The sequence below is a fragment of the Lampetra fluviatilis genome, chromosome 10 (genome assembly GCF_964198595.1).
Source record: "Lampetra fluviatilis chromosome 10, kcLamFluv1.1, whole genome shotgun sequence".
NCBI classification, from domain to species: Eukaryota; Metazoa; Chordata; class Hyperoartia; order Petromyzontiformes; family Petromyzontidae; genus Lampetra; species Lampetra fluviatilis.
Genome location: NC_136284.1, coordinates 548,994 through 665,187, shown reverse-complemented (window position 1 = coordinate 665,187; position 116,194 = coordinate 548,994). Strand labels below are relative to the sequence as shown.

At 49.8% G+C, this 116,194-nt stretch overlaps 1 protein-coding gene across 1 annotated transcript; it reads right to left on the bottom strand.

Moving 5' to 3' along the window:
• Positions 1–3,330: 3,330 nt before the first annotated feature.
• On the bottom strand, positions 3,331–103,297 carry LOC144934387 (nebulin-like). The gene is made up of 142 exons (XM_078860081.1): positions 103,188–103,297; positions 101,637–101,724; positions 96,513–96,716; positions 95,869–96,009; positions 94,390–94,497; positions 93,457–93,561; positions 93,147–93,251; positions 92,281–92,385; positions 91,822–91,917; positions 91,376–91,480; positions 85,964–86,071; positions 85,724–85,837; positions 85,206–85,403; positions 84,457–84,561; positions 84,180–84,278; positions 83,958–84,062; positions 83,297–83,404; positions 82,855–83,166; positions 80,247–80,351; positions 79,970–80,068; positions 79,748–79,852; positions 79,460–79,567; positions 79,018–79,329; positions 78,715–78,918; positions 78,475–78,579; positions 78,255–78,362; positions 77,848–78,159; positions 77,556–77,759; positions 77,180–77,284; positions 75,142–75,249; positions 74,296–74,607; positions 73,993–74,196; positions 73,776–73,880; positions 73,563–73,670; positions 73,135–73,446; positions 72,843–73,046; positions 72,631–72,735; positions 72,295–72,402; positions 71,889–72,200; positions 71,599–71,802; positions 71,391–71,495; positions 68,730–68,837; positions 68,296–68,607; positions 68,004–68,207; positions 67,783–67,887; positions 67,543–67,650; positions 65,054–65,365; positions 64,748–64,951; positions 63,957–64,061; positions 63,710–63,817; positions 63,301–63,612; positions 63,016–63,219; positions 62,808–62,912; positions 62,565–62,672; positions 62,131–62,442; positions 61,846–62,049; positions 61,152–61,256; positions 60,933–61,040; positions 60,505–60,816; positions 60,212–60,415; positions 59,997–60,101; positions 59,734–59,841; positions 59,322–59,633; positions 59,032–59,235; positions 58,815–58,919; positions 58,135–58,242; positions 57,061–57,372; positions 56,770–56,973; positions 56,556–56,660; positions 55,477–55,584; positions 54,714–55,025; positions 54,419–54,622; positions 54,207–54,311; positions 53,980–54,087; positions 53,558–53,869; positions 53,267–53,470; positions 53,055–53,159; positions 52,403–52,510; positions 50,997–51,308; positions 50,363–50,566; positions 50,158–50,262; positions 49,818–49,925; positions 49,030–49,341; positions 48,737–48,940; positions 48,513–48,617; positions 46,409–46,516; positions 45,203–45,514; positions 44,381–44,485; positions 43,721–43,825; positions 43,174–43,278; positions 41,931–42,038; positions 41,257–41,370; positions 39,199–39,396; positions 38,438–38,542; positions 38,235–38,336; positions 37,809–37,916; positions 37,203–37,307; positions 36,233–36,340; positions 35,886–35,990; positions 35,314–35,418; positions 35,083–35,181; positions 34,813–34,917; positions 34,082–34,186; positions 33,258–33,365; positions 32,755–32,859; positions 32,079–32,183; positions 31,684–31,788; positions 31,315–31,419; positions 30,870–30,974; positions 30,640–30,744; positions 30,255–30,359; positions 30,013–30,120; positions 29,783–29,887; positions 28,169–28,273; positions 27,668–27,772; positions 27,419–27,523; positions 26,812–26,922; positions 22,517–22,627; positions 21,931–22,032; positions 20,378–20,485; positions 20,005–20,103; positions 18,557–18,670; positions 17,358–17,462; positions 16,142–16,246; positions 15,737–15,841; positions 12,368–12,478; positions 11,805–11,918; positions 11,454–11,558; positions 11,249–11,353; positions 10,477–10,569; positions 8,555–8,647; positions 7,908–8,000; positions 7,344–7,436; positions 6,668–6,760; positions 6,345–6,437; positions 6,121–6,213; positions 5,862–5,969; positions 5,557–5,737; positions 5,323–5,415; positions 4,790–4,942; positions 3,682–4,691; positions 3,331–3,569 (listed from the first exon to the last, which is right to left on the bottom strand). The coding sequence occupies exons 1-142, from the start codon at positions 103,295–103,297 to the stop codon at positions 3,396–3,398; spliced, it is 21,627 nt and encodes a 7,208-aa protein (XP_078716207.1). The 3' UTR covers positions 3,331–3,395.
• Positions 103,298–116,194: the final 12,897 nt, after the last annotated feature.

Sequence of the window (116,194 nt, the reverse complement as noted above, 5' to 3'; positions counted from 1 at the left end):
AAGGGGGGGGGGGGGTGGGAGGGGGGGGTGGTGGGGGTGGGAGGGGGGTGGTGGTGAGAGGGGGGGGTGGTGGTGAGAGGGCGGGTGGTGGTGAGAGGGGGGGTGGTGGTGAGAGGGGGGGTGGTAGTGAGAGGGGGGGGGGGTGGTGGTGAGAGGGGGGGGGTGGTGATGAGAGGGGGTGGTGGTGGTGAGAGGGGGGTGGTGGGTGGTGGTGAGAGGGGGGGTGGGAGGGTGGGGTGGTGGGGGTGGGAGGGGGGGTGGTGAGAGGGGTGGGGTGGTGGTGAGAGGGGGGGGGGTGGTGAGAGGGGGGGGGGTGGTGGTGAGAGGGGGGCGGTGGTGAGAGGAGGGGTGGTGGTGAGAGGGGGGATGGTGGTGAGAGGGGGGGGGGTGGTGGTGAGGGGGGGGTGGTGGTGAGAGGGGGGGGGATGGTGGTGAGAGGGGGGGGGGTGGTGAGAGGGGGGGGGTGGTGAGAGGTGGGGGGTGGTGAGAGGGGTGGTGAGAGGGGGGGTAGTGGTGAGAGGGGGGGGTGGTGGTGAGAGGGGGGGGGTGAGAGGGGGTGGTGGTGAGAGGGGTGTTGGTGGTGGTGAGAGGGGTGGTGGTGGTGGTGAGAGGGGGGGTGGTGGTGAGAGGGAAGGGTGGTGGTGAGAGGGGGGGGGTGGTTTGAGGGGGGGGGGTGGTGGTGGGGTGGGAGGGGGGGGGTGAGAGGGGTGGTGGTGAGAGAGGGGGGGGGGTGGTGAGAGGGGGTGGTGGTGGTGAGAGGGTTGGTGGTGAAAGGGGGTTGTGGTGGTGAGAGGGGTGGTGGTAGTGGTGAGAGGGGGGGGGGGGGTGGTGGTGAGAGGGGGGGGTGGTGATGAGAGGGGTGGTGGTGGTGAGAGGGGGGGGTGGTGGTGAGAGGGTGGGTGGTGGTGAGAGGGGGGGGGTGGTGAGAGGGGGTGGTGGTGGTGAGAGGGGGGGGTGGTGGTGAGAGGGGGGGTGGTGATGAAGGGGTGGTGGTGGTGGTGAGAGGGGGGGGTGGTGGTGAGAGGGTGGGTGGTGGTGAGGGCGGGGGGGTGGTGAGAGGGGGGGTGGTGGTGAGAGGGGGGGGGGTGGTGGTGAGAGGGGGGGTGGTGGTGGTGAGAGGGGGGGTGGTGGTGAGAGGGGGGTGGTGGTGAGAGGGGGGGGTGGTGAGAGGGGGGGTGGTGAGAGGGGGGTGGTGGGGTGGGGTGGGAGGGGGGTGGTGGTGTTGGTGGGAGGGAGGGAGGGGGGTTGGAGGGATAGTGGTGGGGGGGGGCTCAGCCTGGCCCAGTTTGCGACGCGAACTTGGACTTGGTAGCTCGTGAGGCACCGCACGACACCGCTCACTCTCCACGAGAGAGAGGTGGTGGGGTGGACGACGACACGACAGAGGTGCGAGGAGGAAACTGTTCACGATGTTACCAGGCCAGGCCCACTGAGCTGGACCGCAGTTGGAGTTTGCGTCTCTCTCTCTCTCCGTGGTCGCGTTCATCTGTCTCCGGGTCCTCCCGTTTTTTCCCACCACATTTAGAATCAACATCCTAAATGTGTAGAGTAGTTGGCTGCTGCTACACATTTGTACACGATGATAAGCCACACTTCGTTGAGCTATCGTTTGTGGCTAGGTCGCTATATAACTCAGTGGGCCTTACCTGGTAAATTAAATATCCTCCTGTATACCAGGCGAGGTAGTCAAAATCTCCTAGCCACCGTGGCGCGCCCACAGACGGGCAGCGAGCAGTGACCAGATTCACTGTACGTGCATGAATCCGGAGCACCGGGCGGAAACCCACGCGTGTGAGGGGGAAACATTCTATCCCATATATTCTTTGGTTCTTTCGGTAAAGTCACGTAGATAGAAAAATCATAATAAAAATAAAGTGACAATGGCCGCTCAAAACATAAAATAGATCAGAGAGGGTGGGTAGAGTGGGTTCACTCTATGAGAATTGAAGAAGCGCCATTTCCTACGAGTCTACGATTATATACTTTCCTTTTAAGGCCACTATTATTGATTAATGCGTTGAGGTTTTTTGTTATTTGTTGGTTGTGCACCACTGCCAAGGCAGTATCACCAAATAAAGTAATTGCGTGCATAAAATCAATTTTTTTAGGTCAAATATGTAACATTTTAAAATATGGTATTTTGTATTTAAAATACAATAATGCTGCTGTCATCACTCTTCAGAAAAATGTGTTTCTTCAGATACATGATTTTATATAGGTGCAAGGCCCAATAGAGTCAAGCACAGGTACACAGCCCATAGCTAGGAATGGCCTCTGGCAAAGATTGACACCTTTTACATTGCAGCACACACCTGGATGTATTCTCAGCACTAGGTCTGTCAAAACTGCAGTATCCCGTAATAAAGTTTAACACAATACTGAACCAGAACCAGATACCTGTACAAATCAATTCCTGCCACCAGAACAGATGCCAATTTCCAGACGATTGGGAGTCAAACCCACGTGACTGATGACCAGCGAGGTTGGTGGAGGTGAGCCCATATGAAGAAGACAGCCTTGGTGCAATTCACGTTACGGGACAGACCCGGGCAGATGGAAACCTAATCTCTGGCTCCTCTGTGGGTCGCATACCCTGACAAACAGCGCAGCACAGCAGGGGTCACTCAGGGGTCAACCCTTTTGAGTTATTAACGAAAGGTTTTGAGACCTTTATAAAAGCTAGAGCCCTGGGAACAAGTGCTGAAATTGTTGTCCCGGGCAAGTTGAATTGTACAGAGTAAATCCACGTCTTGTGAATCCTCCTGATGAGGCCTCTTACCGTGCGCTGCCTTGCATTCTGTGTGGATAAGTTGAGTGGGAACACAAGTCCCTGTAATGAACACCTGGCGCAAAGCAAAGCACAGCTACACAATAGCTTGGAGATCAGGCTTTATTAGAACACATAAGCAAACGCTGTTCACAGCCACCACCATGCAACAAGGGTTCACACGCAGGTGACCACAACTGTGTCGAAATGTGCTGACCAAACTCGCAGCAAAACGTTATCTATGCTCACTAATACGTCTTCAGATTTGTAGCTGAGGGTAACCTTAGGAGTTGCCACCTTTTCAACATACCAAACCCAGACATTTCTCAGTCAGCCTAGGTCTATCAAAACTGTGCATAATACTGGAATCAAGTTCAACACAATACTGGTACCAGATCTTGTACAAATTATTTCCTTACACTCGAGCACAGGTGATAATTGCCAGACTGTCCATGTTGTTAAACTGGTTGTTAAACCGGGACACGTGTACTTTCAGAATGTATTCGCCATGTTTGTGAAGCCTTTGTGTAAAAGAAAGCTGTTGCTTTTGTGGCTGACGATGAGAGAGGTTGGTGGAGGTAAGCCCGTATGAAGAAGAAGGCGGCAGTGTTGCAGCTCGTGCGATGGCTCACAGGGCCTGCACGTAGTTCGCCGGGAGCATGCCGGAGATGCCTGTGCGCTGCACCGTGCCATACATCCAGCCCTCATCGATTTGCTGGGTGTTAACGATGACGTCCCCGTCCTGGAAAGAGACCTCGTCACGGTCTGCGGCCGTGTACTCGTACACGGCTCGGTAGATTCTCTGGAACGCATGGGGAGGGGAGAACACCGTTGAGTTACGCTGCGAGTGACTATTCCACACGTGGGCACGCTCTCTATCTCAACGGTGCCTGCATGGATGTTGTGGCACTCACAGAGGTCGAGGACAGGTGGGACGAGACCGGCGACAAGAGCTGGCGATGGCTGGCAGAAACGTTGACTCCAGCCGATGCCAGGAACGCCGTCTGCATGGAGGAGCTGCTCCGCATCTGGCTGCCCATCAGGTAGCCACCGACCGACTGGCCAGTGTGCACCTTGGTGCCCACCGTATAGTGGGTTTGCATCCTGGTGCCCACCGAGTGACCACTCTGACCTTGATTGCCTACAGGGTGGCCAGTTTGCCCTCTGAAATCCGTGGAATAGCCACTGTGAGCCTGGGGACCCACTGAGTAGTGAGTCTGCACCCTGGTGCCCACCGAGTGGCTACTCTGACCGTGAGTGCCCACTGTGTGGCCACTCTGACCCTGGGAACCCACTGAGTAGCCACTTTGTATCCTGGTGCCCAGAGAATGGTCACTCTGATCCTGGGTCCCAACTGAGTAGCCAGTTTGCACCCTAGTGCCCACTGAGTGGCTACTTTGATCTTGAGTGCCTAACGAGTAGCTACTTTGCATCTTGGTGCCCACCATCTCTTCACTCTGACCTTGATTGCCCACGATGTAGCTCGTTTGCATTCTGTTGCCTGCAGAATGCCCGCTTTGACCCTGGAATCCCACTGAGTAGTCAGTTTGCACCCTGGTGCCCGCTGAGCGGCTACTTTGATCTTGAGCGCCCACTGAGTAGCCGGTTTGCATCTTGATGCCCACCGGCTGTTCTCTCTGACCTTGTCTCCCCACGATGTCGCTAGTTTGCATTCTGGTGCCTGCAGAGTACCCGCTCTGACCCTGGGAGCCCGCTGAATAGCCAGTTTGTGCTTTGGTACCCGCGGAATGTCCACTCTGACCCTGGGTACCGACTGAGTAGTGAGTTTGCACCCTGCTGCCCACCGAGTGGCTACTTTGACCTTGAGTGCCCACTGAGTAGCCAGTTTGCACCCTGCTGCCCACGGCATGGCCACTCTGATCCTGGGTGCCCTCTGAGTGGCCGGTTTGTACCTGCTGAGAAACTGCACACAACCACCGCATTCTTATTAATGAGTGGGAATTCAGGATCCCAGGGGGTTTGCGTGCAATGCAAGCAAGCGGAGTATCAGGACGTCGTCACCTTGGAATTGCACCGCCGGCTGGCTGGAGTACGTGTTGCTGCAGAACGAGGCTGTGCGCGTGGGGCCCGACATCTCCGACTTTTCATCGCCCGTGCTCGTGCTCAGGGCACTGAGGGAGCGTGGGTACTCCCGGCCACACCGCTTCGCTTGAACTGAGTCGGGTACAGAGGACGGAAGGCACATTGCTGTTATGAGGAGCTGCACAAACATGGCATATGTACACCCGTGGTGTGGTATGGCATGCACACCACCCTGTGTATTCACACACCACTACATGCACATATTGTATCTGGGAATCTTCTCTCCAGGCAAAGCAAAGGAAAAAACATTATATCGGAGACAAATCATACTTCCAGTTATTCTCTCCCTATGTACATACGTGTGATGGCCGTGAGTGCATTACTAGCGCCACCAATGGGAACAGTACACTCCAAAAGTGGCCCTGTGCCCCCCTCAATCAGTAGCATCAACGTGAACCGATAGAGTGAGTGAATGCCATGCGTTTGCGGTGGCCGTAAAGTGAGCTGCCCACCGCTGACGACGCGCAGGCTCCGTGACTGGATGTTGTCCTCCGCAGGGTCGTAGTCAAAAATGGAGCCAGGGTTCGTTCGCCAAACACGCAAGTCTGCCGCGCGGAGAAAATAAGAGGTCAGCACGCTCCCAGGCAAGGCTTCTCTGACTAAACGCAGTCGCTGCAGACTGTGAGGCTGTGAAGCAGAGAGGAGGCTGTGAAGCAGCGTGGAGCCAGGCCCCAGAGGCTAGGTACCTGTGGTGCCACCCTGCTCAGCTGAGGTGCTCTCCATCTCCACGACACGCCGTGTGATTCCCTTGTAGGTGATGTCGCTCACATCCTGCGTATTCTTGCGCACGCGCTCCGTGATGGGGTCGTCCGTCACTGGCGTGAAGCCACGCGCTTTGCTGCGCTCGAAGTCTGCGTGGTATTTAACCTGTGACAAGAAGATACCCATTCAATCCCGGGTCACGACAAGCAGGCTCTGTGACGGTATACGGGCGCCGTGTGCGTATGCAGGAGAACCAGGGGCGTCCTGCAGTCCCCCTCACTGGCCTCACCATGGAGATGTCCCGCTGGTTTTGACGCACGCGTCGCATCTCAGGCGTGTCCAGCAGACACATGGAGCGGCCCTGCTGATCCCATCGGCCCAGGTCCTTATAATGAGCCTGCACAGGCGAGCACACAAATTCCGGTATGCACGCGACTAGATACGTGCCTCTGTACACTGTAGTGGAGCTGTGTAGTATCAGTGAGTGTGCATTATGCGCTGGAGAGCAGGACTGATTCAATCAAGAGAAGCGACGCCAAATCTCTTACCGCGTTCATGTGTCTCTCGGTCTCTCGTAGGCGCTCCAGGTCAGAAGGTATATTTACGGGCGTGTACTTCCCAAGCCGCTCTTTGTATTGGACCTGCACAAATACAAGCGCATTTAACAGCTAAAACTACCATTCACATACTGATATAACCTGGTTCTCAGCAGGAATATGTCAATGACAGTATAAATAATTATTTAATGGTCATGTGTTCACATGACACTTACCACGGACACATTGGCCCGGTTGTGGTGGAGGCGCTCCATCTCCGGGGTGAGAGATATGGCCATGCACCTCCGCATTGCTTCCTTGTATTTCACCTGTTGCCACACGAGTTATGCACAGGTCACACCGAATCAACGCTACTCTTCTTCACAGCACTCTGGCCGTACAGTCCGCCAAACAGTGGAAGCATTGAGACACGCGCGTCTCCTTGAGAGCCGCACGCCAAACCCCGTACGTGTCTGAGGCCCGCGTATATCCCCGAGTGGCTGTGCGAGCCCCGCACGTCGACCACACGTGTGACCCCGTGTGTCCCAGCCCCACGTACGTCGGACACGTTGACCTGGTTTGTGCGGACGCGCTCCATCTCTGGGGTGAACATCACAGCCGTGCCCCTCCCCAGCTGCTCCTTGTACTTGATCTGCATCGTCGGCACATTGCACGGAACATGGGTCACGCGAACGCAAAATAACCTTGTGACTGTGAAACCTTCATGGGACAGGTTTAAGCCTTCTGACAGGTTTAAGCCTTTTTACAGGATGTTCGTTGTGTTGCATAAAAATATAGAGAAAACAAATACGTATACTATTTATTGAATCGAAAATCAATAATAGTTATATTTATTTATTAAATCTCTTCACCCAGCAAAGCCTCACCGAGTCTCACTACTTATTTTTTGGAAGATTCTGCAACTTTTCACAGTAGGAGGCAACAAATGCTATGTTTAAAAAAAAAAATCAAATTTGGACCACAATGCCTACACACAATGAGCTACTCTTCGAATGACATCACGTGATCTTTAACGGAATCAAACCACGAACCTCTATAACAAGTGGCGAACTACCGCTGGGCCACATCACTGCCCCCACAAAACCTGTACATAGCTGCATCCCCAGTCGATGTCATCCACACTGCATTACCGACCGGTCTGCAAATACAAAATGACCCTGCAAGCCCCACGAATTGACTCCGTGTGTGTGCGTGCGTGTGAGAGTCCCACGTACGTCGGACACGTTGGCCTGGCTTCTGCGGACGCGCTCCATCTCCGGGGTGAACATCACAGCGGTGCCCCTCCCCAACTGCTCCTTGTACCTCACCTGCAGCCCCACAACAAACACGCAGCACAACAGCAACACAGCACGCCCACAATCCACACCACATTCGCCACACGACAGGCAACATGCACCCCACAGCAACGCGCAGATACAGTGCACATAGGATAAGCACACACATGGCACACACAATACGCTTCAATTGCACAGCAAAGCACAATCGAACGTTAAAATAAGCATCTAACCTATATATGTTTTGTAAAGTAAATAAAGGGTACACATAGATTCATGGAATTACTTTTTAGACCTGAAACAAACCATTATATAGATCGCCAGACGAACAATGTTCTGCTGAATAGTGGTAATTCTGAAACAGAAGTCATGATTTATTTATTGCGTATTGTATGATCATTTGGCTATACAGGTCGCTAATAATGACAAGTCACTAAACACCATTGCCCTCAGCTCAGAGAAGGTGTGTGTGTGAGCCCTTGCGCGTGTGAGGGTCCTGCGTACGTCAGACACGTTGGCCTGGTTTCTGCGGACCCGCTCCATCTCCGGGGTGAGCATGATAGCCGTCCCTCTCCCCAGCTGCTCCCTATACTTCACCTGCAGCCGCAGAGAAAACACATAGCTCACCACAGACCACACGCACGCCACGTACACAACATAGCACACACAGCACGCACAGCGCACACACCTTACAAAATTCGTGTTTATCAACAAGTGCCTGGTATTTTATACGATGCTCATGATAATCATTCGCCCTTGTCACAACTATCATCACAGGCACAAGAGGTCTATGTGTGCTTGGAGAGTGGTAGCGTCGTGGTTATTTCATAGCAATACAAACACGGGAATCCGAGTTCGATACCTGCCCATGGCCAACATTGTTGACTAACATTTGAACCATTCCTGGGCCTCCCCTAGATCGACTTAGCCTTAAATTAGTACCTCATGTGTTGTGCCGCCCTTCATAGGTGCCAACATTGTTGACTAACATTTGAACCAGTCCTGGGGCTCCCCTAGATCGACTTAGCCTTAAATTAGTACCTCATGTGTTGTGCCGCCCTTCATAGGTGCTCGCTAACTGCCCTTGCCCCAACAGTCTATTAAGGCTAAAGGAGGGATATTTGTATTGTGTGGTGCGGCGTGTGACATACGTCAGACACATGCTCCTGGTTTCTGCGGACGCGCTCCACCTCCGGCGTGAAGGGCACAGGCGTAGCCTTCCCGGGATAATCCTTGTATTTCACCTGGACCCCACCACAACAACAAACAACCGTGCGTCACAACCACATCGTAACACCACGTATCATGACACAACACATGCCCCCCTTCAAACGTCAGAGATGCAGTGCAACTGCTACCAGGGCTGAGGTGAGAGTGCTTATATATGGCTAGTGGGGCAGATGGGCTAGCAGGGAGCGCTGGAAGGGTGGCCTAATACAGGATATGAATGACATGTAATTGACATATACAGTGAGGGAAAAAGGTATTTCATCCCCTGCTGATTTTGTACGTTTGCCCACTGACAAATAAATTATCAGTCTATAATTTTAATGGTAGGTTTATTTGAACAGTGAGAGACAGAATAACAACAACAAAATCCAGAAAAACGCATGTCAAAAATGTTATAAATTGATTTGCATTTTAATGAGGGAAATAAGTATTTGACCCCCTCTCAATCAGAAAGATTTCTGGCTCCCAGGTGTCTTTTATACAGGTAACGAGCTGAGATTAGGAGCACACTCTTAAAGGGAGTGCTCCTAATCTCAGCTTGTTACCTGTATAAAAGACACCTGGTCACAGAAGCAATCAATCAATCAGATTCCAAACTCTCCACCATGGCCAAGACCAAAGAGCTCTCCAAGGATGTCAGGGACAAGATTGTAGACCTACACAAGGCTGGAATGGGCTACAAGACCATCGCCAAGCAGCTTGGTGAGAAAGTGACAACAGTTGGTGCGATTATTCGCAAATGGAAGAAACACAAAAGAACTGTCAATCTCCCTCGGCCTGGGGCTCCATGCAAGATCTCACCTCGTGGAGTTGCAATGATCATGAGAACGGTGAGGAATCAGCCCAGAACTACACGGGAGGATCTTGTCAATGATCTCAAGGCAGCTGGGACCATAGTCACCAAGAAAACAGTTGGTAACACACTACGCCGTGAAGGACTAAAATCCTGCAGCGCCCGCAAGGTCCCCCTGCTCAAGAAAGCACATATACATGCCCGTCTGAAGTTTGCCAATGAACATCTGAATGATTCAGAGGACAACTGGGTGAAAGTGTTATGGTCAGATGAGACCAAAATGGAGCTCTTTGGCATCAACTCAACTCGCCGTGTTTGGAGGAGGAGGAATGCTGCCTATGACCCCAAGAACACCATCCCCACCGTCAAACATGGAGGTGGAAACATTATGCTTTGGGGGTGTTTTTCTGCTAAGGGGTATTCCAGCATAACAATGACCCAAAACACATGGCCAAGGCAACAAAGGAGTGGCTAAAAGAAGAAGCACATTAAGGTCCTGGAGTGGCCTAGCCAGTCTCCAGACCTTAATCCCATAAAAAAAAATCTGTGGAGGGAGCTGAAGGTTCGAGTTGCCAAACGTCAGCCTTGAAACCTTAATGACTTGGAGAAGATCTGCAAGGAGGAGTGGGACAAAATCCCTCCTGAGATGTGTACAAACCTGGTGGCCAACTACAAGAAACGTCTGACCTCTGTGATTGCCAACAAGGGTTTTGCCATCAAGTAATAAGTCATGTTTTGCAGAGGGGTCAAATACTTATTTCCCTCATTAAAATGCAAATCAATTTATAACATTTTTGACATGCGTTTTTCTGGATTTTTGTTGTTATTGTGTCTCTCACTGTTCAAATAAACCTACCATTAAAATTTTAGACTGATCATTTCTTTGTCAGTGGGCAAACGTATAAAATCAGCAGGGGATCAAATACTTTTTTCCCTCACTGTATGCTTGGGTCTGCACGGTGAGCTCTTGGGGTGGGATATATGGGTGGGCTCGAGGGGTGGCTTGTTGGGTTGGGCTAGTGGGGTGGGTTATGTGGGTGGGCAGCGTACCGTGCTGATGATGTGCTGTGCTTGCTTGGCGTGCCGCAGCTCGGGTGTGTCGGTGGCACATGTGCCACTTGCCATCGGGTCCCGGTACTGGATCTGAGATGGCAGCGTAGAGCATCGTCGCAACCCCCACGTGTCCAGCGCGATTACCACACAGCAACATCACAACCACGTCACAACCCGTGTGTGTTGTTTAGGATGGCCAGGACTGTTTTCTGTAACGTATGTAAGACTGCCGTGTTCTAGTTGGTCAACATACAAGGTGACACAGTGTCAAAGTTTAATGTATTTGAGTCAACCTCCCCCTGGCCCCTATAATACTGTGCAATATTTTTTTATTTTCTAAACCATATTATTCATGCAAATCACATCCAAAAACTCCTCTGGAGTAGAATTTGTAATGCACAGTTTTCTCATGGAGGTGCAGGGGAAACCCACAAGCAAGCAGGAAGGCAGCCAGAACCAGTGCCAACAATTGCCCAAGCTCTGTGGTTCTATATTGGGATGTTTGTTCAATTCCATTAATGGGTGTGTATACACGTAGAGGAGACTGGAGTACCTGGAGAAAAAATGTGTATGAGAGGTAGGTATAACACTCAATCCCTGCACAGATGGAAATTAATCTTATTTTTTGTACTGCCATACCCTGACAAGCCACCTCAACACTCTTGGGTAAGAGTGATAGTTCCCCCAATTCGTGTGATCTACCATCCCTGCGGGCCACAGTGGCCTACCAGGCCGGGAGAGCCCATGGGCTGAGGAGGGGGACTCTCACCTCACTGAAGTTCTTTTGATTCTCCTTGACGGTGTTGAACTGGGGTGTGTCTAGCACAGACACGAAGTGACCCCGCTCCCTCACCGCATCCGCCTTGTACTTGATCTGGGCGGTACCAGTGGAGAGGCGAGAGGCACGAGACGCCAGTCAACACCAATCAAGCCGGGGCTCGTGGCCGAGCGTGTTTTGCCGCTGCGCTACTCACCGAGCTCATGATGTCCTTCACGTGACGCGCGTGCACGATGTCGGGAGAGTCGACCACCGAGATGTAAACGCCGAGCTCCTTGCCTGCCATCTCCTTGTATTTGGTCTGAGGCCAGGCAGCACCCCGCAGTCAATGCAGTGAAAGCGCACGCGTGATCCTGCTTAAAACCGAACTCGCTAAACAGCCCTCAAAAGTTGGTAACGCGTATGTTTTCGCAGCCAATGTTATGATTCGTAATCAACTTTTGCATGAGGCCACGTAACAACCTCGCTAAACGTTTGTCGGTTGGTAGAGGGGCTCACAGAAACATGGTCAGATCATGACGTGGTTCTGGTGAGAGTGCAGACTCACCTGGCTGAGGATAGATGTGGCATTCTTTGCCCGCTGCAAGTCGGGGGTGTTCATGTCCTGGACAGTCATTCCCTTCCCCTTGATCACCCTCTCCAGGTCCTTTTTGTACTCTCTCTGCACATCATACATTGTGTGGCACATACCACACCACGGCCACACCACACATCACAATACTTGCTCATATATACACACAAAGCGGCAGTGATGGCACTACAGAACTTGTGCCAGGCTACGTGTACTTTCAGATCACGTGAAGTGGCAAGCGTACATTCAAACACAGCGCCCCTCACTACACACCACATGCACCACCGCCCACCACACATTACGCTATCAATGATGTTTCTTTGTCAGTGGCTTGGTTGTTTTTGCCCCGATTTCTATTTGCTTCATTGCCGCACTCTTAAGTTATTGCTATTGCCATTGCGGTGACCCAAATCAGTCACTGTTGCAATGAGACTCGAAACCTGACTCGCTCGTGAAAGAGTACTCAATGCGCAGATGCGCGCTGCTCTTTCTGTTGTTAATAACGACAGTGTCTCTGTGCAGGGCAGCGCAGCACCCACCTCGCTGAGGATGCTGGAGGCGTGCTTCACACACAGGTATGCGGGCGTCGTCTCCAGAACGTTCAGATTCCGTCCCTTCATTCCCTCCTCAAAATCCCTCCGGTAGTCTTTCTAAAGAGGCATCACAAGGGACCACTCATGAGTGACCACAACGATCACTCCCGTCACAGCTGCTTCAAAGATGGCCTTGATCACTCTGCCGTCTACACCACAATGTAATTCTGAGCTGTCGAATCTGTAAGATAACTTCACTTTAATTTTGACTTAAAGCTTTTGTGACTGCAGGAATTCATATTCTTTGGATCTTTCGGTAAAGTCACGTAGATAGGTTCAAAGAAAAAACAATAAATACAAAAATAACAAAAAAACTACGACGTTTCAATCGCAACACACTGGTGCAATAATCTGTTTACACACTGGTGCAATAATCACCCAAAACCCATGTTGATGTATCTGTAACTGAATTTTACGATGAACGTTTTTTTAAAAGTAATTTGTGCGAACCAACTTTTGTTCCTGGAAAGTTATTTGATTTGATTTAGATTTTGTACAAATGTTTTTATTTCTTCTGTAACCTGATTGTTTTTGCTCTGATTTATATTTGCTCTTATACTTTGTTGTACTTGGCTTTAATGTTATTGCCTTTGTCATTATGGTGACCCAAGGTCACTCTTGCAAATGAGACTCATCCTCGTTTCTTGAGTTCTCAATTGGTTAGACAAAATAAACTTGAAATAGCTGAGAATATAAATAGGTTTGAGACTAATAGTTCCTCCGTGATCACCATGTTGGTTCACTCGGAGAGATGAGGGCCTTGATACACCAGGCCTCCTAAAACTGTAGATTCGCTATAAATAGCGCCACATATCTACAAACTAAGCCTGGCTGCGTCTACAAACTAGTGAGTGCGCGGAGTGCGCAGTTGCGTAATCCGCGGCAAGACGTACCGCATCGTTATACCGAGCATTGCAGCTGCAGCAACATGGGAGGGAAGAAAGTGGCGACGCCGTTCCAATCCTCACACACCCTTCAGTATGGGATGGAGCTCATCACGACGGAGGCCAATGGCGCGCAGTCCTGTCGTTGCTTGTTCTGTGTTCACCAAGGCCGTGATGTGGTCGAGGTGACGGGTGACTCGGGCCGCAAGCGCAAGAACCGCACAGACATCAAGTACTTTACGAAGCCGTTCCTGCCGCATCAGTACCGCCACCATTTTGAAGGGCAGCACAAGGAATCGTGGATGCTCTACCAGACGCTGTCGCCCGATGAGAAGAAGAGCTACTTCAACGGCATGGCCAAGCGCACCAACACGCTCCACAACTACATGGACCTGTCGACCGCGTCGATCGACTACGTGATCCAGAACAGCATCATTGAGACAATTATCGGGGACTTGTTCTTTCGCGATGACGACGAGGACAGCGGCGACGACAACGACGACGAGGACGCGGCCGCAGCCATCGCCAAGAAGGCCGCCAAGAAGGCCAAGGAGAAGGTCAACGCGATGAAGCTGTTCGTCAAGAAAGTGAACATCGAGACGGGGACGTATACGTACACGGCAACAATCAAGAACGAGATGCGCTTCGAGCTCGCCATGGACCACGTCGGTGTCGGCATGTCGTTCCGTCAAACGGCTGCTGCCATCGATCATGCCAGGATCCGCACCAACACGCCGAAGCTGCAGGGCATGAACGACCTCATCGTCGCACAGTCAGTCCGTGTTCTGGTGGCCGTCGGGCTGCAGATGATCGCCAGGATAATCGACGATCCATCGGTGTGGGCCTTCTCTCTGGCTGGCGACGGCAGTACTCACCGCGGCCAGTCGTTCTTCGACCTGCGCACCCGCGTTTGTTACCGCGGCTTCCTCGTCAATCTGCACCTGGTCGCGATCCCTATGTTCGAGCGTCACACTGCTCAGAACATCTTCCGCATGCTCGTCAAGTTCCTCGACGCGCTGTACCCCAACTGGCGCGCCAAGCTGATCGGCTTTTCATCGGACGGCGAGAATACGATGACTGGGCGTCATGGGGGGCTGGTGACGCTCATTGTGAAGGAGGCCGAGAACGACGTCATTCGAATCTGGTGTCCGCCTCATCAGATCGATATTGTGGTCAAGAAATCCGCCGAGTGCGTCTTCGATGGCAGCTGGGTGAAGATCGTGTACGACTTTTCGGTGTACCTCCGCACCCAAAACAACCTGATCATCAAGATGAAGGTCAAGTGCCCCAGGAAGGCTAACCGATGGGCCAATCTCGGGAACGTGCTCAAGTTCTACAAGCAGTACTGCCGAGCATTGATCGAGTACACTACTGAGAACAACCCCGCGAAGCTGCCCACCGCCGATTGGTGGGTTCTTACCTACGCGCTCGCGCCCGCCATCGACGCCATCAACGTCACTATCGTCCAGCTCCAGAGCCAGTCGCTGCTCATCGCGCAGCAGGAGGAGCATATTCAGTCGCTTATCGGGTCGCTCACCGTTTTGTTCAGTGTTGAGATTGTTGATAGCGTCAACAATCATGATGAGGCGTACGTGTCGTATCATGATCAGTCGATGCGCATCGCGTCTGCCGCGATCATTGCCCACATTGAGGACCAGGGATCGTTTGCGCAGGAGAGCTACGAGGGTCTCAATGAGGTCGACAAGACAAGGATCGTCAAGGAGATCTCGATATATGCGATGACGCTGATCGCGGGTCTCAACGACGTCAAAGCAGAGCGTAACGACGCCAATCGAGCTCTCGACCAGGATGCGGCGCCCGTGATGCCCGCTCAGCTCGTGAAGATGCGTCCTGGTGTGTTCGTGAAGGACGTGCTGGCAGTGCGTCGCGTGCATGTTACGAAATTCTGGTCAGCTGTGAAGGTCGACATGGTCGAGGAGGAGCATCGCCAACTGGTCAAGCTCTACAAGGAGGACACGATCATTCACGACGCCATCAACAAGCACACCAACACGACGACATTCAACGACGCGTGGGATGTGCTGCCGAGTGGTTTCGACAACCTCCGCGCTTTCAGCGGCGGGTTGGCATCGGTGCTCGCCAACACGACGGCGGTCGAGTCGGACTTCTCGATACTCAAGTGGGAACTCGACGAGTTCCGCAGTTCTATGATGCATCTGTCCCTTGAGGGCATCTTCCAGACAAAGCAGCGTCGCCTCCTGGTGTCGTTGCTTCGTTAGCGAGCGTAAATCAATGAAACAATGGGGCTCTATAGATGATCTACATTTATTCTACAAACTAATCCTGGCTGTGTCTACAAACTAAGCTAGTCTGTATAGTTTGTAGATATGTGCACAGTTTTAGGAGGCCTGTGATACACCCATCCCGAGTGTTAAAATCTCCCGAGTCAATGTGAACAGAGAAGTCCTACCTCTCGCTGCATCAGCTGGGATTCGCGTGCCGTGATGAAGGTGGGCGTCTCGAAGTCCAGCATGGGCTTTCCTTTCGACTTCTCATAGTCCTGCTTGTACTTGGACTGCTCGGCAAAAACAGAGAATCACGCTCGTCACAGCCCCTCACGTAGACCTGGCACTGCAATGAGGGGTAATGTCCCCAGGTGCGCCTCCAGCAGATTGGGCTGGCATGGTGGGCACGTTAATCGATTGTTTGCCTCAGCAACCTGTGTAAGCTGTGGTTTATATATTACCTCTATTAATCGCGTCTATGCGAGCGAGTGTGAAGCATGCCCTTGCGTGTCACGAGCTGACAGGTACTAGGTTAACGATGCACGCTGATACTACGCATGTACGGCGGCGCTTGGCCTTGTGTCACCCACCTCGCTCTGCATGTCTGTGACCTCACGGTGATGGACTTGCTGAGGCCCATCCACCACATGCAGGTACTTTCCACGACTCTTCTCAAACTCCTTCTTATACACATTCTGCAAACACAAAACACTCACTCTCATCTCCATTGCCATCTCACATAGTATTTTTGACAGGATACATTGAATCTAAACACAAAGGGGTTAGGTTTCGATTTAAAGCTTTCGTGACTGCAGGGATTCATCTTCTTGGTTCTTTCGGTAAAGTCACATAGAAGGGAAGTAATAAAATAATAAAAATAAAACATAATAAAATAATTCTCACGACGTTTCGGCCACAACGCAAGCAGCCGTCCTCAGGTGAATAACATGTCTGTCGATAAGACAGAGTCTAAATGACACGTCTTAGGCTTGGAGTGTCTATTTAAGCTGTGAGGGAGGAGGAAGAGAGCCTTGACAAAATAATTTGTCCTCCTACCTCACAGCTTAAATAGACACTCCAAGCCTAAGACGTGTCATTTAGACTCTGTCTTATCGACAGACATGTTCTTCACCTGAGGACGGCTGCTTGCGTTGTGGCCGAAACGTCGTGATAATTATTTGATTATGTTTTATTTTTATTATTTTATTACTTCCCTTCTACGTGACTTTACCGAAAGAACCAAGAAAAAGGGGTTTAGGTGTCACCTCCATCTCAATCCGTTGCTGGGGAATCATGTTTTTGCTCCAAAATTTGTCACAAATGTTTAGCAAGTGGTCATAATAAGTCACGAGCAAAATTTGCTTAACCACATACATGGAGTAGGTCAAACGTCCCGATATAGTGCCACAAAGCTTGGAAAATTATAATAATAATTTGTAAACATTTTTCAAATTACATTTTAATCAGGGCCCCATGGTGTATATGGCTATTGCGAAGTCTCCTACTGTTGAGAATAGGTTTTCCCCTTTTTTCTGGCAACTAAACAGGTGTTAAGATGTTAAAACACCAAACTGAATACTCTGATAATATATGCATTGTCTTTGAAACTGATTGGTCTCCTACTGTTGTTCGCTCAGTCTTCCTCACCTCTCTATTTGCTACAAAGGTCGACTTCCCATAACATTACCTATTACAGTATAAATAGATATTTCTACTTTTAAGGCCACAGTGTTACTGATGAAGGTGTTGAGTGTTTTCAGTGCAGTGCCAACGGCGTAGTGGCGATTTTCTCTGGGGAGTGCCCACCTCACTGCTGAGTTTGCTGGTGGAAGTGATGTGCTGCATGAGCAGCGAGGAGGCCAGACCCACACCGGGAGTGTGCATCTTCTTCAGGTCCTCCTTGTACTTCACCTGCAGGCGCACAGCAACACCGGTGGCATGAGGCTGGCAGGGCATCCCGACGTACAGCTCGGTTCTAACTCTGAAACACAACTCTAACCCCCAACCTCAACTGTCACGCGTGTGTGCGTCCAACCTGTGTGCACACCCAAACCATCACGCAAACTCCAGTCATCGTCGCAGCGGCTTTTGAATAGCCATCGAATAAAGATGATCACTGCATCGTGCGCTTTCAGATGCGCTTCTGTGGCCATCTGGAATGCTCTTCCTTCTGATGTTAGGAAGCCACTGTAGCTATTAACTTTTCAATCTGAAACCTAGCTGTAACTCCCAATAAGAAAGGCATAATCCTAACTCACCACAACTTTGCCCAACCTGCCTGAAACGTGGACCTTGCCTTACTCCAGTATGCCACTGTTAGTGGAGTGCTAGAGAGCGGGTGAGCGGCACACACCGCACACGTGTATTTTCGACTGGCGTGGCCTCCAGAGACGGTCTCGTGTGTCCCGCGCACGGGCGACTGGGCAAGCAAGGATGGCACCAGCTAGTGGCACAAGCAGGAACATAGCAAGGGACTTCTCTCCCAAGGGGGAAAGAGTATAATCCCCTAATATAACATTGTACAAAAGAATAATGTATGAAGGAATTGTGGAGTATATAATAAGCAGACATTATGTCTTCCCATATTTGTCGCGGCGCTTAAAAATGAAAGTTTTTTTTTACACCTTATTAGCCACACGGCATTTCTGGAAGTGTGTTTTTTCAGCAGCATTAGCTCAACAATACAAGCAAACTCTGGAACAATTCTGACATGCAGTGTCTTATCAGCAGTCAGGCTTGCTTGAATTAATGATGGTGAACTATCGATATTATAGTAACATCTCTTTACGCTTTGGGTTCCTAATTCAACGCAAAATTATATTGTGATACATAATTAGAAATAATCGTTAGCGTCGTATACAATACGTAGCTTTGTAAAAACTGCCTACATTGCTCTGCATGATCTTACCGTCTCCTGTCTGACTCGCGACTCTTATCACAAAGTACCCTGCGATGTGGAAGGAGAGTTCAGGATTGTCAGTGGTTGCGAGAATGATGCTTCTCACCTCGCTCGCCAGGGCAGTCGCTTGCTTGTTCGCTTTGTAGGTGGTCGACTCGTCTGCCTTAAAGTGTGGCTTCTTCCCCTTCACCTCCTTGTCAAACTTTTCCTTGTACTTTGTCTGTGCATGCATGGACATCACACCAGGAATAACATGGTCAGTTTAATAGCCTCATGAGGCAATGGCCAAGTACAGACTTCCCTGGCAGGTAAATTTGGGGGGTGTAATTGTATTTAAATTAGTTACTCAGAAAAGCCCCAATGAGTCTCAAGATGTAAGACTCATTGAGGGGCACACTCGAAATGAAGGACGTGGGCAGGTGCTCCAAATGGAGGGCAAATACATTTATACAATTATTGTGGTAAATCTGTAAAATGCAACAGCACGTGTGTCACACACAGCAATCCTCAACCGAGTCGCCATTAACCACGTAACTTGTGTACCAGTCGGTTAATCAATAACAATTTCATCTTCCGTCGTGTCAGCTGAAACGACAGTGCAAGTGTCTCAAATTCTCCCACAACCTCTGTTCACCCAGCGGTATAAATGGGTGCACCACGATCGGCGGGTCGTGTGCGGGGGCTAGAGAGTGCTTACGCCCACCTCTTCCAATGTATTTTACCTCATGCCAGGTGAGGCCCACTGAGCTATGTAGCTCTTGTTCAGATGTGACCTTGCCACAATGACAGCTCAACGAAGTGGCTTATGAGAATAGGTTTTCTCCTTTTTACTGGTAACAAAACAGATGTTAAAATGTTAAAACACCAAACTTAAACCTTTTACAAGGAATCATGTCTGCATTAACCACAATACTTGTGGTCAGAATGCAAACAAAAAACATTGCATTGTCTTTGAAACTGATTGGTCCACACCAGAGACAGCTTTCTTTTGAGCCTAGTCTCAAAACGGTGTTAGACCAGAGGACGCCAAAAGGCGTGGCTTATCATATGGAAATTTATAGCAGCCAAATACTCTAAAGACAAGTTTCTAAAAGTGGAGGAAAAGACCGGAGGACCCAGAGAAAAGTCCACGCGACCAAGGGGAGAACATGCCAACTCCAAATATACAAGCATCAGGGTCGGGATCAAACCCACGACCTGTAAACTGGGCGAGGTAGTTAACATCTTGCCACCGTGACGCCATCACAAGTTTGGTCAATGTGGAAGAGTAGATCAGAATCCACTAATGCTCACTAGTAGAGGCCCATCCACCAGTAATGGGGTGAGGAAGCAATTGTAGGGCTGCACCTTGACCTTTTACTGGGGTTGTTGGTAGGGGGGGGTGCAATTGAAAGACTGCGTAGGGTGCTCATGCGTCAAATCAGGGCCATGAGCTGCACCTTCGTACAGCTGCCTTCACGGCAGCCAGGCCAAGCCGGAGCTCTTGCCCACGTTGGCCAAACTCACGTTGGGACACATGTGCGATGCCCGTGGTGTAGTGTTGTGAAGGCTCACGTGGCTGATGAGGTTGCTGGCCTTCTTGAGTTGGCGCATGAGTGGTGTGTCGTAGGAGGCGGCGCCGTGGCCGCGAGGCTTCTGCTTCGTGTATTCCACCTGTTGGAAGCACCGCCGACATCATAAAGGACCCACGGCCGTGTCCTAGAAAGGCTGGAATTTAGCGAGCACCCTGGACACGTCGGTGATGGTCGTAGCTGTAGTATTCTTTATTTAACCAGGAGATGAAATTAACCCTAGTTGAGACGCATTAGGCAGCATCACCTCTTTTGCAAGGGCGCCCTGGATCACCACAACTGCAGGCTGAGCGCGTAAGACATAACTGGAGAGTACCATGATCGTGCGTGACTGAGGAAGATGCGTCAGGACTTACCTGCGACACCAGGTGAGATACCCCTGTGGCGTGGTCGATGTCTGGCCGAGTTGCCATTCCAGTGATCAACCCCGCGGCCTCTTCCTTGGCCTTGGCCCGGTATTCGATCTGTAGCGATGGCATCACATTCCTGCTCATATCCCTCACTCACGTCACCGACCATCATTCAGCGCTCTCGCCCAGACTCCTACGCTCACTCAACCTCGCTCATGTGTGGGTTGCACAATGCGGTTTACACTGCTGCAGGCTATGCACTCTATGGTTTGCTTTACACTTGTGTAGTGGCGTAACGCGCACAGGGTTTGCAAACAGCAGTTCATTATGTACGGGGTTGCAGACAGTGATGTCAGCTAAGGATAAGCAGGTGCAGGCAGGTGGCCTGTGTGACAGCAGACAGAGACGCCAGCAATTAGGGAAATAGGCAGTGATTGGCTGGCTGCAAATGCAAACGCGGAGTAGGCGCCACAGAGGCGAGAGAGAGTGGCGATAAGGGGGAGAATACGCGCGTGGGGCGTGGCGAGGACGCCGGCTTAATGAGGGCCACCTGGGGGCACTTAATGAGGAGGGGGATAGGAGGGAACGTGTGTTAGCTGATCCTCCGCTGGAGGCACGGGCGAGGTTGGAGGAGTGACGGTGGCCAGGCTAGCAGTAGAGAGGCTAGCGGAATCCTAAGTGTGAGTGTGCTAAGGCTAGCAACAGATAAGCTAGCGGAGTGTATAGTGAGAGGCTAGCAGTGGAGAAGCTCGCGGAGTGTATAGTGAGAGGCTGGCAGTGGAGAACTGCAAATACCCTACTACCATACAATAAACCGATGTGAAAAAAACTTAATTTAAATTACATCAATATAATAAATGTACTCAATATACTCTCCAATAAGCTGAGTTATTAACATTAAGTGACTGGTGTACCAAATTATAATTATAAAAAATGTCTCTTCCTTTATTACCGCTAATCCTCCATAATACACGAGCATAATATGACTTTGAGACCTCCCACCGCCTACACGTTCCACAAGGAGTGACTAACCCCATATCTGCATTTGTCATCAACATGCTAAATTCCTCTGTTGATATGTAAACTCCTTTGTCAAGGCTCTCTGCTTCTCCCATCCAGCTTAAAATACGCTGCCAAGCTTAGCAGTGTTCATTAGGACGCTGTCTTTCCGACAGCTCTGTTCTTCACCTGAGGACGGCTGCTTGCGTTGTGGCCGAAACGTCATTAGAATTGTATTATTTGTTATTTTTTTTATTTTATTATTTCCCTTCTACGTGACTTTACCGAAAGACCCAAAGAATATAGTTATTTTGTGTTGCTTTAAAATCTGTGGTGTCTGTGAATGACACTGTGGTTTACAATCTGTCATTTACACTGTGGTTAACACACTGATTTATACCGTGTGGTTTACACTGGTTCACACCCTGTAATTTAAACAACACCTGCTATTTACAGCATGTCTGTGGCACACACACTGGTATACATGATGTCCCTGTTAGAGATGTGAACTGGGCTTTCTCCAATTGGGGTGTTCGTTGTGCGAAGGAGAGGGGACCCACATTGCTAATGAGCTTGGCAGCCTGCTGGGCCTTGAGGATGTCGGGACGATCGGCCACTTGCGTGTAGTTGAGACTGGCCCTGGCGGCCTTCTTATAGGCCACCTACAGGCAGCACAAGGTACACAGTCAGCACAGCATATAGCACATGATCAACATTAAGTGTGTTGCTGTAATGTGAAAGAGTAGACCCATACACACGAGAGTTCACTCTCGTGGAGACCCATCCGCCAGTGAGCAAACAATTGCTCAGGGCTGCACCTTGACTTTTTAGTCTAGTATTTTGGCAGGGGTTGCAATTTAAAGGCTGCAGGTGGGGTGCTCATGCATCAAATTGGGGCCACGGGCTGCACCTTCGTACAGCTGCCTTCACGGCGGCCAGAACAAGCCGGAGTTCTTGCCCACGTTGGCCACACTCACAGTGGGACGCGTGCGCGATGCCCGTGGGGTAGTGTTGTTAAGGCTCACATAGGTGAATCACGTGTACGTAGCGGAGCCTGCGCAGGTGTGCGAGTACGTCAGGTGCGTAGCAGCGGGGGGCGTGGGGGCGTACGGGCGAGGCTGTGGGGGGCTGTGGTGAGCTACTCACCGAGCTCTGCTTCTTGTTCACGTCCATGGCGTGCTGCACGTCGGGCGGGTGCTCCATGCTGGCGTAATCGGACTTCCCTCTTTCCTGATCGTGCTTCTGCCGGTAGCACTTCTGCAAACAGCAGTGCATGCCAGGGTGGCCACTCCCACAGCTGCCTTCACATGTGAACGGTGTGCCTGTGCTATGGGCCTGCGCTATGTGGCCGCGTGAGGTATTCATGGTGAGACCGTGCGATATGTGTGCGTGTCTGTGCGTGCATGTATGTGTGTGTGTGTGGGAAGTGTTCGTGCAGTGGTTAGCACACTGCGCTATGAACCCAGTGGCCAGAGTTCCTGCGCACGGTCAACATGAGCGATCACTATCCATACCAGACCTGGTAATCACTTAGGTCGCTTCAGCCTTAAAAGAATACCTGGCGTGGTTGTCAACATTGCCACTGGGGAGACAAAATCAGCGGAATGTTGTGCTGGGCACACCGCTCTCTTTTGAGTGCCATGCTGACCTTCATAGGTGCTCAGTAACAGCATTTGATCGATTAGTATGTTATCTTTACGTACATATGTGTGTGTGTGCGCGTGCGTGTGCATGTGTGTTTGTGCGTGTGTGTATGGGGAGCGATAGTGTGGCGGTTAGCACGGTACGCTACAAACCCAGCGGCCCGAGTTCCATTCCCGCTCACGGTCGACACCAGTGATGATTATCTGAAACAGTCCTGGGCTTCCCATAGGTCGACTCAACCGCAAATGAGTGCCTGGTGCGGTGTGTAAATATCGGCACTAGGGAGACAAAGGCGGCCGGGCGTGGTCCTGGCCACCTACCCCCTCGTGTGTTGTGCCGGCCTTCATAGGTGCTTGCTAACAACACTTGCCCCAACAGTCTGTTTAGGCAATAATGGGCATCTTTGTCTTTATGTATGGGGAGCCATATTGTCGCGGTTAGCATGCTGCTCTACAAACCCGGCAACCTGAGTTCAATTCCCGCTCACGACTAACACCAGTGACAATTATCTGAACTGGTTACGGGCTTCCATTAGGTCGACTCATGCTCAAATGAGTACTTGGTGCAAAGTGTAAACATAGCCACTTGGGAGACAAAGGTGGTCAGGTGTGGTGCCGGCCACCCACCCCCTCGTGTGCCGTGCCAGCCTTCATAGGTGTTTCGCTAACAGCACTTGCCCAAACAGTCTTTAAAGGTTATACGGGGGATCTTTGTCTTTGTGCATGTGTGTGTATCTGTGCGAGTGTTTGTATGCATGTCCTTAACTCCTCGCGGTGCCAGATGGGCAACCCTGTCGTGGACAGTGCTGTGGGGGGGGAGGTCCAATTCCGATTGGCCTCTCCGTTCATGGCGTCTGTGACCACCACAGTGGCTAAATGGGGGCTCTGGACAGGTGCGAGGGGCTGGTAACCCCTCCACCTTCAATAAATTACCACTAAACCACGACTGAAATATCTAACTAATAAGCTTGTGCCGGAGGCCAGGCGTCTATGACGTCTCCTGGCCAAACCCCATTTGGCGGAGCCAGGAGATTGAATCTTTACCCTCGGGGTTCCTCCAGACACAATGAAAAGCCACTACGGATGGCCACGTGGAATGTTCGAATGCTCACTGCGGAGGAGAAGCTGCCACTCCTCTGTCGGGAGCTGGACTGGTACCGCCTGGATCTCTTTGGCATTCAGGATGTCTGGTGGACCGGCTCTGGCTCCTGCCACCATGAGGGGTGGACAGTCCTCTACTCGGGGCAGGAGACTGCCAAACAACAGGGTGTGGCTCTTCTTCTGAACAAAAGAATGAAGGGGGCGTGGGAGCGTGGCGTTGAGGTGTGGGAAGCTGTAAGCCCCAGGCTACTTTGGGCTCACTTTCCCATCAACCGGAGGCGAGGAGTCGTGGTCGTGATTACTTATGCCCCCACCGAAAACGAACATCCATGGAGGGATGCAGGCAAAGCCGATGAGTCAGATGCCTTCTATGACCTCCTGTCACAGGTGCGGACTAAAGTGGCCCCTCGGGATAGAGTCATCTTGTTGGGTGACTTCAATGCCTGAGTTGGTCATGATGCTGGCACCTGATCTGGAGTGATTGGAAGGCATGGGCCAGATCAGCTCAATAACAATGGTAGGAGGCTGCTAGATTTTTGTGCAGCCCATGGGCTTGTAATTACCAACACGCTGTTCCATCATGGATGCATGCCGGGTCCAAGCAAGAACATCTGTTGGACTACATAGTGACAGACCAGCGGATGCGAGTCCATGTCCTTGACACCAGGACCTACCGTGGAGATGATCTGCCCTCTGACCATCGACTAGTCAGTCATCTGTAAGATGCGCCTGCCATTTTTCCACTCTGGTGGTGGGTGTACACACAGGACCCCATTCCAACCTAAGGTGGCCTGGTCTCAGTTAGCTGATGAAAGTTGCAAGCGAGAATTTCATCATCATTTGCGGCTGGGTTTGGCATCATCCCCCACTCCTCCTGATGTCGAGGGTAAATGGGCGAGGTTTAGGACTGTGACTCATGCAGCTGCAATGGTTGAGGAAGTGTTCAGGCTGGCTGAGAAAAAGCGACAGGCCCACTCTAATAATCTAATCGTCTACAGCATCCCACGTCAGAGAATGAGGAGGCTTACCGCAGCCTTCGCTCGGAGGTTCGGAGAGCCGTGAGGCACTGCAAGGATGGGTGGTGGTCGCGGGTTGCTGAGGAGATGGGTCTGCCTCAGTGGCCCACGATCACAAATCCCTATTTAACTCCATTAAAAAAGTAACCTGCAGCGCCACACCTATTACCATCATTACGGGAAAAAAACGGTGATCCAATCTCCGACCCCCAGGAACAGGTTTGCAGATTTGCTGAGCATTTCTGTGAGGTCCTGGGGGAGGGGAAATCCCTCAGCCAAGAAAACATCGTGGCACAAAGTGAGAATGACCCTGCTGAGGCTGCGGTACCTCAAATATTGGAAGTCACCCCCTGTGAGTAGCTGGCTGAGGTGCCATCTGTTGAGGAAGTACTGAAGGCGATCCAGAGTCTGAGACCAGGAAAAGCACCAGGCAGAGATGATCTCCCAAGCGAAATGCTGAGGGAGGGTGGCGTTTGTGCACAGACTGCACTACATGACATCATAACAACAGTCTGGACCATTGGACGGGTTCCGCAGGACTGGAAGGATGCCCTGGTGGTCCCCCTCTTTAAGAAGAGGGACCGCACAGACTGTAACAACTACAGGGGCATCTCACTCCTCAGTGTGCCGGGAAAGGTCCTGGCAAGGATTATTCAACATTGCCTTGCGAGGCACGCTGAGGAAAGGCTTGCAGAGCCCCAATGCGGTTTCAGGAAAGGGCGGTCCTGCACAGAAGCCATATTTTTTGTCTGTCTGCTACAGCAGAGGTGTAGGGAATTCCAACGAGATCTAGGAAAGGCACCGGGCAGAGATGATCTCCCAAGCAAAATGCTGAGGGAGGGTGGCGTTTGTGCACAGACTGCACTACATGACATCATAACAACAGTCTGGACCATTGGACGGGTTCCGCAGGACTGGAAGGATGCCCTGGTGGTCCCCCTCTTTAAGAAGGGGGACCGCACAGACTATAACTGCAGGGGCATCTCACTCCTCAGTGTACCGGGAAAGGTCCTGGCAAGAATTATTCAACATCGCCTTGTGAGGCACGCTGAGGAGAGGCTTGCGGAGCCCACAAATCCTTGAAAGATCTGGGCAAAGTCCTATCGGTGAGCTCCTCCGGCAGGCAAGGCTGCTTTGGCAGGGTCATGTAGCCCGCATGCCCAGCCACCGCATGCCTAAACAGCTTTGGTTCGGCCGGATAGAGGGGACTAAATGGGCGCGGCACGGGCTAGAGAAGAGATGGAATGATGTGGTACAGGAGGACGTGGAGCTGAGTGGACTTGCCGATGACTGGTACCAGCGGTGTCAAGATCGGCCTCTGTGGAGGAGGCTCGTGAAAGACGCTACTGGGCAGTTGGAGGCAGTCGCCCTCCAACAACAACAGAGGGCGGAGGAGCGACGCTCACAACAACGAGCGGAGTGCCGGGTGGCTAAAGCACAGCAAGTTGGCACAGTAGGGGGCAAAAAGTGGTGCATCAGCCAGTCATCTCAGTGATCTCAGTCAGTCGACCTGTGGCACCTGGGTCTGCCCCGTGACTTCCTGCCAGCGGGCGTTCGACACTTCACGTGGCCTCAAGGTGCACATGGCCTGGCACAAGCGTCGTGGTGACGTCACCGCCACTTAATGGCGAATGGCGGTTGTTGTTGTATGCACGTGTGTGTGTGTGTGAGAACAACGAACCCCACTCTGCAGCTTGGAGAGCTTCTTGACGAGGGCCGTCTGTGGGGTCTGAGGGATCTTGGAGAATGCCGGCTTGGGCAGCACCTTCTTTCCCGCCTCCTTGTACTTGACCTGCTCGGTCCGGTCACGTACGAGAGTGACTATTGTCACCGTCTCTCTCAGCAGTAGACATTCCCACTTACATCTCTCACATCAATGCAAGCTACAGAGTTGTACGAGACATAAATAGGCATTCTTTCAAATATTAAAGTATTTCACCTGGATGATCCCTTGAGATGGAACATCTCGTTTGAAATTTGGTTCAGGATGTTAATTGACACAAAGAAAACTCGTTATGACACTTGTACAAACATTGTAAATCTATAACCTAGTTTATACAGTGAATATCTCACCCAATCAAACGCACACGTAAATACAGAACTAAATGGCACACATGGCCGGTTCATGAAAAATTAACTTGCACTGTGGCGGTTGCAGGCGTTTGAGTAAGCGAGTTTTAATAACAGATTGAAATCAGCTAAGACTGGCAGCACTAGTTGGAGATTCCCACATTGAGACGTCCATGCTCGTGAGGCCACACAACAGAAGATCATCGATCAACCATCACCTCGGAGGCGAGGTTGCTGGCGTTCTTGACGTTGTTGAGCACGGGGCTATCTGCCACTGGCGTGAATTTGTCCTTCATCTGCTGGAACTGCTCGTGGTATTTAATCTGCACATCCGTACACACATAAAAGCATACAAGCGCATATACACCAGACACATACCCGTGTAAGCACACAACCGCAGCCTTGCCCACAAGCAATGGGTACGTGCATCCGCATATTCCCATGTACACGTGTCTGCGTGGACATACACCGCTGGCCAGGTCTTGGCCCTGCTTAGCCAAAACCATCAGCTTGTCATTGGTCACAGAGAACTTGCAGCCTTTGAGCATCTCCCGGTCCTGCCGGTACTCCGCCTAAGCCACACACACACACACGGACACACGCGCACACACGTGTGAGGACAGGCACGTGTGCACAGGTGCAACAGCCGTAACAGACCTTGCAGAAATTTAGCTTTTCGTACAGATCACTACGTCAGAAGTGGCAGAATAATGGAACCACATTGAGGCCGATGTGCATGCCTTTCACAGGGCGCATGGCGCTTGGTGGTGATGCCTGCTGTACTCACCTCGAGAGGCACTCGGCACGCTCTGCGTGCAGACCGTTTACATTGTGCGTGCAGTGTACCTTGCGAATATGCAGGGTGTAATAAGGAGACAGGGGACACAAGGGATCGTGGGATTTCACGTGCACTCTTGTGGCCGGGGATGGGAATAGAGAAGTGCGCGGGGTGAGGGCGGAGCACGCACATCACTCAGCTGCAGGGTCGCGCGCATCGCAGACACCATGTCTGGTCGGTCGGGGACCTCCACCCACTGAGCCTTCGTCTTCTCATACTGAGCTCGATACGGCCGCTGCAACAACCACATCATCGCCATCATTGCACTGTACAACGCACTCGTGAAATAAGTCTCAAAGCTGAACTCGTAGCATTCAACGAGATAGGTTCATGCCAAGGTCAAATTATATCCACCGCCACCGCACCATCAACAATCATGCCACCACGTGATTAATACGTGGGTGGTGACATGGACTAGAGGGTTTGTGGTTCGATTTTGGCAGGCCACCCTGGTTAATACTGCAGGTGTATTAACTGTAACATTATGTGCGCTGTGCTTTACGGTTGACGTAAAATATCCCGTAACATTCAAATAAGAGTAGGCCATTGTGTGCCATTGTTAAAAATACTCGCTAATTACATAATTGGAAAACACGTAACAATCGTCACCTCCCACTGCGAAAACTCAGCAGGACCCTCCAAACAAAGAATCTTGAGACTCATAACACTTTACCTGGTTCCTCCCCCTCCCCTCCCTCCCCCCCTCGGATTAGCCGAGGCATGCTAGCTCTGCGATCTTACATTTACAGTGGAACCTCGGTATACGACCGTTTTGGAATACGTCGAATTTGGTATACGTCGTGTTTTTTCGAGAGAGAAAATTTCTTGGGATACGACGTCTTGCTTGAGATACGACGTCTTGCTTGGGATACGACGCGTTTGCTAGAACTTGTATGGGTCGGGATGAGTCACCGCGTACAGTACCCGCCTATGCCCCGTCCAATGCGAGAGTGGCGGGGTGGCGTGGGGGAGAGGGGCGGGGGGCGTGGGGGAGAGGGGCGGGGGGCGTGGGGGGCTGCCCCATGGAGGGTGGAGCCCCGGGTCGAGGCGCGCGCGACGTGCGGGGTTGAGGCACGCCACGTGACCAGCGCAGCTGGCAGCAGCGCGGTCACGTGGCTTCTGTATGAATTTTAGTAATTAGTGTCTAAATTGTTTTATACAACCCCATTAATGTATAATATGCCATGTAAAATATAATTTATTTTCCTCTGGAACGGATTATTTCCTTTCCCTTTATTTCTTATGGGAAAAATTCGTTCGGTATACGTCATTTTCGGTATAAGTCCTACCTTCTGGGACGAGTTAACGATGTATACCGAGGTTCCACTGTACTTGCAAATTCCATCCCTAGCCCCGCCCACTTACCCTTGGGTTGTACCCACCACAAACCTATATAACCTTTGGTTGAAGTAGCTCTCTCGCTATATTTCTTCCTGCCTCAGCAGTCCACCTGCTCTATTGTTTCACCTGAAGACGATTGCTTGTGTTGCGATCGAAACGTCGTGACCTATTAGTTATTTTTCTATCTACGTCACTTTACCGAAAGAACCAAAGAGTATGAATTCCTACAGTCACGAAAGCTTCACATCAAGATTGAATCTTGAAACTCGGTGAGGCTTTGCTTGGTAAACAAGTAGAATAATAATTCCCATTATCACAGGTTTCCCAACGTTGACTACCTTAACATATTAACCACCACACTTAATTAAAATCTGATGTGGCCATGGCAGCCAGTGCAGCTCACGTCCAGACTGATGGCGTAGGCCTGCTTGGCGGTGCACAGTGGCACGGCATCGGGAGGCAGAGTGCACGTGTCCTTCTTGCGGTCGTACTCGTCCCGGTACTTCCACTGCGGGGGGGGGGCGCAGGCGAACGTCTCGCGTTAAACCTGCCGCATGGCAGAGGTTCGCGCGGATGGTGTTGTGTGGCTACTCAGAGGAGGTGGGAAGGGTTTGGTGCTTGCGGCATACTCACATAGCTGGTGTGAGCGTCGGCTTTCTTCACGTGGCGGAGGAAGGGCGAGTCTTGTAAGGGCGTGAAGCCGATGTGCTTTGTCTTATTGTGCTTTTCCTTGTAGACGATCTAGGACCACGCAACACGGGCCACCATTAGTTGCACATTTTGACAAGGGTGGATCGCGAGGAGAAGGCGCACGTGAGGACAATGCGCGATCGGGCGACGCGCGAGGGGACAAGCAGTATGTGTGCAGTGCTCACGTCGCTGATCAGCTTGGCGGCTGCCTTAGCTTGCTTAATGGATGGCATGTCAACCAGGAGAGTGAACTTAGTCTTCATCTTCTCAAAGTCTTTCTTGTACATCCACTGGACACAAGGACAAAGAGACACATTCCAACAGGACCCCAAGAGCCACCTGCAGCGTAACACTGAGTGTTGAATTCAGTCCACAGTTTTCGTGTATTGAACCAAACCAATTCTGCTGAACAAAACCACTTCCAGAAGGCTATGTTGTCGATGGGATGAGTAAAAAGAAAGACTTTTTTTAAAGTGTAGATACAGATATGGGAAGCAGGTATTGTCTGCCAATTTTTTTTGCAGCATTAAAACGCCGGGGTAATCATCTCGCGACATGAGGCAGACATACCGGGCTCTGCTGCACTTGCATAGCCTTGGCGTGCAAATTCCTGGGCTCCTCCAGCACAGGTGTGAACTTGCTCTTCATCTTTTCATACTTCGCCTTGTACTTCAGCTGCAAGCATTCACACACACACACGCACAAGCGCACATGCGTTACCGCTCGCCGTTCAGTACGAGGGCAAAGGCTAGAATCGGTGTGGCCAGCAAGAGGATGGCCGGCAGGCCTACTCTACGCACCTGGCTTATGAGCACGGCGGCCATCTTGGCAGTCTGGAGGACAGGCGTGTCGGCCGTGAAGGAGAACTTTCCGCGGTTGAGGTCCCAATCCTTGTGGTAGACAGCCTGCGCACCGGGCACAGCGCCAGTGATCCTATGGTATGCGCTTGAATGGCACACAATTATTTTCTGCTCAAATGAGCATTGAGGCGAAGCTCTATTTATAGTCCTGAGCCACCAATAGTGGAAATTCCACAATCCTATGGCGGAATAACATAGATGTTTTACTTATGTACCATAAATAAGGTATTCTGGTGAATTAAGATAAAACCTTTGTACATGGGCATGGGATTGTAACTCAAATAGGCTTTTCAGCCTCGTCCAGAATGAATAATGGGGTGTGTGCTGCGCCACATGCACTGTGTGCTCTGGTAGACTTCCTGTAGCAGGCGCCACAGTGACTCACGGCGCTATAGAGCTGCTGGTTCCTCTTCGCCATCACCATGTCCGGGTTGCCCCACATGTTGCAGCCGATGCCGCGCAGGTACCCAACATCCTCCTTGTACCTCACCTGTGCACACCACCACCACACAACAGCAACTGAATCACCTCACCGCTCCTGTCAACACGCGCAAATCACGCGGCGGGGCAACGGAATCATAGTCCAACATGTGGCTGCATTCAATTACAGGTGTGTGGTGGTCTGTGTGTGTGGAACAATGCCCTTTTTGGCAGGCAGGTTCTGGGTAGGCAGACAAGTGGGGTGGACGAGGGCTGGGTGCACAGGTGCATGTGTGCCACACTAGCGGCTCCGGTTATTAACACGGGTACTGACGTCGCTGATGGCTTCGGTGACATCCTTATGGTGTATCAGCTCCGGTAGGAAGGGCAGGTGGCTCCACACGCCTCCTCCCTGGACGTAATTCTCCTTGTATTTCACCTGCTCGCACCGGCACAGCGGAACGGACTGGCGGTGTGAGCTTGGGCCGGGCGAGGGAATGAGTGTGGGAAGGGGCGTGGGAATATACGAGGGGACGGGCGAGGGAACAGGCGATGGAAGGGTCGAGGGAAAAGGAACGGGCGAGGGAACGGGCAAGGAAACGGGCAAGGGAATGGGCGAGGGAAAGGGTAAGGGAATGGGCGAGGAAAAAGGAAAGGGTGAGGGAATGGCCGATGGAAGGGGCGAGGGAGAGGAAAGGGGTGAGGGCGAGGTAACGGGTGAGGACTTACGTCGCTGATGCGGTCGGTTACGAGCCGGTGGTGGCGCAGTTCGCACGCGTCTTCCCGCATGTTGTAACGTCCCTTGTCCTTCTCGAACGCCTCCTTGTAGCGCAGCTGCAGACACGAGCACACGTGCCCCATGCGCACGCACGCATGGTAGGCCAAGAGACGATCTGCATTGTGCGATGGCGTTGTGTTCAGTTTTATTCATAAATAAATATTCATTCCTAAAAAGTGTAATTGACAATGTATCTAACTAACCATTTGTGTACAAAAATGTATCTGATACGTTTTCAAATGTATGCGCTGAGCCAACATGAATTCAAATTCCGAAAGGGAAATGTTTAAAAGGCGGGTCTTGAGTGTAAGATTTAAAACTCTCCATGGACAGGCCCTCTATCTCTGGCAGGGGCCGCAAATACAACATTTCGAGCACTTGAGGTCTTTAAACAGAGCCAGGCGACCTCTGGTGATCCCTCATCAGTGGAGTGAGCTGGAGGGGCAGTCGGGACGAAGAGTATCTGCATCTTTTGGTTTTCTGGAGCTGTGACTGGCATTGGTGAAGGTAGATGCTATGCATAAATCACTTCATTTTCCGTTGCCAGATGGCCAACCAGGGGATGTTGTGACTAGTCTTCACGTGTAGCTGGCTCTGCTCTATGTGGTGTTGTGTGTGGGGCATTACGTCGCTGGCCAGGTGGTGTGCTCGCTTGGCGGTGAGGATTGCGGGCGAGTCCAGTCGCGACACAAACTTCTGCTTCAGCTGCTCGTACTCAGCACGGTACTGTCGCTGCACACGTCAGAGCACAAAACAGGTTGATATGACTACTGCACTGCCACAACTGCACATAGCCTGACTATGCCCCTATCACAGCATATACAGCTATACAGCTCAACAGCTGCGCCCAGCATAGGCTTCATGGGATAGATGGGAAAACATCGCACCACTGCGCCACCACCAAAACCACAACCATCATCAAGGCCACCACAACCACCACACAAATCACTACCAGCAACACCACCATTACAATAGAAGCACCACCATTAGCACCATCAAATCCACAGCCACCACCATTACCATCATCTCCCGCACCATTAGTATTACCAATACATATATTTATAGCCATTGCTTGTCCAGTGATATCGCAAAGTGTGAGAGGTGTGGGTAGCGGTGGGCAGGGTACGCACGCCATTGATGAGCTGGCTGGCGGCCTTGGCGTGCAGCAGGGCAGGAGTGTCAGCGTGCATCTTGTAGGAGTGCAGCACATTCCTCTTGGCGTCGTCCGTGTACAGGGACTGCACACGGCACACGCACGCACGGCAGTCAGCACGGCGAGCATAGCGAGGGCGGTGAGCATGCGCGTATGTGAATGTGTGTGTGGACAGCACGAGTATAGTGGTTAGCGTACTACGCTACGAACCTGGTGACTCAAGTCCGATTGCCGCTCACGACCAACACCAGTGATGAATGTCTGAATCGGTCCTGGGCCTCCCCGAGGTCGACTAGGCCTCAAATGAGGACCTGATGCAATGTGTAAAACATCGCCACTTGGGAGACAAAGACGGTCGGGCGTGGTGTTGGCCACCCACCCCCTCGTGTACCATGCCGGCCTTCATAGGTGCTCGCTAACACCACTTGCCCCAACAGTCTGTTCAGGCTAAATGGGGATCTTTGTATTTGTCTATCACACAGCCTGCGGAGCGGTAGCACAGTGGTTAGCACACCTCACTCCAAACTCAGCAACCCAAGTTTGATTCCCGCTTACGACCAAAACAATGGCGAATATTTGAACCAGTCCTGGGCCTCTCCTAGGTCAGCTAAGCCTTATATGAGTACCTGGTGTGGCGTGTAAACATTGGCACCGCGGAGACAAAGGTGACTGACCATGGTGTTGGCCACCCACCCCCACGTGTGCCATGCCGATCTTCATAGGTGCTCACTAACAGCACTTGCCTCAACAGTCTGTTGGAGTTTACAGGGGGCATTTTTGTGGTCGAAGAGGGTGCAGCACCTGACTCTGCAGCTCCTGGGCGTACTTGGCACGGAGCAGCATGGGGGTGTCCAGCACGGGCGTGTAGCGGGACTTGAGGACGTTTCCCGTTGCACGGTACACCAGCTGGAGGGCACAGAGTGGCGCCGTGTTGAGCGAGTGAGCATGTGTGACTCAGAGTCAAAGTGCTCGCCTGCTGCTCAAAAGAAGAATGAGGCGGTGCTCATCTCCTGTTTACAGCCCTGCAGTGCCAGGGGTGGATGTCTGACAATTCTTTGGCGGGGCCGAGTCTATCCAGAGGCTAATCACAGTTTACTTCCCCAATGTAGATGAGATGAGCCCGTCTGGTAGAACGAGGCCTCAACATGGGAGCGGGAATCGATGAGTGAAGTTAATAGGAACAGTAACCATGGTAGTGGTGATAGAAGAGTGATAAGGAGGTGACTGATCGCTGGTGACCGAGTGACTGGAGTGAATCGGCGAGTGCTGGATCGTCAATCACCCTGACTGCTGCTTCACTCTGAACTCTGTCCGAGCTCCACCCCAGGTGTGACAGCAGCTGAGCTCCAGATTTCGGCCGAATTTTCGCTTTGTTTAGCAGCAGCAGCAGTAATAATTGGAGTTCAAGAGGCATTGTCACGAAAAAGAAAACCGAGCTTCTGCGTTGCCTCCTTAGCCAGATGAGTAACACAGCTGTCCCATGACAGCTCACAGGAGACTGCTGTGCCAAGCCGATGAATGGGAATCCTTACGTCGCTCGTGTGCTCCTTGTTCTGCTGGAGACGCAGATACTCCGGGGTGTCCAGCACCACCTTGGGATTGCCCAGCAGCACCTTCGCGCCCTTTGTGTAGGCGCTCTGATATGTGCACATGAGCACGTGCACACACACACACACGCACGAGAATACAGGTAACGTGATGTTCACATATAAATAGCCGACGTTAGCTATTGCTGTCATTATTTTTCATCAATAGCAGTCACACAGGAGGCATTGGGGAGACGTTTTCTGGCAGCGATGTACCCCATAGCGCTTGGCCTCGCGAGCCAGCGTGAAGGCAGGGCTGTTGAAGAGGTAGCACCCAGTCCCCTGCATACAATGCAGGTCTTCCTTATACTTCACCTGGAATCGCACGGGCACACGGAACACACACACATGTATGCATACATCCATACCTAGACACACGCGCACAGACTTGTGTGCGTCAGGAACCGTGTACGTGAGTGTTCTTGCAGATGGCAGAGCCTCACTCACGTCACTGAGCTGCTCTCCCACTAAGCGGCAGTGCAGCAGCTCAGGGGTCCAAGCCAGGGTCATCGGTCGGCCCCTGGTCAGCTCATAGGCAGCACGGTAGTCCAGCTGTGAGACACAGACACAGCTGTGAGTCACAACCCAGCTGGGAGACACAGACACAGCTGTGAGTCACAGCCCAGCTGTGAGTCACAACCCAGCTGGGAGACACAGACACAGCTGTGAGTCACAACCCAGCTGTGGGACACAGACACAGCCCAGTGAGACATGTTGTATGATCTGGCTGTGAGACACAGGGACACACCACCGTCTCCCTCACTCTCCCAAGCATGCACAAGACTCTTCAAGATACAGAAATAGTCCTCGAGATGTATAATTAATTCCAAATTGAAGCAGTGTGAGGGAAGAATCAGAAAGAAAAGCGTTGTGACCTGCAGTTTGGTGGTTAAACATTGTCGAGTCCTCAACGGGGGTGGGGGAATCAACGAGTGATGTTCACAGGAACAGAAACCATGGTGGTAGTGGTAGTAGAAAGATACGGAGGCGAGGTTGCCCCTTGATACTGGTTCACTCACACGGCTGATGGCTTTCTGTACGGCGCGCACGTGTGTGATCTCGGGTAGGTCCTTGCCCAGGTGGATGTTCGCTTTTCCGTTCTCATAGGCCACACGGTAGAGTCGCTGTAATAACCACACACAACACAGACACCATCACAATCGCTCAGCATGACCACCAGGCCACTTGCCACCATTCCACCAACATCACACACAACCATGTCAACCAAAACACGTAAGCAGCACACCACTCACCACCATATGATTCACACCACCCACCATACCAACAACACAGTGTAACCAGCATACCACCTCACTATGATACTGCGTCCACATGCAACCACCACACCGTTGCCACGTGGCCTTGCCTGGTTCTGCAGGAGGCCTACGTGCAGGGCAGTACGGAACCCAACTGCATCGTGGGGCAGTCGATAGCCAGCAGCCTTGCCCTTCTCGTAGTTGTCCCGGTACAGCATCTATACAACAATGGCAGCAGCAAGAACGCACAGGTTGTGACAAATGTCATTGAAATGCTCAGGAGGACACAGGAGCGAACGGGAGGGACTGAGAAAGAAAAGGAGAGAAGGGAAGCCTTTCACTCAACCACTCACTAACCCACTCATTTACCCATCCACTTACAGACTCACCCACCGACCTACTCATTCACTCACCCTCTTACCCGCTCACTAACTCACCCACCCACCCACTCACTAATTCACCCATTCACAAAATCACTCACTCACTCACTCAAGGGAAGGAGGGAATGGAAGCATTGAAGGGGGTCTGAAATGAAAGTCGACAATGAAGGTTACCAGACTTGGAAGGACAGGGGACCAGGCTAAGATGACCACCTATCCCACAGTCCGAGCTTGGACATATTTTTCAGTCAGCCGAGGTCTATCCAAACTGTGCAGTAAACCGATCCAGAATTTATTTTTGGGTTGGGCCACGTAGTCCAGAGCATGTGGCCTAACCCAAAAACAAATATTGATCTTTATATTGGCTATGTTTTAAGTGCCATAGACTCTTCCAAAGTTCAACACAATGTCACCAGAACTCGGCACAAATCAATTCCAGCCACCCAAACTCAGATGCCAATTCCCACACTGTCCAGGTTAGAACCCAGACAGGTGGCAAACACTAGACCAGATGGAGTTGCCTAGCGAGGGATTTACAGAGAGTGGGGGTGTAGTGGCTAACCAAGTGGTTATTACTGGTGGAGCAGTGGATCTTGGGATCAAGGAGGCCAGAATCCACAAAAGACATACAATGCACATGCAAACAGAATGTGCACATGTGCACACGTTCACACTTGTGCGTATGGAGAGTGTTACTTACATTGCTTGTCAGTCCATGCGCTGCCTTGGCAGTGGCCAGTGCTATCGTGTCAACGGGGAGATGGTAGCTCGTGGGCAGCAGCTTAAGGCCTTGCTGGTACCAACGCTGTACCAGCACCCACCAAATACCACACAGCGCACGGACACAGCGCACAGGTGCACAGCGGTCAGCACACAGGACATAGAGGCACAGAAAAAACAGCAGCACACCTACAAAAATCCTTTGAGCTGTGAGTAAGGGAGTTTGTGTCTCTGTGTAGGTATGTTATTGGGAGCAGTGGTACAGTGATTACTGCACTGTGCTAAATACCCAGGGACCCGAAATCAATTCCCTCTTACAGCCAACATTAGTGATGAATATCTGAACCGGTTATGGACCTCTCCTAGGTCGACTCAGCTTTAAATTAGTACCTGGTGCAGTGTGTAAAAACATTAGCACTGGGGAGATAAAGGCGACAGGTTTGGTTCTGGCTATACCACCCCCTTGTATGCTGTGCTGGTCTTCATAGGTGCTCGCTATTGGCCCCTACAGCCTGTGCAAGGCTACATGGGGGATATTTGTCTTTGTGAATGAGTGAGTGAGTGTGGGATGGTTGAGGAGCCGCACATCGTTCCTCAGGCGAGCAGTGGCCACGGCGTGGGCGATGTCGAGTCGCTTGGCTCCCTGCACCGGTCTCCCCCGCACCTCACTCAGGTAGTGCCTCTTGTACTTGTTCTGTCAGCGCACACCGGGGGAGGAGCTCATTGCTCACACAAGCTGCGTCCAGCACGCGTTCCTTCACAACGAGGCAACCCGCATCGATTACACGTCCTGTGTTGGTGTGTCTTGGTGAGGGTCTCAGTGAGTATCTCTCTGCGTTGGTGCGAGGTGGTGTCTCTCAGTGTCTTGTCTTGGCGTCTTCATGAGGGTCTGTGTCCCAGTGAGTTTCTCTGTGTCCCAGTGAGTGTCTCAGTGTATTGATAATTTTCACTGTAGCCCCATTGAGTGTCTCTATATCCTGGTGTCTCTTTTGCGTCTTGGTAAGTGACTCACGTCGCTGTAGCCCTGCACGGTCTGGGCCTGCAGATACCCAGGCGTGTCCAGCACGGGCGTGAATGCACTGCGAGCGGCTTCGGCCTGAGCACGGTATCGCACCTGTGCGTAGGGGAAACAGGGCGCACCGTCAGCCGGTTCACGCCACGTGCGGGGCGTCTCCATCACCCTCCGTTCGGCGGTGCACCCGGCGCGGCACTCACGTCGCTGCATTGGTCGCGGCTCTGCTTGGCCTGCAGGATGCTGGGTGTGTCCCACACGAAGCAGCCGATGCCACGCGACCACTTCAGGTCGTCTTTGTAGGCCACCTGCAGCGCACACATCGCACGCAATGGTGTTGAGGGAGCGGTGTGTGTCGTACGTCCCATGCTGCACGGTGTGTACCACAGCGCGCGCCCACGTGTATTTCTGCATTTTTTTTTATTTCAGACATTTTCTGTGAACATGTTCAAAGCACCAAAACATAAAGTGGATAGCAACAAACAGTAAGTTAAAAGTTAGAATAGGTAAGCATGAACAAGTTTCTCCAATTGAGCACAATTATTATGGGAGGGAATTCGAGCGCAAGGGAAGAACAGGGTGGTGACGCGGTGGCCCAGCGGTAGCGTGCTCGCCGCTCATTGCAGAGGTTTGTGGTTCAAATCCGGCAGGCTGCCCTGGTTAATAACGCAGGTGTGTTAACTGTAAAACACGAGATGTCTGCTTCACAGTGAACGCTAAAGATCCCGTGACATCATTCAAACAGAGTAGGCCATTGTGTGGCGGCGCCATGGTCTACATTTGCCAAATTCGAAAAACTACACCACAAATGACTAAATTGGGATGACACACAGCAACATTGCCCCCTACTCTGAAACTACTACACACTGTGTCTGTGAAACACATTAGCACCTTCCACCATGGTGAACGCCTCTTGACGTTCATACGGCGTACTCAATTATCACCAATGCTGCGCAGGACGTACGTCACTGTAGAGCTCCTGTGCGTGCCGCGCGTGCTCCAGCTGCTGCATGTCCGGGAGGCAGATCCAGGAGCGGCGGAGCGAGCGGTAGCCTTGGCCGCTCGCCAGGTCCTGCGCGCGCTTGGCCACCACCACCTCCATCATGTCGGGGGCCAGGTGCAGCGCTCCTTTGGCTTTGTTGTAGGCCGCCGTGTACAGCAACTGCGGAGATGGGAGACATCCTAGATTTTAAGCTTTCGTGACTGCAAGGAATCATATTCTTAGGTTTTTTCGGTAAAGTCACGTAGGTAAAACATCAAAATTAATTTAAAAAAAAATCACGACGTTTCGGAGGCAACACAAGTCTCCGTCACCAGGTGGGACCGTCACAGCCGAATTAGCTGCATCAAGTGAGGCAATGATTCAAGATGTAATCCCTTATAAGCAAGTTGAAGGGGGGAGGAGAGGGGGGGGGGAGCTCATCAGAATGTGGTAGCCAATGAATGGAACGTATCGGGAGGGAGGGGGGCGGGGCTCAAAGACAGCACGGAGTGCTAAGTACAACGCATCGGGAGGGGGAGGGGCGGGGCCAAAAAAATGGACGACGGCTTGGACGCGGTTGCTGCTGCACACGCCAACACAATGGACAGAGAGGGGGAGGGGAGGTCTGATACACATGATAGACAAAAGAACGAAAATGCCCATGTTTATACCAATGCTGGCTGAACAATGAAGAGAGTACTGTTAAAAAATAACTGGGGATGTTAACACTCGGTAAAGTAAAGTAAAATAGTGCCTGTCAGATAAGATGGTCCAAAAAAGTGTAATTAAGTCTTTTTTGCGTGGTTGATAACATCTTTCCAATGATTACTAAGTTTGTACCCATCATCACGGTTGAAATTATGTCTGTGTTTGTATATTTGTATGGCTTCGTGTACAAACCTTTGATGGTAGCCGGGAGGTTTGCAGAGAACCTTGGTCTCGGAAAAGACAATTTCATGAGAGCCCACCGAGTTGTAGCAATGATCGGCAACGGCAGAAGAATCAGTTCTGCCGTGTTTCAGATCTGACTTGTGCTCGCGGACACGATCAGAAACATGACGTTTCGTTTCTCCAATGTAGCAATCACCACAAATGCAACTCAATTTGTAGACTCCAGGATACTGTAAGTCAGGAACGACATCCTTCACAGATGGAATCAGATCACGGATTTTATGCACTGTACTGAATCGGACTTGGATCTTATGTTTGTTTAGAATTTTGGAGATTTTTTGGTCACGCCTGCTATGTATGGTAACGTGATGGTTTTGGTCGGAGTTTCATGTGGCTGTTTCTGTGTGGTGGGAGAGACAGCTTGGCGGATAGTACGGTCAGAGTATCCGTTCATCCTGAGGGCCCGATGTACATGTCTTAATTCACCGGTCAGGTGGTGTTTGTCAGAAATGCCATGGGCTCTGTGGTATAGCGTTTTGATGAGAGAATTCTTTTGAGATGGGTGGTGGTGGGAATCCGGTTTCAAGTAGGAATCTGTGTGGGTGGCTTTCCTGTAGACAGAATGTCCCAAGGATCCGTCAGGCCTCCTCTCAAACAGAATATCCAAGAATGGTAGTTTACCGTCCAAGCCGTCGTCCATTTTTTTGGCCCCGCCCCCTCCTCCCCCTCCCGATGCGTTGTACTTAGCACTCCGTGCTGTCTTTGAGCCCCGCCCCCCTCCCTCCCGATACGTTCCATTCATTGGCTACCACATTCTGATGAGCTCCCCCTTCTCCTCCCCCCTTCAACTTGCTTATAAGGGATTACATCTTGAATCATTGCCTCACTTGATGCAGCAAATTCGGCTGTGACGGTCCCACCTGATGACGGAGACTTGTGTTGCCTCCGAAACGTCGTGATTTTTGTTTTATTTTATTTTATTTTCATTAATTTTGATGTTTCACCTACGTGACTTTACCGAAAAAACCTAAGAATATGGGAGACATCGACCGCTGAACACGCAGGTCAGATGATGGGGGAGCGAGAAGGCTGGGGGGAGTAAGGAGGCGGAGGAGTGAGGAGGTGACCGAGGGGCAAGGAGGTACTCACATTACTGAGGATGTTTCCAGCGTGGAGGGCGTGCAAGGCACGGGGATCTTCCTTCAGGAGCTTCGGCTGGGTGAAGTGGGCCTTCATCTGCTCGTACTCCGCACGGTACTTCCTCTGAGTCACGGTCCGCCAGGGACGGGTGAGAGAACAGTTTCCGTCAGAAGCGATTCAAACGTAACCGTGGACCCGCGGCTCCACCCTCAACCATCAACAACACACTGTGGACCGCCATCCACCAATCATTTCTCTGAATTAAAAATAAACAAAATAGTGCTGTAAAATGTTCATTAAATTGCCATAAGAATAACTTATAATGTATTCATAAGCGATCTTTGTATTAAACCAAGTAGTCTGACAAAAATGTGTCTTTATAAACCCTCCACCACCCGACGTTGCCAAACAATTAAATGATCACAAATACAAGCATTTAATAATGCGCCAACTGTTTTTGTTTCAGCTCGACGATAAGGTGGAGAACAATTCTGTCAGATTGTGGGGGCCTTATCAGGCTGGGGGGGCCTTCCCGGACTGTTGGGGGCTTTCCGGGCTGGGGGGGGGGGGGCTTATCAGGCTGTGGGGGGCTTTTCAGGCTGGGGGGGCCTTACCAAACTGTGGGGGGATCTTACCGGACTGTGGGGGAATGTGGGGGACTTTCCGGGCTGTGGTTGGCTTACCGGGCTGTACAGGCTTTGCTGGTGACGAGCATTCTGCAGGTGTACAGTGTCTACTGGGAGGGAGAAGCCCTTGGCCTTCACTCGTTGCCATGCTTCTTTGTAGAGGTTCTAGATGCGGAGTGAAATCAATCACATGACCAGGTCATGTATTTATTAAGTACACCGATGTACCACAAAACACAAAACTAACTTAGAATGTCCATAATAGAGGTTTTTTTTGGGTTAGATCACGTAAATATATAGATGTATCGTTAAAACTCGCCACCACCCGACACAGCCAATTAGTAAGGTTTGTCGCATAAACAGAACGTGCCAATTCGTCACTAGTACAGCAACACCGGTGTGTTGGAGAGCAAATATACAACATTTACAAACTGAGTACTACATTTCGCCAGTAATTACAACTAGCTTCATCAGGCGAAGTCTTACTGTTTGTAAATGTTGTGGCTTGGCTCTCCAACACACCGGTGTTCTGTACTAGTGACGAATTGGCACGTTCTGTTTACGTGACAACCCTTACTAGTTGGCTGTGTCAGGTGGTGGCGGGTTTTAACGACACATTTATATATTTACGCGATCTAACCCTAAAAAACCTCTGTAACGGATAATATTAGTTGCGAAAGCCTTCGTGTTAAACTAACTTAGAACGTGTAACGCGCACAGCTTTCGTTCACTCTGAGAGAGAGAGAATTATTTCGAGATGCGAGAAACCTTAAGGTAGCCAGAATCGGTACTACAAACAATTACCCAAGATCACTGGTCCTGCGTACACACTGCACTGATACGTGCTTCAGAGGCACCACGGTCATTAATGAAAATGTATAAACAAAAACAGAAATGTACGCAAAACAGCACGGAGAGATGTGTGCTTGGAATTACATTGAGAGACAGAGAGAGGAACACATGGATTAGAGAACATATGCAAGTTGATGACATCATCCAAACTATTAAGAAAAGTGAGTGGGCTTGGGTTAGAAGGGACGATGATGCTCAATAATAACAACGGATCGGCAGCCAAGGGATGGAACGCGTCCGAGAGGATGTCCACTCAGGTGTTGGAGCAATGAGATCCGTTCATGCGCAGGCGCTGGGTGGATTGTTGCTTTTCTGAATCGTGGGAAGTAGCGGCGGCTCAGGGAAGTCTTCATCCAGCAGTGGATCGATCATGGCCAATGATGATGATGCTGCCGCTGCACTCGATGTGAGCCGCACGGGCCCGCTGCCCCGGCTTGCAGATACTCACGTTGCTGAAGAGCTTCTGAGCATTAGCCACGCGGAGGTTGTCCACAGAGTCCAGGACTGGGGTATAAACACCGCGTGCTGCCTTGTACTGGGCCTTGTACTTGATCTGAGCAACACAGCATACACACCACGTGTCAGCCGACATAGCACAGTGAGTACTTCATGACAAATATGACATCATGTAGCACGCACACCGCGCAGCACACACACCACTCAGCACATCATGTGTTACACGACATCACATGTAACACGACATTGCATCACATGTTACACAACACCACATCGCGTAGCAAACTGGCTCAAAGCACACGAGCCGACACCTTGCACATGCCACAGAGCACATTATATCTCACAAAGCATCACTCCAAACGCAACATTACACACAATTCATCGTGTACGCATCACATTAAACAGCATACAGTATTCACCACTTTATGCACAGTATGTGTTGCGCACAATTTGAGATCTTGCACATCACCGTATGAATCAGAAATGCAGCACCACACATCATCCATTGTCGAGACGAACGGACGGCGAATGGGACCTACATCGCTTAGCTGCTGTGCACTGGTGAGCGCCGTCAGGTAGCCTGGGGTGTCGGTGACCACCGTGAACTTCAGCTGCCCCACCTTGGCCTCGGCCTGGTACTTTATCTGCGGTACACGCATCAGCGCAGCAAACAGAACCTGTATTGATAAACGGGCTGCGAAGGCCTGACGTGGGCAATGAGCTGGCTTCAGCCTGCCTAGAAGGCGCTTGGCTGCGTTTAATTGCGTCTGAACAATGCACGGCAGTGGCAGCTACTTCCTTCACAAACGGCTTCAATTTATAGAGTCGACCTCCTGTGAATGTGGCAAAGCATGATCCGTTGTGCTCGTCACATGACCGGCCCCTGTCCATTGCACGATTACACAGGAGAAAGGTTGCTGCATATCAAGCAACTCCTGATGCCAACCAATAGCTTTAGACACTCAGCATAAAGTTATAACATTTTGCTGGTTGCTATTAGAATGGCATACGGGAAAATTGGAGATGCTTCAATAACAATATTGAAAGTGAACCCTCATGATGCATATTTCAACGAATAAAACCCAACATCACATTGCAAGGGGATACAAGCATTTGTATTAAACTCACAAGAACCAATTGTGTTTTCCGTGTTTTATTGTGCAGAGTGAGCAGGAGGTGGCAGAGTGGTTCATACGCACGTCACTACGGTGATTGTAGGCCTCCTTCGCTCGCAGGTTCTCAGGGGTGTCCCACACCGAGCAGCCCAGCCCTCGCATCCACAGGAGATCCTCCTTGTACAGGTTCTGCATCACATGGCCAGCGTGAGCACTTACACCATTGCCACCAGAACAATCGCTACACCACCAGCACCACCTCCTCTACAGCCTGCATCAGCATCACACCCACTTTGTGACACCACTCTCACCACCACCAGCTCCACCACCACTCTCACCAGGCCTGACACCACGATGTAACTGAGTTGTTCTTGCCCCAATTGTTATTTGCTGCTTTGCTGTGCTTTGTTTTTACTTTCGTCATTTTGATGACCCAGGTGGATCTTGCACATGGGACCATATCCTGGTCTCTTTAGTTTTCACCTGGTTAGACAAAATAAACTTGAAACAATCGCAATACCACCAAGACCAAATACAAAGACCCCCCCGTATAGCCTTTAACACACTGTAGGGGAAAGTGCTGTTTGTGAGCACCTATGAAGGTTGACACAGTGCACGAGTTGGTGGGTGGCCAGCACCACGCCCGTCCACCTTTGTCTCCCTAGTCGCGATGTTTACACACTGCACCAGCTATTAATTTAAGGCTGAGATGACCAGCACCACACCTACTGACACCACCAACCACCACCATCAGCACTTGCACTATTACCCATATCACAGCTGGCCGCACTGCATCGCAACCATCACACATCGGTCAGATCAACGCAAGTGCCGGGTGGTGCTGATGCTCTCGTTGTCAGACGTTCGAGGTGACGTGCACAGGGGGGGGGGGACAGCGTCACTCACGTCACTCAGCAGGTCCTGAGCGTGCTTGGCGTGTAGCAAAGGTCCTTGGTGCGGCAGGCACGTCCAGTGCCGCAGGTAGGTGCGGTAGGGGATGTCTGAGAGCTGGTGCTGGCACTTCTTCGCCTGCAACACGCTCAGAGCGTCGGCTGGAGTCACACATTTGGTCTTGTTGTCTTCGAATTTCTGCCGGTACAGGCGGGCGTTGAGCATGATGGCGGTGCGCGCGCTGTGAACCAGACGCGGGTCGTCTTGGAGGCGCCGGAAGCCGATCAGCTGGCCCTTGCCCTTTTCGTGGGTCTCCTTGTACTTGTACTGTGGGCGACAGCGATTGTGTGAGAGACGTCGCTGGTGCAGGGTGGCACCTTCCCCTCCGCTGAAGACAGGGACGAGCCGTGCACGCGTCGGATACGCGTGCACGGCTCGTTTCAACCCAGCTGAGCGTCCTTGCGGAATATTCATTCATAAAATCCTTAGTTTAAACCCAGGCAGTAACCCATGATTAAGATAAATGTTTAAGTGTGGTGAGTTCATGGTCTCAGTCCAGTTACTAATGGCTGCTGGATAGAACTGATGGCATATGAAAGTTCGTATTTTTTTTTACCTATTTGACTTATTCCAGAATAAAAAATCTCAGTCAATCGATAAAATACATGACTCAAGTGTGGATAGAAAGGCCAATGAAGGGCATTCATAAGTAATTCTGTGACATCATCTTCCAAGGCCGCTCTCTGGGAGTTATGGAATATAAATGTGTTTGTCTCATGAAAAAACTCAATAACACAATGTTAATACAATTGGGAGAAAACAGTACTCAAAATATAAAAATGTATTATATGACAAGTTGATAATAATACTTATTGTCTTATTTTTAAGTCACATCATTCATGCAAATCACTTCTCAAAACGCTGTAGAGTTTTCAACGTGTACAATTTTCGCACGGAGGCACGGGAAATTACATATAAGCAGTAAGGCAGCCAAAACCAGCGCCAACAATTGCCCAAGCTCTGCAGCCCTATATTGGGATGTTTGGCCAACTCTATTCATGAGTGATTATACAAAATAACCAAATAGCTGCCTGTGAACAATGACACACCGAGACTGCCATTGTGCATGCGGGTTTGGCGCATTGTTGCTACTCAATTCATATCCGCACGCAGGGATATGGGAGCGTGGCGGGGAGCGTGGGGCCGAACATGGGTACGCACGTCGCTGATGATGTCATGTGACTTGCGCGCCAACTGCAGTGGCATCGCATCGATGCGCATGTCGTAGCCCTGTGCTCGAGACTCCCTCCATGCGCCGCGGTAGTGTTTCTGTGAGACAATACACACGTGAGAATTTTAATCAATGATGATCATCAGCCATCATCAATCATTTCATTCTACGCTCCTTCTCGCCCTTTTCGTTCACAATCCCAGCTGTCTCTTTGTGTTCTCCCTCCTCCCTGTACCCAATCACGATTCCATTTTTTCTCGCTTCTGCCCCCCTTACACTGAAACAAACTGCCCCTGCACGTCAACCAATCAGCCTCACTGTCTATTTTTTGTTCTTCCGTTAAAACTCGCTTATTTTCCCTCGCTTGCCCAACCTCCCCTTCTTCCTCCCTTCCGCATGACTAACTCCATCCCTCTTCCCAACTTCTCTACCCATGTATCACACTCACTCATGATTTACCACTCATTGTCATTTTCATCATCGTTTATTGCACGCATCATCATATTCAAAAAGATACTACCCTCCTCAACAACGCATCTCATCACAGTTCTGCTGTACAAATAGTTCATTCTTTGTTCAGCGCCTTGGTCAATGTACTATATAAATTAAAATAAGATAAGCCCTCCCAGGCCATCACCACCTCTCATGATCTAACGATTCAATCCATCCAGCACCTGCACACAAACTGATCTCATTGCTCCTCCTCCGTGTATTTCCTCTCAGACCCACTCCGTTCCTTGGCTGCCACTCAGTTATCAGTCTTGACCATCGTCCATCGTCCCTTCTCACGACACGTCCTGCCCAAGCCCACCGACTTTCCTTAACTGCTTGGATGATGTCATTATCCTGCATCTTCTTTTTCTCTCAATGTAAGCTATAATAAATATTTTTTGAAACTAGAAACTATTTTTATTTCATTTAGTTTGTTTTCAGAAGCAACCTAAAGTATTTTCCAACATATAGCCCGCATACGCATATAACCCGCAGATGCATATACCCCGTAAAAATAGCGTTTTGTGTAAAACAAATTTCAGATAGCCCGCACCTCCATATACCCCGCAAGCATTCATATCTTTAAAGTCGTTACCGCAGCTTAATTCCATCATATTAATACAAAGTTTACATTTGTAATACATTCCACTATCAATTGTTAACATTAAAATCATAACGTGCACAAAGAAAACAAACTAACCGGAAACGAGTGAACTTAAAACAGTAAATAAGTAACAAAAGTAAATATCCAATAAATAAGTAACACATAACTGGTAGATAAGAAAGTAAGCGAACTGTTAGGCTTGCCAGCATGCGACCTCATCATATTACAGCTACTGGACCGGTAGTTACAGTGAGGGAAAAAAGTATTTGATCCCCTGCTGATTTTGTACGTTTTCCCACTGACAAAGAAATGATCAGTCTATAATTTTAATGGTAGGTTTATTTGAACAGTGAGAGACAGAATAACAACAACAAAATCCAGAAAAACGCATGTCAAAAATTTTATAAATTGATTTGCATTTTAATGAGGGAAATAAGTATTTGATTATATGCGGGAAAATACAGTAACTATCACAAATGATAGCTCAACGAAGTGGCTTATCACGTAGAAATGTATAGCAGCCAAATACTCTAAATGCATGTTTCTAGGCTAGGCAGATAACATCTTGGTGCCCACATGTAATACCAATTAATTATACAAGTGCTTTGTGCACTTTTGAGATTTTGTTTGATATTTTTCGCTAAACACCACAGTGCTTCTGAGCCGTGTGTCATAGAAGGTCGTGCCACCCACTGATTCACACCTTGCTTCATGACGCACATTGGAGTCTTATTTTTCACGACCAAGTTTATCTTCCAAAAGCACTGCAGCCTGCTCTCGTCCACACCTTTATTTCACCTATTCCATCCCTGGTATACCTTCAACGGCTGCCCTAGGTTCACGCACTATGCTGCGTTTTCCACTTGTGTCCCTCCAAAAGATGTCTCCAAATGCTTAGGCAACTCCAGTTGTCCATGACCTTTGTTTTCTCGTATTGATAATAAGAGCTCGCAAGTCACACACCTTCCAGAAAGACATCCATAGCCAGATTCACTTACATCACTCAAGTTGACGGTGTTCACTTTGGCCTGCAGAAGCTCGGGGGTGTCAGGCATGACGTGGATCTGGGTCTTGTCAGCATCCCAAAGTTTCCTGTAGAGTCTCTGTAAGCACATGGACAACGTACAACCAACGTCATCTACATCTACAGTGAGTTGACGAATAAATGGAGCCTGTTCGATGAATGCAGATGGATTTGTTTCATTTTGAATAATAAACTCACGCTGTTGATCTGGTCGGCGTTGACCTTGCACTGCAGCATGAAAGGTGCGTCGGTCACGCTGGTGAACCTTATTGTGGCTGGAGGCTGCCGGTATTTTTTGTCACTCAGGATCTCTCCTGCTCTCTGAGCCTTCTTTACTTCCAATGAGTCATTGGCAATCCATCCACAGCCCCGCAGCCACTCCAGATCAGCCTTGTACAGGGCCTATGGTGACACAAATCAGATTGCAGTAGTCCTGGACGCTGAAACAGGACAGCAGAGATGCAAACTCAGGAAGATAAAGAGGGACTTACGTCGCTCTGCAGCTCGTTGGCCATCTTGGCGTGGGCGACGCTGGTCTGGTCCGGCAGACACGTCCAGTCGTGCAGCCTCTGCCTGTAGTTGACGTCACTGAGGATGTCCTGGCACTTCTTGGCCATGACAACATTCATCATATCCATAGGAATGTGGAATTTTGATTTATTATCATCAAAATCCTTCTTGTACTCGAGTTCACTCTGCAATTTGCCAGCTCGGAAGACGTTGACCATCCTGAGATCATCCTTCAGGCTGGCAATCCCACGATGCTGGCCCTTCTCCTTCTCATAGGCCTCCTTGTACTTGATCTAAAATTAACAAACACCACATGTACTCATATTGTAACATGATAAAAGCCATTCGTGCACGTTCTTTAGTATGCTTTGACTGCTGGTTATATATATTCGCATTGCTTCAGTGAGAATAATACCCAACATATCCAGTGTATCTCAGGTCACCCCCGGTGGACTTTACAAGCAGTTTTGTCTAAGTATAATTTGATGAGCCACTGCCAATTCAATGGATGCTATGAGCTGTAAGAACAGCCAACTTAACCGAAGGTCTGGGAAAACAATTCTAACAAATACTGACTGTTATTTAACGACCATAGTTTTCGATAACAAAAACAATAATCTGACGATACGCCCCCATCATATACTTGTGGTGGCATTGTTTAGGGGGATAAATCAGATATTTGAAACCTACGTATAATAATCGTACACACAGTACACGGGTCTTCAATAGTCGGTGGTGAGCGGTGTGGTAGGCGTGTGGAGGCACTCACTCCGCTGATGAGCAGGTGAGCCGCCTTGGCGGCCTGCACCGGAATGGCATCGGGCTTCATGTGGTTTCCCTCTCGCTTCATCTCCTCCCACTGCCGCGTGTAATTCCTCTGCCAAGCGCCACAGTGGGAGACAGAGCTACAACTCCGCATAGTACAGCTCTCGCTATTGTTACTTTAGACCGTCGTCATCATCAATCGGTCGTGATAAATCCACTGCTGGATGAAGGCTTCCCCAAGTCGTCGCCACCTCTCGCGATCTTACGATGCAAAAATACAACAGGTAGCTGCGCATGAACTGATTTCATCATCACTCCATGTCCAACATCTGAAGCAAACGTACCTGATTGATATTGTAGGAATTGTTCTTGGCGAGTATGAACAGGGGTGCATCTGGCATGAGGTGAATGACTCCCTTGTCTTTGTTCCACTGCTCGGTGTACAGCCTCTGTTGGTAAAGTTATAAATAGAATAAAACTCAGCTTTTAGAAGACCTAAGTTTACAAATAACACATATCAGAACATGCATATGAAAACCAATATCTCACATTGTTCATGAGCGCTGCGCTTATTTTGGCCTGCAGCAAGCCGGGCGAGTTGGTGACGCTCGTGAAGCCAACGCTGCACGGGTGCTGCCGGTATTTCCTCTCGCTCAAGATCTCTGCTGCCCTCTGAGCCTTCTTCAGATCCACAGAGTCATTGGCAATCCACCCACAACCCCGCAGCCACTCCAGGTCAGCCTTGTACAGGGCCTGTGCAGGGGAGAACACAAAAAGTTGCCATCATAACAATAATGGTCGGCTTCCTTTAAATCTGTATGTTTACTCCGCACAGGACGCTCGTCGCGCCGTGTCCATCTATGCCAATGTTTCTCAAACTCCAATCCTTTGAGGCCGACAATGATGCAGATTTTCATTATTACCAATATTTCCCATACAGATCGAGCGTCGACATGTTGCATGTATCTCTTGGCAATCTCAGAATGCCAACCTGTGGAGGTTCATAAGGACTGGAGTTTGAGAAACTGATCGATACTCTGGTCGTACATTGGAACTGTGTGCTGCAATCAAAATAATACATTTTTTTTTTTTACAGAGAACGCGTTTCTAAACATGAATCGACTGAACTGCTGAATCAAATTTTTTTCTTTAAACAAAAAAACATGCAATTCCAAAACCTTACATCGCTCTGCAGCTCATTGGCCATCTTGGCGTGGGCGACACTGGTCTGGTCCGGCAGACACGTCCAGTCGTGCAGCCTCTGCCTGTAGTTGACGTCACTGAGGATGTCCTGGCACTTCTTGGCCATGACAACATTCATCATGTCCGTAGGAATGTGGAATTTGGATTTATTATCATCAAAATTCTTCTTGTACTCGAGATCGCTCTGCAGTTTGCCAGCTCGGAAGGCGTTGACCATCCTGAGATCATCCTTAAGGCTGGCAATCCCTAAGTGCTGGCCCTTCTCCTTCTCATAGTTCTCCTTGTACTTGTACTGCATTACACGTGGAATCATACGCAATGGCGGGTCAACATTATAACAGCATTGGGAATTATAACTATAGGATTGATAAATTATTTGAGAAAACATCACTTGCATTTGTATTTGACACGTCCCTGTCTGTTTACATATTGGTGCAACAGTCACCCTAAATCAGGGGTGGGGAACCTTTTTTCTACTCACAACTGCTTTTCCAGGTTTGCTGCTAGATTTATTGAATTTCGAGTCCCGCCTGCGGTTGCCTTGGCAGGGCCAGACCAAATGATTTTGCGGGCCTTATACGGCCGGCGTGCCGGACGTTCCCCACCCCTGCCCTAAATCCATGTGAATGTTTCTACGACTGAATTTTGCTATGAACAGCTTTTTTGTCTGAACCAACCTTCATAAAAGTAAATGTATTAATCTTACATTGATTTATGTTTGTGCAATATTTCTGATTGCTTCTGTAATGCAGTTGTTTTTGCGCTGATTTTTGTTTGGCTTGTTTTAGGCTCTAAATTGTGTTCTCCGTCGACCACAAAGTGGAAATGTAAAGCAATAGTGAATACTCTACTCTTTGGTTCTTTCGCTAAAGTCACGTAGGTATAAAATGAAATAAATTAAATCACGACGTTTCGATTGCAACACAAGCAATCATCATCATCATTGTGTTGCAATCGAAACATAGTGATTTAATTTATTTTATTTTATACCTACGTGACTTTACCGAAAGAACCAAAGAGTATGGATCCCTGCAGTCACGAAAACTTCAAATCTAGATTGCAATAGTGAATGTTTACTGGTGTGTACAGATGCTGCGATGCTCACAGATTGCGACTCTGTACCAACCACTTGCTGTAGACTGGGATGGCTTGTGCAGCAGCAGCAATCACACAGCAACACCAACAGCAGCAGAATGCACAGCAGCAGAAACAGCAAATGCACAGCAGCAGCACGGATCGCATCACCAGCAACAGCACAAAGCACAGGTGCAGCAGCTTGTACAACGGCAGCAGCATTCCGGTTCACAGAGCTGCATCTATCGTTCACTAGTTTCCCAATGAGCCAACGATTTGTAAGGGCCGGTGCTGTGCGAGAGAGATGCGTACGTCGCTGCAGATGTCGCGGGAGGCCATGGCACTTCGTATGGGGATGGCATCAAAGCGCACGTCATGACCCAGGGCTCGGGATTCCTCCCAATCCTTACGGTAGCTTTTCTGTAGAAACAGTCGCACGGCAGGCATCAACACAAGTCATCTTCAAAGGTGGAAAGCATTTCGTCATAATATTATTGGATAGTTTAAATAATTTCCAGAATATTACAAAAAACTTTACCTATGACATTGAAAATATTTTACATTTTACTCTAATGGTTAATCAGTTACTGACACCTACCCAGCATATACTGCTCATGGAAAATTGGTGAACAAGGTTGCTGAGCGTGGGCCCAAAGGCCCAAAGTGTCAAGTAGCCAGCTTCAAACAGCACCATTAAATAACTGTAATGGATACGATTGTACTTACATCTTGAATTAGGCAAGGTTATGAGCTTTGCAAAATGAAAAAATAATACAATTCAAGACGCAACTAGGATCTGTAAGCATCTCAAATAATATGTGTACGTTTGATAACTATTCACGGAGGTGTTTACATTGTCCGAACAAACATACAATTCTAGAAGGACGCCAAAAAAACGAAAAGTGAACCAATTTTGCAAAAACACTGCAGATGTGCGTCCAACCAAGTCGTCACATCAACTCACATCGCTCAGGTTGTAGGTGTTGACCTTGGCCTGCAGCAGCTGTGGAGTGTCGGGCATGACGTGAATGCAGACCTTGTCCTGCTCCCAGGCTTCCTTGTACAAGCGCTGTCAATGCAGATACATTATATTCTCAGACCGCCTTTCACTGACGTACGTATTGAATGCTGTGAACACTTAAGGACTCAGCCCAAACACAGAACTGATTAACTCACGTCGTTAATCTGGTCGGCGTTAAGCTTGCACTGCAGCAAGAAAGGCGAGTCATTCACACTGGTGAAGCTTAGGGTGGCTGGATGCTGCCGATATTTTTTGTCACTCAGAATCTCTGCTGCTCTCTGAGCCTTCTTCATATCCAATGAGCCATTGGCAATCCATCCACAACCCCGCAGCCACTCCAGGTCTGCCTTGTACAGGGCCTATGGTGACATAATTCAGAATTCAGAAGTGCTGGACACTGGAACACTGTAGAATAAATGCACAAACAGAAACATAAAGGGACTTACATCGCTCTGCAGCTCGTTGGCCATCTTGGCGTGGGCGATACTGGTCTGGTCAGGCAGACACGTCCAGTCGTGCAGCCTCTGCCTGTAGTTGACGTCACTGAGGATGTCCTGGCACTTCTTGGCCATGACAACATTCATCATGTCCGTAGGAATGTGAAACTTCCCTTTACTTTCATCAAAATCTTTCTTATATTCAAGATTGCTCAGCAATTTACCAACTCGTGTCGAGTGAAGCATTTTGATATCATCATCCAAGTACTGGAAGCCAATGTAATGCCCTTTTTCTTTCTCATATGCTTCTTTGTAATTGACCTGAAGAGATAAACGATGAAAATAAGTTAATCATTTTTATTCCATTAAACGGAGAGGATGCTCTACAGAAGCAGGGGCACTCCAATGTCTTGTGGCAGGGAGGTACTCACGTCACTGGCGATGTTCCTGGAGGCCTTTGCAGCTTTAATGGAGATGGCTTCCAACCCCAGGTCATATCCATCCGCTCTCATCTGCTCCAAACCCTGCTTGTAAGATTTCTAGAAAAATATTGATAGAATTAGCCATTGAAGCCTGTAATCTATAGAGTCCTTATATTAAATAACATCATAATGAGTGAACACATGATATCAGTAACAATTAGTTCAAGTGCACTCACATCGCTCAGGTTGTACGAGTTGACCTTGGCCTGCAGCAGCTGTGGAGTGTCGGGCATGACGTGAATGCTGATCTTGTCCTGCTCCCAGGCTTTCTTATACAAGCGCTGTTTGAGGAACAAAGTTAAGACTTTAACATTCAACATGCCTCAATATGGAATTATTTCTCACATTGAAAAACAGGAATTACACATCAATAAAAATGTCTACTCACATCGTTGATCTGGTCGGCATTGAGCTTGCACTGCTGCATGAAAGGCGAGTTGGTGATGCTGGTGAAGCCTACGGTCTCTGGGTGCTGCCGGTATTTCCTCTCGCTCAGGATGTCTCCTGCTCTCTGAGCCTTCACATTGTCCAGGGACCCAACCGGAATCCAGCCACATCCCCGGATCCAATCCAGGTCTGCCTTGTACAGCGTCTAGGGTTACATAAACCAGAATTCTGCAGTAGTATAAACGAAAAAATAATACAAAACACACACAAAGAAACAGAAACATAAAGGAACTTACATCGCTCTGCAGCTCAGTGGCCATCTTGGCATGGGCCACGCTGGTCTGGTCCGGCAGACACGTCCAGTCGTGCAGCCTCTGCCTGTAGGTGGTGTCACTGAGCATGTCCTGGCACTTCTTGGCCACGACGAGGTTCAGCATGTCCGTAGGAATGTGCAAGTTGGATTTACTTTCCACTAAATCTTTCTTGTACTCAAGGTCACTCTGCAGTTTGCCAACTCGCAAGGCATTGACCATCCTGAGGTCATCATCCAGGCTGCGAATCCCACAGAGCTGGCCCTTGTCATGCTCATAAGCCTGCTTGTATATGTACTGTATAAAAATCAGAAGAATATAATCACAATAAATACAAATAATTCAAATAGCGGTTACATAGTCCAGCGGTAGCATGTTCCCTGCTTCTTTGAGGCTCGTGGTGCAATCCGTTAGGCGGCCCTGGTTCATTCTGCAGGTGTACTAAGCATAAAATACCACGCACTGACTGCTTCACTCAAAGTGGACACTAAAGGTCCTCTGACAATATGCAAAGAAGAATACGCTACTGTGTGCTGGCATCAAAATCTAAATTTGCCAAATAACAAAAAAATACTCAATTGAAAAACACAAAGAAAACTTTGCCGCAAACTGCAAAAACTCAGCAGGAACCTTCTGAGTCTTGAGACTCAGTGAGTTTTTTTCTGGGTAAACAAGCTTAATAATATTACAATGACCCATCAAGCAATAAAGAGAACAAATATGTAGTGACATGGAATGAGGTGCTCACATCACTGGCGATAATTCTGGAAGCCTTTGCAGCTTTCACAGAGATAGCCTCTGACCCCAAGTCATAGCCGTCTGCTCTCATTTGTTCCAGGCCCTTCCTGTAGGATTTCTGTGCAAGAGAAACACACATTGTAATGAAGAGAAATACGAGACTTGGCAATCGTAATATAGTGTGATATAGAGAAGAACAGGTAAAGCCAATCATGTCAGCATGTTAATTTTCCTAGCTGCGTGAGTAGATTCGTGTCTATGTGTCTTTGTGTCTGTGTGTGTCTCTGAGGAGATACCTGCAGAGCCCCAACGTGGTTTCAGGCCAGGGCGATCCTGCAGGGATGCCATATTCTATGTCGGTCTGCTACAGCAGATATGTAGGGAATTCCAACATGACGTACATCTCTGATTTATTGACCTGGTCAAGGCCTATCAACAGGCCTGGGCTCTGGGCAGTTCTTCATGCTTGCGGCATCCCAGGCTCTCTGCTCACAATCATTAAGGGCCTTCATGATGGTGGGCAGGCCCGGGTAAAGCTCTGTGGCCAGGAGTCAGAGCCATTCACTGTTCAACTTGGAATACAATGAGATTCTGATGGATGCCCGGGTGTGGTCAAGGAATGGCTCCGTATTGCTTAACCATGTTATGAATGCTGATGATCTGGTGATTGATACTGAGAGGTGGGGTCTTACAATCAGCCCCACCAAAACTAGACAACTATCTGGGTATTTTGTGCCATAAAAAACTCCACCCCTTAACTCCCTATTGGTGATAGAGCCGTTGTGAAGAGAGTGGACATTTTCCATACCTGGACAGTGTGCTAATGACCAGCTCCGGTTTGACAGCAGAGGTCTCACTCTGAATCAGTCGGGCGGCATATGAGAATTTGAGGTTCTCTTCCTCTCCTATAATTCCGAAGGTACCGTGGCACACCCAGGACTTTTCCGCAGCACACAGGTTGCAATGCAAATTTCGATTTAAAGCTTTCGTGACTGCAGGGATTCATCTTCTTGGTTCTTTCGGTAAAGAACCAAGAAGAGGTTGCAATGCACTTATCTAAGTCCCTATCTCTCACACCCAGGTACTCACATCACTCAGGTTGTAGGTGTTGACTTTGGCCTGCAGCATCTGTGGCGTGTCAGGCATGACGTGAATTCTGATCTTGTCCTGCTCCCATGTTTCCCTGTACAAACGCTGCCAGTGCAGATATACGTTAGTGGGTCAAATGGTCATTTAATCGCATGAGTATTGCATACCAGAATCACATAGAGACTCAGCCCAAACACAGCACTCATGAACTCACATCGTTGATCTGGTCGGCATTGAGCTTGCACTGCAGCAAGAAAGGCGAGTCATTCACACTGGTGAAGCTTAGGGTGGCTGGATGCTGCCGGTATTTTTTGTCACTCAGAATCTCTGCTGCTCTCTGAGACTTCTTCATATCCAGAGATTCATTGGCAATCCAGCCACATCCCCGCAGCCACTCCAGGTCTGCCTTGTACAGGGCCTATGGTGACACGAACCAAAATTCAGAAATGCTGGACACTGAAAAACGATATAATAGATGCACAAACAGAAACATAAAGGGACTTACATCACTCTGCAGCTCGTTGGCCATCTTGGCATGGGCAATGCTGGTCTGGTCCGGCAGACACGTCCAGTCGTGCAGCCTCTGCCTGTAGTTGACATCACTGAGGATGTCCTGGCACTTTTTGGCCATGACGAGGTTCAGCATGTCCAAAGGAATGTGGTTACTGTTTTTAATATTTTCAAAATCCTTTCTGTATTCACGTTCACTTTGCATTTTAGCAACGCGTATGGAGTGTACCAACTTGGGGTCGTCTTCCAGGCTTCGGAACCCAAAATGGTGTCCTTTGTCCTTGCGGTAAGCCTCCTTGTAGATATACTGCAAAATAATTATACACGTTGAATATACGAATCACAATTTTTTACAAAATACATTTTCACGCATATAAACGTTTAATGTGCCAAAAATTATTGTTTCAACTCACTGGTAAGTTGAAAAAATAATTCACACAAGAAAATGTAGAAAATTAGATACGGCGTTTCACTTGGAATTGTGTCAAGCATCTTCAATGCAGAAACTATGGAGTCAAAATAACCGGCGTCACCTGACCCGACTTCTTAATTCAATGTCATGATATCACAGGAACAATGAGTCAAAACCAAACAAAACTATTTCATCAAGTAAAGCCCACTGAGCTCTTTCAGTGGTGATCTGGCCACACATGATAGCTCATCGAAGTGGCTTACATCATCACATGTGGGAATTTATATCTGCAGCCAAATAATCTAAACGCACGTTGCTAAATGTGTAGGGAAAAACCGGATGACTTGGAAAAAAATCCACGAGACTATGGGGAGAGAGAACATGCGCACTCCAAATATACAACTGGTATTGTCAGGGTTTGGGATCAAACTGGAAACCTGTAAACTAGGTGAGAGAATAATTATAATTTTCCTTTCATTTAAGTTGGGCCACTGATGAACATTCTACTTCAACATAACAGATTCAGCAGCAAATCAAGGAGTGATCAGCCAGCGACGGCCCACGATATGCATGGAGATGCTCAAGAAGAGTTGTACATTTTTCAGTCAACACAATAGTAAGCATTCAGTTGTCTCTAATGAGTGGAAGGTTGCTCACGTCGCTAGCGATGTCCCTGGAGGCCTTTGCTGCTTTAATGGAGATGGCGTCCGACTTGAGGTCGTATCCATCCGCTCTCATTTTATCCAGGCCTTTCCTGTAGCATTTCTGTGTGGTGATAACAAAATACATCACAAACAAACAGTATATTATACGCACACGTCTTCTAACATGCCAATCGACACAAACAAACAGCAAACGAAAATTCAGAGTTTAAAATGTTATTGATGCCAGTTGAATGTATGATATATGGAATATACCATGCAACCGAGAAGCAGGTAATGCATTTCATTGCCTAATATGAATACTGTACTGATTCACATGGACAGGGTGTGGGTTACACCAGACATTGTGTTCAGGCACAGTGCAAGTGACGGCTGTAATTCTGGCAGGAAGAATTTGATCCCAAAAGACTTTCATTTTCAAGAAGGAATAACTCTTGTGCTTTAAAACACATGAGTCTGCCAGTGGGACCACAAACTAAAAACCTACCGTATGAAACTACAGAGCCCTGGCGCTGCGAGCTTTACACGAATAGCCTCATCTACGGAGAAGACACTATTCCATGATGTTGGGTTTCATGCCACTTCTTGGAAATAAGAGAGTAACACATCTCAAGTGTTATTTTATACATTATGTGACGCGTTAAAGTAACTTCTCAGTCACACCCTGGTACTCACATCACTCAGGTTGTAGGTGTTGACCTTGGCCTGCAGCAGCTGTGGAGTGTCGGGCATGACGTGAATGCTGACCTTGTCCTGCTCCCAGGCCTTCTTGTACAAGCGCTGTGAGTACGGGTACATTATGGAGTCAGGTTACATTTTTCACACACAGAGAGACTATTGCATACTGGTAACACTTAGAGACTCAGCCTGAGAACAGCACCAATGCACTCACGTCGTTGATCTGGTCGGCGTTGAGCTTGCACTGCTGCATGAAAGGTGAGTTGGTGATGCTGGTAAAGCCTACGGTCTCTGGGTGCTGCCGGTATTTCCTCTCGCTCAGGATGTCTCCTGCTCTCTGAGCCTTCACATTGTCCAGGGACCCAACCGGAATCCAGCCACATCCCCGGAGCCAATCCAGGTCTGCCTTGTACAGAGTCTGAGAAACAAAATAACATCAGAAATTACTTGGTGTTCTCCACTGCTTGAATAACAAACAAAAAACATATATAATTGAGATCTTACATCGCTCTGCAGCTCGTTGGCCATCTTGGCGTGGGCGACGCTGGTCTGGTCCGGCAGACACGTCCAGTCGTGCAGCCTCTGCCTGTAGGTGGTGTCACTGACCATGTCCTGGCACTTCTTGGCCATGACGAGGTTCAGCATGTCCAAAGGCATGTGGTAGTTTGTCTTACTCTTTTCAAAATGCTTCTTGTATTCACGATCGCTCTGCATTTTAGCAACGCGCATAGAGTGGACTAGCTTGGGATCGTCTTCCAGGCTTTGGAATCCAAAGTGATGTCCCTTTTCCTTACGGTAAGCCTCCGTGTATAGGTACTATAGAGAAATTAACACAGATGAATACATCAATTCATAAATTCATAGAGACATGTCAGCAAAAGGTGTGAACATGCAATAACATGAGATAGGTACTCACATCACTGGCGATGTTCCTGGAGGCTTTTGCAGCTTTAACGGAGATTGCCTCCAACCCCAGGTCATACCCATCTGCTCTCATCTGCACCAGATCCTGCTTGTAGGATTTCTGTACAACAAGAACACTTTTTATATAATACGAGGTACTTTACTGCATCAATTTGTCGAATATACCAAGCTTCCAACTCATTCTCCATATCAACCACTACCAGCTAATCGTGTAAACTTAATCCAGGTCCTTATCTCCTACACCTAGGTACTCACATCGCTCAGGTTGTAGGTGTTGACCTTGGCCTGCAGCAGCTGTGGAGTGTCGGGCATGACGTGAATGCTGACCTTGTCCTGCTCCCAGGCTTCCTTGTACAAGCGCTGTGGGTGTAGATACACAAAGGAGTTCAATTATCATTCTCCTATCGCATGAGTAATGCATGCAAGGAATATTTAGAAACTCAGTCCAAGCAGAGTATTGATGCACTCACGTCGTTGATCTGGTCAGCGTTGAGCTTGCACTGTTGCATGAAAGGTGAGTTGGTGATGCTGGTGAAGCCTACGGTCTCTGGGTGCTGCCGGTATTTCCTCTCGCTCAGGATGTCTCCTGCTCTCTGAGCCTTCACATTGTCCAGGGACCCAACCGGAATCCAGCCACATCCCCGGATCCAATCCAGGTCTGCCTTGTACAGCGTCTACGGTTACATAAACCAGAATGCTGTGTTGCTAGACACTGAGGAAAACAGAATAGATGAGTAAACAAAAACATAAAACAAGATCTTACATCGCTCTGCAGCTCGTTGGCCATCTTGGCGTGGGTGACGCTGGTCTGGTCCGGCAGACACGTCCAGTCGTGCAGCCTCTGCCTGTAGTTGGTGTCACTGACCATGTCCTGGCACTTCTTGGCCATGACGAGGTTCATCATGTCCAAAGGCATGTGGTAGTTTGTCTTACTCTTTTCAAAATCCTTCTTGTACGCACGATCGCTTTGCATTTTGGCAACGCGTATGGAGTGGACCAGCTTGGGATCGTCTTCCAGGCTTTGGAAGCCCACGTGGTGTCCCTTTGCCTTCTCGAAGGCCTCCTTGTACTTGACCTGAAAAAAATACATAAATATTTAATCAAATGCATATGAAGATGTGCTGTAGTTGATTGCACGGCAAGGATAGATCGTAACCCCACCCTAAAATAACACAAGAGAATGGGGCTCACATCACTGGCGATGTTCATGGATGCTTTTGCAGCTTTGATAGAGATGGCCTCCAATCCCAGGTCATATCCATCGGCTCTCATCTGCTGCAAACCCTGCTTGTAGTATTTCTGTAAAATATATATGAACACCATTAGCTGGAAACGTGTTAAATGTATTCCACACATGAAACACGAAAGCCAAAGTATAATATCAAGACCTTTAATTTCATACCAACTCACATCGCTCAGGTTGTAGGTGTTGACCTTGGCCTGCAGCAGCCCTGGAGTGTCGGGCATGACGTGAATGCTGATCTTGTCCTGCTCCCAGGCTTTCTTGTACAAGCGCTGTCAATGCACATACAGTTGATCATCGATTTTCCGGCGTGCATTCATCCAGCTTCCAACATTATCCGGCTTCCAACATTATCTGGCTTCCAACATTATCCGGCGGTCCCGGGCCTATCCAGTTAAACCGGAAAAACCGCTCCAAAGGCTGTAACCAGTCCGGCGATCGTCAAACACATGGTTATTGAAACAAGAGCATAGTACGTATATCACCGCATGCAGTCTTTGAGATTAGAGTGTTAAGTACGATACAGTAAATACACTCACTTTTTACAGTAGGATATTTTTGTTTTGTTTATTTGTATGATTACTTATGCCAACTTCATATAGTAAACACATTTAAAACACATAAAAACAAACACAGCACCTAAAACGTAATGTTAGGCAAGAATGTGCAAAAATCAGCTATTTGAAATAATAATTCGTGATTATACAGCATTTTATAAAATACGGCGCCCCTTCCCTTACCGAAGCCGCCGAATAATTATCGATGATCTACTGCACTTTAGAGTCACATTATCCTTTACTCGCATGAGTATTGCATGTAGAAGCATTTAATAAAAGATATCAAGTAAAGCACAGCACTCACGTCGTTGATCTGGTCGGCGTTGAGCTTGCACTGCTGCATGAAAGGTGAGTTGGTGATGCTGGTAAAGCCTACGGTCTCTGGGTGCTGCCGGTATTTCCTCTCGCTCAGGATGTCTCCTGCTCTCTGAGCCTTCACATTGTCCAGGGACCCAACCGGAATCCAGCCACATCCCCGGATCCAATCCAGGTCTGCTTTGTATAGAGTCTGAGAGACAGAAGCATGTCAGATAAATAAATCCCTTTCCACTGTTCGAATAATAATGAAACAATGTAATTAAGGCCTTACATCGCTCTGCAGCTCGTTGGCCATCTTGGCGTGGGCGACGCTGGTCTGGTCCGGCAGACACGTCCAGTCGTGCAGCCTCTGCCTGTAGGTGGTGTCACTGACCATGTCCTGGCACTTCTTGGCCATGACGAGGTTCAGCATGTCCAAAGGCATGTGGTAGTTTGTCTTACTCTTTTCAAAATCCCTCTTGTATTCACGGTCGCTCTGCATTTTGGCAACGCGTATGGAGTGGACCAGCTTGGGATCGTCTTCCAGGCTTCGGAAGCCCACGTGGTGTCCCTTCTGCTTGCGGTAAGCCTCCTTGTATGTATACTGGAGAGAGAAAAAATACTTGTAAATAACCAATAATGTGCGGGAACACAAACTCACAATGTAAACATAACATGTAAAGTTAGCAGCGACAGGGGTGGGCCCCATGTGAGGGAGGTGCTTACGTCACTGGCGATACTCCTGGATGCTTTTGCAGCTTTGATTGAGATGGCATCCAACCTTAAGTCATATCCATCGGATCTCATCTGCTCCAGACCCTGCTTGTAGTATTTCTGTACAATGGGTATTCATAGTTTAGCAAAAATATAACTTAATTAATTTATTAAAACGTTACTTTGAAAGGTTACTGCAATTTCTAGTACCTCTACAATTTTATACAGCTTTTTTTCTCCCACTCTGCTACTCACATCGCTCAGGTTGTAGGAGTTGACCTTGGCCTGCAGCAGCCCTGGAGTGTCGGACATGACGTGAATGCTGACCTTGTCATGCTCCCAGGCTTCCTTGTACAAGCGCTGTCAATGCACATACGTTTGTCAGATTACCTTTTGCTCAGGTGAGTATTTCACGTGGAAAAAATTTGCAAAATCGGTCCAGAAACAGCACGAAAGCACTCACGTCGTTGATCTGGTCAGCGTTGAGCTTGCACTGCTGCATGAAAGGCGAGTTGGTGATGCTGGTGAAGCCTACGGTCTCTGGGTGCTGCCGGTATTTCCTCTCGCTCAGGATGTCTCCTGCTCTCTGAGCCTTCACATTGTCCAAGGACCCAACCGGAATCCAGCCACATCCCCGGATCCAATCCAGGTCTGCCTTGTACAGAGTCTGAGACACAAAAGCATGTCAGATAAATAAATCCCTTTCCACTGTTCGAATAATAATGAAACAATGTAATTAAGGCCTTACATCGCTCTGCAGCTCGTTGGCCATCTTGGCATGGGCGACACTGGTCTGGTCCGCCAGACACGTCCAGTCGTGCAGCCTCTGCCTGTAGTTGGTGTCACTGACCATGTCCTGGCACTTCTTGGCCATGACGAGGTTCAGCATGTCCAAAGACATGTGGTAGTTTGTCTTACTCTTTTCAAAATCCTTCTTGTATTCACGGTCACTCTGCATTTTGGCAACGCGTATGGAGTGGACCAGCTTGGGATCGTCTTCCAGGCTTCGGAAGCCCACGTGGTGTCCCTTCTGCTTGCGGTAAGCCTCCTTGTATATGTACTGCAAAGATATTAAACATTACATTACAAGCTATTGGTCAAGCGGAAAGTAAAGGGGGTGATCAGCCAGTGACTCTTCATGACAGGGAGCTGCTCACATCACTGGCGATATTCCTGGAGGCTTTTGCAGTTTTAATGGAGATGGCGTCCAACTTTAGGTCATATCCATCCGCTCTCATCTGCTCCAGACCTTGCTTGTAGGATTTCTAGAAAAAAATATCAAAATTACCCATAGAAATCTGATGCATTATATTGTATATACTGTATATATGTGTGTGCTAATAATAAATAAATCGCTCCCTTGTAAGTGAACATATGATTAACATCCATCTGCCATGAACTTACATCGCTCAGGTTGTAGGTGTTGACCTTGGCCTGCAGCAGCTGTGGCGTGTCGGGCATGACGTGAATGCTGACCTTGTCCTGCTCCCAGGCCTTCTTGTACAAGCGCTGTTTGTGTGAACATGTTGAGACATTTGATTACATTCCTTCTTAACTAATGTAAGTAAAGGCATACTCCAGTTTACGTCCAAGATGCGTTCCTGAAAACTAGAACATAAAGTGAAAGTACCTAAATCGAAGCAAAGAGATGGGATGGTGGATCGTAACGTGGTACAGAACATTAACAAAGGATGCTCAGTAGCCCATTGCACATCTATACTGTCCAACCATCAATGTGAGAAGCAAATGCTTATTATTGATATATTAAGATATATTACTTCGTGTATTATACTATATATATTATTAGTAGTAGGTTATCATGTCAAAATTGTTTTCATTTGTATACAAATAGTTGCCATAAGCATGGTATGTGGGGGGGAAAATACGAATAGAGTACACATGAAAGAGACTATAACCAGTCAGGGACGCTAACATTTGGGCGCCATTTGGCACCTAAATGTTCACTGTAGAAGGTAACTAATTTGAGCCTTAATGGTAAAGTTCCTAAATCTCGAGTAGGTTTTGGTGAGGTACACAGTACATCATATAGGATTGGGTATCAATAAGTTGAGGATGTTGCAGAGAAATTAAGTTAAGCGGGGGGGGGGGGGGGGTGGTGTAAATTGGAGTGTTACAGTCATGCATTCTGGCAAAAATGTGCAGAAGCAGGCCAAGAAGAGCACCAATGCACTCACGTCGTTGATCTGATCGGCGTTGAGCTTGCACTGCTGCATGAAAGGTGAGTTGGTGATGCTGGTGAAGCCTACGGTCTCTGGGTGCTGCCGGTATTTCCTCTCGCTCAGGATGTCTCCTGCTCTCTGAGCCTTCACATTGTCCAGGGACCCAACCGGAATCCAGCCACATCCCCGGATCCAATCCAGGTCTGCCTTGTACAGAGTCTGAGAAACAAAAATACGTAATAAATGATGTTGTGTTATCCACTGCATGAATAACAATGAGAATGAAAGGCAAACAATAAATATGCAATTACAAAACCTTACATCGCTCTGAAGTTCGTTGGCCATCTTGGCGTGGGTGACGCTGGTCTGGTCCGGCAGACACGTCCAGTCGTGCAACTTCTGCCTGTAGTTGGTGTCACTGACCATGTCCTGGCACTTCTTGGCCATGACGAGGTTCAGCATGTCCAAAGGCATGTGGTAGTTTGTCTTACTCTTTTCAAAATCCTTCTTGTACGCACGATCGCTTTGCATTTTAGCAACGCGCATGGAGTGGACCAGCTTGGGATCATCTTCCAGGCTTTGGAAGCCCACGTGGTGTCCCTTTGCCTTCTCAAAAGCCTCCTTGTACTTGACCTGAAAAAATAATGAATGTTGATCAAAAAATTATTAAAACATTAAATTAATTCTTGTAAACTTAGGGTTGCTTAGATGATAGAATACCAAACCTCACAAACATTTGATCAAGAATATTAAAAGCGCAGCCTTTAGTATCTCCTATGACCGTAAAGTAAGCAGCAATTGGTGAAAATCTAATTGAAGATATAGTTTTTCATGAAAAAAATTCATCCATGATTTTGAAACAAATTAGAAGTGGAAAACTGGCATCACACAATGCCTCCCCTGTTCCTTTTTCCTCAACTTTCTCCCCCCCCCCCAAGCGTGACATCCCATAAGCCGTCACACAAACTTTAATTACCCAACATCTTCTCCAAAATGAAGATGTCTACTTCCATCATGGATCTGGGTCTCGGAAAACTCATCGCACACTGCCTACCCACTCTCTATCACCATATCACTTGGGTGGTCAATGGATTCATTCTACCGGTACAAGCTACTGCCACTCTTATACTCACACATCTAATGTTGACCCTGACTTACTTTAAAAAAATTCTACCCTATCTCAAAATTGTCTTTTCTGGGGAAGGTTCTGGAAAAGAATACTTTTACATTTCTACCTAATCACCTTGCCATCCATGGTCTCTATGACCTATTGCAGTTTGGTTTTCAACAAGGCCACTTTTACAGAGACAATGTTTAGGTGTGGTCAATGGCTTCCTAGTCTCTTATGATCATGGGTCTCTTATGCTTCTGGTCCCCATTGATCTCACAGCTGTATTCTAGACCACAGGCTTCAGTGCCTTCAGAGATACGTAAGTATATTACTCTCTGGGTTATCTTATTACCATAAATTATTTTGTTTATGATTCATTTTAGGGTAAATCTTCCTCTCTAAAACTGTTAAATCAATGGGGTACCACATGACTCCTTATTTGGCCCACTGCCTTTCCCATTTACCTCCTTCAATTTGGTGCAATCATATCAAGTTTAAAGGTGGCACATGAGATCTGTGCTGATAACACCCAGCAGTACGTCTCTATGGACTTCTCTCATTCATCTGCAATGTCCAATTTTTGAGCTTGTTTTAATGCAATCTCAAACTGGATTGGTTCAAACTTTCTTCTTTTAAATACTACCAAAACTGAGATCCTTCAGATTGGTGAAACAAAAAGTGTCAAAATAAAATCTCAAAGTCGAGTGTGGATCTCCTGTACCCTGATATGTTCACCCGCCACATCTCCCGAGTCTGCAAGGACTCTTACTGCCACCTGCGTCACACTGAGTCGACACGGCAATGTTTACCTGCACTGTCTGCTAAGGCCTATATCCACGCTTTTATTACTTCTCGCCTAGACCAATTAAACTCGCTCTTCTATGGTATTTCAAATTCCCTCCTTTCAAGATAACACATGATTCAGAATTTCGATACAAGGCTCCTCACTCAAACGTGAAAATGTGATTATAGCACTCCTGCACTGCAATCTTTGCACTGGCTTCCTGTCAAGTCTCAAATTCAATTTAATATTTCAGTGGCTCTTATTGGCATTTGTCTTGCCCCTGGCTACTTCTCCACTCTTATCTCACTCGATTCTCTGGCACGTTATCTCCATTCCAGTGATAAAGCCCACAGACAACCTTCATTCCTTGAAGGTCCCCCTTCTCGGATTCTCCTATCTAGGCTCTGGAATTCAATTCCATTTAAACTCCATGCATTTGAGACTCTGCCGTTGTTCAAGTCAAACCTCCAACATCATTTGTTTTCATGTGCATATGGATAAAATGTTTAAATCTTATTTTTTTCTGTTTCTTTTACCTATTCATACCCTTTGAATGCTTTACGTTTCGTGTGAAGCGTCTGGAGATGTGGTTAAATTGAGACGCGATGTAAATGTAATTGTATATGAGGGAGTCCTATGACCCCTGCCCTTGTCTGGTTTCATTCTGTAGTTGTGTAGGAGTGGAGGAGACACAACCTTCCATGGAAGAATCTGCATGGCCTGGTTGTCACCTGGAAAATATACCTGTCAATAACGACTCTTTGGCTCTGCCAGCCCATAAAAAAGTTCAGTTGTTGTATTACTATAGCAGTTAGAATCTTGAAAAATCATGTATGGCTCAAGAAGGGTTGTAACTTTTTAAGTTAACACAATAGTAAGCATTCAATTGCCGCTAATGAGTGGAAGGTTGCTTACATCGCTGGCGATGTTCCTTGAGGCTTTTGCAGCTTTAATAGAAATGGCGTCCAACCTCAGGTCATATCCATCCGCTTTCATCTGCTCCAGACCCTGCTTGTAGTATTTCTGTACATATAATCATTACGGAATGAAATTAGACGTAAAAAAACTACATATTGTGATATAGACAGATGCATTTAATTGGAATAAATTTTAATACGAACAATAAAATTGAGTCTCTCACACCTAGGTACTCACATCGCTCAGGTTGTAGGTGTTGACCTTGGCCTGCAGCAGCTGTGGCGTATCGGGCATGACGTGAATGCTGACCTTGTCCTGCTCCCAGGCTTCCTTGTACAAGCGCTGTCGGTGCAGATACACAACGGAGTTAAATTATCCTTCTCATCCTCCTATCGCATGAGTAATGCATGCAAGGAATATTTAGAAACTCAGTCCAAGCACAGTACTGATGCACTCACGTCGTTGATCTGGTCGGCGTTGAGCTTGCACTGCTGCATGAAAGGCGAGTTGGTGATGCTGGTGAAGCCTACGGTCTCTGGGTGCTGCCGGTATTTCCTCTCGCTCAGGATGTCTCCTGCTCTCTGAGCCTTCACATTGTCCAGGGACCCAACCGGAATCCAGCCACATCCCCGGATCCAATCCAGGTCTGCCTTGTACAGAGTCTGAGACACAAAAGCATGTCAGAGAAATAAATTCCTTTCCACTGTTCAAATAATAATAATAACAACACATTTTAAAATAAGGCCTTACATCGCTCTGTAGCTCGTTGGCCATCTTGGCGTGGGCGACGCTGGTCTGGTCCGCCAGACACGTCCAGTCGTGCAGCCTCTGCCTGTAGTTGGTGTCACTGACCATGTCCTGGCACTTCTTGGCCATGACGAGGTTCAGCATGTCCAAAGGCATGTGGTAGTTTGTCTTACTCTTTTCAAAATCCTTCTTGTATTCACGGTCACTCTGCATTTTGGCAACGCGTATGGAGTGGACCAGCTTGGGATCGTCTTCCAGGCTTCGGAAGCCCACGTGGTGTCCCTTCTGCTTGCGGTAAGCCTCCTTGTATATGTACTGGAGAGAAAAAAAATACTTGTAAATAACCAATAATGTGCGGGAACGCAAACTCATAATGTAGACATAACATGTAAAGTTAGCAGCGACAGGGGTGGGCCCCATGTGAGGGAGGTGCTTACGTCACTGGCGATACTCCTGGATGCTTTTGCAGCTTTGATTGAGATGGCATCCAACCTTAAATCATATCCATCGGATCTCATCTGTTCCAGACTGTGCTTGTAGTATTTCTAGAAAATAAATATTCACGCAATTAATTTCTGAAATTGGATATAGAGTCCCTGAATAAATAATCAATATCCTCTTAAGTGTAATGCGAGAATTGCGTAATAGCAGCGTGGACAGGGCTGGGCCGCGATTGGCTTCGATCAGATGGGCAGCAATGCGTTGGGCTCTCCGTCTTCCAATGGACATGCGCAGGCAGGCACAAGACCGACAGTGGGCTCCAAGCCACGCAGGGCAATGAGAGGAATGTAGCATGCATGCGGAGCTCTGATATTTTAATTTAAATCTAAATATAATCCTTAATTGTAATGCAACATAATTCACATATATAGTATTTATAATAGATATTATTAAAGTTAATACAGTGGTTATTTCTAGCTTGTGTTACACATAGACAACACATTAACTTGCTAATCTCCCTAATCTCTCTGCCGAATCTCTCCCATCAACATATCAACATAGTGCTAATCTCCCATTAACACTGCTGTTATGCGCATACACGGGGCGATACTCTTACACGGCAACAGAAGCTCATTTCATGCTAATCTCTCTCCCTAATCTCCCCCATTAACACAACTGACGTGCTTGCGTGAGGGGATGGAATTCCTTTCCAGCTCAGACCCTGGCTGCTTGCCCTTCGCCACATATATAACCTCTTGTTGTAACGGCTCTCTCGCTGTTTCTTCCTGGTTCAGCAGTTCCACTGCTGGATTATTTTTTACGCCTGAGGACGACCGCTTGTGTTGCGATCGAAACGTCGTGATATATTATTTTTTCGATTTAAAGCTTTCGTGACTGCAGGGATTCATCTTCTTGGTTCTTTCGGTAAAGTCACGTAGAAGGGAAGTAATAAAATAATAAAAATATAACATAGTAAAATAATTCTCACGACGTTTCGGCCACAATGCAAGCAGCCGTCCTCAGGTGAATTTCCAATAAATATGCTAAATTCCTCTTGACATGCAAATTATTTTGTCAAGGCGCTCCTCTTCCCCCCTCCAACCCAGCTTAAACATACGCTCCAAGCTCGGTGGTGTTTCATTCTTCACCCGAGGACGGCTGCTTGCGCTGTGGCTGCAACGTCGCGAGAACCACCCTACTATGTTTTAATTTGACCATTTTACCACTTCCCCTCTACGCGACTCCACCGAAAGAACCAAGAAGATGCCGGTGAAATATAATCGTGCGTGCTGTTAATAGCATTCTCTTGGTTCTTTCGGCAAAGTCACGTAGAAGGGAAGCAACAAAACAACAAAAATAAAACATAACAAAACAATTCTCACGACGTTTCGGCCACAACGCAAGCAGCCGCCCCCAGGTGAAACCAGGTCTGTCGAGGCGACAGCGTCTGAATGAAACAGCACACGTGCCTGGAGCATACATATAGGCTTGCGTTGTGGCCGAAACGTCGTGAGAATTGTTTTGTTATGTTTTATTTTTGTTGTTTTATTACTTCCCTTCTACGTGACTTTACCGAAAGAACCAAGAAGATATTATTTTTATTTCATTTTATTTTTCTTCCTACGTGACTTTACCGAAAGAACCAAAGAGTATGGTTGTTTATAATACAGGCATATTTCTCGTTGCGCTGACTCTTATAATGCAATTTCCTTATTACGTACGGTCTTTGTCCTGGAGGAAAATTCCTCCGTTCAAAATTCCTGCATGGTTCAAAATTCCTGAGCGAGAACACGCAGTGCGCGTCGCTCCCTCGTTTCTCAGAGCCACGAGTTCAACCAGTGAGAGTCGCTGACGCTCCGTGGCGCTGGGCCAATCAGTGCCCCAGCCTCGGCCCGCCAGTCTTGAAGGCTTCCCACGGAACGTGTGTTTACGGCAGATGGTGGTTAATCTTACGCAAGCTCCAAACGAAAGCACTGGTTGGCAGATAACTTTTTGTAATTTTTTCATGTCATCATTAAAAGTTAATATTTTATTTATAAAATGCTTGAATATATTTATCATGTGTACAGTATCAGTATTAAGGCGATCACCGATACCGCTGATAGGTAAAAAATAGCGCTGTCGGTAATGCATCTCCATTGTAACTGTGTTATGACATCGTATCGCGTTGTTTCGTATCGCGCTCCGCTTTCCAAGAATGCATCCTGAACGCTATAAGAGACATGCCTGTAATAGCGAATGATATTTGATATGTAAACTGTTAAATTCACAACGCGGAGTATGATCCTTTGTGAGAAAGCAAGGGCACAGGGTGCTGTATATGTGGGCTGAATGAGTTGTGATCGTGTGTAATTTCGTTGCTGGCCATGTCGGTGCATTCATAAATGGGCGCTGCTGCGACTCAACACTGTCTCCTGGAGCTCTTTGCATGCAGTGGTGGACATGTCTCAGAGAGTGGAATCGCCTTGCAAAATAGAGAAATGTGACACAGTCGAGGCAAAATGCAATGCAAGAATAATATTGAACTTTCATATTTGATTTCACGATAACCACCGCTGTGATCTCAGCAAGATCGATGCCAGAAGTGTGAGACACAGTGCGACTGGTTTCCAAATCCAACGTAAAATATCAAAAACATTCATATCATAATGACTCACATCGCTCAGGTTGTAGGAGTTGACCTTGGCCTGCAACATGTCTGGAGTGTCGGGCATGACATGAATGCTGATCTTGTCCTGCTCCCAGGCTTCCTTGTACAAGCGCTGTCAGTGCAGATACGTTTGGGAGTTAGATTACCTTTTACTCGCATGAGTATTGGATGTAGGAGCATTTCAGAAATTATATCAAGTCAAGCACAGCACTCACGTTGTTGATCTGGTCGGCATTGATCTTGCACTGCTGCATGACGGGAGAGTCGGTGATGCTGGTGAAGCCTACGGTCTCTGGGTGCTGCCGGTATTTCCTCTCGCTCAGGATGTCTCCTGCTCTCTGAGCCTTCACATTGTCCAGGGACCCAACCGAGATCCAGCCACATCCCCGGATCCAATCCAGGTCTGCCTTGTACAGAGTCTGAGAAACAAAATAACATCAGAAATTACTTGGTGTTCTCCACTGCTTGAATAACAAACAGAAAACATATATAATTGAGATCTTACATCGCTCTGCAGCTCGTTGGCCATCTTGGCGTGGGCGACGCTGGTCTGGTCCGGCAGACACGTCCAGTCGTGCAGCCTCTGCCTGTAGTTGGTGTCACTGACCATGTCCTGGCACTTCTTGGCCATGACGAGGTTCAGCATGTCCAAAGGCATGTGGTAGTTTGTCTTACTCTTTTCAAAATCCTTCTTGTACGCACGATCGCTTTGCATTTTAGCAACTCGCATGGAGTGGACCAGCTTGGGATCGTCTTCCAGGCTTTGGAAGCCCACGTGGTGTCCCTTTGCCTTCTCAAAAGCCTCCTTGTACTTGACCTGCAAAAGAAAGAGGCACACGTCCTTCAGCCTGTGGCCACAGGGTAGTGGCTCGTTGCTGTGAAGGCAGGGCGGTGCGGCGGTGTGAGCTCACGTCACTGGCGATCGCCCTGCAGGCCTTGGCCGCTCGGATGGGGATGGCGTCTGCTCGCACGTCACAGCCTAGAGCACGCTGCTCCTCCAGTCCTTTTTTGTAGCAAACCTGAAACAAACGATTCCTGTGATGTAGCTAGACCACAGGCTACTCCATTCACGTGCAGAGAGAAATGTGATGTCATCAGTTAGGACCAATAGAGAGGGTGACCTATGTCTGGTTATTCCGAACCAACCATTTGCTCAACATTTGTTTAGATACGATCAGTTAAGCAGGATATACATATTTTATTTGCTCATAAACTGTGTGTGATCGCGGACTATATGAACCACTCACATCGCTCAGGTTGTAGGAGTTGACCTTGGCCTGCAGCAGCCCTGGAGTGTCGGGCATGACGTGAATGCTGATCTTGTCATGCTCCCAGGCTTCCTTATACAAGCGCTGTCAGTGCATAAATGTTATAGAGTTAGATTGCTCTTTTCTTGGATGAGTATTGCATGCTGGAATCACTTACAGTCTCAGCCCAAGTCCAGCACTATTGCACTCACGTTATTGATCTGGTCGGCGTTGAGCTTGTATTGCTGCATGATGGGCGAGTCACTGATGCTCGTGAATCCTACAGTATCTGGGTGCTGCCGGTATTTCTTCTCACTCAGGATGTCTCCTGCTTTCTGAACCTTCACATTGTCCAGGGACCCAACCGGAGTCCAGCCACACCCCCGGATCCAATCCAAGTCTGACTTGTACAGCGTCTAGGGTGACATAACCAGAATGCCGTGTTGTTAGACGACTGAGGAAAACAGAATAGATGAGTAAACAGGAACATAAAAAATATCTTACATCACTCTGAAGCTCGTTGGCCATCTTGGCGTGGGCGACGCTGGTCTGGTCCGGCAGACACGTCCAGTCGTGCAGCCTCTGCCTGTAGTTGGTGTCACTGACCATGTCCTGGCACTTCTTGGCCATGACGAGGTTCAGCATGTCCAAAGGCATGTGGTAGTTTGTCTTACTCTTTTCAAAATCCTTCTTGTACGCACGATCACTTTGCATTTTGGCAACGCGTATGGAGTGGACCAGCTTGGGATCGTCTTCCAGACTTTGGAAGCCCACGTGGTGTCCCTTTGCCTTCTCAAATGCCTCCTTGTACTTGACCTGAAAGTAATACAAACGTATTCAAAATCGCTCAAGAAAATCGTATTAATGTGTTTGATGCATTAATCCACGAACATTAGTTCCCATGAGTTTATTCATGAGATGAAGGACCTCACATCACTAGCAATGTTCCTGGAGGCCTTTGCAGCTTTAATGGAGATGGCATCCAGCCTCAGGTCATATCCATCTGCTCTCATCTGCTCCAGGTCATGCTTGTAGTATATCTGTACAAAAAACAAATTATCATGAAGAAAACATGAAAAATGACATTAATTTATACGTGTATAAAAATAAAATAAACCCATGTCTCTATTACAAATGGTACTCACATCGCTCAGGTTGTAGGTGTTGACCTTTGCCTGCAGCAGTTGTGGAGTGTCAGGCATGACGTGAATGCTGACCTTGTCCTGCTCCCAGGCTTCCTTGTACAAGCGCTGTCAATGCAGATACATTATACACTCAGATCGCCTTTCACTAACTTACTTATTGTATTGAATGCTGTGAACACTTAGAGACTCAGCCCAAACACCGCACTGATGAACTCACGTCGTTTGTCTGGTTGGCGTTGAGCTTGCACTGCTGCATGACGGGCGAGTCGATCACACTTGTGAAGCCTACGGTGTCCGGGTGCTGCCGGTATTTCTTCTCGCTGAGGATGTCCCCTGCTCTTTGAACCTTCTTTACATCCAGGGATTCGGTGGGAATCCATCCACACCCTCGGATCCATTCCAAGTCTGACTTGTACAGCGACTGTGTAAAGACAAGACATTGTTTCATGAATCCCCTGTGACCCGCCTCTGGTGATGATTCTCAGTGATACGCACGAGGCCGGTGGGAATGCACACTCACGTCGCTCTGCAGGTCGTAGGCCTTGCGGGCGTGCTGTCCCGTCATGTAGTCGGGTGGCAGCACGTAGCTGTGCAGCCGCGTCTTGTAGTCCACGTTGCTGGCCATGGCCTGGGCCTTCTTGGCCTCCACGACCTGCAGCATGTCCAGTGGCGTGTGGTAGCTGGTCTTGCCCTTCTCATAACCCTTCTTGTACTCGCGCTCACTTTGCATCTTGGCCACACGCATTGAGTGAACCATCTTGGGGTCGTCCTGCAGGCTCTGGGCCCCAATATGCTTGCCCTTGTCTGCCTCGTACTCCTTCTTGTACTTGCGCTGTCGAAAGTCAGGTTACAAAATGACAATATTATTGGCATTTATTTTTAAGTACATCTTATTTCACTCGATATTTTGACAGGGACATGACCCAGCAGTTGCACGTTTGCCGCTTGTTGCAGATGTTCGCAGTTTGAATCTGGCAAACCGTTCTAGCTAAGGCTGTATTGACCGTAAATGTGCCTTGTGCTTTAGATTGGATTTTTGAGATCACGTGACGTCATTCGAAAAGAGCAGGCCATTGCTTGTCAATGTCATGGTCCAATTTTAAAAAATCACCCGCGAATTAATCAAAGGATTTATACATAGCAATCATTGCCTCCTACTGGTTGACAAATTTCCACTTGCAGGCCGGTGCTGTCACCTTTTGCCACACAGGGTCAGCTGCCACTGAGGGTGTCCTTTTGAATGTTTGAGAGGAGATGTTATATATGACACTTTGAGTGCTGAGGCTTTTTAAATTGGCGTATGCATAGCTATCTAACAGCGATGGGGTACCAGTATTTTATAAGGTCGGCCATCAGCAACACTCACGTCACTCATGATGTTGACGGAGTGTTTGGCGGCTGTGATGGACAGCGCATCCAGTGGAAGCTCAAAATCCTTGTCCTTGGTCTTCTCCCAGGCCATCTTGTAGCAAACCTAGCGACACGACTAAAGTTTTAAACCAGCCAGAGTAGCAAGGATAACCTCAAACTTAAACCACAACAGTTCCACACAATAAATAACACAGGTTGGAGTAGCCTTGCCATATGCATGTATGTTAAACTTCTTTCACATCGTACGTAGCCAACCGTGCTAATCAGAGGTGCCATTATGCACTGTCCTTTTCCAAAGTGCTGCTTCTTATCAGGCAGGAAGACATGAATGCAGAGTTCTATTGGTAGCAGCAACCTCACACATGCCCCTGCCTCCAAGTGTCAACGTGTGGCACCACAATAACAGGATCACCTTGGTCCATATCTGGTTACACTAGCCAACCTCTGCACTACTAGCAAAGTGCACTTATGCACTACATTATTCGAAGCTCCAATGCACATTCCTAGATGCATTTGATCAGTGTGTAAAATATTTTTGTTACATAACCATGAAGTGTTTGTGTTAATGTTTTCTGGCTGTGTTAAGCCATTTTGTTAACATTTTCTCTTCTCATATTTTGTACACATCTTCTCTATTGCCTCTTTAGTGATTTTTATTTGCAGAATTAGTAAAAAAAAAAGTTTCTATAATTTTTTTGAAGTGCACCCCACCTTCTACTCTTCCTTATTCACAATGGTATAACATTATTGTAAACATTAATCTCGATTATTCTTTGGTTCTTTCGGTAAAGTCACGTATAAAGATAAAATAATAAATTAAATAATCGCATACGACGTTTCGATTGCAACACAAGCAATCATCATCAGGTATAATGAAATAGCGACACAAAATCTAACCAGAAAACCACAGACAGACATATAAGCAGACAGATATCACCAAGATACACAGAGAGGGCAACACAGGTACAGAGAGGGGTGTTGCCCTCTCTGTGTATCTTGGTGATATCTGTTTGCTTATATGTCTGTCTGTGGTTTTCTGGTTAGATTTTGTGTCGCTATTTCATTATACCTGATGATGATTGCTTGTGTTGCAATCGAAACGTCGTATGCGATTATTTAATTTATTATTTTATCTTTATACGTGACTTTACCGAAAGAACCAAAGAATAATTCCTGCAGTCACGAAAGCTCCAAAATTAAGATTAATCTCGATTGTTCAATTTAAATGCTTTTGAAATGTGGCACAATAGAAGTAGAAACACTCCAATTATTTATAAGGTCCAAATTTGCTATAGGCTTCAACAATACGTGCAGTCAATATTGAATCTGACCAGTCGGAGACTGGCGGGCACTTGATTGACCCTGTAACCTTGAGTGACCTTGTAACCTTGTGTGTACACTCGTCTCTTGAGTGACCTTGTGACCTTGTGTGTACACTAGTCTCTTGAGTGACTTGATATGCACACCAACCAGATGGCTAAAGGAGGCCTGTTGCATGCCTGCCCAATGAGATTTTCATGTCGTGTTTTACAGATATTGAAAACAAATGTGTTGCTATCCACCTGGAGCCCCTCGTCTCTTCATTATGAATGTGCAACATAAATATTGTGTACTTAACCCGTCTTGATATGACCCAGGTCGCCCTTAATAAACAGGGAATGTTGTTTCATCTCAATGATTTTATTTCAGATCCTGGTTAAATATGGCATACTACTACGAGCAGCTCACAATAGGAAGGTTGTAAGTTCAAATTCTGGTTGAGGGTTGACTCAACCCATCATGTTTCCAGGGTCAATAAAATTATTACCACTTTGTGGGGAAGTCAACAGTGGTTGTCCTATGGATAGACTCGCCCCCGCCATAGGAATGCGAAATTTTCACCACTGGCTTAAGGCTGTAAAGAGATGAACACTACCTCAATCGAGCAGGAAATTACTGTGACTACTCCTACATGAGTGGTGACCGTGGCATGCTGTGCTCACAGGCATGCGATGAGGACACAGGCGTTAAAGCAACTGTGCATCTCAACTTACGTCGCTGGAGTTATAGGCATTGACGCGTGCCTGTAGCAGCTGCGGTGCATCTGGAGGCAGCGTGTACGAGTGTTTGGCCTCCTCACCATCAGCCCTGTACACCAACTACAGACGCACGACAGAGTCACAAACCAGCCGGCCCTGTGCAGCATCTGGACTTGCATCACGCGTGAACGTGGACAGCGGCGACATCAAAACATGTCTAAACCTCCACGGCAAAATGAAAGATATCATCCAACATATTTTTTTTGTTCTGAAGAAGGATCACTTCCAGATACGTTAGTTTATAATGTATTGTCATTCACAGGGCAATGGTTGTTAATTTAAATGCATGCTAATTTACTGAAGCATCACTTTAAGATCATGTTAAACTCACATCGCTCAGCTGTTCGGCATTGACTTTAGCTTGGAGCATATCGGGCGAATCGCTGATGCTGGTGAAGCCTACAGTATCTGGGTGCTGCCGGTATTTCCTCTCGCTCAGGATGTCTCCTGCTCTCTGAGCCTTCACATTGTCCAAGGACCCAACCGAAATCCAGCCACATCCCCGGATCCAATCAAGGTCTGCCTTGTAGAGAGTCTAGGGTGACATAACCAGAATTATGTGTTACTAGACACTGAGAAAAACATAATACATGAGCAAACAAAAACATAAAACAAGATCTTACATCGCTTTGCAGCTCGTTGGCCATCTTGGCGTGGGCGACGCTGGTCTGGTCCGGCAGACACGTCCAGTCGTGCAGTCTCTGCCTGTAGGTGGTGTCACTGACCATGTCCTGGCACTTCTTGGCCATGACGAGGTTCAGCATGTCCAAAGGCATGTGGTAGTTTGTCTTACTCTTTTCAAAATTCTTCTTGTACGCACGATCACTTTGCATTTTAGCAACGCGCATGGAGTGGACCAGCTTGGGATCGTCTTCCAGGCTTTGGAAGCCCACGTGGTGTCCCTTTGCCTTCTCAAAAGCCTCCTTGTACTTGACCTGCAAAAGAAAGAGGCACACGTCCTTCAGCCTGCAGCCACAGGGTAGTGGCTCGTTGCTGTGAAGGCAGTGGCGGTGCGGCGGTGTGAGCTCACGTCACTGGCGATCGCCCTGCAGGCCTTGGCCGCTCGGATGGGGATGGCGTCTGCTCGCACGTCACAGCCTAGAGCACGCTGCTCCTCCAATCCTTTTTTGTAGCAAACCTGAAACAAACGATTCCTGTGATGTAGCTAGACCGCAGGCTACTTACCTTGTTCATCATGTTCATAATATTCTTAATGGTGCACACATGTTTTCAGCTGCAACCAGGCTCACATCACTGAGGTTGTACGCGTTGGCTTTGGCCTGTAACAGCTGCGGCGTATCGGGCATCATACTTATTTCAGTCTTTGAATCCTCCCATGCTTTCCTGTACGCACGCTACAAACACACCACAAAATCAGAACACTACATTTGTCAGAAATTGTGCAAAAAATTTGACATTTTTAACCATCAGAATGTTAATGAACCTAAACTTAAGCCTCGTGTCACTTTAGGCATAAGCAATGCACTCACGTCGTTGATCTGGTCGGCGTTGAGCTTGCACTGCTGCATGACGGGCGAGTCGGTCACACTGGTGAAGCCTACGGTGTCTGGGTGTTGCCGGTATTTCTTCTCGCTCAGGATGTTCCCTGCTCTTTTAACCTTCTTTACATCCAGGGATTCGGTGGGAATCCATCCACACCCTCGGATCCATTCCAAGTCTGACTTGTACAGCGACTGTGTAAAGACAAGACATTGTTTCATGAATCCCCTGTGACCCGCCTCTGGTGATGATTCTCAGTGATACGCACGAGGCCGGTGGGAATGCACACTCACGTCGCTCTGCAGGTCGTAGGCCTTGCGGGCGTGCTGTCCCGTCATGTAGTCGGGTGGCAGCACGTAGCTGTGCAGCCGCGTCTTGTAGTCCACGTTGCTGGCCATGGCCTGGGCCTTCTTGGCCTCCACGACCTGCAGCATGTCCATCGGCGTGTGGTAGCTGGTCTTGCCCTTCTCATAGCCCTTCTTGTACTCACGCTGACTCTGCATCTTGGCCACACGCATTGAGTGAACCATCTTGGGGTCGTCCTGCAGGCTCCGGGCTCCGATGTGCTTGCCCTTGTCTGCCTCGTACTCCTTCTTGTACTTGCGCTACACCACAGTCACCACGGCCACAACCAATGTGAGATGCCTAAAGATAACCCGGGCCACTTTTGCTTTCTGGTTCTTAATGCGCTGCAATTGTTTGCGTGATTGCTCTGTGTGGGCGCTTGTTACTCACATCGCTCACGATGTTGCTGGAAGCTCTTGCAGCACGGAAAGGAATGGCATCAGCCTTCAGGTCATAACCCGTGGCCTTATTTTCTTCATAGTCAAATTGGTAGCATTTCTGGTGAGAAAACATTGTGATACCGACCACAATCAAAGGCATCACTCAGGTGATATTGTTTTTGTACAGTTGTAGTCGTGAGTGTGAAATCGTCGGTGATCAATTTTGAGGTGGTTAGTGAGTGAGAACGATCACCCCACGTGACAGGCGTTGAGGTGGTGACAGTAATGGGCTGCTTACATTACTCAGATTGATGCTGTTGACCTTGGCCTGCAGCAGCTGGGGTTCATCTGCATCCATGGTGTACTGGTGCAGGCGCTTCTCGCCATCTGCCTTGTACACTAGCTGCTCGCACACGCAAATGTACACGCACAGAGCCATCAGGAAGAATAACAAACGGTGTTTGAAAATGAATGATGCAGGAGGGTCATTCATGGCAGAACGGAACACTCTGACACGTACTTTACTGCAGAGCTGCTGGTTGGATTTGGCCTTCACCAACTCTGGCGTGTCCTCCACCTGGGTGAAGGGCTGCTGCTGAGCTGGCTGTCTGTACTTCCTCTGTGGGAGCAGCAAAGCAACATCTCAGCACCTCGTTTCTGCACAGAGAAGCGCAGGCTGTGGACAGGACAGGCGGAACGCTGAGTCGGTGGGAGCACGGGCGACGGTGCCTGCCCTTGTACAGGTGTGCACCGTCGCTGGTGGCCTTGCAGGTGCGGAGATAGGGGAGGTGACGCACCTCACTCAGGATGCTGCCTGCGCGCTTGACCTTCTCAACGTCCACGGAACCCGAGGTGACCCAGCCCACCCCACGCATCCAGTCCATGTCCGACTTGTACAAATTCTGCAGCACGCACATATGTAGCGCGCACCACGACATACACATGACTCGTACGACATGCACACCATTCTATGGGAACCTCATTTGCCAGTAAAAATATGATAATTGGTTTTTTACCCTTCTATCTGGCAACAAAACTGACACCTTTTTAGAAGGAGTCATGTTTGCATAGACCGCAATACCTGCAGTCATAAATACAAACAAAAGACATAACTCTGATAATGTGCACTGTCCTTGAAGTTGATTGGTCCACACCCGAGACAGCTTTCCTTAGAGCCTAGTCTCACATGGGTTGGACCAGATGACGCCAAAAGGCGCACTGCGCCTTTTGGCGTCATCTGGTCCAACCCATGTGAGACTAGGCTCTAAGGAAAGCTGTCTCGGGTGTGGACCAATCAACTTCAAGGACAGTGCACATTATCAGAGTTATGTCTTTTGTTTGTATTTATGACTGCAGGTATTGCGGTCTATGCAAACATGACTCCTTCTAAAAAGGTGTCAGTTTTGTTGCCAGATAGAAGGGTAAAAAACCAATTATCATGCACACCATTGCGTCACATTGTCTGCACACACTTCTTGCCACACACGTGTCTCTAAATAGACTAAACTGTGATGCATTATAAACAGGAAAAATTAAAGCTCACATGTTTTAATAGTTTAAAATCTAAATCATCTTCTTTTAATTTTAATTAAATAGGCCATGCAAGATATTAATCCATGCAGGTGGCTCAGCAGTAGACCAAGGAGCTTGTGATTGGAAGGTTGGGAATTTAAATTCTTGTTGGGAGTTGACTCAGCCTATAATCCCTCCGGTGTTGATTAAATTAGTACCGTTTTGTGGGGAAGTCAACAGTGATTGTCCTATGGATATCTGAATCCCGACACAGAAATGTGGAATTCCCACCACTGGTTCAGGGAGGTACACGGTAGATGAGTACCGCTGCAATGCTCATTTGTGCAGGATATCGTTGTCACTTTGAAACCACGTAAATCTCCTAAGCTACCTTCATTTTAACAAGTCGGCAAGAATGGCTACTCCGCTGCGTGTGCGCATAGCACAGCTTGAATAGCATAGACGCACGACACTCGGCTTCATGTCCGCATCATGCTCAAGTCCTCAACGGAATGGCACTTATATTCTGTGGCTGCTTGTGGTGTTTCAGTTTCTTAAAAAAAAAATGCTGAGAACAGGCCCAAAGGCCCACAACGTCACATGGCCAGCTACAAACAGCACCATCAAATTTGTAACAGGTAAGTGTTAACACGCTTCTTGAATCGAGCGAGGTTATTATTAGAGCCTGGGGAAAGAGACAATGGTGGGAATTCCAAAGTGGAGCAGTGCGGGGGAAGAAGCATAAAGAGAAGTGAGTTGACCTGCGGTGTGGTGAGCAAGTGAGTGAGGTGGGTTAGTGAGAGGGTGAGTGTGTTGTTGTGACCAGCAGTGTGGTGGTTGAACACAGTCTGGATGAGACAAAATGGTGAGACTAATAGACTGAGTCCTCAACATGGGTGGAGAAATCAATGAGTGAATTAACGGTAAGAGTAACCATGGTAGTAGCGATAGAAGAGTGATAAGGAGGTGACTGACTGTCGGTAAGTGAGTGAATCAGCGAGTGAGGGATAATTATCAATCTCCCCGACTGCTTTAAATAAGCAGGGGCCAATGACAGTCCTTTGACAGGAATTCTGAGACATGTTCTTTTGGGTGCCTTAATATCTGGGTACCATAATTGGATTTTTTTTACAAACTTGAGTTTTATCAATCGTGGCTCTGAGAGAAAGACACAGCACAAAACACAAACTGCTCTTGGTTGTGGAGATGTACCTGGAATGCGTCCCAAGCTGCCCAATACTAGTTCAAAATGTAATTCATGAGTAAAAGACAAATCCTTTAAAATCACTTCAGTAATATTGTCACTGTTGTATCGCCCCACATTTCATGATATAATGTCAGTGCAGTGATGCCAATAGACAACCTCCTGCTTTTGATTTTCAAGTATTTTTCGTCGATAATAAAGCTGTGTACTCATGCCCAATGGCCTGGAACAAAGTAGGAGCAATTCGTTTGTGAGTTGCATCCACCTCTAACTAAATAAAAAGCACAACTGTACGTATGTTGAACTTCTGTTGCACCGTACGTAGCCAACCGTGCTAATCGGAGGTGAGTATAATATAGAATATCAAACATGGCTTTACACATGAGAGAACAAGGAACACAAAATAGAGAAAGAGCAAAGATGTCCCGCATTGTCACCGTCAAAAACGACACCTCAAACGGAAAGGGCAACAAGCGAAGGAAGCAATAAAGCTGGTGCAAGACAGGAGTAGGCAGAATGGTCTCATTGGGCCCCCTCGTCGTGACAAAAAGACAGAAGGGCACTCAAGAATAAGAGAAATAAGTGTAATACAGTGTGGATAGTGAACAAGAACTGGAGTCTCAGATCAGCACTGCCAGATGGTTCCCTGTGAGCACGAGAATCGCCCTCATTCGTTGCACATTCCTCACGTCGCTCTGCAGGTCGTAGGCCTTGCGGGCGTGCTGGGCCGTCATGTGGTCGGGTGGCAGCACGTAGCTGTGCAGCCGCGTCTTGTAGTCCACGTTGCTGGCCATGGCCTGGGCCTTCTTGGCCTCCACGACCTGCAGCATGTCCATCGGCGTGTGGTAGCTGGTCTTGCCCTTCTCATAGCCCTTCTTGTACTCACGCTGACTCTGCATCTTGGCCACACGCATTGAGTGAACCATCTTGGGGTCATCCTGCAGGCTCCGGGCCCCGATGTGCTTGCCTTTGTCTGCCTCGTACTCCTTCTTGTACTTGCGCTGCACCACAGTCACCACGGCCACAACCACTGTGAGATGTCTGAAGATAACCCGGGCCACCTTTGCTTTCTGGTTCTTAATGCGCTGCAATTGTTTTCGTGATTGTTCTGTGTGGGCGCTTGTTACTCACATCGCTCACGATGTTGCTGGAAGCTCTTGCAGCACGGAAAGGAATGGCATCAGCCTTCAGGTCATAACCCGTGGCCTTGTTTTCTTCATAGTCAAATTGGTAGCATTTCTGGTGAGAAAACATTGCGATACCGACTACAATCAAAGGCATCACTCGGGTAATGTCGTGCTGTATTTGTGCATTCATATGGCTCTTAAACGCCTCAGCAACTGAAAAAATATTCCGTCACATCTCATCTCAAACATTCCAAGGGGACCCCCCAGTGGCAACTCTCCCTGTGTGGCGCAGCTGACTTACCAGCTGGCCTGCAAGTAGTCTGCCAGTAGGGGGCGATGATTGCTATGTATAATCCCAATTGAGTAATCTTGAGGGGAATCTTTTGATTGGAAAATTTGGACCGTGACGCCGGCACATAATGACCCATTCATTTCCAATTACGTCACGGGATCTTTAGCGTCCGCTTTAAAGCAGACGGCACTTATATTATGGTTAATACACCGGCTGTTAGAAGTATCATTATTGTAGGCAAACAAGCAGAGGAGAGTTGTGGCAGTGAGTGTGAAACTCTGAGTGATCACTACCTATGATCGGTATTGAAGTGGTGAGTGAATGAGTGATTACCCCATGCGTTGAGGTGGCAAGAGAGTAATGGGCTGCTTACATTACTCAGATTGATGCTGTTGACCTTGGCCTGCAGCAGCTGGGGTTCATCTGCATCCATGGTGTACTGGTGCAGGCGCTTCTCGCTATCTGCCTTGTACACGAGCTGCTCGCACACGCAAATGTACACGCACAGAGCCATCAGGAAGAATAGCAAACGGTGTTTGAAAATGAATGATGCAGGAGGGTCATTCACGGCAGAACGGAACACTCTGACACGTACTTTACTGCAGAGCTGCTTGTTGAATTTGGCCTTCACCAACTCTGGCGTGTCCTCCACCTGGGTGAAGGGCTGCTGCTGAGCTGGCTGTCTGTACTTCCTCTGTGGGAGCAGCAAAGAAACATCTCAGCACCTCGTTTCTGCACAAAGAAGCGCAGGTTGTGGACAGGACAGGCGGAACGCTGAGTCGGTGGGAGCACGGGCGACGGTGCCTGCCCTTGTACAGGTGTGCACCGTCGCTGGTGGCCTTGCAGGTGCGGAGATAGGGGAGGTGACGCACCTCACTCAGGATGCTGCCTGCGCGCTTGACCTTCTCAACGTCCACGGAACCCGAGGTGACCCAGCCCACCCCACGCATCCAGTCCATGTCCGACTTGTACAAATTCTGCAGCACGCACATATGTAGCGCGCACCATGACATATACATGACTCGTACGACATACGCACCATCACGTCACATTGTCTACACACACTTCTTGTTGTAGGGACATCTATTTATTAATTTATCAATTTAAATATTCCGCTGAACCATCCCTTGAGCCGGTATGCCTTGTTTACAAGGGTGTCCCGGGTGTTAACTCACACGTACATAACAAACATGTCACGACACATGTACACACATTTACATGTACAACTTATGCAGTTTGCATTCATGCAATGTATATCTCACCCAGTCAAACACACACATAAATACAGAAGTAAGTGATACACATGGCCGGTTTATGTAAAAAGCATTAGCACTATGGTGGTCGCATATATTGCGTGAGCGAGCTTTAATCACAGATTTAAATCAGCTCGGACTGGCGGCACGAGTTGGTGGGTCTGGGAGATGGTTCCATGCTGAAGCAGCTCTGTGCGGGTTTGGTGAGAGTTAAACTGTTGTGCCTGTGAGATCGAAGAGTGGAGTTATTGTTGGAGTCAAACGAGAGATGTTGAGTTGATGAAGAGGGTGGCATATCAATGGAATGATGATGATGTCACCGCCTGTGCGATCAAAGTGCAGTGCTCAGTGTCAGTGGTGGCTCGTACATCACTCTGGAGGTCGTAGGCCTTGCGGGCCTGCTGTGACGTCACACAGTCAGGGGGAAGTACGTAGCCATGTTGGCTTGTCTTGTAGTCCAAGTTGCTGGCCATTTCCTGCGCATTTTTGGCTTGAACCACGTGAACACAGTCCGCCGGCATGTGAAACTTAGTCTTGTTCTTCTCATATTCCTTCTTGTACAGATTCTAAACAGACGATACAATCAATCAAACAAGGCTTTATTTGGGCCCCTAATAACACAACATGAGGAGCTGGAATTAAAGATAATTTTTACTGCATGTATTACCATGTGAGAACATAATCAATACATATTAACATAATGCACGTGTCTACACACCAAACACCACCATGGCAGGCTACGGATAACCTGGTTCGTGGTGGAATGTGACTTGCGGGCTTGCTACACTTGTTCACAATAAACAATCAAAATGTATCTGTAACTTTCTCTTGCATGTGCGTCATGCATAGTGATGTGAACCAATCGCACCGAAGGCAATGCACCCACCTCACTGCGGTTCTTGGAAACATTCATGGAATGGCGGATCTTGGGATCATCATCCACGCTCTGCATGCAGGCCGCTTGGCCTCGGGCCTGCTCGAATGCCCGCTTGTACTCCACCTGCAGCACAACGAATCACCAGCTCACGGTCAGAGACACTCCCGCAAATCCACGTGGCTATAAACCAATGAAAACATTGGTTTGTGTGACAGCAATTAGTGTGTACCAGGGCAGTGTAAAACCCACATTGCTGGCAATCTTGCACTGGGCCTTGGCCACCTTGAGTGGCAGTGCATCCTTCTGCAGACCACACTGTTTGTCCTTCATGTGCTCCCAGTCTGCCTTGTACTGGATCTGCACAAGTCCACAGAGGCCACAGCACCAACATTAACACACAGCAGTGCAACAATGGCCTCTGCTAGGAAATCCCCAACCATAAGCATTGTATAATGCATTCATTGTGCATGACAACATACACGCATATGTAACAGCCTTCAGGCCCTGTGCTGAGTACCAACTCATAAGACTCTCAATGATAACAAAAAAACTAGCTTTGTTCGCGTCACTGCCTCAGTCTCATCACTCACCTTACACTACTTACCAGATACCACTTACAGCACACCAGCCACTCTGTTGTATCCTAACCCTTCTTCCAAACTTGATATTTTTATATATTATCTTTTTACTTGATATATAATGAATGAAAACACCCCAAAGCGCAGCAAACTGCAAAACACCAGGTGTTGTTAAGTAATGAACTGGAGGAGGGCTAGGATGACGAATTTGCAACCTTGCCTCAAGGAAAGATAAATCCAGGGTGAGTGGTCAAACGAAGTGGGTCAGCTCAAGGTTGTGTACACAGGGGAGGGAGCTGATTAACAACCTGCGCGTCTGAACGTGAGGGGGCCTTTGACCTGAACTTAAGAATAACACTCCCAGAGCAGAAGGTTGGATGGCCACAGTGAGACGAATAAGAGCGTTGTATATCTCAAGGATGCAGACTCAGCTGAATAGCAAGTCTGCAGGGGTCACCAGAAGTTCGCGTTCGCCTAGTTAAGACGAAAAGCTCAATTATTCTGTATTGCTATTAAAGTAACGTTAAAGTCGGAATTTAACAACAGGATAGGCTAAAGTTATCGATATTCACACCCACGCCAATTAAACCAGGCCACAAGTTACGCCTACTGAACCATCACCATCATTAAGTCAATATGAAATGTTATTTCCATACTTTAATACTTTTTATACAACTCGACCCAAAGCATATGACAATCAGAACCTTCCTAAGTCAAAATTGAATCGCACCCAGACAGGAGCGAATAGTCGATATAAGGTTGAAGAGGGAAGGAAATTAAGAGCACGGCGAACTGCAAACGTAAGCAAAAAAGCCGGGAACACACCAACCCAGCGACCCACCAGCCCAGCAACAGCGAGTCGGGCTTCGACAGGCCATAAAAGTAGAAATAATAACTCCCGGGGTCAGGGGACATCAGAAGAAGCAAGCAGACAAAAACCAGAACTGACTCCAAGGTTCAACCGCCCTCACCTACAAGGAGTGACGGAAATTAATGAGGCCTTGAGTTAACGGCGTCAGCTGGACAGCAACAACAACGGCGAGCAGAGACAGAGTGAGGCAAAGACTGCGAGGCTATGAAATGCAACTTCATGTCAGTAAAGCCGACCAACAAGTTAAGTTAAAGACATCACAATACATAATATCGTACATAACATCAATGTTAACGCTATTCACCGTCAACTATATTCCGCTTATATAACCATGCAGACACCAAGGAATACGAATTCCTAGGATCAAGAAACTTACCCCTTAACCTAAGATATCGGAAATAAATTAATAATAATAAGCCTATGCATGAAAAGACAAAAGTAAAACTTATGAAAAGCCAGGATAGCGGGATAAATCACCACCAGGTCGAAATAAAATACATAATAAAAGAGCGATGTTAAACCCAGGGTCGGAGAGAAAGGGAGATCCCGGCCGTCTTTGTATCCCCGCAGCGCGGGATGGGAGTGTGTATGTGCTCGGGGAGGCACCTCCACTTGGGTCAAGCACCACGATGGGAAACGACACACCTTAGGTTACATACAGAATCATAACTGGGAAATGGTAAGGGACAAATGTTAATTTAAAACTTTTTAACCATGTCTGTGTGCGTCTGTGAGGGTCGGAGGGAGTGTGCCCCTCCCTCCAGGCCGTGCAACACGGACAGAGACGCCTGTGAGACGATTTGTAACGTCTGTGTTTTGGTTCATGAAGAAGGCCAGACAAGAGATGATATTGCACCCAGACAGAGAGACGACTTCGAGGCAATTTGTAACATCTGATTGTTTGCTCATGGATTTTATGGAGGGAGTATGACAACGGAATATACCGTGGGTGATGCACACAAGGACACGGACGTACGGACACACACATGGATACACCTACCTACGGACAGATCCTGACACAGCAAAAATCGAAAGAAACCCCGCCTTGTGGGCAGGACCCAAAGGGATTTTTCGGCATAAAAGAAAGGACCCTGAGCATTGGAAACCAGTTCGACCAGGAGAGTCAACTCATCACGAGTTCGACCAGGAGAGTCAACTCATCACGAGTTCGACCAGCGGGTCGGCTCAGGAGCGAGCTCGACCGGGAGGGTCGGCTCGACTCATCTTCAGTTCGACCAGGAGAGTCGACTCATCACGAGTTCGACCAGGAGTGTCAACTCATCAGCCGAGTTCGACCAGTGGGTCGGCTCAGGAGTTCGACCAGCGGGTCGACTCAGGAGCGAGCTGCGACCAGCGGGTCGGCTCGACTCATCTTCAGCTCGACCGAGCGGGTCGACTCAGGAGCGAGCTGCGACCAACGGGTCAGCTCGACTCTTCAGCTTCTGGGACTCAGCCGAGTTCAGCCGGCTCTCGGGGCTCGACTCAAGCGGCTCCCCATCTCCTCTGCAGGCGGGCAAGACCCGCTTGACAGCTCAACTCGGCCTGCGTGGGCCAACCTCTGCCGAGTCGGAGGTCTCTGCTGCAGCTGATAATCGCGGTTTGGCGACGAGGCGACGACCCAGCACTGCGCGCTGCGAGCGAGCTGTGGGCGCCACCTACCGACCGGGTTCCGAACTACGACAGCGTATCAACAGGCATCCAAACCAATTCAACACGGCGACAGGAGAGCGCCTGATACGTATGACGCGCACCGCCCCCTCACCACACGACCACCAGGCGTCTGTTTGACATAAAGAACCGACTCCGAACATTGACTATTCAAGACCACTCTTACCACTCGAACACACTCGAACCCATAAGCCATCCGTGGCTGTGAAGAAAACACTCGAGACCGAGTGATGGCCATCCGTCGTTTATAAGAGTATTCGTAATTTTTATCTTTAATATTTAGTGGGCTGTACTCTTAATCGCATAAATTCCCAACAGATCCATCAATACGAATTGATTCTTGGCACCTCCTTCCGCCGAGCCACGCTCACGTGGGGAGTGGTGGCCCACCAGATCCTTATCAGGTGATCTGGTCCCCAATTAGTAAATTTGATATAAGATAACGATCTTCGGAAAAGGAGCACCGTCGCAGGCCCTTACTCCGAGCCATTCTGTTGTCAGATAACCTGCCGATGTATCTGTTGAGATTGGTGCCTTTAAGAATAATAACTGTTTTGATTGTGTTTTTTTTATCGCCGTATAATCTTTCAAGTATCTTTCAGTCATAATCGCCGCACGTACTCGCATCCTCTACAGAATATTCAACTGTCCCGTGACCCAAGGTGCTAACAACGTGATAAGGGTTGCGTATGATCAATAAGGAGGGCGGTACTGCGTGAACAATATTGAGTATAATCATTCATTAAAGTTAAGGTTTTTCTTAGCATAGTATTTGCATGTTTTAACGACTCTCTCTCTCACTAACAACCATCGCGTTATGCGGGATCCATGTGCCGTTGTCAAGTGAAATCAGACAATCATTGATGATACTGTATTGATGCCGTGTTGACGTTCCGGGATTGAGAGTTCGCATACTATATCATAGTTGAGGTTGAATTAGTAATAAATTGATTAATACAGAAGTGGTTGTGTGATTCTTTCCTGAAGTCTATGCATAAGATCTGCTTCTGCGTTGAGATCTGAACTTGGTGACCTTAATAAACACACTAACACATACTCAGTAAATGTTAAAGCGATAACGGGGTGAACCGGGGACCTAAAATATAAGCGAGAATGAGACGAACCTAGACAACGATGCCGAGTTAATCTAAGTTAATCTTGCATACTTACACCACACCTGCATAACTGCATACGATTAATTGCCTTATTCCGATCGATAACCCACCCTCGTCACCGAGGCGGGGTCTGGTTATCATAACGACTTGCATTATCATAATTACACCCACTCGCATAATTACTACGATTACCTCTCGAATTGGCATAATTAAATGTGCATAATTACATAAATTAACATATTTCCGGATAATTACACATTTGGCCAAATTTTATTTGATTATTATTATTTTCACTGAATATTCATAACCCACATATACAACATAATAATTTCACCCACGCACGCATACAACACATCAAAATTTTGATACCCAACATATACAACAACTCACCACTCACTCATATGACATTCATCACTCAACAGACACTGACACTAAACAGATACTCACGATTCACTACTCACCATGCATAACACACTCATCAGACCTTCTCCTATTACACTGGTCAACAACAAAAAAAGCATTTTTTCTGGCCTGGACTTTTGCAGCTGTTTTAGACTAATTTCAGGGTGCTGATTCCAAATCTGATCTCAGATTTGCTCTATCACATCTCATTTTATGCTATCGGCATACCCCATTTTCATTGATTTTACCCGAAATTAACTCTGTCACTTATGATTGCAAGTTGTTGCGAGTCAGTGACTGCTTTAGTTTTAAAATATGGTGCTGTATTTTTAGGATAGTGTGTTTATAATATCATTTTATGTAGATATCCACATTTATTTAATATTTTTCTTCTGCAGTTTTTATTGAAAATGCAATATTTGATATCTCAAAAACCTGATGTGATAGACAAACAAAAACTGATGCCACATTTGGAATCAGCACCCCAAAATTGCCTTAAACCCGTTGGAATACCTTATGCCAGAAAAAGTGTGTTGACCAGTGTTACCGAACACCACTCATCACTCACCAGACAATGACACAATCCAGACACTCATCACTCATCAGACACACATCAGACACTCACCACTCACCAGACTATCAGCACTCACCAGACACTAAACACTCACCAAACGCTAAAAACTCAAAAGACACATACTAGACACCTTGCCAGACATTAACTGCTCACTAGACACCACTCACCAGACACTAACCACTCATCTGACAAATGACACACACCAGATACTCACCTCACACTCGCCACGCATCACACACGCGGTGATGACAGAGTAGCATTTTTATAAATATCAACCATATGAAGAATGTTACATTAAAATTACGTGCATCGGTCATTCCAACAGAATGAACGGATGTAATTCGAGTGGCATGAGCAATGGGAACTCCTGAAGTGTACACCACGGGCTCGATAGGCTAGTGCCTCCCACATGGCTCTGCCTGTCAAGCACAGTTGTGGCAGCTGTCAGCTTACCTGAGACAGATTGTGCGCGTTGATCTTGGCGTTTGCCATGTCCACGTAGGGTGTCTCGGCCCACTTTCCCTTAACGTCCTTGTTATAGGCCTCGCGATACTTCAGCTGTGTACACAGACACACGCACCCCCGAGCATACACGATGTGTGTTTGTGTTCCACACACGCTCGGCAACCTCTGAACCGCGAACAACAAGGATATAATCAATCTTTCTCTTTAGCACGTTGGCGAGCATTTAGCTGTGCGTTGTAGCAGCTGACAATGCCAAACTGAGACATTCCATCGGCCCTGTTTTGCATAAACAAACAAAACGATTAAAGAAAAAAGTCAAAGAAAGAGACAAGAGGCTAAAACTGGGGTCGTTTGTAACCCAACTGGGAAACGGAGAAAAATGTGAGTGAAAGGGTGGCGCAGGTGATGGGTGAATATCACAAAACATTACTGACATCACTGCCTTGCAGAAAGTTCTTCTTAGCCTGCCGCACATCAGGGGGGTCTGCCACTGATGTGTATGGAGCATCGCCCTTCTGTTTGTATTGAATCTGTCGCAACAAAGACATGCACAAACACACACAGATGTAACTCGCATTGCAATTGGCCAGCAATATGGCTGGGAAATCTTAAACTGTTAAGTTCAATTTATCGATTGTGAAATAAAGTATTTAGTTAAATAAATCAGTTAAATAAATCTCTAACAAAATTAGTAGACAATACACCTCCTTCCCATATGTGTTCTCCAAAATAAAAACTGAAAATGATTTTTTTTACACATCCCATCAGCCGTATGACCTTCTGGGAGTGCTTATTTGCAGCAACAGTGCTACGTTCTGAATTATTTTTGTGAGCCAGCTTTTAAATGACACAGTTCCATTGAGCCATCTGCAAAATAACACGGTGCCACATACGTCGCTAAAAATCTTCTGTGCGGACGCGACGCGCCGGAGCTCCGGGCTATCGGCGTACGGAAAGAAGGTCGTTTTCTCGTCTTCGTATTCAGCCTTATACGCATTCTATTCACACGCACGCACACACACACATGCCAACACACGCGCACGCATGTGGACACACGAATAACATTTGCAAATACATAAGAAATCTGGTAATTCGTGGTAACTTCGGGGGACCTACTAAATATTCGAGTCGTCGTACTGTGCGTCAGATTATGGGAGGAATTAGCCACTCCTGGTAGAGATCCAAAAATCCACGACAAAAATGTGGATTTTAGCCCCCAGAGATTACGGGAGTGGCCATGAACCACGCAGCGTGGATTTTCGTAGTTTCATGAATTTATAAGGAAATAGTGCTCCCAGAACCATAAAAGGCCACAGCTTTAGCCCTAACTATGGGTGAGAGAATGTGGTCATGATCGTTCCAGTGGCAACACAAATGCAGTTGTGTGGTTTTGCCAGCTGGTTGCCCACCAATTATTTTTTTACGAAACTTTTTATTATTTTACCAGATGAGGTCCACTGAGCTGTATAGCTCTTTAACAGAAGTGACCTGGCCACAAATAATAGGAAATGTATAGCCATAATATACTCGAAACACATGTTTATAAATGTGTAGGAAAAACCGGAGGAGAAAAATCCACACGACCATGGGTAGACCATGCAAACTCCAAATATATAGGTGTTATGGTCCAGATCGAACCCACAACCTCCTGTATACCAGGCAAGGTAGTTAAGATCTCGCCACCGTGGCAAGGTACTCTTGCTTGGAGTTTGAAGTGAGGGCTGCTGATGGTCATTGTGTATCTAGAGTGCTGGGTCACCTTGCTGTAGAGTGCCGAGTTTTTTAGCGCGTGTACAAACTCGGGCGCATCAGGAGGTAGTTGAAAATGCTCCTTCATGTCTTCATATTTTTCTTTGTACAAAATCTGGCCATGCACACAAATATAAAAAATTCAGGTGCATGGATTATTTACACCACGTTTCTCACCTCCAGCTGTGACACACAATCTGTGCTGTAAAGACCAGGCACGCACACATGGCTTTTAACGCAGAAGCATGAGAACAAAACAGCCGTTGTGAATTTCACTCAGTGTTTTGGCGGACAGGCTGCTGCCTAGCAGGGAGCAGTACCTTGCTGACCATCTTGGACACTTTGGCTGCATGCTCCACATCTCGGCTGGTGTTGTCTAGGTGGCACACGTTCTTCATCTTCTCCCATTCTTTGTGGTATTTCACCTGCACGGCACCACACGGGGGGCTCATAAGGCAGGCAAGCGGTGGCGGAGCAGGGTGTGTAGCAGCTGTGAACCTCAGCCCAGTGCAATCAAGCCAACGTGATTTCCTGCCCAAATGAATATTGAGGCAGTGTTCATCTCCTGTTTATAGCATTGAGCAAGGGGTTGGAAATTTCACATTCCTATGACGAGGGCAAGTCTTTCATTGGGCAACCAGTGTTTACTTCCCCACACCATGTTTCAAATGTTATCGACCCCGGGGGGTTATATTATTGTTCTTATGCGTATTTACCCAGCAAAGCCTCACTGAGTCTCAATATTTTTTCAGGAGGGTCCTGCCAAGTTTTCACAGGAGGGGGCGATGTTGCTGCTGTGTGTTATCCCAATTGAGTAAATCGCAAGTAATATTTCAGAATTGGCATTTTGGCCAATACCAGCTATACTGTATTTTTTTAGCTATAAGAGGAAGCCGGAAAACCCCGATGAAGCCATGCAGAACAGGGGAGAACATACAAACTCCACACAGAAAGGTGCCTCAGTTGGGAATCGAACCCAGGCACTTGCTGTAAGGCATGAGTATGATCACTGCACCACACTGCCGCTCGCCCTGGGCTGATGGGCTGAGTCAAGCCCCAACCAGCATTTGAAATTGGAATCTTATGAGTTGGAGCCGCTCACTCTGCCATTGAGTTTATTGGCTCACACATGTGATGTAGCAAGTGCTTGATGGTTCCTCTCCATGGTTATGTGACGTAATTATTGTATATAGATGATGAGTTATTATCCAACCAATTTGTACTGTGTGTACAAAGCAGTCGGTGTGTCATACCTCGCTGATCTGGTCCTGTGCCCGCTTGGTTCTTTTGCGCTCAGGAGTGTCTTTCACGATGCTGAATCCGATGGCTTTGTTTTCCTCATAGTCCTTCTTATACTTCAACTACACCACCACAAAGTGCACGGCACGTCCACAAACAAACACAGCGCAGCCAGGTCAAGTTCATGGTGACGCGATATTATCTGTCTCACCTGATGTGCACGAGGTTGTGGGTTCCATCTCGACCCTGATGCCTGTACATTTGGAGTCTGCGTGTTTTCCCCAAGGTGGCATGGATTTTTCTCCGGGTTCGCCGGTTTTTCCTTCCGCATTTATAAATATGTTTTTACAGCATTTGGCTGCTATACATTTCCATATGATAAGCCACTTGCATGAGCTATTATAATTAATGGCGTGGTCGCTTATGAAAAATAGCTATATAGCTCAGTGGGCCTTATCTGGTAAAATAAAAAATTGCTTTAGGATTTTATTAGTTTAATTTTGTTTGACAAGGTGACAATTAAAAAAAATCAGGAAAGTGTTATTTGCAACAAGACCTGTGCAACAATGACCCTATCATATGTCAGCCTGTGGAATCAGTGCACACGAACAACACATGCTCTTCTGGTACAGTATATTGTACAGGTCCTTCTAGAGAAGCAAGTATTGACCCCAAATATAACTGAATATATTAGACAAATTTCTCCCTTCATATAGGTGTCCCTCCACATAAAAAAGTGAAGTATTCTTTATACATCCCATCAGCCACATGACCTTCTGGGAGTGGATGAATTCAGCAGCATTGGTTCACAACAAAATCAAACTCGAGACCGCTTTTGACATTCAGTGTCTCATCAGCAGTCAGGCTTGCTTGGACTAATGCTGGTGAACTCCCAGATGGCTATAGGCAAGGACCCTCTCGGTTAAACTTGGGTCCTATATGTCATATAGGACATGGGCCCTATATGACAAGGGCGCCACGGCGAAAAGTTCACACCCTCGCCTAGTATTCAGGACACGTGGGTTCGATCCCCACTCTGATGCCTGTATATTTGCAGTTTGCATGATCTCCCTGTGGTCGTGTGGATTTTTATCTGGGCCCTACGTTTTTCCCTCAACATTTAGAAACAAGCATTGGCTGCTATATATTTCTACATATGCCACTTTGTTGAGCCATCATTTATGGCCAGGTTACTTCTGAAAAAGAGGTATATAGCTCAGTGGGCCTTAGCTGGTAAAATCAAATTTTAAATTTTTTTTTATAGTACGCAGAGTCATATAATGCATAACACAAAAATAATGAGCGTTAATGTGGACAATCTAGGTTACACAATAAATAAGCAGATGATACACCACCTTCCTATATCTGTCAAGGGTACTGTCCCAGGCGCTGATGGGTACATATATTTTTGTAGCAACTGCATTCGTGACTTTTCTCTTCCACAAGACCGCACAGCACCTTTGATGAACTCACAGCTTAAACAAGAACGTTACCATGCTGTAGAGATCTTGTGCTTTCTTGCTGTGCAGCAGGTCCACAGTGAGGTGTTCACTCGGAGCTGCGCTGACATCTCTGGCTGCTTTCCTCTCTGGCCTGCTCTGCTGGGTGCTTCTGGGTCCATCGCTTGCTCCGAACTGCCCACCGACACACACAGAGGCATCACTCTTTCATGTACGATACGAAACAAACCAGTAACACGGTCAAGCCATGGGAAACCACTGGGATCGCTTCCTACCACAGTTTAATCCATACACCACAGGAACTGCATTTGTGTGCTTAAGTGGCAGCAGGAATTTATTTGTACCGATATCTGGTGCTGTTATTACATTCAACTTTTTTGCAATAATCTGCACAGTTTTAATAATAGGCCTGGGCTGACAGAAAAGTACGTCACGGTTTCCTCTGTGGAAAAGGTTGTGACCTTAGAAGTAATGTAGCACAAATACAGATATTAACCACCGTGCATATTACATTAAATGATTCTCAACTAGTTTTATCTAATTTTGACAGTCTTTGGATGCACCAAAAAAAGTTTAACACATTTGTGAAATGTAATTCTGCAAAGGGTTTTTCAAGACATAGATTGCAAGCATGTGTGCGTTAGGTGGCATGGCAGACAGGGAGCAGTCAGGAGTACCTTCTTGGTTACAATTTCCTCCACTTCCTCCTCCTCTTCCTCTCCCCCCTCATCGTACGGGATCTCGGTGATGATGGTGCGCTCCGTCACCGTTCCTGGAAGCTGTTTGGTGAGCTTCGTCTCTGTGACGGTTGTTATCTTCGTGTAGCCTCCAACCTCCTCTTCAAACTCTTCATATGACTTGGATTTTCCTACTGTTGTCCACTTTACACATCAGACACACACATAGACAGGACGTCCTAAGTGTGCAAGGCAGAACCTTCTCTTCTGAAATCCACAATGCAGGAATATCATAGGACCTCCTTTGCCAGTATCAAAATATAACAATAGGTTTTACCCTTTCTGTCAATAAAACAGGTGTAACGATGTTAAAACACCAAACAGAAACCTTTTGCAAGGAATTATGTCTGCATTAACCACATATGCTTGTGGTGAACATGCAAACAAAAAACATCCTCTGGTAGCATATGATGCATTGTCTTTGAAACTGATTGGTCCACACCAGAGACAGCTTTCTTTAGAGCCTAGTCTCAAACAATGTTAGACCAGAGGACGCCAAAAGGCGAACAGCACAAAAACTATGCACTATTAGGGCATTGAGAGCTCGGAGTGAGCAACTACATCATGGGACCTCCTTGCATATTCACCACAAGTATATGTGGTTAATGCAAACATAATTCCTTGCAAAAGGTTTCTGTTTGGTGTTTTAACATCTTTACACCTGATTTATGGCCAGAAAGGGTATAACCTATTCTTAATGCATGAATAATCCGACCCAGGTGGTTCAGCAGATAGAGCAAGTGGCTAAGTTTAAACCGTTGCTGGGGGTTGACTTATGGATCGACTCACATTCCGTCAAAGTAATGTGGAATTTTCACCACTGATTCAGAGTGTTGAATAGGAATTGTGCACCGCCTCAATGCTCATTTGAGCAAGAAATCACTTTGACCTTTTAATCCAGAATTAAAGTTGCTGCCGTTAAACACATACACTATTAACATTAGATGGATTATGGGTAAGATTTGTATGGATCGTTTTTATGATTAGTCTTTGCATATCTTGTATCGTGCTGTCGACTCAGCCTATGTTCATGTTTTGTCTACAGGAAGGGAAGGTGAGCGTTAGTTCACGCACATGTTGCTCATCATAATAATGTGCAGTTTTATATTGCGTCATTATTCATGCAAATTGCATCTGTCAATTGCTGAGGAACTACAGGTGAGCTGGAAGGCAGCAGCTAGGTAGTCTGCCATTGCTACCACACTCGCATAAGCTCTGCCATCTTTTATATTTTAAGATGTTTTGAGCCAATTGATGAGTGTTCATACATGTGAGAGAAACCAGAGGAAACTCACGCATGCGGGGGGAAAACGCTTATCTCATACAGATGAAACAGATGATATTAGTCTGCACTTTGCTGTACACTAATTTCTTTCCAACCACGAGATTTCAGTATATGTGGATGTACTTCTGTATACTTGTTTACCAACCGCGAGCATCTCGGTTTGAGTGATCCGTGAATCGCTAGTCGCGCCAAGTCGTGAAATCAAAATTGGCACCGCCGCGTAGCATCCGCCATATAAGATTAGGTTTTACCCTTTCTGGCAATAAAACAGGTGTTAAGATATAAAAAACCCAAACTGAAACCTTTTGCAAGGAATCATGTCTGCATTAACCACACATACTTGTGGTAAACATGCAAACCAAAACATGCTCTGGTAATGTATGCATTGTCTTTGAAACTGATTGGTCTACACCAGAGACAGCCTTTATTCTGGCCTAGTCTCAAACAGTGTTAGACCAGAAAATGCCAAAAGGCAAACAGCACAAAGACAATGCACTTTCAGGGCATTTATAGCTCGAAGTGAGCAGCTACAACATGGGACCTTTCTTGTCAGCATCCACTATGTTGTCTCGCAGACTCCCGCGAGAAGATGCGAGGAGGCACCTCTGGGTCTGTCGCTACCCAATCCTCTTTATTCTCCACGTTGCTATCTCCACCATCGGTCAGATTCATGCTCCATCTCATGAAATAATTGTATATTTTATGTTTGTGATTTGCAAGAGTTTTGTTGATGTAAGTGTATGAGCAAGAGTTTTGTTGATGTAAGTTCCTCACCATCAACATCATCAAAGATAAATGCAATTTAATTTCCTTTACTTTTCTGAATTAAACGTCTTAAATGTCCCTGAAATTATATTTATTTTGTGTGTTGTATTCATTGGTTAATTTTAGTGAACGTAAAAAATATGTACTGTATATGGGATTTCATAGGTTCACTTGCGACCTGGGTTCGCCTAACCCTATTTTTCCCATAATGATTTAAGTTTATCAACCGTGAGGGTTTTCAGGAACCTCACCCTTGCAGTTGGCAAGGGATTTCTGTACCACCTTCTCCTGGAGCATCATGGTATGGCACCTCCAAGGGAAGGGAGTTCCACAACATTTTTGCGGTCTACTAACCCTTGTTGCCTCCACAGTGCTGGACTACAGGCAGCCACGTGCAGCACAGCCACCATTGCCTGGTTAATCATAGGCCAACTCCACCAAACACCATGAACATATATGGTGCACAGAATTTGAGGAGACACCGTGAAAATAATGAATTTGTTAAGCAGAACATTAAAGTTTCATTATGTAAGGGTTACATGCACCAAACATGTATTTGTGTAATGTTCAGTCAGACAAACAGTGATTTTCTTCTTGGTTATTTCGGTAAAGTCACGTAGAAGGGAAATAATAAAATAATAAAAATAAAACATAATAAAATACAATTCTCACGACGTTTTGGCCACAACACAAGCAGCCGTCCTCAGGTGAAGAACAGGACTGACGCTGTCTTTCCGACAGACCTGTTCTTCACCTGAGGACGGCTGCTTGCGTTGTGGCCGAAACGTCGTGAGAATTGTATTTTATTATGTTTTATTTTTATTATTTTATTATTTCCCTTCTACGTGACGTTACCGAAAGAACCAAGAAGATGAATCCCTGCAGTCATGAAATCTTTAAATCAAAATTTAAACAGTGTTTTCTCATTTGACAATAAAAAAAATATATATACTTTCGACACTGCTCTGCATTTCACATTTCAATGTAAATTACAATCCCATGCTGTTGCTACACAGCATGTTGGTTGGTATACAGCAGTAACGGGTGATAATTCGTTTTTACATTTGTCTTAGATGTTAATTAAAATGAGCCGCATATATAAATATCACTTTGTGTGTAACAACAAATGATTATCAATATAAGAGACTGTGTAAAATGAAAAGGGAGGTTTATTTTGGTAGTTACTTAATGAGTCGGCTAAGTTGTCTCACTCGGTAAATGCCTCTGACAGCAAAGGAAAGGCATGCCTCTCATTAGGTTGCGTTCTCTCACTGTTGGGATGGAGGCCCCATTTAACACCCCCCCAGGGTGTGAGCAATAAATAGCGGCCTACTGTGGCCACGCGGCGCTGACTCAAGCTGCGTGCATTTCCTATGAGCTGGACAATCCCAACAGCCTCGTGTCTAAAGCTCCATCTGAAGAATTGTCATGACGCACCATCCCTATCTGATCAACAACTGTCTCACTACTTGAAATAAGAATCAATGTTCGCTACAAACCTATACCTGCACAGAATAAATTAAGCAAATCCGACTCCTTCCCATATCTACCCTCCACGTGAAAAAATAAAGTATTATTTACACATCTCATCAGCAACACGGCCTTCTAGGAGTGCATAATTTCAACTGTGATGGTTTAACACAAAAAGACACTGGAACGTTCTCCATATTTAGTGTCTCGTCATCAGTCAGGCTTTCTTGAACCAATGCTGGTGAACTGTCAGATATTTATAAGCACATCTAACAGAGAGGATCCTTGCCTATCTGGCAATCCACCAGCAGAGACACAGAATATCAAAACCAGGTCCAGAGTTTGTATTGAACCGATGCGGTTGAATTTATGCAATCCCAGAAGGCCGTGTGGCTGCCGGATAAGGCGTTGGCGATATGTTAACTATCTCGCTTGGCATACAGTAGATTGTGGGTTCAATCCCAACCCTGATGCCTGTATATTTTTGAGTGTTCATGTTCTCTCCATGGTCACGTGGATTTTTCTGTGGGTCTTCCGGTTTTTCCCTCCACATTTAGAAACATGCGTTTTAGAGTATTTGGCTGCTATAAATGTCCACATGATAAGCCAATTCATTGAACAATAATTTGTGGTCAGGTTCCTTCTGAAAAGAAGCTATATAGCTCAGTGGGCCTTACCCGGTAAAATATAAATAGTTTAGTTGAATAGTTTCTACGTGAAAAACACAGATAAGGGAAGTTAGCATTCATTTTGTTACGTTCTCCACAATGACGTCAATCATTGTTGCGTTATAAACATGAAAGGTGCCAGTTAAAGTTGAGACATTGAGTTAATGCGGGACTAGGATTCGTGCAAGTTATGGAGGAGGCTTAGCGTGTTTAGTCTCTTCAGGAGAGATCACAGTGTGACCAGCTGACACACATCCCAAGGGTCTGCATACCACCTTATGGCTCTTATCCACGCAAACCTTCCACCCTCTTCCACCCTCTTCCACTAGCCCAGCGCACACATAAGCACTTCAAGGTCACTTTCACTTCAGACTTAAATATAGAAATTTTATCCCAGCCCTGTACATGCATAGTGCAGTAGGAAAGGTAAACATTATGGGAAGACTGTCCCACATAGAGGTATTTCATTGTAGTACGTGGAATGGTGGCACGATCATTAGTGTAACGTGCTATGAACCCGGTGACCTGGTTTCGATTGTTGGCAACAGCTATCATCAGTCGTGAGAAATATCTGAACCGGTTCTGGTACCCCTTTACCAATCCGCACTGACCACCAGCCTTGTGAAATATGGCCATACAAACCCCATGGCTGATAGCACGAGGTAGCCAGCAGTGAATTGACAAAAGGGCTGTACATTTTTCAGTGATACTGAATAATTATCTTTCCTGAGCCTATGTGGCCAAATCCGAATGCTACAGGAGCTCTCCAGAAAATGGGCAGTGTGAATTTATCAAAACGATGTCCGCTGCCACCACACTATTGCTGCAATCACCGGTAACAATGATGTGTATACAAAACGTTGGGTTCAGCAATACCTCAGGTGAATCGATATCGTATTCCTCTTTGTGCACTTCTGTGACCGCATACTCGCCCACGCGGCGAGACATGTTGGTGCAGCCCAACCTAGGGTGCAGGAAGGACAATTGCACCCAATCACACACACACATTACAACCACATCATGATTTGGTTTTAATACAACGCCTTTCATGCATTTTCAAAATGCTTTACACGCAATTAGCGACGGACATCTCATCTCATACATTTGAAAGTGCACCCCCAGTGGTAGCTGCCCCTGTGATTCAACGCTTAGCCAACACGGAGGCATTTGTTTGCCAGCAAATGGAGATGATTGATATGTGTAATCCCAATTTATTCATTTATGGGTAAATTAGCATTAGTAACATTTGGACCATGACGCCAGCACACAATTTTCTCGTTTCGAATAACGTCAGGGAATCTTCAACATCCACTGTTAATACACCCACAGTAATAACCAGGGTGGCCTGTCGAATTACAACCGCAAACTGATGCAACATGCAGGGAACGCGCGACTGCTAGGTCATGCAACACGCACACAAATAATTATCAGCCTCCTGCCATACACGAGGACCGAAGACACACGCCAGTGAGCGACCCACATATCATGTGAACAAACGAATAACAAAGAAACCTGTCAGCACTTGGTCCATTAGCACAAATGCTTTTGTCAAATTATATTGTTGGCGTTCCACAACCACACAATCCTCACTCACTGAGCCCCCTCTCCCCACTCCGCTAATCGCCACATCTAATGACTCTGGCATATCTTTTCCTGCTTGGCATGACATCGTTTACACAAAACATGCATTTAAAGTAACGTTCTTGTGTACTTGTCCCACTAGCTTTGTCATGACAATAGCAGCAGTTCCTTTCAATATCTAGGACTGCAAGAAGACTCAAATCCGGATCTCTTTATCAAATACACATTTCCAAGTATTTAAGTCTTGTAAATTGCAGTCAAAAGTATTGAGAACAGTGAATTCCAAAGGACACACTCATTACCGTAAAGCATAAGCGAGTATTATTTTCCAACAAAAGCTCAACACATTCGTTAATAAAAATGCTGTAGCCTCAAAAGGGAAATAACACAATAAGGCGACACTATGGGCAATGGACCTTCTCCATAGCACATTGCCAGAAATATTTTAGGTGATTGCTCAAAATGTTACCGATAATATATTTTTATCCTTTCAAGACCACAATGTTAAAGCGAATGTGTTGAGTTTTTTTTTTCTTGTGCATATGCACCACTTCTATTGCAGCAGCATCGCCAAACGTCTTTAGTTTGTGACAAGGTGCTTCAACGTAAGAAGTTAACACAACTTCTTTTCACACCTATTTTTTTAAATATATACTGCTTTTTGTACATTATCTGTCAAACCAAGAGCATCGATAAGAACAACTTTATAAACATACAATTATCTCGTAACTAGTACTCAACTTGAGATATCAGCAGGGGTTACCGCAGTGTGAAGATTTGTTCAGCACTTTGAAGTCAGCGAGGTCCTGTTAAGCACCCAGAGTCCTTCACTTGCACTTGACCAACCTCACTGTGTCCTCCTCGCAGGCTCCATGCATCCATCCACTTCCAAGTCCGTGTGTCCTGGGCAGCTCCTTCGGTCCGCCGAACCTCGTCACATGGCAGGTGCTGCCCATTCTCATGGGGACCTCCGTACAAGAACTCGCTCCATTTTGGGCAGACAAACAATCCTCCTTCAGGGAAAATACGGACATTTATAACTCCTCTCTAGACACAAGCCAACCATGCAAGGCCACATCCAGAATTATCCAGACCCATGTAATGTTTTATTTCAATATAGTGATCTCTGCAAAACAACATTTGTTAAATAACAAAAACTGCAGTGGATTCCAGATATTGATTACGAGTCACTTGTGTGTACAGTGTGTAAGGATGATTTTGAAAACATGTACAGTAGATATCAAGCAAATCTACTGAAATCTGAATACCCACTGTCAGCAGGATTTTTTTAAAATGTGATGCGTGTGTTTTTAGAATACATTCGCTGCTGTGCCATGCGTGTTTTTTTGTAGGCTTCCAGCCACTACGAAAGATATCGTTTTTATTACTCAGCCAAATGGATTTCATTTTTCCTAGGGCTTTGACCCATAATGATCTTTTATTGAACAAGGAACATCAGGCCAAATGAAGAAGCGTTCACGTTAACCAAAACAGCCCCTTGTGCAGCACTGTTATCCATCAACTAAGTCCGCACTTCTCAATCGGTGTGGAAGTCCCAGCTGTGCTGCCGTGGAATTGTGGGTATTATAGGAAATAACCTCAAGCCTCCGTCCCTACCCACATCCCGCACTCCCCTCTCCATGGGCCCTGTGTTGCACACGCGCAGTTAGACGTACAGACACACGCAGAAACAACGACAGAGACAGAGGCACAAACACTTATACACCTAGATACAACAAAGTGCCACCCGGGCCCACAGTGGGTTTGTGGGGGTGCCACCCGGGCACACAGTGGGTTTGTGGAAGTGCCACTCGGGCCCAAAGTGGGTTTGTGGAAATGCCACCCGGGCCCACAGTGGGTTTGTGGGAGTGCCACCCGGGCCCACAGTGGGTTTGTGGAAGTGCCACTCGGGCACACAGTGGGTTTGTGGGGGTGCCACCCGGGCCCACAGTGGGTTTGTGGGGGTGCCACCCGGGCCCACAGTGGGTTGTGGAAGTGCCACCCGGGCACACAGTGGGTTTGTGGAAGTGCCACCCGGGCCCACAGTGGGTTTGTGCTAGTGCCACCCGGGCACACAGTGGGTTGTGGGGGTGCCACCCGGGCACACAGTGGGTTTGTGGAAGTGCCACTCGGGCACACAGTGGGTTTGTGGGGGTGCCACCCGGGCCCACAGTGGGTTTGTGGGGGTGCCACCCGGGCCCACAGTGGGTTTTTGGAAGTGCCACCCGGGCACACAGTGGGTTGTGGGGGTGCCACCCGGGCACACAGTGGGTTTGTGGGGCTGCCACTCGGGCACACAGTGGGTTTGTGGGGGTGCCACCCGGGCCCACAGTGGGTTGTGGAAGTGCCACCCGGGCACACAGTGGGTTTGTGGAAGTGCCACCCGGGCCCACAGTGGGTTTGTGGGGGTGCCACCCGGGCCCACAGTGGGTTTGTGGAAGTCCCACCCGGGCACACAGTGGGTTGTGGGGGTGCCACCCGGGCCCACAGTGGGTTTGTGGAAGTGCCACTCGGGCACACAGTGGGTTTGTGGGGGTGCCACCCGGGCCCACAGTGGGTTTGTGGGGGTGCCACCCGGGCCCACAGTGGGTTGTGGAAGTGCCACCCAGGCACACAGTGGGTTTGTGGGGGTGCCACCCGGGCCCACAGTGGGTTTGTGGAAGTGCCACTCGGGCACACAGTGGGTTTGTGGGGGTGCCACCCGGGCCCACAGTGGGTTTGTGGGGGTGCCACCCGGGCCCACAGTGGGTTGTGGAAGTGCCACCCGGGCACACAGTGGGTTTGTGGAAGTGCCACCCGGGCCCACAGTGGGTTTGTGCTAGTGCCACCCGGGCACACAGTGGGTTGTGGGGGTGCCACCCGGGCACACAGTGGGTTTGTGGAAGTGCCACTCGGGCACACAGTGGGTTTGTGGGGGTGCCACCCGGGCCCACAGTGGGTTTGTGGGGGTGCCACCCGGGCCCACAGTGGGTTTTTGGAAGTGCCACCCGGGCACACAGTGGGTTGTGGGGGTGCCACCCGGGCACACAGTGGGTTTGTGGGGCTGCCACTCGGGCACACAGTGGGTTTGTGGGGGTGCCACCCGGGCCCACAGTGGGTTGTGGAAGTGCCACCCGGGCACACAGTGGGTTTGTGGAAGTGCCACCCGGGCCCACAGTGGGTTTGTGGGGGTGCCACCCGGGCCCACAGTGGGTTTGTGGAAGTCCCACCCGGGCACACAGTGGGTTGTGGGGGTGCCACCCGGGCCCACAGTGGGTTTGTGGAAGTGCCACTCGGGCACACAGTGGGTTTGTGGGGGTGCCACTCGGGCACACAGTGGGTTTGTGGGGGTGCCATCCGGGCCCACAGTGGGTTGTGGGGGTGCCACCCGGGCACACAGTGGGTTTGTGGAAGTGCCACCCGGGCCCACAGTGGGTTTGTGGGGGTGCCACCCGGGCCCACAGTGGGTTTGTGGGGGTGCCACCCGGGCACACAGTGGGTTGTGGGGGTGCCACCCGGGCACACAGTGGGTTTGTGGGGGTGCCACCCGGGCACACAGTGGGTTTGTGGAAGTGCCACTCGGGCCCACAGTGGGTTTGTGGAAGTGCCACCCGGGCCCACAGTGGGTTTGTGGGGGTGCCACCCGGGCCCACAGTGGGTTTGTGGGGGTGCCACCCGGGCCCACAGTGGGTTTGTGGAGGTGCCACCCGGGCCCACAGTGGGTTTGTGGAAGTGCCACTCGGGCCCACAGTGGGTTTGTGGAAGTGCCACTCGGGCACACAGTGGGTTTGTGGGGGTGCCACCCGGGCCCACAGTGGGTTGTGGAAGTGCCACCCGGGCACACAGTGGGTTTGTGGAAGTGCCACCTGGGCCCACAGTGGGTTTGTGGAAGTGCCACCCGGGCACACAGTGGGTTGTGGGGGTGCCACCCGGGCACACAGTGGGTTTGTGGAAGTGCCACTCAGTTACACAGTGGGTTTGTGGGGGTGCCACCCGGGCCCACAGTGGGTTTGTGGGGGTGCCACCCGGGCCCACAGTGGGTTTGTGGAAGTGCCACCCGGGCACACAGTGGGTTGTGGGGGTGCCACCCGGGCACACAGTGGGTTTGTGGGGGTGCCACCCGGGCCCACAGTGGGTTGTGGCGGTGCCACCCAGGCACACAGTGGGTTTGTGGGGGTGCCACCCGGGCACAGTGGGTTTGTGGGGGTGCCACCCGGGCACACAGTGGGTTTGTGGAAGTGCCACCCGGGCACACAGTGGGTTTGTGGGGGTGCCACCCGGGCCCACAGTGGGTTTGTGGGGGTGCCACCCGGGCCAACAGTGGGTTTGTGGGGGTGCCACCCGGGCCCACAGTGGGTTTGTGGAAGTGCCACTCGGGCCCACAGTGGGTTTGTGGAAGTGCCACTCGGGCACACAGTGGGTTTGTGGGGGTGCCACCCGGGCCCACAGTGTGTTTGTGGGGGTGCCACCCGGGCCCACAGTGGGTTGTGGAAGTGCCACCCGGGCACACAGTGGGTTTGTGGAAGTGCCACCCGGGCCCACAGTGGGTTTGTGGAAGTCCCAAACGGGCACACAGTGGGTTGTGGGGGTGACACCCGGGCCCACAGTGGGTTTGTGGGGGTGCCACCCGGGCCCACAGTGGGTTTGTGGAAGTGCCACCCGGGCACACAGTGGGTTGTGGGAGTGCCACCCGGGCACACAGTGGGTTTGTGGGGGTGCCACTTGGGCACACAGTGGGTTTGTGGGGGTGCCACCCGGGCCCACAGTGGGTTTGTGGGGGTGCCACCCGGGCCCACAGTGGGTTTGTGGAAGTGCCACTCGGGCACACAGTGGGTTTGTGGGGGTGCCACCCGGGCCCACAGTGGGTTGTGGGGGTGCCACCCGGGCACACAGTGGGTTTGTGGAAGTGCCACCCGGGCCCACAGTGGGTTTGTGGGGGTGCCACCCGGGCCCACAGTGGGTTTGTGGGGGTGCCACCCGGGCCCACAGTGGGTTGTGGGGGTGCCACCCGGGCACACAGTGGGTTGTGGGGGTGCCACCCGGGCACACAGTGGGTTTGTGGGGGTGCCACCCGGGCACACAGTGGGTTTGTGGAAGTGCCACTCGGGCCCACAGTGGGTTTGTGGAAGTGCCACCCGGGCCCACAGTGGGTTTGTGGGGGTGCCACCCGGGCCCACAGTGGGTTTGTGGGGGTGCCACCCGGGCCCACAGTGGGTTTGTGGGGGTGCCACCCGGGCCCACAGTGGGTTGTGGAAGTGCCACCCGGGCACACAGTGGGTTTGTGGAAGTGCCACCCGGGCACACAGTGGGTTTGTGGGGGTGCCACCCGGGCCCACAGTGGGTTTGTGGGGGTATCACCCGGGCCAACAGTGGGTTTGTGGGGGTGCCACCCGGGCCCACAGTGGGTTTGTGGAAGTGCCACCCGGGCCCACAGTGGGTTTGTGGGGGTGCCACCTGGGCCCACAGTGGGTTGTGGGGGTGCCACCCAGGCACACAGTGGGTTGTGGGGGTGCCACCCGGGCACACAGTGGGTTTGTGGGGGTGCCACCCGGGCACACAGTGGGTTTGTGGAAGTGCCATTCGGGCCCACAGTGGGTTTGTGGAAGTGCCACCCGGGCCCACAGTGGGTTTGTGGGGGTGCCACCCGGGCCCACAGTGGGTTTGTGGGGGTGCCACCCGGGCCCACAGTGGGTTTGTGGAGGTGCCACCCGGGCCCACAGTGGGTTTGTGGAAGTGCCACTCGGGCCCACAGTGGGTTTGTGGAAGTGCCACTCGGGCACACAGTGGGTTTGTGGGGGTGCCACCCGGGCCCACAGTGGGTTGTGGAAGTGCCACCCGGGCACACAGTGGGTTTGTGGAAGTGCCACCTGGGCCCACAGTGGGTTTGTGGAAGTGCCACCCGGGCACACAGTGGCTTGTGGGGGTGCCACCCGGGCACACAGTGGGTTTGTGGAAGTGCCACTCAGTTACACAGTGGGTTTGTGGGGGTGCCACCCGGGCCCACAGTGGGTTTGTGGAAGTGCCACCCGGGCACACAGTGGGTTGTGGGGGTGCCACCCGGGCACACAGTGGGTTTGTGGGGGTGCCACCCGGGCCCACAGTGGGTTGTGGCGGTGCCACCCAGGCACACAGTGGGTTTGTGGGGGTGCCACCCGGGCACAGTGGGTTTGTGGGGGTGCCACCCGGGCACACAGTGGGTTTGTGGAAGTGCCACCCGGGCACACAGTGGGTTTGTGGGGGTGCCACCCGGGCCCACAGTGGGTTTGTGGGGGTGCCACCCGGGCCAATAGTGGGTTTGTGGGGGTGCCACCCGGGCCCACAGTGGGTTTGTGGAAGTGCCACTCGGGCCCACAGTGGGTTTGTGGAAGTGCCACTCGGGCACACAGTGGGTTTGTGGGGGTGCCACCCGGGCCCACAGTGGGTTTGTGGGGGTGCCACCCGGGCCCACAGTGGGTTGTGGAAGTGCCACCCGGGCACACAGTGGGTTTGTGGAAGTGCCACCCGGGCCCACAGTGGGTTTGTCGAAGTCCCACCCGGGCACACAGTGGGTTGTGGGGGTGCCACCCGGGCCCACAGTGGGTTTGTGGGGGTGCCACCCGGGCCCACAGTGGGTTTGTGGAAGTGCCACCCGGGCACACAGTGGGTTGTGGGGGTGCCACCCGGGCACACAGTGGGTTTGTGGGGGTGCCACTCGGGCACACAGTGGGTTTGTGGGGGTGCCATCCGGGCCCACAGTGGGTTTGTGGGGGTGCCACCCGGGCCCACAGTGGGTTTGTGGAAGTGCCACCCGGGCACACAGTGGGTTGTGGGGGTGCCACCCGGGCCCACATGGGTTTGTGGGGGTGCCACTCGGGCACACAGTGGGTTTGTGGGGGTGCCACCCGGGCCCACAGTGGGTTGTGGGGGTGCCACCCGGGCACACAGTGGGTTTGTGGAAGTGCCACCCGGGCCCACAGTGGGTTTGTGGGGGTGCCACTCGGGCACACAGTGGGTTTGTGGGGGTGCCACCCGGGCCCACAGTGGGTTGTGGCGGTGCCACCCAGGCACACAGTGGGTTTGTGGGGGTGCCACCCGGGCACAGTGGGTTTGTGGGGGTGCCACCTGGGCACACAGTGGGTTTGTGGAAGTGCCACCCGGGCACACAGTGGGTTTGTGGGGGTGCCACCCGGGCCCACAGTGGGTTTGTGGGGGTGCCACCCGGGCCAACAGTGGGTTTGTGGGGGTGCCACCCGGGCCCACAGTGGGTTTGTGGAAGTGCCACTCGGGCCCACAGTGGGTTTGTGGAAGTGCCACTCGGGCACACAGTGGGTTTGTGGGGGTGCCACCCGGGCCCACAGTGGGTTTGTGGGGGTGCCACCCGGGCCCACAGTGGGTTGTGGAAGTGCCACCCGGGCACACAGTGGGTTTGTGGAAGTGCCACCCGGGCACACAGTGGGTTTGTGGAAGTCCCACCCGGGCACACAGTGGGTTGTGGGGGTGCCACCCGGGCCCACAGTGGGTTTGTGGGGGTGCCACCCGGGCCCACAGTGGGTTTGTGGAAGTGCCACCCGGGCACACAGTGGGTTGTGGGGGTGCCACCCGGGCCCACAGTGGGTTTGTGGGGGTGCCACCCGGGCCCACAGTGGGTTTGTGGGGGTGCCACCCAGGCCCACAGTGGGTTTGTGGAAGTGCCACCCGGGCACACAGTGGGTTGTGGGGGTGCCACCCGGGCCCACAGTGGGTTTGTGGGGGTGCCACTCGGGCACACAGTGGGTTTGTGGGGGTGCCACCCGGGCCCACAGTGGGTTGTGGGGGTGCCACCCGGGCACACAGTGGGTTTGTGGAAGTGCCACCCGGGCCCACAGTGGGTTTGTGGGGGTGCCACCCGGGCCCACAGTGGGTTTGTGGGGGTGCCACCCGGGCCCACAGTGGGTTGTGGGGGTGCCACCCGGGCACACAGTGGGTTGTGGGGGTGCCACCCGGGCACACAGTGGGTTTGTGGGGGTGCCACCCGGGCACACAGTGGGTTTGTGGAAGTGCCACTCGGGCCCACAGTGGGTTTGTGGAAGTGCCACCCGGGCCCACAGTGGGTTTGTGGGGGTGCCACCCGGGCCCACAGTGGGTTTGTGGGGGTGCCACCCGGGCCCACAGTGGGTTTGTGGAGGTGCCACCCGGGCCCACAGTGGGTTTGTGGAAGTGCCACTCGGGCCCACAGTGGGTTTGTGGAAGTGCCACTCGGGCACACAGTGGGTTTGTGGGGGTGCCACCCGGGCCCACAGTGGGTTGTGGAAGTGCCACCCGGGCACACAGTGGGTTTGTGGAAGTGCCACCCGGGCACACAGTGGGTTTGTGGGGGTGCCACCCGGGCCCACAGTGGGTTTGTGGGGGTACCACCCGGGCCAACAGTGGGTTTGTGGGGGTGCCACCCGGGCCCACAGTGGGTTTGTGGAAGTGCCACTCGGGCCCACAGTGGGTTTGTGGAAGTGCCACTCGGGCACACAGTGGGTTTGTGGGGGTGCCACCCGGGCCCACAGTGGGTTTGTGGGGGTGCCACCCGGGCCCACAGTGGGTTGTGGAAGTGCCAACCGGGCACACAGTGGGTTTGTGGAAGTGCCACCCGGGCCCACAGTGGGTTTGTGGAAGTCCCACCCGGGCACACAGTGGGTTGTGGGGGTGCCACCCGGGCCCACAGTGGGTTTGTGGGGGTGCCACCCGGGCCCACAGTGGGTTTGTGGAAGTGCCACCCGGGCACACAGTGGGTTGTGGGGGTGCCACCCGGGCACACAGTGGGTTTGTGGGGGTGCCACTCGGGCACACAGTGGGTTTGTGGGGGTGCCACCCGGGCCCACAGTGGGTTTGTGGGGGTGCCACCCGGGCTCACAGTGGGTTTGTGGAAGTGCCACCCGGGCACACAGTGGGTTGTGGGGGTGCCACCCGGGCACACAGTGGGTTTGTGGGGGTGCCACTCGGGCACACAGTGGGTTTGTGGGGGTGCCACCCGGGCCCACAGTGGGTTGTGGGGGTGCCACCCGGGCACACAGTGGGTTTGTGGAAGTGCCACCCGGGCCCACAGTGGGTTTGTGGGGGTGCCACCCGGGCCCACAGTGGGTTTGTGGGGGTGCCACCCGTGCCCACAGTGGGATGTGGGGGTGCCACCCGGGCACACAGTGGGTTGTGGGGGTGCCACCCGGGCACACAGTGGGTTTGTGGGGGTGCCACCCGGGCACACAGTGGGTTTGTGGAAGTGCCACTCGGGCCCACAGTGGGTTTGTGGAAGTGCCACCCGGGCCCACAGTGGGTTTGTGGGGGTGCCACCCGGGCCCACAGTGGGTTTGTGGGGGTGCCACCCGGGCCCACAGTGGGTTTGTGGAAGTGCCACCCGGGCACACAGTGGGTTGTGGGGGTGCCACCCGGGCCCACAGTGGGTTTGTGGGGGTGCCACTCGGGCACACAGTGGGTTTGTGGGGGTGCCACCCGGGCCCACAGTGGGTTGTGGGGGTGCCACCCGGGCACACAGTGGGTTTGTGGAAGTGCCACCCGGGCCCACAGTGGGTTTGTGGGGGTGCCACCCGGGCCCACAGTGGGTTTGTGGGGGTGCCACCCGGGCCCACAGTGGGTTGTGGGGGTGCCACCCGGGCACACAGTGGGTTGTGGGGGTGCCACCCGGGCACACAGTGGGTTTGTGGGGGTGCCACCCGGGCACACAGTGGGTTTGTGGAAGTGCCACTCGGGCCCACAGTGGGTTTGTGGAAGTGCCACCCGGGCCCACAGTGGGTTTGTGGGGGTGCCACCCGGGCCCACAGTGGGTTTGTGGGGGTGCCACCCGGGCCCACAGTGGGTTTGTGGAGGTGCCACCCGGGCCCACAGTGGGTTTGTGGAAGTGCCACTCGGGCCCACAGTGGGTTTGTGGAAGTGCCACTCGGGCACACAGTGGGTTTGTGGGGGTGCCACCCGGGCCCACAGTGGGTTGTGGAAGTGCCACCCGGGCACACAGTGGGTTTGTGGAAGTGCCACCCGGGCACACAGTGGGTTTGTGGGGGTGCCACCCGGGCCCACAGTGGGTTTGTGGGGGTACCACCCGGGCCAACAGTGGGTTTGTGGGGGTGCCACCCGGGCCCACAGTGGGTTTGTGGAAGTGCCACTCGGGCCCACAGTGGGTTTGTGGAAGTGCCACTCGGGCACACAGTGGGTTTGTGGGGGTGCCACCCGGGCCCACAGTGGGTTTGTGGGGGTGCCACCCGGGCCCACAGTGGGTTGTGGAAGTGCCAACCGGGCACACAGTGGGTTTGTGGAAGTGCCACCCGGGCCCACAGTGGGTTTGTGGAAGTCCCACCCGGGCACACAGTGGGTTGTGGGGGTGCCACCCGGGCCCACAGTGGGTTTGTGGGGGTGCCACCCGGGCCCACAGTGGGTTTGTGGAAGTGCCACCCGGGCACACAGTGGGTTGTGGGGGTGCCACCCGGGCCCACAGTGGGTTTGTGGGGGTGCCACCCGGGCCCACAGTGGGTTTGTGGAAGTGCCACCCGGGAACACAGTGGGTTGTGGGGGTGCCACCCGGGCCCACAGTGGGTTTGTGGGGGTGCCACCCGTGCCCACAGTGGGATGTGGGGGTGCCACCCGGGCACACAGTGGGTTGTGGGGGTGCCACCCGGGCACACAGTGGGTTTGTGGGGGTGCCACCCGGGCACACAGTGGGTTTGTGGAAGTGCCACTCGGGCCCACAGTGGGTTTGTGGAAGTGCCACCCGGGCCAACAGTGGGTTTGTGGGGGTGCCACCCGGGCCCACAGTGGGTTTGTGGGGGTGCCACCCGGGCCCACAGTGGGTTTGTGGAGGTGCCACCTGGGCCCACAGTGGGTTTGTGGAAGTGCCACTCGGGCCCACAGTGGGTTTGTGGAAGTGCCACTCGGGCACACAGTGGGTTTGTGGGGGTGCCACCCGGGCCCACAGTGGGTTGTGGAAGTGCCACCCGGGCACACAGTGGGTTTGTGGAAGTGCCACCCGGGCCCACAGTGGGTTTGTGGAAGTGCCACCCGGGCACACAGTGGGTTTGTGGAAGTGCCACTCGGGCACACAGTGGGTTTGTGGGGGTGCCACCCGGGCCCACAGTGGGTTTGTGGGGGTGCCACCCGGGCCCACAGTGGGTTTGTGGAAGTGCCACCCGGGCACACAGTGGGTTGTGGGGGTGCCACCCGGGCACACAGTGGGTTTGTGGGGGTGCCACTCGGGCACACAGTGGGTTTGTGGGGGTGCCACCCGGGCGCACAGTGGGTTGTGGGGGTGCCACCCGGGCACACAGTGGGTTTGTGGGGGTGCCACCCGGGCACACAGTGGGTTTGTGGAAGTGCCACCCGGGCACACAGTGGGTGTGTGGGGGTGCCACCCGGGCCCACAATGGGTTTGTGGGGGTGCCACCCGGGCCAACAGTGGGTTTGTGGGGGTGCCACCCGGGCCCACAGTGGGTTTGTGGGGGTGCCACCCGGGCACACAGTGGGTTTGTGGGGGTGCCACCCGGGCACACAGTGGGTTTGTGGGGGTGCCACCCGGGCACACAGTGGGTTTGTGGGGGTGCCACCCGGGCACACAGTGGGTTTGTGGGGGTGCCACCCGGGCACACAGTGGGTTTGTGGAAGTGCCACTCGGGCCCACAGTGGGTTTGTGGAAGTGCCACTCGGGCACACAGTGGGTTTGTGGGGGTGCCACCCGGGCCCACAGTGGGTTTGTGGGGGTCCCACCCGGGCACACAGTGGGTTGTGGGGGTGCCACCCGGGCCCACAGTGGGTTTGTGGGGGTGCCACCCGGGCCCACAGTGGGTTTGTGGAAGTGCCACCCGGGCACACAGTGGGTTGTGGGGGTGCCACCCGGGCACACAGTGGGTTTGTGGGGGTGCCACTCGGGCACACAGTGGGTTTGTGGGGGTGCCACCCGGGCCCACAGTGGGTTTGTGGGGGTGCCACCCGGGCCCACAGTGGGTTTGTGGAAGTGCCACCCGGGCACACAGTGGGTTGTGGGGGTGCCACCCGGGCACACAGTGGGTTTGTGGGGGTGCCACTCGGGCACACAGTGGGTTTGTGGGGGTGCCACCCGGGCCCACAGTGGGTTGTGGGGGTGCCACCCGGGCACACAGTGGGTTTGTGGGGGTGCCACCCGGGCCCACAGTGGGTTGTGGGGGTGCCACCCGGGCACACAGTGGGTTGTGGGGGTGCCACCCGGGCACACAGTGGGTTTTGTGGGGGTGCCACCCGGGCACACAGTGGGTTTGTGGAAGTGCCACTCGGGCCCACAGTGGGTTTGTGGAAGTGCCACCCGGGCCCACAGTGGGTTTGTGGGGGTGCCACCCGGGCCCACAGTGGGTTTGTGGGGGTGCCACCCGGGCCCACAGTGGGTTTGTGGAGGTGCCACCCGGGCCCACAGTGGGTTTGTGGAAGTGCCACTCGGGCCCACAGTGGGTTTGTGGAAGTGCCACTCGGGCACACAGTGGGTTTGTGGGGGTGCCACCCGGGCCCACAGTGGGTTGTGGAAGTGCCACCCGGGCACACAGTGGGTTTGTGGGGGTGCCACCCGGGCCCACAGTGGGTTTGTGGAAGTGCCACCCGGGCACACAGTGGGTTGTGGGGGTGCCACCCGGGCACACAGTGGGTTTGTGGGGGTGCCACTCGGGCACACAGTGGGTTTGTGGGGGTGCCACCCGGGCGCACAGTGGGTTGTGGGGGTGCCACCCGGGCACACAGTGGGTTTGTGGGGGTGCCACCCGGGCACACAGTGGGTTTGTGGAAGTGCCACCCGGGCACACAGTGGGTGTGTGGGGGTGCCACCCGGGCCCACAATGGGTTTGTGGGGGTGCCACCCGGGCCAACAGTGGGTTTGTGCGGGTGCCACCCGGGCCCACAGTGGGTTTGTGGGGGTGCCACCCGGGCACACAGTGGGTTTGTGGGGGTGCCACCCGGGCACACAGTGGGTTTGTGGGGGTGCCACCCGGGCACACAGTGGGTTTGTGGGGGTGCCACCCGGGCACACAGTGGGTTTGTGGGGGTGCCACCCGGGCACACAGTGGGTTTGTGGAAGTGCCACTCGGGCCCACAGTGGGTTTGTGGAAGTGCCACTCGGGCACACAGTGGGTTTGTGGGGGTGCCACCCGGGCCCACAGTGGGATTGTGGGGGTCCCACCCGGACACACAGTGGGTTGTGGGGGTGCCACCCGGGCCCACAGTGGGTTTGTGGGGGTGCCACCCGGGCCCACAGTGGGTTTGTGGAAGTGCCACCCGGGCACACAGTGGGTTGTGGGGGTGCCACCCGGGCACACAGTGGGTTTGTGGGGGTGCCACTCGGGCACACAGTGGGTTTGTGGGGGTGCCACCCGGGCCCACAGTGGGTTTGTGGGGGTGCCACCCGGGCCCACAGTGGGTTTGTGGAAGTGCCACCCGGGCACACAGTGGGTTGTGGGGGTGCCACCTGGGCACACAGTGGGTTTGTGGGGGTGCCACTCGGGCACACAGTGGGTTTGTGGGGGTGCCACCCGGGCCCACAGTGGGTTGTGGGGGTGCCACCCGGGCACACAGTGGGTTTGTGGGGGTGCCACCCGGGCCCACAGTGGGTTGTGGGGGTGCCACCCGGGCACACAGTGGGTTGTGGGGGTGCCACCCGGGCACACAGTGGGTTTGTGGGGGTGCCACCCGGGCACACAGTGGGTTTGTGGAAGTGCCACTCGGGCCCACAGTGGGTTTGTGGAAGTGCCACCCGGGCCCACAGTGGGTTTGTGGGGGTGCCACCCGGGCCCACAGTGGGTTTGTGGGGGTGCCACCCGGGCCCACAGTGGGTTTGTGGAGGTGCCACCCGGGCCCACAGTGGGTTTGTGGAAGTGCCACTCGGGCCCACAGTGGGTTTGTGGAAGTGCCAC

What these genes read in the sequence shown, in the direction of transcription:
- LOC144934387 (XM_078860081.1), bottom strand. Translation starts at nt 103,297, where the DNA reads ATGGGCAGCACCTGCCATGTGACGAGGTTCGGCGGACCGAAGGAGCTG. An exon ending in CACAAGATCTCTACAGCATG is followed by an intron (nt 94,498 to 95,868) that starts GTAACGTTCTTG and finishes GTGGTGGTGTAG; the next exon opens with TTGAAGTATAAGAAGGACTA. An exon ending in AGTGCAAGATTGCCAGCAAT is followed by an intron (nt 85,838 to 85,963) that starts GTGGGTTTTACA and finishes GTTGTGCTGCAG; the next exon opens with GTGGAGTACAAGCGGGCATT.